At 46.7% G+C, this 144,179-nt stretch overlaps 1 protein-coding gene across 1 annotated transcript; it reads right to left on the minus strand.

Moving 5' to 3' along the window:
- Positions 1-1,475: 1,475 nt before the first annotated feature.
- LOC137353543 (protein shisa-9-like) lies at positions 1,476-106,687 on the minus strand. Its single transcript, XM_068019910.1, has 4 exons — positions 106,152-106,687; positions 57,904-58,034; positions 7,710-7,859; positions 1,476-3,181 (listed from the first exon to the last, which is right to left on the minus strand). Exons 1-4 carry the CDS (start codon positions 106,685-106,687, stop codon positions 2,820-2,822), a joined length of 1,179 nt encoding a protein of 392 aa, XP_067876011.1. The 3' UTR covers positions 1,476-2,819.
- Positions 106,688-144,179: the final 37,492 nt, after the last annotated feature.

Here is a 144,179-nt window from a genome sequence, read left to right on the forward strand (position 1 = left end):
ACTTCTGTACAAACTGTTTGGTGATTTCTACAATCTAGAGTTCCACAAATCATAACCCAACTGTCCGTTGAGGAGAATACAGATTTTTAGTCCAATAAAAATATACATTACACATTTGTTAATCTTTTTTGCTGCATGTTGTCAAAGGCCACCACAAAAAAAGACTCATCATGATTGCCCCTCGATGTGAAGGTGCCTCCCCACTTGTCCTATGATTCTATTCGATGCTTGGTTTGGACGTCAAAATTCGAACAGACAGCTTACTATCAGTGCCAGGGGCTTATGCTGGAATCATGGAATGTTCTCACAGGCTGATTATCATGTTTGAAGAGCTGGTGAAGTCCTAATACGTTGTACAGTAAGTATTCAGGGGCTGGTGGATGGTCATGGGAAGTGGTAAAGAGCAGAAGTGAGATCTTTGTCAGAGGTTGGTAATGAAGACTGAAAAGGAACTATCTGCTTAGTTACAAGGGTGGTGCACTCACACTATACAAGGTGGGGAGGGTGGAGTCACTGGACAAGGTGAGTGTCCCTGGGCTCTGTACAAGGTGAGAGTGGCTGTGCTCTGTACAAGGTGAGTCTCTGGGCTCTGTACAAGGTGAGTCTCTGGGCTCTGTACAAGGTGAGAGTCTCTGGGCTCTGTACAAGGTGAGTCTCTGGGCTCTGTACAAGGTGAGTCTCTGGGCTCTGTACAAGGTGAGTCTCTGGGCTCTGTACAAGGTGAGAGACTCTGGGCTCTGTACAAGGTGAGAGTCTCTGGGCTCTGTACAAGGTGAGTCTCTGGGCTCTGTACAAGGTGAGTGTACCTGGGCTCTGTACAAGGTGAGAGTGAGTCTCTGGGCTCTGTACAAGGTGAGTCTCTGGGCTCTGTACAAGGTGAGTGTACCTGGACTCTGTACAAGGTGAGTGTCTCTGGGCTCTGTACAAGGTGAGAGTCTCTGGGCTCTGTACAAGGTGAGTCTCTGGGCTCTGTACAAGGTTAGTGTACCTGGGCTCTGTACAAGGTGAGTGTCTCTGGGCTCTGTACAAGGTGAGAGTCTCTGGGCTCTGTACAAGGTGAGTCTCTGGGCTCTGTACAAGGTGAGTGTCTCTGGGCTCAGTACAAGGTGAGAGTCTCTGGGCTCTGTACAAGGTGAGTGTCTCTGGGCTCTGTACAAGGTGAGAGTGTCTGGGCTCTGTACAAGGTGAGTCTCTGGGTTCTGTACAAGGTGAATGTCTCTTGGCTCTGTACAAGGTGAGAGTCTCTGGGCTCTGTACATGGTGAGACTCTGGGCTCTGTACAAGGTGATAGTCTCTGGGCTCTGTACAAGGTGAGCGCCCGGGCTCTGTACAAGGTGAGCCCCCAGGCTCTGTACAAGGTGAGCCCCCGGGCTCTGTACAAGGTGAGAGTCTCTGGGCTCTGTACAAGGTGAGAGTCTCTGGGCTCTGTACAAGGTGAGCCCCCGGGCTCTGTACAAGGTGAGAGTATCTGGGCTCTGTACAAGGTGAGAGTCTCTGGGCTCTGTACAAGGTGAGCCCCCGGGCTCTGTACAAGGTGAGTCTCTGGGCTCTGTACAAGTTGGCGAGGTGGGTGTTGCTCCAATTCGTACCTGAAGTAATTTTGGGAAGGAATTCCAAGGGACAACTTTGGCCACTAATGTGTGCAGAGACCTCAGAGAAAGCAGCAATCCTAGGTCAGAGGAGCAGGTTGGGGCAAGGATAGGATCAATAGGTGACGAAAGGATTTGAAGATGAAGATTTGGACCTTTACGTCCACTTTCTGGGCAACAGGGAGCAAGAGAAGCTGATCAGGAAAAAAAAGATGCTTGTGGAGGCCTTTGTACGGGAAAAGACACAAACTCAGGAATGTTGGATTAGTTCATCGAAGAGGAGAGGTCGGCACAGAGAACATTTAAGAAATCAACCCTTGAAGTGATGATGACATAGATTAGGGTTTCAGCAGCAGAAGCAAGGATATAGGTGGAGAATGGGGAAGAATGGAGCTTTGATAATTCCTGGATTTGAGGAGTATAATATTACATAGAATTTACAGCACAGAATTAGGCCATTCGGCCCAACTGGTCCATGCCAGTGTTTATGCTCCTCCCACCTTACTTCATCTCATCCTATTAGTATATCCTTCTAATCCTTTCTCCCTGGAATGCTTCTCTGAATTCAGCTTAAATGCATCTATGGTATTTGCCACAACCACTCCTGGTGGTAGTGAGTTCCACATTCTAACCACTATTTACATTTGTTCTTTTATTGTTTAAACTTGTATTGTTCTGAAGCTAAGAAAAAGATGTTTAAACAAAATAGAAAAAGGGAGTGATAGGTGCTGGAATGATATGGGTGGCGGAGCTGAGTGTAAAGGACCCCAGGAACATTGGGCTCGTGATGCTGGCAGCCATGTGCTCCTCAGACAGGAAATGAGATCCAATTAGCTACGGGTAAGCAGTCAGGCTAACCGGAGGGCCAGTGTCATAGTCCAATAAATACCTGCTTCAACCTCTGCCACAGGACTATATGGATATATATATGCAGACCCTGAGCCCTTCAGCTCACGGGATTTGCAAATGATCTTCACAAGGGCCATTTCAGCCCATTCTCACCCTGTGAAGATTGCAACATCTTGTCTCACAGGGTGAGATCTCCACTCGGTTTGCAAACCAACTCCCAGCCAGGCTTCCAACGGCTGCCCTGTGTTCGGCCGCCTAGTGATGTGGTAGCTCGGGGCTCGATGGCATGCAATGAGTTTTGGCCCCAGCTGTATCGCTTCCCCCTTCCTTTCCTTTTTGTTGTGGCCTTTAGTACAACAAATGACTTCTCACTTGGGCCCATTACACGGTGACCTCTGTCTTGCTATTTGTGGACAGGTGTCGCTGCGGTTGCTTGTAGTGCAGTGGCGGGCTGAAGATCTCTGGCAAGTGCTCAATGCTGTACTGCCTCTTGTTGGCGTACATGTGCCTCCGCCCCACAGGCTGGCTGTGGTCCCATCCCTTGTAGCTGGAGTTAAACAGGGGGTGCGTGTTTGCCTTGCTGACTTTAGCTTTCTGTCCCGGTGTGGCTGTCAGGAAACTGCAGGCATCCCCCAGCTGCCTGTCCTTCTGATGGTGGCTCCCTGCTGAGAATGCTGTCCCAGACGGAGGCAGATCCATCACCGGGTATCTCTTTGAGTAAAAGTCATCAGGAGTTGTTTCTGCTGTAAGAGAAAGGAAGATTCAGAAATAGTTTGTGTATACATGTATATGCATGTGTGTTCATATGTGCTTATACATCTTTGTGTTTGTTCTTGTATACATGGTACCTGTATGAACGTGGATAGGCATGAGACACAAACATGCAGCCACACTCATACATATACATGACAGACAGACATGATCATTAAAGCATCAAGTATTAAAGAGTCTGTTCATTGTCCACTGCGAGGATGGCCATGTTGGGCGACTGATTGGAGGCAGGAACTCATGTGATAAAACCTCCAGGAATACCTCCAACCAGAATTGGCGACCTTGCACCGAATGGACCAGGAGGGGTCAGGTTAACAGTTTAGCAACTCAATCTGCGTTTCCTTTAAATAAAACGGCGCTGCGTCATGTCCCACAGTTCAGTTTTTGACGGCTTTATCCTAGTTACTCAGCAGCGACTCTGGCCTTGTTGTGGAGTCAGAAAATGGAAGTTATAATTCACAGCCACACTTGCAAGTGCGTGTTATCAATCAATCTGGCAAAAAAAAAGCGCCTTCAACATAATAAAACATCCCAAGGCACTTCACAGCAGGGTTATAAAACAAAATTAGACGCCAAGCCACGTAAGGCAATATTAGGGAAGATGGCCAAAAGCTTGGTTTTAAGGGGCGCCGGAAAGGAAGAAAGCGAGGTGGCGAGTCGGAGTGCTCTAGGGAGCGAATTCCAGAGCTTAGGGCCGAGGCAACTGAAGGCACGGCCACCTGCGGTGGAGCAATTAAAATCGGGGATGCTCAAGAGACCAGAATTGGATGAGTGCATTTGTCCCGGAGGGTTGTGACCCTGGAGGAGATTGCAAAGGTAGGGGCTGGAATTTTATGTTGAGTGGGAGGCCCCAGCCACTGGTTAAAATGTCAGGGGCAAGCCCTGCTCCACCGGGCCTGGGGATCCACACCAATATTTTAGACTCCCCAGGCCCTTAATTGGCCTTGGGTGGGTCTTCCGCCGCGCTGAGGCAGGAAGTTCCGCCTCCAAGAGCTTCCGGCCAATCAGCAGATCCGACAGTAGTGGGGGCAGTTGGCCCATTGTTGGGGGGGGGGCCCTCCGTGGGGCACAGGGTGCCCGATCAGTAGGGCCAGCCCCCAGCCCGCAAGGAGGCCACCAGGTTTTACTGGGCGGCCTCCTGGAGGGCCTGAACCGCCGATAAAATACCAACGGCAGCGGGAGGAGGCCCTTAAGTGGCAGTTAACAGGCGTCGGTCCTCGCAGTATTTAATTGGAGGAAATTTCTGCTCATACAGTACTGGATGTCAGACAAGCAGTCCGATAATTTGGCAACAGTGAAGGAGTTGAGAGAGGTGTTGGTGAGGTTAAAGCTGGATGAGAAATAGGAGGGGCCAGGGACAGAACCTCCTAACTCTATTTATCAGTTGCTGACCTATAGGACATGCAGTGAGGGTAGAAACCCTCACATGATGGCAGCCCAGGACCACATTTGAAAGAACTCTGTCCTGAGCATACACCACCCAGTTCATTGACCCTGGAACCATGTTTAAATTCACCACTGGCCTGTTGACTGACTTAAGTTCCTATTCCTGGGAGCCCTTCAATGTTCAAAATTCCCAATCAACACCTCAGCATGAATTGGTAAATTTTGTGATGGGTCCATCCTTTCATGAGAATTGTCCCACTTTCTGATGCCCTGGTTTGATCAAGTCGTGCAGGAAGCCTGCTTGAAACCCGGCTGCTCGAATCACTGGCAGGAGCCTCCATTGACAGGACAAGTGGTTTGATGGAGTGCCACATCCCAGGAGTTTCTATGGTAACCGTTTGATTTCAGAAGGCCATAATTCACCGCCTTAGAAGTCCCCAAGGAGGTGAAGGTTCTGGTTTCTGAGTCAATCCCGAGCGAGGATAATCACATTGCTGCAGCAATTCACTTCAACAAACAAAATCATTCCCAGGATGTGGGCGTCACTGGTAATGCTGGCTCTCATGGCCCTGAGAAGGTGGTGAGTTGCCTTTCTCAACCGCTGCAGTCCAAATGCTCTGTAACAGTTGTTAATACAACTGAGGGGGCTTACAAGGACAAATCAGAGTGAACCATGTTGGTATGGGACAGGAATCACATATAGGCCAGACTCAGAGATGTATGAGGTATCCTTCCCTAAAGGTAGCAGTTAGTGAACCAGTTGGGTTTTTTTTTAACAACAATCCGACATAAAGCACAGGAGGAGGCCATTTGGGCCATCATATCTGTGCTAGCTCTTCATCATCACCTTTAACCAATGCCAGTATTTTATTTCTAGATGTTATGATCTGAATTCAAGTTTTCAAACGGCCAGTGGCAGGGTTGGAACTCTGATTCTCAGTCCCGGCTGCTCAGAATACTCACTCTGTAACACGACCCACTACACTATCACCCCTCCCCGCAATCTTGTTCTGCCTAATGATGAGCTCCTCCAATGGCCTGTTGGATGACAGCTTCAGTCAGTGTGATATGGAGCTGGGAGGCCTCTGGCTCGTTCTCTTGCCTGTGCTCAGTTTAGTTGTTGCGTTACCGTGCTGGGCCCAAGGTAAAATTCTGCCCGAGGTTTCTGGGGCCCTCTGCTGGGGAAGAATTGGGGCGAGTACGGGGATGGGCGGGAGTGAAATTTCACATTTGCCAGCACCATCTTCTCCCGGGCCATTTTCCCCGGAGGCGGGGTCGAGGGCAGAAGGGCTACCCATCTGCAAGAGGTGGGTAAACAATTAATGTAAGTTTAAGGCCAATTAACAGAGGCACACAGCGGCATGGGGAATAGGCCAGCTTCCTGGAGGCGGCCTCCTAGCGGCAGACCGTGGGGCCAGCGTACCAGGCGGGCTTTGAGGTCCTCTCCCACTGCCTGGGCACAGCTGTGGCCGCCCCTGTGGAGGAGTTCCCCGCCCACACTGGTGGCTGTGGCCATTTTTCAATTGAAAAGTTTTAAAAGTGCTGAGCGAGCACTTCAAGATGGAGCCCCTCCCCCCCCCCTCCCCTCTTTTACCTAAAACGGCCGGCTGCAGCGCCTTCCGGACTGGAGGGCCTCCTATTGGCTCTCCAGCTGCGAGAGCCCGCCCGCCATTCTTAATTGGACAGCGAGCATGCTTTCTGGCCACTAATTGGCCATTTCAGGTATAACCATTGCCGGGTGACTGTTGTGCACGCAGTGCGGGATTGGGATTCCCCATTTAATCACGACATCGGGTCCCGACCCAAAACCCAAAATCATGTCCTGGAGTCACAGGGGAATCAGATCTGGCTCAGCTTTGATAAAAAGACTTGCATTTATATAGCGCCTTTCACAGATGTCTCAAAGCACTTTACAGCCAATGAAGCACTTTTGAAGTCACTGTTGCAATGCAGGAAACACAGCTACCAATTTATGTACAGAAAGCTCCCACAAACAGCAATGTGATAATTACTAGATAATCTGTCTTTGTGATGTTGATTGAGGGACAAATATTGGCTCAGACAATAGGGAGCACTCTCCTGCTCTTCATCAAGATAGTACCATGGGATCTTTTACGCCCGCCTGAGAGGGCAGATGGGGCCTTGGTTTAACATCTCATCTGGAAGACGGCGCCTCCAACAGTGCAGCACTGGAGTGTCAGTCTTGACTTCAGTGCTGAAGTCCTGGAGTGGGACTGGAACTCGAAACCTTCTGACACAGAGGCGAGAGTGACGCACACCACAGTCAAATAGCACGCTGAAACACACAGTCTAGGCTGACACGGGGAGAAAGGCAGCCTGTTGAACTGTACTTCAGGAAAATTCAGCACATTCAGAAGAGGACGACTGGCAGGAGGAAGGATCCCAACGTTGACTGTGAGGGGTTAACATTAAGTTTACTGTGAAAGAAAATCTGTCTATTCAGACCTCATCTGGACTGCTGCATTCCTTATTGGGCACTGGAGGGACATATTTGCCTTATGGGGGGCGGTGCAAATTTACTAAAATGATACTGGGACTTAACGGGTTAAATTATGAGGCCAGGCTGTATAGACTAAGCTTGTATTCCCTTGACCTTAGATGGCTGAGGGGTAATACAATTGATTAAAATGGTGGGAAAAGAGTTGACAGAGTAAATATAGAGAAGCTATTTCCTCCGATGTTGTGGTGGGGGGGGGGGGGGGGGGGGTGGTGTCCAGAACGAAGAGGCAGGAGATTAAAATTAGAGCTAGGCAGTTCAGGGGATGATGCCAGGAAGCAGGGTGGTGGCAATCTGGAATTCGCTCCCCACAACAGGCTGTGGATGCTGGGGTCAACTGGAGAGTTCAAGACTGAGATCGACAGACTTTTAATTGGGTCAGGGTATCAGGGGACATGGAGCAAAAGCGGGTAAATGGACTTGAGGTCCAGATCGAATTAGACGTTGGAACAGGCTCGAGGGGCTGAATGGCCTCCTCCTGTTCCTGTGTCCCTGTAGACCAGTGGACACCAAGACGGATCCCTGAGTGTGGGAGTTTGAGTTTGGACAGTGGTTATAGATGGGTTGATAGATGTTGCTGCTCAATCACTACTTACCCACTGCCTTCAGTGTCGCGTATTTACTATACTCCTGGCCTGGTGCAGGGGCAGAGGCCATCCGCTGGAGGATATTGTTGTGGGGATGAGGCATTCCCATCTGGGAGATATTTGGCAACGTAACAGCCGCATTATTCAAGTGAGGCTGATCTGCGGAGGAAAACAATACAGAGCACTGAATGAAGCAATCACAGGTTTCGGGCCTATTCACGCTGGCTCCATATGAGGCCAATAAATGAGTCAATGATCTAGTCGTGGAGAGTTGGCGGGGCAATGGGCTGGAACAATAACCTGAGCTCCTCCCCACAGTGTCACAAAGCCATACAGATCAAAAGCCACCACCCCCCCCCCCCCCCACCCCCGCTTCAATTCCTGGAACCTGCGGAGTTAGCTGATCCTAGCCTGGAGAGTAAGGGCCTCAATTGTTGGCCTTCCCATCCCTGGGCTAGTAAAGACAAAATCAGCCGAGCTCCTCCCTCAGGTTGTTATCTACTGCAAACTGTGTGTGGATGTTGTGTGAGAATAGAACCTGATTTGGCTGCGTGTTCCTTTGCCCTCATGAATGGACAAAATTGTGAGATGGAAGTCAGTGAAATCCAGTAATTTGTGGCCCCAAACAAAACTGACTATGAAAGGCGCCAGATTGTAAAAAAACTCAACTGGTTCCCCTGATGTTCTTCAGGGAAGGGAACGTCCCCAACTCCCCCTTCCCTGGCCTGTCCGTCACGCGACTCACTCCCTGTGCAGTTGACAGTCACCTCTGAAGTGGGTCTAGCAAGCTGATTGGTCATAGAAACAATCACTATAGTAACTAAAGATGGACAGTAAATATGGCCTTGCTCACAATTGAAAAAAAAATGTCCAAGATTGTCCTAGAGTCTCCAGGAATTTAAAAAATGACTTGCATTTATATAGTGCCTTTCATGACCAGCAGCAATCCCAATCATGCATTAACTGTGGCTCAGTTGGTAGTATTCTTTCCTCTAAATCAGACGGTTGTGGGTTCAAATCCCCCTTCAGGAGTTTCACACAAAACTGAGGCGGACACTCCCAGTGCAGTACTGAGGGAGGGCTGCACTGTTAGAGGTGCTGTCTTTGGATAAGACATTAGGTGGATGTTAAGACTCAGGTGGTAGTGAAAGATCCCATGGGACTTTTTCAAAGAAGAGCAGGGGAGTTCTCCAAATTACAAGATTAATCCTCAGGTCCCTGCTGCAAGTGACCCAGGAAGAAAAATGATAAAGAAAGACTTGCATTTATATAGCATCTTTCATGACCACAGGATGTCCCAAAGCACTTTACAACCAATGAAGTACTTTTGAAGGGTAGTGTCATGCTAGGCCCCCACCTGCCAAGAATGAGGCACATCAATTTTGTCATGAACCTTGATTTTTAACTTAAAAAAAAGCAAAATACTGCAGATATTGGAAATCTGAAATAAAAACAAGAAATGCTGGAAATACTCAGCAGGTCTGGTAGCATCTGTGGAGAGAGAAGCGGAGTTAACGTTTCAGGTCAGTGATTTTTAACTGCTGTCGGAGTGAGGAAATGACTTGTTAAACAGATCAGCCGTGGCTGGGAAAAAAAACATTTACATACTAACAGACATCGAAGGTGAGGAAGCGCATTCCAGGACCTGCTAAGGAAGATACAATCCACAAGGGCCAGGACTGGTTAGACCAGCTGGTCACATGACTACCTGGCTGTTCCAGGGTTTTCTTTTGAACTGGCCACAGAGAGTTTGAAGGCAGAAAGTCTGTTTGCTCCTGGACTGAGAAGATCGCTCCTGTCTGCTCCCATCTCTTTCTCACAAGCCTCTGAACCCAATGAAGACACATGAACCCCAAGAGAGAAAAGTCTCCTACAGCGAACCAGGTTTAAGAAGAATACTGGGCCCCAATGAAAAGCAAGATCTACCTACAATCAAGGACTCTACAGTGAGCTCAAAGAACCGTAACAAAAACTCTTCAGATACTGCCTCAAATGTTTCCACTTTATTTTTCTTCTGCTCTTTTCTGTCTCTATTTGCATGTGTGTATTGCGTATGCATGCTAGTGTAATGCGTGTCGTGTATCCGTAGGCGTTAACCGAATTAGAGTTTAGGATTAAGTTTAATAAAATTTCATTTTTCTTCTTGAAACCTGTTGTGCTGGTTGTGCAGTGAACAAGGATTCACCAAGGGGGAGCTGAAAACACGGTGTGTTTAAAATTAAACCCTGTTACTGTAAGACCAGGTGAAGGCTGAAAGGGAACCCTAGACCTCTTTCTCACCTGGTCGTAACAGTAGTCACCGTTGTAACGTAGGAAACGTGTCAGCCAAGTTGTGCACAGCAAGCTCCCACAATCAGCAATGTGATACTGATCAGATAATCTGTTTGTGTGATGTTGACTGAGGGATGCCTGAAAGATAAGGCAGAAGCATTTGCAACAATCTTCAGCCAGAAGTGCCGAGTTGATGATCCATCTCAGCCTCCTCCTGAAGTCCCCAGCATCACAGATGCCAGACTTCAGCCAATTCCATTCACTCCGCGTGATATCAAGAAACGACTGAAGGCACTGGATACTACAAAGGCTATGGGCCCTGACAATATTCCGGCAATAGTACTGAAGACCTGTGCTCCAGAACTTGCCACATCCCTAGCCAAGCTGTTCCAGTACAGCTACAACATTAGCATCTACCTGGCAATGTGGAAAATTGCCCAGGCATGTCCTGTACACAAAAAGCAGAACAAGTCCAACCTGGCCAATTACTGCCCCATCAGCCAATTCTCAATCATCAGTAAAGTGATGGAAGATGTCATCAACAGTGCCATCAAGTAGCACTAGCTTACCAATAACCTGTTCAGTGAGGCTCAGTTTGGGTTCCACCAGGGCCACTCAGCTCCTGACCTCATTACAGTCTTGGTTCGAACATGGACAAAAGGGCTGAACTCAAGAGGTGAGGTGAGAGTGACTGCCCTTGACATCAAGGCAGCATTTGACCGAGTATGGCATCAAGGAGTCCTAGCAAAAGTGAAGTCAATGGGAATCAGGGGGAAAGCTATCCGCTGGTTGGAGTCATACCTAGCACAAAGGGAGATGGTTGTGGTTGTTGGAGGTCAATCTTCTGAGTTCCAAGACATCACTGCAGGAGTTCCTCAGCGTAGTGTCCTAGGCCCAACTATCTTCAGCTGCTTCATCAATGCCCTTCCTTCAATCATTAGGTCAGAAGTGGGGATGTTCGCTGATGAATGCACAATGTTCAGCACCATTCGTGACTCCTCAGATACTGAAGCAGTCCTTGTAGAATTGCAGCAAGATCTGGACAATATCCAGGATTGGGCTGATAAGTGGCAAGTAACATTTGGGCCACACAAGTGCCAGGCAATGATCATCTCCAACAAGAGAGAATCTAACCATCTCCCCTTGACATTCAACAGCATTGCCATCGCTGAATCCCCCACTATCAACATCCTGGAGGCAAGTAACTCATCTCCCGACTCCCCAAAGCCTGTCCTCCATCGACAAGGCACAAGTCAGGAGTGTGATGGAATACTCTCCACTTGCCTGGATGGGTGCAGCTTCAACAACACTCAAGAAGCTCGACACCATTCAGGACAAAGCAGCCTGCTTGATTGGTATCCCATCCACAAACATTCACTCCCTCCACCACCGACGCACAGTGGCAGCAGTGTGTACCATCTACAAGATGCACTGCAGCAATGCACCAAGGCTCCTTAAACAGCACCTTCCAAACCCGCGAGCTCTACCAACTAGAAGGACAAGGGCAGCAAATGCATGGGAACACCACCACTTGCAAGTTCCCCTCCAAGTCACATACCATCCTGACTTGGAACTATATCGCCGTTCCTTCACTGTCGCTGGGTCAAAATCCTGGAACTCCCTTCCTAACAGCAGTGTGGGCGTACCTACACCACATGGACTACAGCAGTTCAAGAAGGCAGCTCACCACCACCTTCTCAAGGGCAATTAGGGATGGGCAATAAATGGTGGCCTGGTCAGTAACGCCCACATCCCATGAATGAATAATAAAAATACATATTGGCCAGGACACCAGGGATAAATCCCCTGCTATTCTTTGGCATAGTGGCCATGGGATCTTTACCTGAGAAGGCAGCTAGGGCCTCGGTTTAACATCTCATCTGCAAGGCGGTACCTCCAACAGTGCAGCACTCCCTGAGTACTGCACTGGAATGTCAGGCTAGACTGTCGGCTGAGGGGGCAGGAGGGCATTCTTTGGGCAGGCGGAAGTCCCATCACACTGTTTGTAGACTAATGTAGTTCCATCAGAGGAGACTGGTGGCTCTGGAAATGTGTAACGGGGTTTTTGGCTGTTATGCATGTGGCAGCAGGATCAGTACAGACTGCTGGAGCATGGAGAGGCACAGGAGAAGGTGCAACCAAGAATTATAAGGCTGATACCAGCGCTGAGGGGTTACAACCAACAGGAAAGACTGAGCAGACTGGGACTCCCCTCTCTTGTAAAGAGAAGGCTCAGAGGTGACTAATAGAGTTCTTTAAAATTCTGAAGGGATTTCATAAGGGTAGACGTAGAGAAGATGTTTGCATCTTGCTACCACGGGAGTGGAATAGTGTAGATGCATTTAACAGGAAGCTGGATAAACATGAGGGAGAAAGGATATGCAGATGGGGTGAGATGAAGTAGGGTGGGAGGAGGCTTATGCAGAGCGTAAACACTAACATGGGCCTGTTGGGCCGAATGGCCTGTAAATTTGATGTAATTCTATATAACAATAAATCAGTTCCCAAAATGAACTAGCTGCAAAATATGAGCAGAAAAATCTTTAGAAACGTGAAGAGTTAATATCAAGTTATTGCAGAATATTTATTTATAGAGCGATAACGGCCCGAGTAGAGACAAAGAGCTTCAGGCAGGTCTGTAACAAGCAGCACAGAGAAAGGCACATCTGCAACCCAGGCCTCATCCGATGTGTCAGCTCGGATCTAATTACAGATGCACCATCTTTCACTGGGAAACTAATCAATTAAGCTGCACTGGCCAGCAGCAGTAATTAGGACATTTTGCCATGTCTCCCATTAAACTGACGGGCCTGGGCAATTGCGACATCCACTAGCTCCTGAGTGTGACGACCCCCCCTCCCCCCGCACCCCACCCCCCCACCCCCCCACTGCTGCCGGGTCAAACCTAACGTAACCCACTTCGCAGGAGGGCTGCAAGCACAGCTCAGTTGTCAGACTTCGCTCTTCAGAGTGTCCTTTCCCTGGATTTGATTTTCCCTTTTGCTCCCTCGGCGCCTGCACTGCTTTCTGGATGAAAGATGGGTGGAGAGTCCATCGTGAGCGACTGAGGCGTCTGACAGTTTCCCCTCATCTTTATATAGAGACCATGGCCTAGAAACTGGCCTGTTCCAACGAACCGGGCGCAGGACTGATCCCTGGCATGGAATGGGTAGGGCCGAGGCACACCCCATATTGGGCCGCATTTACATGAGACTGGCCAGCTTACCAGGTATCCCCCAGGCAGCTCGTTGGTGAAGAGGAAAGATCCTGGGAGAGGGAGGTGATTGAGAGAGGGGTGTGTTTGGGTGAGGGGGTAAGGGGCAATCAAGAGGGCTGGGTTATTGGGAGAGGGAGGGGCAATTTGGAGATAGGGCACAGTCACGGGGTGGGGGTGGGCAGAATGACTGGGAGAGGGGTGGGGGTGGTGATTGGTAGATAGGTTGGGGAGGGGCGATCAGGAGAGGGGTTGGGTGGGGGAGGGGGATGAGCAGGAGCTGGAAAGGGTTTTCAGCATTACTGCAACTCCAAGCTCCAGAGTCAGTGCAATGAAAAATTGTACAGTTTTGCTGGTGACCAACCATTCTCTGGCTGGACCGAACGTAGACCACGTTATCCTGAACGCAGATGGCACTGGGCTGGCTGAGTTCAGGGCAGACCAATTTTGCCAAGGGGGCCTCAAACAGGCATTAGGCCCCTAATCTGCATAAGCAAAGGGGCTAAATCATGTTTCAGGCACGACGCCTGGACGCCTCTTTTTTTTTCAGCCTTTACCAGTCTGGTGGGGTGGGGGGGGGATGTGGGGGGAGGTGCCACTCTAATGCCTGTGCTTTCTTTGTTATATCGAGCGACTGAGTTTGCAAAATACAGGACGTCCTTTCCCTCCTCCCCCGAGTTGCGTTCATGCTCCCATCTCTTCCCCTGAAGGTATTGACTGAAGCTGGGTTGGTTTTCACAGGCATTGGCAGCCTTCCACAACCTCATTCAAGAAGCTATTCTTCACGAGTCTAGACAGTGACAACAGGCTAATTGACTGCGGTTGGCATCACATCTGAGCCGGATCCTAACCTTATCCAGTTTCCACAAGCGGTCAATTCCCAGCAAGCTGACTCTGCTTTAATTAACCCCTCGTTGAGCTGATGGACACTGAAGCCTCTCATAGCCCCTTCATCAGGATCCCAGCTAAAATCAGCGCAACTTGTATTTACATTAGTTCCTTTAATAATAGTCACAGAAAGATAGAGCACAGAAGGAGGCCATTCGGCCCATTATGTCTGTGCCTGTTCTTTGAAAGAGCTATCCAATTAGCCCCACTCCCCTGCCCTTTCCCCATAGCCCTGCAGTGTTCTCCCCTTCAAGTATTAATCTAATTTTCTTTAGAATCTGCCTCCACCACCTTTTCAGTCAGCGCATTCCAGATTTCAACAATTCGCTGAGTGAAAGAAATTCTCCTCCTCTCACCTCTGGTTCTTTGGCAAGGAATATTCCAAGGTGCTTCACCAGCAGAATAGAAAGAGGAATGGAAATGCGGAGAGAGATTAGGATGGGGGCTGAAACTATGTGAGGAGCTCGATATTCTCCTGCTATCACTGGTGCCAATCTTCTATCACAAGGTCCCTCCTAGTTCAGCCATTCAGAAACACATTCCTCTCATCTAACTGGATCAAGTGAAGGATTTTGTCTCCCATCTTACCAAGAACATCATCCCTTGCTTGAAGATGTTCTTCCTGACAATGCTCTTAGATTTTTGTTATTCATTCTTGGGATGTGGGCGTCGCTGGCAAGGCCAGCATTTATTGCCCATCTATGAATGCCCTTGAGAAGGTGATGGTGTGTCGCCTTCTTGAACCGCTGCAGTCCGTGTACTGAAGGTGCTCCCACAGTTCTATTCGGGAGGGATTTCCAGCATTTTGACCCACAGATGATTAAGGAACACCGATATATTATCCAATCAAGATGGTGTGTGACTTGGAGAGGAATTTGCAGGTGGTGGTGTTCCCATGTGCCTACTGCCCTTGTCCTTCTAAATGGTAGAAGATATGGGTTTGGGAGGTACTGTCGAAGGAGTCTTGGTGAGTTGACCTTTGACCAGCTTTACCCAGTGGCCCCCTCCCCCCCCCCCCCCCACAAACACGCTTTGCTCACATGTCTCGGCTCTTGAAGTACTGCAGATTTACCTGATCTATGCTGTTCAATGTCTTCTGTATTCCAACAAGGTGTTCTCTGAGTCTCTCATTGTTGGCGAGCCCTACTTTGTCTGGTTCCTGCTTGCAACTCAATCCTTTGACACTCGGGATCAGCCATGTGGCTTTTCTCGGCATGTTTCCATAGCCTGAATGGAAATTCAGGAAATGGAATATCCCTTCTGTCTTCTGTGACCAAAAAACTGGACACAGGAGTTGCAATGGGATCTGACCAAGAACCTGTGCAGTTTAAGAATGACATTCTGACAACCTGAAACATTAACTCTGTTTCCCCCTCCCTACAGTTACTGCCTGACTCGCTGAGTGTTTTACAAGCATCTGCTGTTTTTATTTATGAATGACATTGTTTGACTTACACTCCACTGAGCAAGGAATCTAATTTAGCCTTGAGCCTGCACTGTTTATTGCAACTCCACAGTGATTTGACATGCCTAGTGCCATATCTCCAGATCTCTACACTGTCCAGAGATTACTTGTGGCTCTTGTTTTCTGGTGGACTCTATGTCATCTGGTTTTATGCAGTACAGCTGGTATTTTGCTTTCTCAACATAGTCTTGATGGCGGGGGAGGGGGTTATCTGGGGGGGGGGGAGGGGCGGTAGGGGTGGTCGTGGTGGTGGGGCAATCCCTTTGGCCGTTTTGGGAGTGCACAGAAGCGTAACTACATTTCTAACAGTGTAAGCTGTGTCGCAGTGTGTGGCACTCACATCGCTGTGTCAGCAGGTAATAGGTTTCAAGCCCTGCTCCAGAAACCTGAGCACAAAATCTAGGCTTTAGTGCTGCACTGTCAGAGGTGCTGCTTTTTGGGAGGACAAAGTAAACTGAGGCCATGCCTACCCTCTCAGATGGGTGTGAACAATCCTGCAGTATTACGTTGACAAAGAGCAGGGGAGTTAACCCCAGAGTCCTGGTCAGCGTATATCCCTCGGCCAACATCACGTAAACAGATTATCTGGTCATTATCACATTGCTGTCCGTGGGAGCTTGCTGTGCACAAACTGGCTGCCACCTTATTAATTGATGTGTGATCTTCCAGAGGATACTTAAATTCTACAACAACTTGTGTACTTAAAACAACATCCAGGACAAGGGAACGTTGGGCAAATTTTGGCTTTGTTTGATAATGTAAAATGAGTGATAATGACGTTCACTGATTTCAATGTACAAAGTCAAGATTACCCTCATGGATTAACTGTAGGCTGCTGGAATTTCTCTGGGGATTCCTGGTACAACACCCGTAGAAACAATCTTTTGAAAGTTTCGAGACTGAGATTGATCGCTTTTAGTTCGGCAAGGGCATTAAGGGTTACAAATCCAAGGCGGGTAGATGGAGTTAAGATAGCGATCAGCCATGATCTTATTGAATAGTGGAACAGGCTAGAGGGGCTGAATGGCCTCTTCCAGTTCCTATGTTGTAATGTAATTTGCCAAAACCTGCTGTTTCGTTAGGGCCGGGGGCCTGGGGGTGGGGAGCGGAAGTGTGATACTTCCATTGGCATTATGGTAGGAGGGAGCTCCATGGAAATTCAGGGCCAGACAAATTACAAATAATGGGCCCAAAATTCCAGGTTCCTGGGGACACAGAGGCAGCATTGCTTAGGCAGGCAGTGATGTAATTTGGGTCAGGACCTAGGCCCCACCTTACTCCCGGCTCCCTCCCCAAATCAGGTGGTTGTCAGGATGACTGGTACAGCCATCTATCCCTGGTTTCTCTAACCCTTTATGCATGTTTGTATTGCTATAGCTACGTTGGTTGATATATATGGTCATCCTGGTAGGCCTCAAGTTTAATCCTGAGGAACGATTCCATTATTTTACCCAATACTGATGAGAAACTTAGCGATTGGACTTTCTTATATGTGGTGCCAGTTAACTTACTTCCAGCATTCAGCAGCTCCCTCATAAATGTCAAAGATTGCCTTCACGTACACTGGGGATTTGTCGTGTTTTGTGCTCTCTGAACCCGTCTGCAAACAGGCCTCTTCATGTTGATTGTGTAAATCTGCATGGATTACTCACTGTCACCTTGGGCCATGTTGCAGTCATCTTTCCTCGAGAATACTTCAAGCATTCACTGAGTAAACCAATTACTCTCTGCTCTGGTGTCCACAGCTACACTTAATTTGACCCTCTGATCACCCTTTGATGTATTAAGTTTTCCAGATCCCTGCATCTCCCCCTCACCTCCTCCTGCAAACTGTGTGAAGCTAATTTCTCTTCCTTTAAGATTGTTGTGTTTCTTTGAGTCGACGCTTGCTAACCTTAGGGCTGTGTTTATCCCTCACTGAACCCATGAAAGTATTCCATTCTGATCAACTGAGCCTTTAGGTAAATAATTCCCTCTCCCACTCTGCCAATCTCTCATGCATTTGGTCTTTTCAAAATTGTATGTCAGGGTGCTTGGTTCTGCATAGCGCTGGATCCCGAAACATATTGAACTTGCTCATGTTATCATCGCGAGCACCTCAACCTCTCTTCAAGGTCACTTACCATTACCAGCTCAAGCTGAGATAAACAACAACTCACATATATATATATATATATATATATATATATACCACCTTTAACGCAATTTAACGTCCCAAGATGCTTCACAAAAGTGTTATAAAACAAAATTTGACACCGATCCCCATACTGAGATGTTTGGGCAGATGACCAAAACATTGGTCAAAGAGGTAGTTTTAAGAAGCATCTTAAAGGAGGAGAGAGTGGTTTATGGCGTGAATTCCAGAGTTTAGGCCCCAGGCAGCAATGGAGAGATGAAAATCGGGGATGCTCAAGAGACCAGAATTAGAGGAGCACAGATATCTTGAAGGGTTGTAGGGTTGAAGGAGGTTACAGAGATAAGGAGGGGCGAGGCCATGGAGGGATTTGAAAATAAGAATTTTTAAATCGAGTCATTGCTTAAGTGGGAGCCAATGTAGGTCAGCAAGCACAGGGATGATAGGTGAACAAGCCTTGGTGCAAGTAAAGACACAGACAGTAGAGTTTCAGATGATCTCAAGTTTGTGGAGGGTAGAATATGGGAGGCTGGTCAGAAACGTGTTGGAATAGTCAGGCCACGAGGTAACGAAGGCATGAATGAGGGTTTCAGCAGCAGATGAGCTGAAGCAGGGTGGGAGTCGGGCGATGTTATGGAAGAGGGTTGCAGTCGGTAGCTAGGGAATGGAGATTGGAACGGCGACCCAAGGCAACGGCTTCGGTCTTCGCAGTATTTAATTGGAGGAAATTTCTGCTCATCCAGTACTGGATGTCAGGCAAGCTGTCTGATAATTTAGTGGAGGTGTCGAGAGAGGTTGTGATGAGGTAGAGCTGGGTGTCGAGGGGGCCAAGGATCGATCCTTGGGGAACACCAGTAGTAATGGTGCGGGAGCGAGAAGAGAGGCTGTTGCAAGTGATACAATGGCTACGATTAGATGGATAAGATTGGAAACAGGCAAGTGCAGTCCCGCCCAGCTGGACAACTGTGGAGAGGCGTTGGGGGAGGATTGTGTGGGTCAACTGTGTCAAAAGATGCAGACAGGTCGAGAAGATCAAGGAGGGATCATTTCCCTTTTGTCACAGTCAATTAGTATGTCATTTGTGACTTTAAGATCCATTTCGGGACTGTGACCGGGGCAGAAACCTGATTGGAGGGATTCAAACATGGAATTCTAGGGAAGATGGGCATGGAATTAGGGGTGTGTGGGTGGGGGTGGGGGGTGGGGTGCGGCAGCAGGTTTGGTGGCGGGTGGACGACAAGACGTTCAAGGAGTTTCGGGAGGAAAGGGAGGCTGGAGTTGAACCGGTAGTTCACAAGGATGGTGGGGTCAAGGGTTGTTTTTGTTTTGAGAGAAAGGCAATGATGTGAAATTTAGAGGAGAGTGGGACAGCACCTGAGGAGAGAGAATTGTTAACAATATCAGCTAACATGAGGACCAGGAGGGGAAGTTGGGTGGTCAACAGTTTAATGGGAATAGGGTCAAAGGAGCAGGAAGTGGAGAACTGCCTTTCATGGCACGAAGCAAATATTTAACAACACTTGGACCTGCCCAAGTTATGTTTGGTTGGTTGAAATTCTCCATTACCCATTCTTATTTTCACATATCATCCATATCTCTTACAGAATATTACAAAGCATACACAACACAGAAACAGGCCATTCAGCCCATCAGGTCCATGCTGGTGTTTATGCTCCACACAAACCCCTTCCCACCCTTCTACATCTCACCCTATCACCATATCCTTCTAGTCCTTTCTCTCTTATGTGTTTATCTAGTTTTCCCTCAAATGTATCTATGCTATTTACCTCTCTCTGGATAAAGAAGTATCTCCTGAATTCCCTATTGGATTTGTTAATGACTTTCTTCTATTTATGGCCCTTAGTTCTGCTCTTGCCCACACCTCTGTGTCTACACTATCTGACTCTTTTATAATCTTAAGGATCGCTATCACGTCATCTCTCAGTCTTCTCTTTTCTAGAGAAAAGACCCCAGTCTGTTCAATCATTCCTGAGAGACAGGACCTCTCAGTTCTGGTACCATTCTAGTAAATTTTTTTTGCGCATTCTCTGGTGCCTTTACATCCTTTTTTTAATAATACTGAGACCAGAACTGTTCACAGTACTTTAAGTACGCTTTAACTAAGGGTCTATACAAGTTTAACTTCACTTCTGAGCCTTTCAATGCTACCCCTCTAGAAATGAACCCCAGGGTTTTTTTTAATGGCCTTATTAAGGTGCTTTGCTACTTTTAGTGAGCTGTGTGTCTGTGACCCCCAGATCCCTGTGCTCCTTTACCCCATTTAGGCATTCGTTTTACAAGGATTATGGGGCCTCCCTATTCTTCCGACCAAAATGCACAACCTCGCTCTTATTTATATTGAAGTCCATTTTCCAATTACACATCCATACTGCCAGTTTGTTAATGTCTTCCCATATTTTGACACGGTTCTGCTCTGCATTAATTACAGCCCTGTACATTTTAGAAATTGCACTTCCGATTCCCGAGTCCAAATTCTTTATGTAAACGGTGAATTTAGAACGTTTTTCTGCCCTTTTAATCTGAGCTTTCAGGCCGTGCCCAACATCCATACATTAGACAACTCCAGGCAGCGGTCTGCTCTGAGTAATTTTCCAATTCATACAGAGTTCCCTTGCTTTCCTTCCCTGGTACCTACAGTCCACCTGCTCACCCACTCCCACTCCCACCCTCAACCCCAATGATCACTTCCATCATTCGGGGACATTCTGTGCTCAACTGATCTCCACTGACTGGGGTAAGCTGTGTTTCTCTCATTCCTACAAATCAGGACAGAAACTTCTCTGACCTTGCTTTCATTTGAAATGTTCTGCAAGATATTGATTTTCCCTCTCGCATGTTCATTAGATTGCTCCAGTGTTCTGTTTCACTCAACAATTGGTCACTTCTCTGTTCAGAGTAACGTTACTCTTAGAATCAGAGAATAGTACAGCACAGAAGAAGGCCATTTGGCCCATCAAGTCCATGCCAGAAGAGATGTCCAGTTAGTCCCACTCCCCAGCTCTTTCCCCCTATCCCTGCAATTTTATCTCCTTCAGGTGTTTATCCAACTCCCTTTTGAAGGTGACTATTGAACCTGTCCTGACCGCCCTGTCGGACAAAATATTCCAAATCCTAACCGCTCATTGTGTAACATGGTTTTCCTCGTGTCTTTTGCCAATCGCTTTCAATCTGTGCTCTCTGGTTATTCAGCCATTGGAAACAGATTCTCTTTATTCACTCTATCTCAACCCATCATGATTTTAAACACTTGTATCAAATATCCTCTTAGCCTTCTCTGCTCTAAGGAGAACAATCCCAGCTTCTCCAGTCTCTCCACCTAACTGTAATCCCTCATCCCGGGAACCATTCTAGTAAATCTCTACTGTACCCTCTCCAACGCCTTCTTGTCCTTCCCAAAGTGTGGTGTCCAAACATGGACACAATACTCCTGCTGGGGCTGAACTAGTGTTTTATACTTTGTATGGAACAGGCAACCAGGTGGCTATCTTTACCCCTGAGCAGAACCTCCAATTGTAGGGCCATGGATGGAGACAGCCCTGGAGCCTAAAGGACACAGAACACTGGAAGTGTGAAGCCCTCCTTTCCTTGAGCAATTCCCAAGGAAAGTGCCAGTGACAGTAAAACTAAGCAGTTTCCACCACAGCACTTGTGTTGGCTGACATTCAAGTGCAGGACTGGATGCAGAACTTATGGGGTAGAGATGTTATCCCACTGCCCTTCGACTGAGACACTTAAAACAAGGTCTTACCTGCCCAATGGGATTGGATGAAGTAGGGTGGCAGAAGGCTGGTGTGGAGCAGAAACATTGGTACGGACCAGTTCACGAGAATGGATGAGGAATTTCAATTATGAAGATAGATTGGAGAAGTTAGGACTGTTTTCCTTGGAGGAGAGCAGCCTGAGAGGTGATTTGATAGAGGTATTCAAAATCATGAGGGGTCTGGACAGAGTAGATAGAGAGAAACCGTTCCCACTCGTGAAAGGATGGAGAACAAGAGGACACAGATTTAAAGTATTTGGTAAGAGAAGCAAAAGTGACATGAGGAAAAACTTTTTCACGCAGCGAGTGGTTAAGATCTGGAATGCACTGCCTGTGAACGTGGTGGAGGCAGGTTCAATTGAAGCATTCAAAAGGGAATTAGACAGTTATATGAAAAGGAAGAATGTGCAGGGTTACGGGGAGAAGGCGGGGGAGTGTAACTGAAGGAATAGCTCTTTCAGAGAGCCAGGGTGGACACGATGGGCCAAATGGCCTCCTGCAATTCTGTGAGGAGAGAGAGAAGTAGAGAGGAGAGGTTTAGGGAGGGAATTCCAGAGCTTAGGGTCTTGGCAGCTGAAGGTGTAACTGCCATCGGTGGGGTGATGGAAATCAGGGATGCACAAGAGGCCAGAATTGGAGGAACACAAAGTTCTGGGAGCTATCAACAGTGCAGAATTGCTCTTTAGGAGAGCCACTGCAGACACAATGGGCCAAATGGCCTCCTTCTGGGATTGAAACGATTCTGTGAGCCGAATGGCCAGTTTCTGTAGTTCAGATGGACGTCAAAGGTCCTACAATAGCATTCAAAGAGCAGCAATTTCAACTGGTGTTCCTGCCTCAACCAAAGCCACGGCTGTTTGTTGAGACACTGCTGTGTCCAAAATGGCTGCCACATTTGCCGACAAAGCAACAATCACTTCAACCGAATCCAATGAACAAAAAGCACTTTGGGCTGCTTATGGGGAATGTGATGAAGAGTTACACAAGTGCAAGTCTTTCTTCTCTGTGCCACTTTTACAATCCACTCTCAGCACAACCATGCTCCGGAGAGTGGGAAAACCCAGCGTTTGCAACTTCTGCACGTGCAGTCTCCCCTGTTGTGGACAATCCATCCCATAGTGTATACCGAGCAACTATGGGAACCAACTCCACATGAAAGAAAGTGGCCCAGGAACTCTGAACTAGTTCACTCACAGCTCAATCATTTGCCAAATCAAATGCAGTGTGTCTGATAGTCTCGGGGGTTGGGTTTCTGCGGAGGTTCCCTGGAATATCCGCTGTAAGTTCAATGGAAACTCGGACAAACAGCTTGAGGAGCATTTCTCTGGGATTCTGCAGATCTCTCACCAATGTTAGAATGCACCATTGGAAATTCAACCCGTCCCAGTGTTTAGGGCCAATCTCATCATTCCAGCAGTCAAAGAGATTCCTTTAAATAGTTATTTAAAATATCGTCCATTTCTTTCAGCAGATTCCTCATCCCCTTCCCTCCCCCTCCACTCTCCTCCCTTTCTCTCCCCTCTCCTCCTTTACCCTCTTTCCCTTTGCTCCTTGCTCCCCTCTCTTCCTCCCCCTGCTGTCACCTCTTCACTGTCTTTCCTTCCCTTCTGCTGCCCTTTCTCTTCCCCTACTCCTCTTGACCCTTTCTTGTCACCCTCTCTCTTCCCCTCCACTCCTCTCCTCTCTGCTTCTCTTCCCCCTCTCCAGAAGGGGTTAGCTCCTTGTTGGAAAATGACTCAGTGTGGTCTGTTTGTCCTCTGGTTGACACTGAGTGGCGGTGAGGTATTAAAATGTGAAGGGCGTCATTGAAGTATATGCACATCTACACTGCACACGCTATCATGGTGGTTGTTACTGGACTAGAGGCTTGGAGACATGAGTTCAAATCCCACCAAGGCAGCTGCTGGAATTTAAATTCAATTAATTCAATAAACCTGGAATAAAAAGTGAGCATCAGTAATGGTGACCATGTAACTACTGGATTGTTAACAAAACCGCTTTGTTTCACTGACGTCCTTCTGACAGCACTTAGGCTCCTCCTGAGCTCTCTGGCTTGCCTATTCCTGGGAGAAACTCATTAAACCATCACTGGGTGTCAGAGGTTGAAAAACGAACAAGAACATTCAGCCAAAAACATAAATATGGCAGAACCAGGACCCTGGTTGGTTGGTGCTCTGGAATCAAATTCCTTCAATCTTGGCTGCTCCCAGGTCAGGGCCCCTTGTGGGTCAGACACAGACTAACTCTCCACTCTTGGCCCCAGTGAAGTGTCTTTAACCCAGACTCAGAGGACGGCGCCCCCTTGTGCACTGATGCGTTATTTTCCTGATGGCCTCCCTGAGTGAGGTTGTCGCCTGGAATTCCTGTGGGAACTCTCTTGATCCCCAGCCGTAACTTCAGTGTGAGCTCAGCACAATGCACGGCGAACCATGGAAACGGAAATTCTACCGCTGCGTTTTGCTACCAACCTGCGCTGATTTATGAGTTGTTTTGTATCAACAAATCACATCCGCCAGGAGTCTGTACTGCAGCCATCCCAACTCATTGCACAGGGAACAGGAGGAGGCCATCCAGTCCCTCGAGTCTCTTCCGCCATTCAGTTTACCCTTGTTGATCTTGTCATGAAGGTGCTTCCATTATTAATATTTTTGGGGGACCTGTGTTTAAAAGACTGTGGAAAATACCTGAGGAGATGCTGGACTCTTTTTTAAAAGGGTCACTGGAAGGACACTTGGGTCTTTGTTTAAAAACAAACACTTACTGGAAGTTACATGTCTTAAGTTAAGTAAACAGCCGGAGCCTTATGGACTATGGAACTGTTTGGACTTAGAGAAGTCACATATCTGGGTTTATGGCTCAGAAGTTTTGGTTTCGATTTGGATATTGTTTGGAGTTCAGTTGGGATTGCAGTCTGCTGAGAGAGAGAAGCATCCAGTGCCACCTCTGAGAAACCCTGAGAATCCAGTGTGAGAGCTGGAGAGACTGATGCAGCATTTCTCCTGGGAAGCTTCTGCAAGATTTCCTCTCGACATCTCCTAAATGAACTGCTTCTGAAAAGATCCCAGTGACAACCGCATGTGTCCAGTGATACCCGTCTACGTGTACCTAGACGCCAGACCAAAGGGCCATCGGGAACATTCCACATCTTATTCTTTTTCTTCAAGAATTAACAAGTATTTCACAGAATTCCAGAATTGTTACAGTACAGAACAAGGCCATTTGGCCCATTGTGTCTGTACCAGCTCTCTGAATGAGCGATTCACTTTGTGCCATTCGCCAGCCTTCTCCCCGTAACCCCACATAATCTTCCTTTTCACATAACAATCTAATTCCCTTTTGAATGCTTCAACTGAACTTGCCTCCACAACATGTTCAGGCAGTGCAATCCGGACCTTAACTACTTGCTACGTGAAAAAAAATGTTCTCATGTCGCTTTTGCTTCTTTTACCAATTACTTTTATTACGAAAGTGTTTCTTTCATTACATTTTTTTGAGGATTCGTACTTTAGAATCATGGACATTGGTTTACTTGGGAAAACTGAAAAGACTCTATGGATGTGTTTTTTACAAGGGTCACTGAGAGGTTTGAAAACAAACCTTTACTAGCTGTCATATGCCTTAAGCTCAATAAACAGAAAGCTTGGTGACTTGGGGAGATGTTTACAGAAAAGTGACATGTCAAGTTTTCTGAGGGAGGAGTTGGTTTTGATTTTGAGATATTGTTTTGGTTCAGTTGGGGTGTGGACTGTGTTGAAAAAAGATCAACCTGCCAAGGGAGAAACATCCAGTTCATCTTTCCTGCACCTAAGAGACCCTGAGAAATCCAATGTGTCAGCTCCTCTTTCTCTACCTCTTCGGAAAACCTGTGAATACAGAGTGAGATAACTGAAACCCCGGATGCCACATTTCTCCTGGAAAGCCTACCAGACTACTTCTCGACATCTCCAGAATGAACTGCTCCAGAAAAAATTCCAGTGGTCTGTCTCCATATATCCAGACACCAGATCAAAAGGGACAACTGACATCCTTCCATATTTTCTCTTTTTTTCTTCATGAATTAACAAGTATTTGGCCAAAGCATTCCTTTTTTTTTGTTTTCTTTTTGTAAAATAGCTCTGCAGAGAAAATCTCTCTACATTTCAGTTAATTGGTGTTTGTGTCTGTGTGTGTGTGTGTGGGGGGGGGGGGGGGCGGGTATTTAAAAAGGGAATTTTCATATTTCAATCTGTGTGTTAATGCTTTGCTTCATTTCTGGATAAGTCTTGTTTGATAATAAACTGATAGTTTTGTTGTTTTTTAACAAAAGTGTATTTTATTCTGGGATAAAGTGTAGAGTAAATGATTCACCGTATCGGTAACTGGGTAAACATTTAAATATATGTTGTGACCTGTGGAGAAGTGGAACTAGAAAAGACAGTGCACTCCTCCCACCTTGGTCGTAACACTTTAAATCTGTGCCCTCTCATTCGCAACCCTTTCACGAGTGGGAACAGTTTCTCTCTATCTACTCTGTCCAAACCCCTCATGATTTTGAATACCTCTATAAAATCTCCTCTCAGCCTTCTCTTCTCCAAGGAAAACAGCCGCAACTTCTCCAATCTACCTTCATAACTGAAGTTCCTCGTCTCTGGAACCAGTCTCGTGAATCTTTTCTGCACTCTCTCCAATGCCTTCACATCTTTCCTAAGGTGAGACCAAAGTATTTTTGTTTTTGTAAAGTTGATTTCTGCAGAGAAAGTTTCTTTATTTTTTCTTTAATCGGGTGTGCATGTGTACCTGTGTGTTGGGTTATATTTCAACCTGTTAATACGTTTTGCATCTTTATTGAATAAGTCTTGTTTTATAATAAATTAATAATTTTGTTGTTTTTTGAAGAAACCTGGTTGGCGGATTTTTATTCTGAAACTAAAATAGATTAAGTATATAATTGGCCGTATCGGTAACTGGGTAAAACATTTAAATATATGTTGTGACCTGTGGAGAAGTGGAATGAGAGAAAGACAGTGTATTTCTTCAGCCTCTGTCATAACAATCTGTACTTCATCTCCATATTAAATGGTACAATTTTACAGTGTGGGTGGGGGAAATGGAGCCGAGAGACCTGGGAATGTATGTCCGAAATCTTTGAAGGTGGGAGGCCACAGTTGAGAAGGCTGTTAAAAAAAAAGCATACAGGATTCAAGGTTTTATAAATAGAGAAATAGAGTCTCAGGGCGAGGAAGGTCTGGTAAACCTTTATAAATCAGCTTGCAGCTTTACCAATTCTGGGATCATAGTTTAGGCTGGAGGGCAAGGCCTTGGAGACGGCGCAAAAAAGATTTATTTATTTAATTTTTTTCGAGATACAGCACTGAAACAGGCCCTTCGGCCCACCGAGTCTGTGCTGACCATCAGCCACCCATTTATACTAATCCTACACTAATCCCATATTCCTACCACATCCCCACCTGTCCCTATATTTCCCTACCACCTACCTACACTAGGGGCAATTGCTAATGGCCAACTTACCTATCAACCTGCAAGTCTTTGGCATGTGGGAGGAAACTGGAGCACCCGGAGAAAACCCATGCAGACACAGGGAGAACTTGCAAACTCCACACAGGCAGTACCCAGAATTGAACCCGGGTCCCTGGAGCTGTGAGGCTGCGGTGCTAACCACTGCGCCACTGTGCTGCCCTAAGAATGGTACCAGGGATGAGTGACTTCAGTCAATGTGGAGAGACTGGAGACGTTAGTATTGTTCTCCTTAAAGCAGAGAGGGTTAAGGAGAGATTTAATGGAGGCGTTTGGATAAAGTAGAGAGGGAGAAACTGTTTCCACTGACAGCAAGGTCACTATCCAGAGGACACAGATTTAAGATATTTGGCAAAAGGAGAGGGGAGAAAGTTTTTCTTATGTAGCAAGTTGTGATCTGGAATGCGCTGCCTGAAAGGGCGGTGGAAGCAGATTCAATAGTAACTTTCAAAAGGGAATCGGATAAATACTTGAAGAGGAGAAATTTGCTGGACTGTGGAGAAAGAGCAGGGGAGTGGGACTGATTAGATGGATCATTCAAAGAGCCAGCACAGACACAATGGGCCGAATAGCCTCCTTCTGTGCTGTATGATTCTAAATGTCTTAATACCCTTCCCTAACAAAACATCGATCAATCGCAGTTCTGACATTTTCCCCAGCCTCAACAGGGAGAGAGTTCCAGATTTTCACTCCCCTTTGTGTGAAGAAGTGCTTCCTGACATCAGCCCCAAATGGCACAGGACTCCTAAAGCCAGGTAGGGAGAATGGAAATTGTCCCACACTAGCCCTGGATATATCCAAATCCAGGTAACGAAGATAAAAAGAGAGTGAGCTAAGCACCGTGGCACTAGGTCCCACCTTCCCAATTTCTTTTTTCCCATTGACATCTTTTGCTAATATCTTAGAAATGGGATGAAGTCAATCCTAGCTCAGTGTAAAATCAGGCCCTAGATGGTCTGATTTGCATCCAATTGGAAAATTCAGACAATTACATCCGTGTGACAAGCCTCAGGAATTCAATTTCTGCCTCAGTCCGTGGACCTGAGTTCAATCTCTCGCTGGGTCTTTGCTTGACTTCTGCCTCATTACACCCAGCAGCCTTCCAAAGAGGAATTCTCCCAATGAATGATCACACAGGCTGTGAGCTGGAGTGAGCCAAAGAACAAAGCATTGCTCTTCCCATAATCACACTGGGTCTGTTTTTAACATGAGGGTCACAGGACGCTGCGGGGAATATCTGAATCGGACATTCTATCTGCATGGCACTCAGCCACATTGACAAACCGAAGAACCTAACAGACATTTACAGCGTTGCAGATGGTGGCTGTTCTATTTATACAAAAGATGTACAGAGTTAGAACAGGCTTGCAACTAAAATTTCCACGTGGTTGAGGCCCAGGGCTGCCTGACTGCTCCGGACATCTGCATGCTGCCAGCTGTTTGTTCGCCCCTGGCTAGAACAACCAGCTCAATCTGCGGGAGAGGTGGCACCTTGGAGAAGGAGCAGGAGAAGTTTCATTGGGCTCAGCTCACCCCCACCGCCCACTAACCACATGTTGGCCGATTGAGAAGGGATGTCGACTATCAGTTAGATTCATGTCAGTTGGGCAGGGACCCGATTCTGTGGAGAACTAAATATGGGCACCAGAGAACTTTACAACAGAAATTCGGTCCTTCTGACCCATACCGACATCCACTCGAGACTCTCTCCCACCCCTCTTCATTTCACTCTATTAACCTATCCTTCTATTCCTTTCTCCCTCATGCTTTTATCGAGCTTTTCCTTAATTGTGTCAAACTAAATGCTCACTGTTGGCTTCACTCCAGGTGCAGAAACTAAAATAAGATCGGATAAAATAATAATGGCATAAAGATATGATGGTACAGGTCACCTCTCTCCCACACTTCAAACTGCCGGAGACGATCAGTGCAAGCAGATCCTCCTCCTATGTCTCTTTGAAGCAAGTTGTTTTGCAATGTCCTTGTCCTTCTAGTAAGGAGTGCCAGTCAGCAGGTGTCATGATCCCTTTGCAAAAGGCCTGGTTAACCTCTCCTCTTACTCTGTGCGCCCTTTAGTTCTGCTTGACAATATTATCGGGTTCTCTTTCTGGGGCTTGTAGCCTGTCCACCATGTCTGTGTACTGAGTCCAATATTTAGTACAGGATTCAAAAGGACTTTGACTAATCCCTGAAATACTAATGCCCACTGCCTCAAACACCAACAATTAGGACAAATAGCACCCTTAATGCAGAAAAAAATTAATGCCGAACCAAAGAAGGGGCTATTTGGATGGTAGCTAAAGGCTTGGTTAAAGAGTTGGGTTTTAGAGTCTCTTAAAGTAGGAGAGGTAGAGAGGCGGAGAGCTTTAGGGAGGGATTGCTAGAGCTTAGGGTCCAGGCAGCTGAAGGCACGGCCGCAAATGGTGGGGTAAAGGGAGTCGGGGATGAGGAAGAGACCAGAGTAGGGGAAACACAGGGGCTGGATTTTCTGGGCCTCGTGATGGTGGGTAGGGGCGGGGCGAAGGAAAATAGTGGGAAGCAGTGTGGGGACAGCTCCCCGAAGCATTCCCACCGCCGAGAAAGCAACACGGGGTGGGCTGGGAAGCGGATTGGCTGCCTGCACCACGGAGGGCACCCCACCCCTCCCCACCCCGCCCACTACCCCACAGTGTGTGGAGGCCGCCAGCTCAAGGGAGGGCTCATCAGAGCCAGAACTCCGTGCCCCAATGACAGGGCCACAGGGATGAAAGGCCACACCTGTGGCTCAAACTAATCCTCCGGAGGGGTTTCCCCACCCCTCCAAGGGGCCTTAACGGCTTTGTTACTTCTGAATTTCATGAATTCCTCTGAGAGCACCTCCATGTCGAGGCATCCATGAAGGTCCCCGACCTGCCTCAGTAGCGCCCATCTCTGCTGGTGGTGCCACCGAGGGGTCCAGGAGCGTCGAGAGCCCGCCTGCCCTCCTCAGCAGGATGGCGACCGCGGTAGTGACCAATTAGGAGGCCACCTTGGGAAGATTGTATCCGCAGGCGCGCTTCCGGCTTCCATTTAGTCCCGCCATCGGGGTCCTGAGGCCCATGGGAAGATCCACCCCTCAGAGTTTTCAGCATGTTGTAGGACTGGAGAAGGCTACAGAGTTGGATCTTCACCAGCAATCTCCCTCCTCAGCCTCCCTGGGCATTTCGTCCCGCATCTTCACCATCGTCAGTATAACTCTGAACTGTCTGGACATCTGTCTGCTGCGAACCTTGAACCTGTGTCCCTCAATTCTAGAATCTGTTAAAATCTCAAACATAACATCAGGCATTAATTTATCTGCTGGTTTGAAGAGTTTCAGTCCTTTAATAATATCTCCCCTCAGCCTTCCGTTCACAGTAAACATTCCAAGGGTCTCCTCAAAACTCAATGTCCCACTGTCAGGGTGCAGTTTGGTTTTCTTGTCCTCTACTCCTTTCCAATGCCTGAATCTCCTTGCTGCAGTAAGGAGAGCTTACAGCAGAGCTGTAACAACACTTGAGTTGTAGCCATACCAGGTACCAGCACTTTCTACAGTCATTGAGGTGGTATTAACGGCCCCACCCCCTCGACAGTGCAGCTGGGAGCCTGTTTGAAGTTGAATGGTTGCCGGACGGGTTTCCAGGGTTTGGGAAACCCAGCAGCAAAATGCAAATAGGAGCTGTTGGCTGCAGGAAGCAAGTGCTTTTTTTTAAAAAAAAAAGAGTTCAGCTTATAAACCAGGAGGAGAAAGAGTGATTTCCCCCCCACCTGCCACCTCACTGGTACCTCCAGCAAACATTTTGCCAATCGCAGCCTCTCCTCGCAGTCCCACGATCGTTCAACCCTCACGAATCCCGATTTTTCCCAATTGCCAGGGACTGTTCTGAAGGGCTGTGGCCTTTGCTGCTGGCAATGCCGCCCACCAGACTGTCACTCTGGCTCGTTGCCAGGCAGCAAATGGAATAAATAATGATAATGAGATCCTGCAGTAGCTCCGTGTCCCAGGGATTTCCAGGTTTCCAAACCCATTCCCCCCCCAACCCCCATTACCATATTTGTCTGCTCACTCCCCTGTAGGTATCGGGGCCACTATCTCCCCCTGGAATTTGTGCTCTATCCTTCAGGCCATACATTTTATGATATGATCAGCTTATCGTGCAGTTGTCTCGCATTAGCCCCAGAATGCTCTTCTGTCCTGTGGTTAGCACCACAGCCTCACGGCTCCAGCGACCTGGGTTCAGTTCTGGGTACTGCCTGTGTGGAGTTTGCAAGTTCTCCCTGTGACCATGTGGGTTTCTGCCGGGTGCTCTGGTCTCCTCCCACAGCCAAAGACTTGCAGGTTGATAGGTAAATTGGCCATTATAAATTGCCCCTAGTTTAGGTAGGGATGCAGCAGGGAATATGAGGTTAACGTAGGATTAGTATAAATGGGTGGTTGTTGGTTATCACAGACTTGGTGGGCCGAAGGGCCTGTTTCAATGCTTTATCTCAAAATAAAAGGAAGTAATATTATCTGTCTCTGTCCCCCAGTGCTGATCCCTCACTGTAACAGTCCCAGTGCTGATCCATCACTGTAACAGTCCCAGTGCTGATCTCTCACTGTAACAGGCCCAGTGAAGATCCCTCACTGCAACAGTCCCAGTGCTGGTCTCCCACTGTAACAGTCCCAGTGCTGATACTCACTGTAACAGTCCCAGTGCTGATCCATCACTGTAACAGTCCCAGTGCTGATCCATCACTGCAACAGTCCCAGTGCTGATACTCACTGTAGCTGCCCCAGTGCTGATCTCTCACTGTAACAGTCCCAGTGCTGATACTCACTGTAACAGTCCCAGTGCTGATACCCACTGTAACAGTCCCAGTGCTGATACTCACTGTAACAGTCCCAGTGCTGATACTCACTGTAACAGTCCCAGTGCTGATCTCTCACTGTAACAGCCCCAGTGCTGATACTCACTGTAACAGTCCCAGTGCTGATCTCTCACTGTAACAGTCCCAGTGCTGATACTCACTGTAACAGTCCCAGTGCTGATACCCACTGTAACAGTCGGAGTGCTGATCTCTCACTGTAACAGTCCCAGTGATGATCTCTCACTGTCACAGTCCCAGTGCTGATACCCACTGTAACAGTCCCACTGCTGATCTCTCACTGTAACAGTCCCAGTGCTGATACTCACTGTAACAGTTCCAGTGCTGATCTCTCACTGTTACAGTCCCAGTGCTGATCCCTCACTGTAACAGTCCCAGTGCTGATACTCACTGTAACAGTCCCAGTGCTGATACCCACTGTAACAGTCGGAGTGCTGATCTCTCACTGTAACATCCCAGTGCTGATATCTCACTGTAACAGTCCCAGTGCTGATCTCTCACTGTTACAGTCCCAGTGCTGATACCCACTGTAACAGTCCCAGTGCTGATCTCTCACTGTAACAGTCCCAGTGCTGATACTCACTGTAACAGTCCCAGTGCTGATACCCACTGTAACAGTCGGAGTGCTGATCTCTCACTGTAACAGTCCCAGTGCTGATCTCTCACTGTCACAGTCCCAGTGCTGATACTCACTGTAACAGTTCCAGTGCTGATCTCTCACTGTTACAGTCCCAGTGCTGATACTCACTGTAACAGTTCCAGTGCTGATCTCTCACTGTTACAGTCCCAGTGCTGATCCCTCACTGTAACAGTTCCAGTGCTGATACTCACTGTAACAGTCCCAGTGCTGATACTCACTGTAACAGTTCCAGTGCTGATCTCTCACTGTTACAGTCCCAGTGCTGATCCCTCACTGTAACAGTTCCAGTGCTGATACTCACTGTAACAGTCCCAGCGCTGATACTCACTGTAACAGTCCCAGCGCTGATCTCTCACTGTAACAGTCCCAGTGCTGATACCCATTGTAACAGTCGGAGTGCTGATCTCTCACTGTAACAGTCCCAGTGCTGATACTCACTGTAACAGTCCCAGTGCTGATACTCACTGTAACAGTCCCAGCGCTGATACTCACTGTAACAGTCCCAGTGCTGATACTCACTGTAACAGTCCCAGTGCTGATACTCACTGTAACAGTCCCAGTGCTGATCTCTCACTGTAACAGTCCCAGTGCTGATACTCACTGTAACAGTCCCAGTGCTGATACTCACTGTAACAGTCCCAGCGCTGATACTCACTGTAACAGTCCCAGCGCTGATCTCTCACTGTAACAGTCCCAGTGCTGATACCCATTGTAACAGTCCCAGTGCTGATCTCTCACTGTAACAGTCCCAGTGCTGATACTCACTGTAACAGTCCCAGTGCTGATACTCACTGTAACAGTCCCAGCGCTGATACTCACTGTAACAGTCCCAGCGCTGATCTCTCACTGTAACAGTCCCAGTGCTGATCCCTCACTGTAACAGTTCCAGTGCTGATACTCACTGTAACAGTCCCAGCGCTGATACTCACTGTAACAGTCCCAGCGCTGATCTCTCACTGTAACAGTCCCAGTGCTGATCTCTCACTGTAACAGTCCCAGTGCTGATACCCATTGTAACAGTCGGAGTGCTGATCTCTCACTGTAACAGTCCCAGTGCTGATACTCACTGTAACAGTCCCAGTGCTGATACTCACTGTAACAGTCCCAGCGCTGATACTCACTGTAACAGTCCCAGCGCTGATCTCTCACTGTAACAGTCCCAGTGCTGATCCCTCACTGTAACAGTTCCAGTGCTGATACTCACTGTAACAGTCCCAGCGCTGATCTCTCACTGTAACAGTCCCAGTGCTGATACCCATTGTAACAGTTGGAGTGCTGATCTCTCACTGTAACATCCCAGTGCTGATATCTCACTGTAACAGTTCCAGTGCTGATCTCTCACTGTTACAGTCCCAGTGCTGATCTCTCACTGTAACAGTCCCAGTGCTGATCCTCTGTGACCCCTGTTAGTGACATCTTGCCATATCAGCTCAGTTCCATTCACATTTTCTTTCACTGGTGATGTGCATCCACCTCAGAAAATGATCTCCCAGCTCATGCTCCGTGCCTTCGCCGTTTGCCTGGTGTGATTTTGAAAGCCTTGGTGAATTCTACGTGTATCAAATGCCAACCCTGGTTGGACACATTCCTGGAGGTTTAATCACATGACCTCCTGCCTCCAACTGCTCCACCCCCACTCTCCCACCATTGGTTGTCCAACACATCCATCCTTGCGGATCACCACTTTACTGCACCAATTGGAAAGTGAACTGACTCTTGGTTACCCGATTGGATCATTCTTGACTGTCACTCATGCACCCTTTTTCTCCAATATCCAATATTTTTATAACTAATAATATGAAACTGTTCAAAGAAAATTAAAACAACTTTTTTTTTAAAGCCACTATGCTTTGTCTTGAGTTTTGCTTGCAGCAGTGTCCTGCAGACCAATCTTTCCTTCCTGGTGACTCCAGGCCAGTCCTGGAGGGTTGGCATCCCTACCCTCAGACGTTCTGTTGCTGGCTAGCTCGAAGACGAACAGCAATAGATTTGTCGAGAGCTCATGAAGTCCGGCACCAGGATGTGCTCGGTCTAGACGCAGTTGCTGAAATCAAGAGCCTGAGGTGGGAAAGTGTTCCATTCCCCGGCACAAATCACTACACACTTCTGCAGAGGTCAACGTGATGAGGAGGTGATATGGGTTTGCAGACAGCTTCATGCAGTCAGGACTGAATGCACTGAAACGCCACCATTATCCTCAAGAAGCATCTACTTTTAAGTCTCTTTTTAAAATCAGAAGATTGCCATCAGAAAATGACGGAAATGGGAGCGTATCTAGGATTAACAGATTTGCATTTATACAGCTTACCACATCTACTGAATGGAAGAACATATGAAATAGGAGCAGGGGTGAGCCATTTGGACCCTCCAGTCTGCTCCACCATTCAATAAGATCATGGCTCAATTTCTACATTAACACCACTTTCCCACCCGATACCCATATCAATCGATCTAAGTCTTGAATATATGCATCGACGGAGCAGCCACAGCCCTCTGGGGTAGAGGGTTCCAAAGATTCACAACCATCTGAGTGAAGAAATTTCTCACAATCTCAGCGCTAAATGGCCGAAACCTTATCCCCTGACAGTGACCCCCTTGTTCTGGACTCTCCAGCCAGGGGAGTGAATGGTCTCTCAGCATCTACCCTGTCAAGCGCTCGAAGAATTTTATATGATTCAATGTCATCACCTCTCATTCTTCTAAATTCCAGAGAATATAGGCCCATTCTACTCAATCTCTCCTCCTGGACAACCCTCTCGTTTTTATATTCTTTCATGGAATGTGGGTGCCCCTGGCAAGGCCAACATTTGTTGCCCATCCCTAATTGCCTTTGACAACTGAGTGGCTTTCTAAGCCATTTCAGAGGGCACATTGCTGTGGGTCTGGAGTCACGTGTAGGCCAGACTGGGTAAGGATGACAAATTTCCTTCCCTAAAGGACATTAGTGAACAAGATGGGTTTTTACAACAATTAATGATAGCTTCATGGCACCATTACTGAGATTAGTTTTCAATCCCAAATTTTTATTAGCTAATTGAATTTTGCTGATTAATTGAATTCAAATTCCACCAGCTAGCATGGTGGGATTTGAACCCCTGGCCCAGGGCATATAGCCTCAAGATTGCTCGCTCAGTGACATTACCTCTATGCCATCATTTCCCTTAGCCCAGGAACCAACATAGCGAACTTTCATTATGTCCCCTTTAAGACAAGTATATCCTTCCTTAGGTAAGGAGATCAAAATTGTACACAGTACTCCAGGTGTGGTCTCACCAAAGCCCTGTATAAGTGTAGCAAGACTTCTTTAATCTCACAATCCAACACCCTTGCAATAAAGGCGAACATCATTTGCTTTCCTAATTGCTTGTCGTACCTGCATGTTAACTTTCTGTGATTTGTGTGCAAGGACCTGCAAATTCCGCCGAACACCAACATTTCGGAATATCTCATTGTTTAAAAAATATCCTGCTTTGCCATTCCACCTAGCAAAGTGGATAATTTCACTCTTCCCAGATCTGTCATCTTCTTGCCCAATCACTTAACCAATCTATATCCCTCTGCAGCCTCTTTTTGTCCTCCTGGCTGCTTACTTTCTCACCTAACTTTGTATCGTCAGCAAATTTGGATACATTACACTCAGTCCCCTCATCTAAGGCATTGATACAGATTGTAAACAGCTGAGGCACCGATCCTTGTGGTACGTTGCTAGTTACAGCCTGCCAACCCAAAAATGGCCCATTTATTCCTACTCTTTGTTTTTTTGTCCGTAACCATTCCTCAATCGATGCAAATCTTTCATGAACCCTCATCTTGTGCAACAATCTCTTCTGTGGCACCTTATCAAATGCCTTCTGCAAATCCAAACGCACTACATCCACTGGTTTCCCCCTTACCAACACTGCTTGCTACACTGTCAAAAAACTTGAATAGATTTACGAAACATGATTTTCCACGTTGACTCTGCCTAATTATATTTGGTTTTCCAAGTCCCCGGAAGACCACCACTGCGATTTAAGACGTAAATTCAGGAGAGCATCATTAGTAGGCTGCACTCCTGAGACACGGCCTACATTGGAAAAGGTCCTTCAGTGGAATGTGGGGCTCAGAGCATCTTGGAAGATTTCATCACATGACCTCCAACCATCCCACCATTGGTCGCCCGATATGTCCATCATCGTGGTGCCCCGCCTTTCCGCACCAAATGAAAAGCAAGCAGGCCTCGTTACCCGATTGGATGATTCTTGACTAACCAAACAGTCTTCTCACGCCGCCCCCCCCAATATTTTTCGAATTAATAAACAAAGTGCTCAAAGGGAGTGGTGAAAATATGTAGGTTTTATTTTTAAATGACCTGATGACTTTTCTCCAGGTTTGCTCCCAGCAGTACCCTGGTGATTAATTTAGAATTTCTGGAGGGCTGGCAACTCCTAGTTGAGGAGTTAAATTAGACGAGCTTGCAGGCAGCCATTGATACTATGCTTATAATTAGCAGTGAAGTGTCTCTTTATTGGTGTTAATTGCTCCAGCCTTGCTTTTTCCTCAAAAATGGCTGCATTTTCATGTCAGACCGCGTTAGAACAGGCTAAATGATCAGAGACTGACTGGGGATCCGTAGCGGAGGTCGCTTGCAAATGTTTGGGGGAGCAGGCTGGAGAGGCCGTATGACCTACCCCTGCTCCTATTTCTGCAAACGTGTGCGCTCTGTCTTCCCGCAATAGGCTGCTGGGAGACAGAAGGGTATAAAATGTTGTGACTTTGCACGTTCGCCCTCTCCGCAGTTGAGCACTCGCACAGCGACGTTGACAGCAAGATGGAGAGGAGCTCAGGCCAGGACCCAGTGGGAGGCCTGTCAGTTGGCAGGCCCAGCACTGAGAATGTAAGGCTTGTATGGTGCCAGGCCAGGTGTTGTACTGCGTGCAAGGTGACTCTCCTGCAGAGTGTTTGGGACTACTGCCTGTGGAGTGCCATGTGTTTTGCTTTGAATAAACTGTTTGAATCCAACTCTCATGAAAAACTTCCAATTCCAGCACAGAACCTCTTAGCTGTTGATCTGGTGCGTCGCCCAAATAAACTCCTGACTGTTAATCTAAGTACATAAGAAATAGGAGCAGGAGTAGGTCATCAGGCCCCTTGAGCCACCCAATAAAATCAAGAAAAGCCACGGGCTTAGGGGCTTGTCAATGATTATTGTGTGTTATGCAGCTCAGTGCCAACTAGCTCAGCAATACTGAAGATTACCTCAAAAGCACGAGCGCTGGTTTGGCCTCAGCCAGAGTATTCTGGGCACCACATTTTAGGAAGTGATCCCAGCGTGAAACTACTGTGATACTGCTACTGATATCCTCGCACATTAGCCACGCAGGCAGTTTTGTTGCCACTGAGCCACCCTTAAAAGGCTACATCCCACTGGAGGGGGACCCTGCGGTTCCCACTCCAGATGCCGCAAGGTGACGGAGGGAGCTGCAGCCTCGGGTGCGGCAACAGAGCGGAGAACACCAATGTTTTCAGGGACATGTGTGGTGGTCCTGCAGGCAGAGGTCAGGGCAAGAAGCCTGCCATATGGGTTACTGCTAAACTGTAAGGGCCCTTTATTTAAAGGAACAGTGCACCTCCAACTCTCTGTCATGGGATTTGGGGGAAAGGTGTCCACGTTATTCACAGGCCTGTAACTCTGACTTCTCTCTCTCTCTCTCGCTCTCTCTCCAAAGGAAAAGCACCAGAGAAATGCCAGTAGAGGAGGAACCAACTGCAATGGGGGAGAACCCAGAGTCTGCAGAAACTTTCCAAACTTTGGGTGGTGCACAGGGAAGGCTGTAAGAAAGGGCAGGCTTGGAGCTGAACTGGCTGCAGATGGCTGATGATGATGGCAGGGCAAAGCTTGTGGGAACTCTTCACCGTTTCATCCACTTTACTATGTCATGAAATTCAGCAACTAGTTCTTTAAGGAGCAATGCCACAGTCTGTACAACAACAACATGCCTCCAGTGTGATAAAATAACCCTAGGCGCTTCATAGGACCGATTCTCAGACACCGAGCCACATTATTCTAAAGATATTTGGACAGGCGACCAAAATCTTGGTCAAAGAAGTAGGTTTTAAGGAACATCTTAAAGGAGGGGAGAGATGTAGGGTATTGGAGAGATTTAGGGAGGGAATTCCAGAGCTGAGGGCCCAGGCAGCTGAATGCACAGCTGCCAGTGGTGGAGCGATTGAAATCAGGGATGCGAAAGAGGCCAGAATTGGAGGAGTGCAGAGATCACGGAGGGTTGTAGGGCTGGAGGAGATTACAGAGATAGGGAGGGTTGAGGCCATGGAGGGACTTGAAAGCAAGGATGAAAATTTTAATATCAAAACATTGCTTGATTGGAAGCCATTGTAGGTCAGTGAGCACAGGGGAGATGGGTGAAAGGGACTTGGTGCAAGTCTGGAGATGGTAAGGGTTGGGGCTGCCCATGGTAAGGGTGTGGACTTCCCACGTCAGTGGAATAACAATACAGTGAGAATCAACACCTATAGGTGGAGAGGGGCAAAACGTTGACGGTAGGACAGGGAGCCATGATTTATTGTCCTTAATGTGATAGCTCAAGTGATCTCGACCACCAAGGAGGTCAAGATCGGTAACGTCATGGCAACACCGTCATCTCCAAATTCCCTTTCCAAGTCACACGCCACCTTCTATCAGCACAATACCTACATGACCCTGTTGTGTGAGCGCCATCACCACGAGGACTGCAGCAGCTCAAGGAGAAAGCCCGGTGCCATATTCTCAGGGCAATGTGGGGCGGTCATTAAATAAGGTCTTGACAAAATGAGATGCAGAGGGACCTGGGTGTCCTAGTGCATGAATCGCACAAGGTTAGTATACAGGTACAGCACGTAATTAGGAAAGCTAATAGAATGTTATCGTTTATCGCGAGGGGAACTGAATACAAAAGTAGGGAGGTTATGCCTCAGCTATACAGGGCATTGGTGAGACCACATCTGGAGTACTGTGTACAGTACTTGTCTCCTTATTTAAGGAAGGATGTAAATGCGTTGGAGGCAATACAGAGAAGGTTTACTAGACTAATAACTGGAATGGGCGGGCTGTCTTATGAGGAAAGATTGGACAGGCTAGGCTTGCATCCGTTGGAATTTAGAAGAGCAAGAGGCGACTTGATTGAAACATAGATCTGAGGGGTCTTGACAGGGCGGATGTGGAAAGGATGTTTCCCCTTGTGGGAGAATCTAGAACTAGGGGGTCACTGTTTAAAAATAAGGGGTCGCCCATTTGAGACAGAGATGAGAAGAATTTTTTTCTCTCAGAGGGTCGTGAGTCTTTGCAATTCTGTTTAGTTTAGAGATACAGCACTGAAACAGGCCCTTCGGCCCACCGAGTCTGTGCCGACCATCAACCACCCGTTTACACTAATCCTACACTAATCCCATATTCCTATCACATCCCCACCTATCCCTATATATTTCCCTACCACCTACCTATACTAGGGGCAATTTCTAATGGCCAATTTACCTATCAACCTGCAAGTCTTTGGCATGTGGGAGGAAACCGGAGCACCCGGAGGAAACCCACGCAGACACAGGGAGAACTTGCAAACTCCACACAGACAGTGCCCGGAATTCTCTTCCTGAAAAGGCGGTGGAAGCAGAGTCTTTGAATATTTTTAAGGCAGAGGTAGATAGATACTTGATAAGCAAGGGGGTGGAAGGTTATCAGGGGTAGGTGGAAATGTGGAGTAATCAGTTCAGCCATGAACTTATTGAATGGCGGAGCAGGCTCGAGGGGCCGAGTGGCCTACTCCTGCTCCTAATTCATATGTTCGTAAAAAACGCCCAAATCCTCAGAACAAATCATGAAAAAAAACACATGGCCTTCCTGTTAAGGACTCTGTGCTTCTTTAACCGAACATTCAAACCTCTCATGAAAAACTCGCCAAGCATTTCCATTTAGCAGCATTACGCTAACTATTCTATAATCCCCTGGCTTGCATCTGACTACTTTTTGATTATGATCAGGTTTAATTGAGCTGTTCGCCTTCAGTGCAAATCCTGTGCTTCTGGAGCTTTTAAAACATTAATCAGTGCTGTACCCAAAGCCTCAGCCGGTACCTTGAGGACGCCAAGGTACTTCGTAGCAACATAATTCTGTTGCCTCCCCACTCTGTTCAAATCAGAACTCATCCACCTGTCTGGTGGACGCAAAAGATCCACAGCATTATTACAAGGAGCAGTGAGTTACATAGGAATTACAGCACAGAAATAAGCCATTCGGCCCAACTGGTTCATGCTGGCGTTTATGCTCCACATGAGCTTCCTTTACTTCATCTCACCCCATCCTTCTATTCCTTTCTCCCTCGTATAATTAGACCGGATTTACTAGGATGGTACCGAGGATGAAAGACTTCAGTTACAAAGAGAAACTGGAGAAGCTAAGGTTGTTCTCCTTAGAGCAGAGGTTAAGAGGATATTTGACAGAGGTCTTGAAAATCTTGAAGGGGGTTTTGGTGAAGTGAATAAGGAGAACCTATTTCCCGTGGCAGAAGGGTCGGTAACCAGAGGACACAGATTTAGGTAATTGGCAAAAGAACCAGAGATGCCGTGAGGAAAACATTTTTTGCACAGTGAGTTGTTCTGATCTGGAATGCGCTGCCTGAAAGGGTGGTGGAAGCAGATCCAACAGTAACTTTCAAAGGGAATTGGACAAATACTTGCAGGGTTATGGGGAAAGGGCAGAGGAGTGGGATCAATTGGATAACTGGGTCAAAGAGCCAGCACAGGCACGATGGGCTGAATGGCCTCCTTCTGTGCTGTATCTTTCTATGATTCAAAGATCTAGTTTCCCTCGAGGTGCATCTATGCTATTTGCCTCAACCACTCCGCCCGATAGGAAATTCCACTTTCTCACAACTCTTTGAGTAAAGAAGTTTCACCATGTCTCCAGGCCAATATATAGTCCTTAACCCATTGTCATAGAAACAGATTTACTGATCATTCATCTCATTGCTGTTTGCGGGGTCTTGCTGTGCAGAAATTGGCCAGCATGTTTGCCTGCAAAACCACAGTGTCTACGCGTCAACACTACTTGACAGTCAAGAACTTTTGGACATTCTGAGGATCTGAAAGACTCTTACTCTCTCCAACTTCCTTCCTCCAATTAAATCATCATCTGCTCATTCTTTTGTTTCTTTCCATAACCCCAGGGCTTTCAAAACTCAAGCTTGATGCCATTAGCCACTACCTGCCTTACACAGTCTTCACCTTGCTCCCACTCTGACCCTTCCATCCTTGGCCTACTGCAATGTTCCAATGAAGCTCAACCCAAGCTCGAGGAACAGCACCTCATCTTTCGACTGGACTCTTTACAGCCTTCTGGACTCAGCAATGAGTTCAACAATTTTAGGTCATAACTTCTGCCCCTCCATTTTGTTTAGTGCTTTTCTTTGCTGGTTTGTTTTTTTCCCCTCTCATGTCTTAATTCCTTCACTTTGCTTTCGGACGGCTGCTATCCTGCCATTCACACCTCCTCCAGACGCATCTTTTGTTTCTTTACTTGTTCCATTACCACTCCCTTTGGCCTTGCACCATTTTGTCATTTCATCTCCCCTGCCCTCCGCCCTATCTCAGACCTTCCCTTTTGTTCTTCCCCCCTCCCCCCTTTCACTTGCTCAAAACCTTGCCCCAGTTCTGATGAAAGGGCATGGACCTGAAACGGTAACTCAGCTTCTCTCTCCACAGATGCTGCCGGACCTGCTGAGTATTTTCAGCATTTTTGGTTTTTATTTCACAATTCAAGCATCTGCAGTATTTTGCTTTTGTACAGTCTTCAGTTGTACTCATTTCAACCTTGGTGACCTGCATACGAACATACGAACTAGGAGCTGGAGTAGGCTATTCGGCCCCTCGAGCCTACTATAAGATCATGGCTGATCTGTTTCTGGACTCAACTCCACTTTCCTGCCTACCTCTGATACCCTCCCTTGTTTATCAAGAATTTATCCACCTCTGCCTTAAAAACCCTGTCTCTACCACTCTCCAGAGAAGAGAATTCCACAGGCTCACAATGAATACAGACCTAAACTGTCCAACCTTTCCTCATAAGATAACCCCCATCCCAGGAATCAGTTGAGTGAACCTTCTCTGAACTTCTTCCAATTCAATTATATTCTTTCTTAAGTAAGGAGACCAAAACTGTACACAGTACTGCAGATGTGGTCTCACCAACATCCTACACAACTGTAGCAAAACATCTCTACTTTTATATTCCATTCCCTTTGCAATAAACGACAACATTGCATTTGCCTTCTGAACCTTGACCCCTTGCTTGATTTAAAGTATGGTCATAAAAACAAAAACACTGCTAGAAATACTCAACAACTCAGGAGGAGTGAGGGAACAAAAAAAGTTTGAAGTAAAAGCTGTTCATCTCTAAGATCTCCTGGTTCTGATCAAAGCTCATTGACCTGAATCACTAACTCTTGTTTCTCGCTTCATAAAGGCTGCCTGACCAGCTGTGTGTTTCCAGCATGTCCTGTATCTTAATACATTCCACGCATTTCATCGCACCATCACCAACTTGCATTTATATAGCGCCTTTAACGTAGTAAGATGCCCCAAGATGCTTCACAGGAGCGTTTTTGAACAAAATTGCCGCTGAGCCACATAAGGAGTTATTAGGACAGGTTTGGTCAAAGAGGTAGATTTTAAAGAGCGTCTTAAAGGAGTAGCGAGGCGGAGAGGTTTGGGGGTAATTTTAACCTTGAGAAGTGGGCGGGTTTGTGTTGGATGGGGTCGGTTAAAGTCTTAAAAAAAAAATCACATTCCCGACCCAACCCTGCCCCCAACCCTCCCACTTCCAGCTTTAATTGAGGCTGAATGGTGGCTGGGAAACCCACATGCTCCAAATGAGGTGGGTTGGTACTTTAATTATGATAATGAGGCGGTGAGCGGGGAACCCCGGCAGCTCCATCCAGGCGAGGACTAGGCAGATCCAGGAGGTGAGTGCCTTTATACTGACCTCCTGGATCTAACATGCCTACCTGAGGGGCCTCAGCGATCAGGTAGTACCCCCTCTCACCATCGATCAACCCCACGAGGACTTCATTTCCACCCCCTCCCACAAACAGCCTCCAACCTCCACCTCACCAGACTTTTGATTCTACCCTCCCCCGCAGTGCTTCGATTCTACTCCCGCTAGGCCTCCAATTTTTCTCCCCCACCCCCAGCCAGCCCACTGATTCTCCAGCCACCCTCTACACCCCCAACGAGGCTTCCAGTACATCTGCATCGACACCTCAGTATCCATGCCCTCCTCCTGGCTTTAGGCCTCTGGTCCTCCCTCCCTAGGCCTCTCATCCCACCCTCCCTTCAGCAGGACTCTGAGCTTGACAGCCCACCTGATCAACTCCTTCCCCCCTCTGGGATCAAACCCTCGCTCGTTTGACCCCTTCCCCCAACCCAGTTACCCACAAACGTGCCCCCCCCCACAAATCAGATGACCATATATCAAATTTGACCAGAATTTGAAGTTGTGACGACAGATGTGATGAATGAACAGAATACGCCTGCTTTTTCCTCAACGCCCAACCGATTTCTACTTGGTTTATCTTCTTTTCAGCTGAGATGTTAAACTGAGGCCCCGTCTGATCTCTCGGCTGTACGTAAACGATCGCATGACACTATTTTGAAGAACAGCGGGGGAGTTTTCCCTGGTGTCTTGGCCAATATTTATTGCTCGGCTAACATCACTAAAAAACTGGTCATTATTACATCGCTGTTTGTGGGAGCTTGCTGTGCACAAATTGGCTGCAGTGTTTCCTACATTACAATAGTGACTATGCTTCAAAAGTACTTCATTGACTGTAAAGTGCCTTGGAATATGCTGAGAACAAGACAAGGTGCTATATAAAGACAAGTCTATCTTTTCTCTAGAGTGTCAATGATGTCTTTCGTACAGGGCTAAAAAAAACCCTGTTGCTTCTGTCAGTTCATGGACTGCCATCAGAATGAACAAATCCCAGTCTTTCTGGATTGACTAATGAGATTTATTGTTGGTTCACACTCTGTTAATGATACTGAAGTTGTGGTAATAAAATACTCCTTGTACATCAGGAATAGAGCTACTACTGAATGATTGGACTTAAACTCCGAACCCAAAACACAATTTTATATTAAAAATAACTCTCAGCTCTGTTGGGGCATTGTGGTTATGCTTCTAGACTATCAAACTAACAGGACATGGGTTCAAATCCCACACAAGGGAAGTATGAAATTAAAGTCAATAAATCTGGCATTTTGCGGCCTGTTGACAGGAAGAATGACGCAAAACTTGGATTTTAAAAGCCCAACCATTTCACTATTGCCCTTGAGGTAGGGGAATATCCCACCGCTGCCTTTACTGTCCTGCCTGTGACTCCAGTCACAAACTATGTGGTTAACTCTTAATGCCCCCCGAAGAGGCTTTCTCAGGGCACTAAGAATGGGCACTAAATGTGGCCTTGCCCAACTCCTCAGAGAAAATAAATTTACCCACGCTGTGCCTACCATTCCTTTGATCCCACACCCCCCCAACTCACTATCATTTTTAGTTCAACATTCATTTTTTAACCAATTCGATGCCAGCATGCACATCACTTAAAATGGCAGTCACCCACATCATGTAAAATGTCTGCTACGTTTAGCACTTGAAATGGCCGTAATGCATGTCACTTAAAATGGCTGCCACCATGGAAACCACTGAGACAGAACTTATCATTGAGATCAAGAGGAAATTGGAAGGGATTGAGAAATATGGTGAGAGGATAGGTAAATGGGGCTGAGAGTTAGAGAAAAAAGAATAGTTGGATTTGCTGGGCCTTATAATTCTTCTTCTTGAAAATTCTTATGCTTTTCAACAAAAGACAGCAAATGGTAATCATCATCAATACATTTAATAGTAGCAATCTATGATATTGTTCTTTCACCTCTGGGCCCACACAAAGGCTTGAGCCCATAATCTAGGCCAAAACTCCATTGCAGTACTGAGGAAGTGCTGCACTGTCAGAGGTACTGTCTTTCAGATGAGGCGTTAAACCAGGCCTCAGTGTCCACTCAGTTAAAAGCTTCCATGGCACGATCTTGCAGAAGGTCAGGGGACCTTCCAATATTTATTCCTCTGGTCCTCCCTCCCCAGGCCTTTCACCCCACATTCCCTTCAGCAGGACTCTGAGCTTGACAGCCCACCTGATCAACTCCTTTCTCCACCCCTCCCCCCACCCCCGGATTAAAACCCTCTCTCATTTGACCCCTCCCCCCACCTCAGTTACTGACAAATGTGCCCCTCCCCCCATTCAGATGACCATATATTAAATTTGACCAGAATTTAAGTTGTGACGACAGATGTGATGACCGAACAGAATACGCCTGCTTTTTCTTCAACGCCCAACAGATTTCTACTTAGTTCATCTTCTATTCAGCTGAAGATGGCCAGTATTTCTCCGACCAATATTTATCGTTCAACCAACATCATTAAAATAGATTATCTGGTCATTATTTCATTGCTGTTTGTGGGAGCTTGCTTTGCATAAATTGCCTGCCACGTTTCCGATTTTCCAAAAGTGACTGCACTTCAAAAATCCATCATTGAAGTAAAGGGCTTTGGGATGTCCTGAGGATGTGAAAGGTGCTACATAAATTCAAGTCTGCCTTCACGTCTTTCATTTAATAAATTTAAATTTCCCCACCAAGAAGAGTTTCATTCTATATGCTCGGGTCTGTACGGGAAATGAATTGCTGATGGGAGCAATTTTGGGAAAGAGTGAGGTTTCTGTCAGGACGTACGAATCTGTTTGAAATGATGGGATTATTGAAAACCCATATTGACATTCATTTAAATCATAATTTCAACTAAAATAAGGAACCCACATTGACCATGTCAGTATTGCAAGGGATAGATTGTAAATTGGGTAATTTTAGGGCTAAATATTTAAGACAGCGAACTTTACTTTAATTGTCTAACCTTGAACCAATTTTCTCCCTGTCTCTCCTGAAGTTGCTGATTCTTGCTGTTCCACAGACAACAGATGTTCTCCTTGTATCTTGGCCAGGTGGCCATCCTCCAGAGGTGAGGTGAGATGGTGATTGTTGACAGTTAACCAACCAAATTCAACAACAACTTGCATTTATATAGTGCCTTTAACATAGTAGAACCTCTCAAGGTGCTTCACAGGAGTGTTGTCAGACAAAATCTGACCCCGCATAAGGAAATATTAGGAGAGGCCGAAGAGGTAGGTTTTAGGGAGTGTCTTAAAGGAGGAGAGAGAGATAGGGAGGGGATTTCAGAGGTTAGGGCCTAAGCAGCAGAAGGCACGGCCGTCAATGGTGAAGAAATTAAAATCAAGGATGTGCAAGAGGCCAGAATTGGAGGAGCACAGAGATCTCAGAGGGTTGTGAGGCTGAAGGAGATTACAGAGATAGGGAGGGGTGAGGCCATGGAGGGATTTGAAAACAAGAATGAGAATTTTAAAATTGAAGCCTTGCCGGACTGGGAACAAATGTAGGTCAGCGAGCACAGGGGAGATGGGCGACTGGGACTTGGTGTGAGTCTCAGTGCTTGTGTTACCAGGCCATTCACTTAATTATCATTTCTCTAATGATAAAGGTTAAGAATAATGTCGTGTGATTGCCTTTAAGAGTGATGCCCCTTTAAGATCTTAGTATGCTAATGAACTAAGTGCCAGGATGTAGTCATGTGATGACTAGCCAGTCTCACTCTGTAACTGTAACACCAAGAGGCAGTTTCTGTAAATAGTTAGCTCTGTACTGTGTATAACAGTTAGTTGTAAATAAACCTGTTTGAGATCTTCAATCAACTGAACTCCACGCATCTCATTTATGCTGCATCAGACAACATAAAAATCTTCTCACTGCAAGTAAGGGAGGTACATTAATAGCATGGGAGCAACCACTACAAATTGGGTAATTTTTACAGGGCTAAATGCTCCTCACACAAGCTTAATAACAGTTTTCTGTGGCTTTAATTTGACCCCTTGCATCTTTGACCTTCTGCAACCCCCTGCTTTCTCCCTTCCTCTCCTGAAGGGGCTGCCTCTTACTGGAGTTCAGTTCCACCAACACTGGCCTACTCACCTGCACCGAGGGTTGCCAACTGGAGTTGAGTGTATTCCTGGAGATTTCATCACATGATTGCCTCCTGCCCACCCCCCCCCCCACACACACACACACACACACACTCACCATTGGCCACCCAACATGTCAATCTTCACGATGCCCCGCCTCCCCAAACCAATTGCAAAGCAAAAAGGCTTTTCATTACCCAATTGGATGATTTAGTCAAACAGCCTTTTCTGATATCTTTAACTAAAACACAGAACTGCTCAAATATATCGAGTATAGTCTCGAGGGATGAGTCTCGTTTTGCTACTTCCCCACTTGTGCTTAAAAATAGGGCAGCAGGGGAACTAAAATTAAGTTGCCGGTAGAAACGCCAATGGTAGCGCTTCCAGTTGTTGGGCACATCTGATTTGTGGTCGCCAGAGATCTGAGCTGAAAGAGGCAGGATCCTCAAACATTCCCAGGGGCCCCCCCTGTAAATAATGACCGACACCCGGGGACTCCCTGTAAATATTAACACACTCCCCGGAACCCCCCTATAAATACTGATACACTCAGGGGGACCCCCCTGTAAATATTGACACGCTGCTAGGGATCTTTTTTCTGTTGCCCGACAGGTAATAACAGTAACTGAAAGGGAAGCTGTGCCCTCACTGCGGAGCACAGTCTTTAATAGTTTACAGCAGCAGAGTTAATGTGCGAATACAGGAAAGTACAGAAGCCCAATAGGCCGGTGGTTCCCTTGGGATCTCCTCGCAGATCCTTTTGGGGGGCATATTTTACTGACCTGACCCGCAGGGATTGGGTCGGTCAGAAAGTTGTGGGGAAGCTACAGTTCAGGATTCCCTTCCACCCTGAGGAATTTGAACTCCACAGCATTTCCGTGGCATTCCCAAACGCTTCCCCTCCTGGCGGTCAGCCTGACTGAGAGGTTGGGCCTCCAGTCGGGTGGGGAGTTGGTCAGTGAAGGCCGCTGGAGCAGGCAGAGTGGGTGGGGGTGTTGTTTGATTGGGGTTTGGGGGGGGGGGATGGGGGGAGGGGATTGATTGGTGGGACGACAGGGGTCTGTGGCTGATCTGGTGTGTTTTTCTGGCACATTCCATTGTTTATTTCTGCTCCTCGTCGCGCTCTCTGTACCGCTTCTGAAAGATGCACACGTCTCCATGTTAGGCGAGGACAGAAACAGGCCTGGCTCTGGATGCCCCTCCCCCACCCCACTCCACCATGGTCAACTAGCGTTGGCCCTGGTATAGAAAGAATAGCCATGTGGGCAAGATGCTGACCCAGTGTTTGTGGAACTGCCTCCGAGCTGGACTGTAGCAGAGGAACAGCAAGAGGAGAAATGTCTTTCGGGGAGCTGTGGGGGTTGGAGGAGTGCAAGGAGGAAAGAAAACCGAGACAGTCCGCAGGGAAATATTTGTTTTAAGATTTTGTACAAATTCCCACCAGCAATTTTTTTTCAGACACTCGTGGGGTGAATGTATCTCAAGTCAAACAATTAGGAGGAAAGCCCCCGCATGCAGCCAGCTGGGTTACAGAGGAACACCTGTGAGAGCTCAGGCAGGAGAATTCTATGCTGGGATGTATAATATATAGGCCCAATGCACAAAGATTGACTAATTATACACAGGGATAGGCCAGAAAGGAAGTTGGCACTTTATCAAGTTTTTGTCATGAATGTTCAGCCTCCAGTGTGCACAATCCTCATCAAAGGAGAGCCGCCTTGTTTGAGCAGACAGCTATTAAAGCAATATAGTTAGCACCCATTTAAGTGTAGAGAGAGTGACAGGAGTCTTTGCTTCATGCCTGGGTGGCTGTGTATCTCCAGGGAGACCCCTGTGTCGCTGCTTGCGTGTTATCCTTGTTATTTGTCGCCAACCCTGACTCTCGGTTCATTTGGGATGGGGAGTTGGCACAGCCTGACTTGTGCCAGAGCGAGGTGGATGGGCTGACGGCGGGGATACACGGAGCAGAAAGGCTTGGGGTATCTGGAGCTTGAAACAAAGGAAGAATGTGCATTTATCAAGCACCTTTCACAGGGTAATGCCCGCAGTGGCAGGAGATAATTGGCTTTGAATCCCTTCAAACTGAGGCAACCTTCGTTCAATTAGTAAGACACTCCCTTCAGATTCGGAAGGTCATGGGTTCAAATCCCTCTCCAGGGCCTTGAGCACGTAACCTAGGCCGACACCCCCAGTGCAGTACTGAGGGAGTGCTGCACTGTCGGAGGTGCCGTCTTTCAGACGAGACGTTAAGCCGAGACCCGGCCTGCTCCCTTAGGTGGACATAAAAGATCCCATGGCACTATTTTGAAGAAGAGCAGGGGAGTTCTCCCTGGTGCCCTGGCAAATATTTATCCCTTAGTTAACATCACTAAAACAGATTATCTGGTCACTATCACATTGCTGTTTGTGGGATCTTGCTGTGCACAAATTGGCTGCCGCATTTCCTACAACAGTGCCTACGCTTGAAAAACACTTAAAAACGCTTTGGGACATCCAGAGGTCCTGAAAGGGGCTATATAAATGCAAGTCTTTCTTTCCTTTCTTAGGATGTCCAATGAATAGCCAGAACTACTTTTGATGTTTGGTCACTTCTTTTTGGAGTTAACCAATTTATTCGCAGCAAGGTCCCACAAACAACAATTATTGTGGTTCTGGCGATGCTGGTTCAGAAAGGAACATGAACCAAGATACCAGGAGACGTCCGTGCTCAGCTTTGAATCATATTGTGGGACCTTTGAAGTCAGTTGAGCAACTATCTCCCTTGAAAGGCAGCACTTCTGACAATGCGGCACTCCGTCAGGACTGCACTGAAGTGTCAGCCTAGATTATTCAGGGCAACAACTCCATGCCAGTGTTTATGCTCCTCATCGAACCCCCATCAACATATCCTTCTATTCCTTTCATGAATGAATAAAAAAACTCTCCTGTCCACACTGAACCTTTCCAAATTCTCCATTCCACTAACTCTTTCCTCTTCTGCAAACCTCCCTCACATCAGGGAAGTAATCTGACATTTCTGCCTCTGTGAGTATTTGGGGAGGTTTTCCTTTGTTCAAGGTACAACTTCAATGGCAGTAGCTGTTGCTGTTCAGGGTTTATGCTTTCTGATTTCAGAACCCATTTTGCATAATTCAAGTTGTGAGACTATGGGATCGAGAATCTTTTTGGCTTCTCAGTTTCCTTTCCATTCGTTAGAAAGGAATTGAGTCTTTATGGGAATAGGCCCCTGGCATTGGTAGCGGGGAGATCTGAGGGTGCTAGGAATAACCCGCAGATGTTGGGGAGATCTGAGGGTAATGGGAATGACCCCCAGATGGTGGGGGGGGGGGGCTCTGAGGGTGCTGGGAATGACCCCCAGATGTTGGGAGGTCTGAGGCACTGGGAGTGACTCCCAGATGTTGGGGGGTCTGAGGTGCTGGGAATTACCCCCAGATGTTCGGGGGGGCTGTGAGGGTGCTGGGAATGATCCCCAGATGTTGGGAGGTCTGAGGTGCTGGGAATGATCCCCAGATGTTGGGGGGGTCTGAGGTGCTGGAAGTGACCCCCAGATATTGTGGGGGGGGGGGTGTTCTGACTGTGCTGGGAGTGACTCCCCACCCCCCCAGGGTCTGACGATGTTGGGCTAAAGCTCCGAAAGTGCTAATAACCTTCTGGTTTCCAGCCCAGCTGGCCAATCTACATACATCGGCTGAGTATCAGCAGGATATTTAATCCTGAGGGTCCTCACAGCCACACCTAATCTTCTGTCCACACATACAGCCCAGAATGGTGCAGCACAGAAGGAGGCCCTTCAGCCCACTGGGCCTGTGCTGGCTCTCTGAAGGAACTACCAATCGGTTCCACCCTCCAATAGCTTCTCCTTTGAAGTTGAAATCCAACTCTCTTTTCAGGCAATGTATTCCAGATCATAACACATTGCGGCGTGACCAAAAAAATAATCATTTCATTTGTTTTTCTTTCCCCGATTGGCTTAAATCTGTCTTTCTAGTTGCCAACCCTTCAGCCACCACAAACAATTTCTTCCCCCATTAAAAACTCCTCATAATTTTGAACACATCTCAGATGAATTGTTGTTCGCCTACAAAGCCCCCCGCACTGTCACAAAGTATAACAAGGAATCTTTCTCCCTTCACATCAGAACATGTTTAATAAGCACTCCCAGTGGGCTGCTGTACTGTGGATCAATTCTGTTCTGGATGCTGGATTCTGTAACCTGGCCTGTGAATAATTTATAGACCCTTCCACCAAGAACTCGTAAGCAAAGGGATGAAGTGAGCAACGCTATGCTGTTAATGCTTTTTTAATGCAGCTAATGCATTCTGACTATCAGTCTTAGCTCAATGGGTGTTGCTGTCGCCTCTGAGTTAGATGGTAATGGGCTCAAGCGACAGTCCAAGGACTTGAGCGCAAAATCCAGGCTGACACTCCAGTGCGGCACTGAGGGGGTGCTGCACTGTTGGAAGTTCTGTCTTTCTGATGGGGGAAAAAAAACTGCCCCTCTCAGGTGGATGTAAAAGATGGCAGGGCACCATTGCAAAGAAAAGCAGAGGGAGTTCTCCCTGGTGTCCTGACCAAAATGCATCCCTCAATCAACATCACAAAAACAGATTATCTGGTCATTATTACCTTGCTGTTTGTGGGAGCTTGCTGTGCGCAAAACTGGTTGCCATGTTTCCTACTTTACACCCGTGATGACACTTCAAAAGTACTTCATTGGCTGTAAAGCATTTTGAGATGTATTGAGGTGGTGAAAGGCGCTATATAACTGCAAATTCTTCTTTCATGGTGGGAATGATGGGGGATGTGATGATGGGTTGAGACCAGAATGCTAGTTCAGGTTCTATTCTGATCAACACTCACAGCCCAATCCATCCAGAGGAAACCCATTTGGAACAGATTTCAACAAAATGTGGATCAAAATCAGTAAGATAGATAATTCATCCAGTGATTGAATCTAAACAAAAACAATCAACATAACACCAAACACCAACAGGACGCCCAATCACAATGACCAGAGTTTGGGGCAGGATGGAGTAACAGCTAGACTCAGAGCAAACTGTCAATTTACTCAGCAAGCAGAGTCTATTTAAACAGCACACTACAGCAAACAGTCTACAGAGTCTATTTGGCAATGCAATATGGCTAACAGTCTACGGAGTCTATTTAAGCAATGCACTAGAGCAAACAGTCTACAGAATGTATTTAAACAGCACTCTACAGCAAACAGTCTATGGATAAAGTCAATTTAAACACTCTACTACAGCAGTCTACAGAGTCTATTTAACAATACACTACTGCTAACAGTCTACAGAGTCTATTTAAACAGCACACGACAGCAAACAGCCTACAGAGTCTATTTAAACAGCGCAATACTGCAAACAGTCTACAGAGTCTATTTTAACAACGCACTAAAGCAAACGGACTACAGAGTCTATTTTAACAACGCACTAAAGCAAACAGTCTACAGAGTCTATTTTAACAACGCACTAAAGCAAACGGGCTACAGAGTCTATTTAGCAATGCAATATGGCTAACAGTCTACGGAGTCTATTTAAGCAATGCACTAGAGCAAACAGTCTACAGAATGTATTTAAACAGCACTCTACAGCAAACAGTCTATGGATAAAGTCAATTTAAACACTCTACTACAGCAGTCTACAGAGTCTATTTAACAATACACTACTGCTAACAGTCTACAGAGTCTATTTAAACAGCACACGACAGCAAACAGCCTACAGAGTCTATTTAAACAGCGCAATACTGCAAACAGCCTACAGAGTCTATTTAAACAGCGCAATACTGCAAACAGTCTACAGAGTCTATTTTAACAACGCACTAAAGCAAACGGACTACAGAGTCTATTTTAACAACGCACTAAAGCAAACAGTCTACAGAGTCTATTTTAACAACGCACTAAAGCAAACGGGCTACAGAGTCTATTTTAACAACGCACTAAAGCAAACAGTCTACAGAGTCTATTTTAACAACGCACTAAAGCAAACGGACTACAGAGTCGGTTTAAAAGGAGTTTCTATGAAATACAGCAGACAAAACTGCCGCAAAGTTTCCTAATAAAAGTCGGGTAATTTCACCAGCAAAAAACTGTGAGTGGAGGAGAGTTACTTAATACGAATTATGTGGGTAAACTCATTCCTAGTCACTTACAGTGGAGTGACCTCAAGGCGTGATTCACAGGGGAATTACACAATCACCTCCATTCTGCGAATACTGACACATTCTTGGGGAATCCCTGTAAATACTCACAAACCCCTGAGGACCCTCTGTAAATACTGACAAACTCCCTAGGATCCCTTTTAAATAATGACACACTACTCAGGACCCATTTTAAATACTGATACACTCCCTGGAACCCCCTGTAAATATTTGTCTTCTCTTACTGGTTGCTCCCTCAGTGACATCCTGCATGGATGCCCAGGTTTGACTGAGGTTTTGCGATGGAACTTCAAACCCAAGTTGTCTCTAAACGAACCCAGCCCCTGTGTTTCCGGCATTTATTCTCCAAACCCGGCCCAATCCGAGCACTGAGCGCGTCAGAAATGACAGTGAGAACATTTAATTTTCCGCTCAGGAAATGATCCCAAAGACTTGATTATAATTTGCAAATGTATAAAAGTTGCCAATAGCTAAGCGTTTTCGATTTCCTGTTAACTGTGAGAAACCAGTCAGTGGTAGCTGCAGCTGTTTGTTGTAATGACAGGGCAGTCCACGTTAGGGTCATAGTAATTAACAAAGGCAGCAGGCAGCAGCCAAGGTTGACTGGACTTCAATACACTGACAGGAAGCTACACATCTTGGGCCACCACAGATAACAGAAGTAATCATGTTGGACTTAAGGATTTTTTGCTCTGAGGGAGGGGCAGAGAGGCAATACAACAAAAACAACTCGCATTTATATAGCGCCCAAGTTGAAAAGTGCCAAGGCACTTCCACACGATTGTTACCAGACAAAAAAAAATGACTGAGCAAATGAAGAAAATATTAGGACCAAAAGCTTGGTCAAAGCGATAGGTGTCATGGAGGAGGACAGGGCGACAGAGAGGTTTTGGGAGTTTCGGGCCTAAGTAGGGCCATTTCAGATAGCCTCAGCTTTTCAGGGCCAGGGAGGGGAGTGTTCAGTTCAGCTATCCCTCCTGATCCCTAGACAACGATTGCTGCTGGATAGTGAATTTATATGGGTGTCCGATGAGGGCAGGATTGATCTCTGAGTCCGTGCATGGTCAAATAACTGCTCGCATTTATTGTCCGCTTTACACGAAAAGGAGACCTGCTGACACCAGTTCAACTATACCCGAGCAGGGGGCTGCACGTTCAGGAGAAGAGGGGAGAACGCAAACATTACTAATATTAACAGACAATCAGATACCGCATGGGCTTCAGGTACTGAGATACTGGGCCTCTCTTCCAGGATGTGCAGGTAAAAGTCCTGTGGGTAGTAATTACAATGCGTCTCACACATTTTTGGGGTGCAAAATGAGTGTCACCACGTTGAACTCAGGAGCGTGATGTTACGCAATTTAAGTGAGTGCCGCCATAGTAGTCCAGGCAACGAACAAAGACATCAGTTAAACTTTATAATCAAGGTCCGGCACCAGAATCAGGGCCCTTTCCTAGGTTTGGTGTCCATGTGCGCCTGAAATATCACTTCCCTAATCCTCCCGACACATCGAGGCAGTGTAACAGTTAATTATATGGTCTTGAAGTCCCCTTATAGTAACATTTAGCTTTTGCCTGTGGAGTAAGTTTCAATAATATAATAAAAGCAAAATACTGCAGATGCTGGAAATCTGAAATAAAACAAGAAATACTGGAAATACTCAGCAGGGCCTGGCAGCATCTGTGGAAAGAGAAGCAGAGTTAACGTTTCAGCTCAGTGACCCTTCATCATATTATAAATGTAACAGGTTTTAAGCAAATAAAGCAGGGGTGGGGCAAGAGATTAAAAAAAAAGGCAAGGTGTTGATAGGACAAGGTCACAGAGAACAACTGACCAGAAGGTCATGGAACAAAAGCAAACGGTATGTTAATGGTGTGCTGAAAGACAAAGCATTAGTGCAGGGAGGGTGTTAATTGACAGAAAAATGAACAGCCCTGGCCCCCTAGCACAAACATGAAAAAAAATGAAAAATGAAACAGTGGGTAGGCACAGTAGAAACAAACTAAAATAAAATAAACAAATAAAAAATAAAAATAAATAAAAAGGGGGGGCCCGTCATGCTCTGAAATTATTGAACTCAGTGTTCAGTCCGGCAGACTGTAGCATGCCTGATCGGTAAATGAGATGCTGTTCCTCGAGCTTGCGTTGATGTTCACTGGAACACTGCAGCAATCCCAGTAAGTTTCAATGTTCAGTTTAGTCAGAGGGAATTAAAAGAAATACCAGACAGAGACAGTGTTCGGCTGATAAGAAATTACAAAGCTAGGCACCTGCCTGAAAACATAAAAACGTAAGAAATAGGAGCTGGATTAGGCCATTCGGCCCTTTGAGCCTGCTCTACCATTCACTTCGATCAGGCTGATCTTCTACCTCAACTCCACCTTCCTGTACTATCCCCATATCCATTAATTCCCTCAGTACCCAAAACTCTATCCATCACTGGCTTGAAAATTCTCAATGACTGAGCAGACACAGCTCTCTGGGGTGGAGAATTCCAAAGACTCACGAACCTTTGAATTAAGAAATTTCTCCTCATCTCAGTCTTAAATGGCCAACCCCTTATTCTTGAGACTGTGACCCCTAGTTCTAGTCAACACAGCCAGGGGAAACATCCTCTCAGCATCTACCCTTAAGAATTTTATATGTTTCGATGAGATTACCTAAACCCCAGGGAATATAGGCCTTGTCGACACTTACTAATACTAATTTTTTAAGTTCCTCACTTGCGCTACACTCTTGGTTCCCCACTATTTCTGGGATGTGAAAGTCTGAGGAACATCATAGATCTGAAAGTCGGGGATAGTGTGAGCCAAGTTAAGGGGGTCTAGTCTGTATGCTGCAAGGACAGGACAATCAAATCAGTGTTGAGTGATAAATATGGATTACGTAATGTAGAAACATGTGGGTTCTCATGTAGCCAGAGTGGGAAAAAAAACAGGTTTAATAATGGGTGTTGGAACAGATACTTTGGAAATTATTCAAGGTCTGATCACCAAGTACCTCGAGCTCAGGAACTGTAATGCGTGAATTCTCCTGTGAACACATGAGCTATTGCTGTAAGTGGATGTGTAATTATTAGAAGTAGTTATCACTGTATGCTTAATTTCTGTGATAGTCATAAATGCGTTTGAACCTTATTGTTTGGAGGCTTTCCCCTGCGCTTCTCCAATCTTCCAAGAGGTGACTAATTAGGATAGTAGACAGCAGAGGACAGCAAAAGCTACAAAGCTACTTTATCTTACAGTCCGTCAGTGAACCTACAGTCTCAGCTCTCATTTAATGCAACTTCAGTCTCTCATAATAAGTAAGGAAATGGATGAAAACATCCCACTGGCTTGGTTAGCAGTCGCATCAACACTTTTCTTTGGTCAGCGCCACCTCACGTTTACATAGAATTTACAATGCAGAAACAGTCAATTCAGCCCAGCTGGTCCACGCTGGTATTTGTGCTCCACAAGAGCCTCCTCCCACCCTACTTCATCTCACCCGATCAACATATCCTTCTGCTCCTTTCACCCTCATGTGTTTATCTAGCTTCCTCTTAAATGCATCTCTAATATTCACTTCAACGTTGTCCTGTGGTAGCGAGTTCCACATCCCAATCACTCTCTGTGGAAAAATGTTTGTCCTGAATTCTTTACTGGATTTATTCGTGCCTATTTTATATTTATGGCCCCTAGTTTTGGACTCCCCACAAGTGGAAACACCTCTACATCTTACGTAAACGTTCTCACTTAATACACCTTCAGACTCCCATCATAAATAGGGAAAAGAATAAAATAGCCCCCACTGACCCGGTTACTTTAATTCGACTGTGCCTACAATTACATTTAAGCTTTACATTTACTAAAATTAAAGGACAGAAAGTGGCCATATCGGTGATCAACTTCCCAACGATAACCACATCGGAAAACTATCTTCATTATCCCAAAGACACACCTACCATATCGGTCTAAGGACAAATTCAAGTCAATGGTTTCGGGACTTAAAAATAGGACAGTAAGCACAGCACAGCCAGAGGTTCTTCCTACACAGGGCCAGGGAGCTCACCTTGATACAGGGATCACCTTGATGTTAACTTCTGAACCTTAACCTCCAGCATTGCTCGGCTGAAGCTTGCCGTCCAGCGAGGGGGGGTTACCTACCAGTACTGTTCCTCGACGTTCTTGGTGTCAGGCTATCAGTGATGGGCACCTGAACTGCTCCATGATTCCCATCACGTTCGATGTAATCCATGGTGGTGTGACCCTGCTGCTTCAGGAGATCGGTGAGGGCTCTGGAAAGAGAAGAGAGAAAACTCACTAGCATGCTCCGATTTGAAGAGATCGTTAACCTTCGTATTGTTTTTGGACCCTCCTCTCCTGACGTCTCGGACCCCCGGGGATTCGCAGTGGAGCCGTTGGGTGTGGGAACCCTGTCTGAATTATCCCCTCCCTGACACAATGAGTTAGCCCAGCACAGACTGAGAGGAGAACCTGAGATACTCTTGGCTGCAAGGCTCATCATTACACTGGCTGTGCCTTTACTCAACAGGCCGGTGGTCTATGTAATTATCCTTAACCAGTATTATCACCACAACATGGGGTGGAATTTCCTCGCAAATTCTCCTGATCATCCACCAAAACTCCAATGGTGTTGATGCAGTGGGGCAACCATATCTCCCCAGTGGCATTTATATGAGGTCCGGAGCCATACCACGGTGCTGTACTATGCCACAGTACCATGGAGCCACACCATGGAGCTCCATCGTGGAGCCACTCCATGGAGCTGCACTGTGGAGCCGCATCATGCATCCACTTCATGGAGTTGAATTGTGGAGCTGCACGATGGAGCCGCACTGTGGAGCCGCATCATGGAGCCACTTCATGTGGTTGAATTGTGGAGCCGCACGATGAAGCCACTTCGTGGAGCTGTACATGAACCAGAAAAGGATTATCCAGTTCACATTAAATAAGAGAACTGAATTTTGACTTAAAATCTTTTCTGTCCTAGGCACTGTGAATCATTGCAGCATAAACATATATTTAGTTTGCAGTCAGATGCCTGCGGCCCTCAGCTCCCTTTGATTTCGTTGTTTGCTCTGTTCATGTGGATCTTCCAGCTGTGTGACCTTCCCAGCACACCACAAAAACACATTTCAGCAACAACTCCAAGGGTTTTATTTTGTTTTTCACCAGTTTACTCCCCATCTCTCCTGAAGCTGCTGCATTTACAGTCAAAAAATACAACCGATGCCCAAAATACCATGATACAGCTCCACGGTGCAGCACCACAGTGTGGCTCCACTGTATTACTCCATGATTTGGCTCCATGCTGCAGCTCTATGGTATGGCTCCATGCTAAAGCTCCACATGTGCAGCTTCATTGTATGGCCCCATGGTACAGCTCTACTGTGTAGTCCCTTGGTATGGCTCTGTGGTGCAGCTCCACCATGCGGCTCCATGGTAGGGCTCCTTCAACTGAGTCCATGGTATGGCTCAAAGCTCTTGGCCACCGTCTGGTTCCTCACCTGATTGCCGTACTTCAGGAATCGGCCTACACAGTGACTAATGAGAGCATCCGAGCCAAGCATTAGCCTGACCTCACCTAATTTCCAGACATCTACACTTTTCGGCAGAGATCATCTATCAGAGGCATGAAAGCTGGCTGATTTTCTTCTCCCTGTTCTGAGTCAGGGACACTGATATCAAATGCAGAACCACAATTCTTCCCAGAGTGAGGCCAGTCAACTCAACACAGACTGGACCTTCCAGGTGCGTGTCGTTTATTGGGGTAATGTGCACTCCACCAATGTCATTTGGGGAGCCTGCAAGGTTACAATTTAATTGGGGAATGGGAGGTTGAGATTGTTATTAACTACAAGGGCAGAACTCAAGTTAGCCATTGACATTATATGAAGTCCAAGATTAAAATATGGGTTTTTATTATGCAATTGATATATTTCGATTAATAATGCGAAAATAGTGTTGATGTCAGTTGAGATCCCATGGCACTATTTTTATGCAGTTCTTCTGGGGTCCTGGGTCAATATTCCTCTCAGTCAATGAGTTGGTCATTCCTCTCATGGCTGCTCTCAAAATGGCTGCTCTCAAAATGGCTGCTGTGTCTGCCTTAAGAACAGTCGTTGTACTGTCAAGTAACTCATTGTATCTGAAGCGTTTTACCACTTTTATCAGAGGTGGTAAATCCTGGTATAAAAGCAAATCTTTTTCTCTACCTGTCATTCAAACTGCTGGATGTTAGAACAAGCTATTATAGAATGATGTCAGTGGACTGACACCCTCACTCAACCCTAGCTGCTAGGGACAACACTAGGGACTGCTGCATTGTCTCACAGTTAGATATTAACATCAAGTCTGCTCATTCAAGTGGACGTAAAAGACGCCACTGCACTGTTCAAAGAAGAGACGGGAGTTCTCCTGGTGCCTTGGCTGATATTCCTTTCTCAATCATCACCATCAAACAGATTAATTGGTTAGTCCTCAGATTACATTCTGAAGCTTGAGAGCCATCAAAAGAGATCACATTGTTAAAATCAAAATTGAATGCGTCTCCTTCCAATCGGGTGAGATTTAACAGTCTAGCCAAGTGTTTGAGTGTATCGTACATCTCTCACTTACATGCATGAGGGTCAGTGAATAGTTTGATAAATTAGTCAAGCTTCCTTGACAGGCCATCTCAAAATGGCTCAGCCACAAAAATGTTAATTAATTCTATTATGGTATCTCGGCACTGCAGGAAGGAAAGCCGAATGAGATCTCAAATTTCTACAATTGAAGTACCGTCTTCAATTTAGTGCAATTGTCAATAATTCATCAGCCTGTCATGAGGTGTATATTCTTGCTCGAATGACAAGCAGGATTAGCAGCAGGTAAAATCCATTCATCTGTGAGCACTGAGTGATTTGTCTGGGGGAAGATTCCGGAACGCTGTCTCCCCCCCCCCTCCCACCGCACACCCGCCCTCACATACTGCTGACAGTGCAGGACCTGCCATTGAGACAAGGTGGAAATTATATTAACACAACAGTTGATAAGAAAGACTCACTTTTGTACCGTGCCTTTCAGGAAATCCCAAAGCGCCTTACAGTCCATTAGCACTTCTGAAGTGTAGCCACAGTTGTAATATAGGAAATATGGTGACCAGGAAGATAAATGACCAGGTACTTTGTTTTTGTCATGTTGGTTGAGGGATAAATATTGGCCACGACACCAGGGAGAACTCTGCTTCTTTTCTTTGAAATAGTGCTGTGGGATCTTTTACATCCGCCTGAGAGGGCAGGCAGTACCTGAGTTTAATATATCACCTGAAAAACAGCATCGCTGACATTGCAGCACTCCTTCAATAACACAGTGGAGTGTCAGCCTGGATTTTTTTTTTATCCTTTCATGGGATGTGGGCATCGCTGGCAAGGCCAGCATTTGCTGCCCATCCCTAATTGCCCTTGACAACTGAGTGGCTTTCTAGGCCATTTCAAAGGGCATTTAAAAGTCAACCAAGTGCTGTGCGTCCGGAGTCACATGTCGGCCAGACCAGGTAAGGACAGCAGATTTCCTTCCCTAAAGGACATTATTGAACCAGACGGATTCCAGTGTTAGCTTCATGACACCGTAACTGAAACAAGCTTTCAATTTCAGACTTTATTTTTTGGAATTACTTGAATTTAAATCCCACCAGCTGCCATGGTGGGATTTGAACCCATGTTCCCAGGGCATTAGCCTGGGCCTCTGGATTACTAGCTCAGTAACATAACCACTCTGCCACCACCTCCCCCTAATTAGATTCTCAAGTCCCTGGAGTGGGACTTGATCCCATAACCTTCTGAGTGGACAGTGATAGAGATACCCACTAGGCCACAGTTGACACCCTAAAGTTGACCTGGGTTTAAATTAGGCCCTGCCCACTCTCCTACATTGGGAGCAATTTATACATCAGCTGATTCTTAAAGCATTTGCTATCGGGTCAGACAGCCGTTATATGTCTCCGCCCATTTTCAGTTCCAATGAGGCCAGCGGAGAGACGTATAACTGGCAACTGATCCAATATCATCCAAAGCCAAACGACAGCCATTGTGTCAGAAGGCCACATGGAGGTCTGCCCTCTGACCCCTGCCTCAGAATGGCCTGTAATAACTGTCAGTAAATGAGGCCAATTTTCTTACTGGCTTGCACAAGGAGACAAGCAATTAGGAGTTCCACCCTGATTTTCATATTAAAAGGGGTGCACAGCCTGATTCCAGCAGGCAATCTGGACTGCAGGAAGATTGCAGCAATGCCGAGACTGCGCTGTCAGTTGTTCCCCACCATTTTCCGGACACTACCTTCCAATATTCCACAATTCCTGCAGCATTCTGTCATTTAAAGCAAGGAGTGGGTTTCAAAGCAGTGGAAGGGTTAACAGTGCAGCTGCTCCAAGTGAGATAGTGGCCAATGAGATAGCTGGAGGGCAGGGAACTCTTCACATCCCTCCGATTTGGGCAGCTGGCAGGAAGCTGTGATCACATCTTCCAAAGACTTCAACACAAACTGTTGTATGTTTGGTTGGTATCTTGCCACCTTAATATACTTAGCTAGTCTAGCTTAGAGAGATTCCTTTGTCTTGAGTACTTAGTATGTTAGATTGAGTACTCAAGACCTTATTACATTATAACTATGTAAAGCTCCACACCAGTCTGTGTGACTCCTCTGAAGCCATGCTGCATCTCTCTTCAAGTCTCTCTCACATGTGATCAGCTACTTCATCATGGTAGGAGGTATTCTTTACACTTTCTCAACATTAACCCTTTCAGACCCTTATACTACAGCTCCCCCCAAGTCTTCATCCAAATATATATTTTTATACATTCACTTATATTTATTTTTACAAACTACCCCATCTCCCCCGCCCCTAAGTCTCCGACATCACAGATTCAGTCTGTCAGGAGGCTTCACAACTCTCCCTGATCATGTTGTCAGATGCAGAAGATTGGTAGTCTTCCTCTGAATTCTTGTTTCTTGACTTGGTCGGCCTTCATTGAGGTTTAGAGTATCCGATGTTTTCTGTAAAACGTTTCCCTGTCTTGAACTCTCTGATGATCCTGGACTTTGAGCCCTGGAATTAACTTTTTTGGGTAGGATTGGAAGTTGTGTTCTAAGCTTCCTTCCCATCAACAGTTCTGGTGTTGCTAATCCACATAGTAATGGAGTAGTTCTGTAGTTCAGAAGTGCCATTTGAAAATCTTGGATTTTTCTTTAACGGTGCTTTAATAGTTCTGACTCCTCTCTCAGCTCCATGTTAGATTGAGGATATCTAGGGGAACTTGTAAGATGTACAAATTCACAGTTTTCCACATTTGTAATTTGTAAGCCGACCTCAGCTGTGTGCACTAGTCATTTTCAGGATGGGGCATGTGTGGCTCAGTGGTTAACACTCTTGCCTCTAAGTCAAAAGGTCATGGATTTAAGTCCCATTCCAGAGGCTTTTTTAAAAATTCATTCATGGGATGTGGGCATCGCTGGCTAGGCCAGCATTTATTGCCCATCCCTAATTGCCCTTGAGAAGGTGGTAGTGAGCTGCCTTCTTGAACCGCTGCAGTCCATGTGGGGTAGATACACCCACAGTGCTGTTAGGAAGGGAGTTTCAAGATTTTGACCCAGCGACAGTGAAGGAACGGCGATATAGTTCCAAGTCAGGATGGTGTGCGACTTGGAGGGGAACTTGCAGGTGGTGGTGCTCCCATGCAGCTGCTGCCCTCGTCCTTCTAGGTGGTAGAGCTCGCATGTTTGGACGGTGCTGTTTAAGGAGCCTTGGTGCGTTGGTGCAGCGCATCTTGTAGATGGTACACACTGCTGCCACTGTGCGTCGGTGGTGGAGGGAGTGAATGTTTGTGGATGGGATGCCAATCAAGCAGGCTGATGTGTCCTGGATGGTGTCGAGCTGCTTGAGTGTTGTTGGAGCTGCACCCATCCAGGCAAGTGGAGAGTATTCCATCACACTCCTGACTTGTGCCTTGTAGATGGTGGACAGGCTTTGGGGATTCAGGAGGTGAGTGAGTCGCCTCAGGATTCCTAGTGTCTGACCTGCTCTTGTAGCCACGGCATTTATATGGCTACTCAAGAAAGGGAGTATGGACGGTCCTAGCAATTATAAGCAGGTTAGTTTAACAGGTTAGCCCTTTCCTATCCTGAGTGGTGTGAAACAGGGCTGTGTTCTCGCACCCACACTTTTTGGGATTTTCTTCTCCCTGCTGCTTTCACATGCGTTCAAATCCTCTGAAGAAGGAATTTTCCTCCACACAAGATCAGGGGGCAGGTTGTTCAACCTTGCCCGTCTAAGAGCGAAGTCCAAAGTACGGAAAGTCCTCATCAGAGAACTCCTCTTTGCTGACGATGCTGCTTTAACATCTCACACTGAAGAATGCCTGCAGAGTCTCATCGACAGGTTTGCGTCTGCCTGCAATGAATTTGGCCTAACCATCAGCCTCAAGAAAACGAACATCATGGGGCAGGATGTCAGAAATGCTCCATCCATCAATATTGGCGACCACGCTCTGGAAGTGGTTCAAGAGTTCACCTACCTAGGCTCAACTATCACCAGTAACCTGTCTCTAGATGCAGAAATCAACAAGCGCATGGGTAAGGCTTCCACTGCTATGTTCAGACTGGCCAAGAGAGTGTGGGAAAATGGCGCACTGACACGGAACACAAAAGTCCGAGTGTATCAGGCCTGTGTCCTCAGTACCTTGCTCTACGGCAGCGAGGCCTGGACAACGTATGCCAGCCAAGAGCGACGTCTCAATTCATTCCATCTTCGCTGCCTTCGGAGAATACTTGGCATCAGGTGGCAGGACTATATCTCCAACACAGAAGTCCTTGAAGCGGCCAACATCCCCAGCTTATACACACTACTGAGTCAGCGGCGCTTGAGATGGCTTGGCCATGTGAGCCGCATGGAAGATGGCAGGATCCCCAAAGACACATTGTACAGCGAGCTCGCCACTGGTATCAGACCCACCGGCCGTCCATGTCTCCGTTATAAAGACGTCTGCAAACGCGACATGAAATCGTGTGACATTGATCACAAGTCGTGGGAGTCAGTTGCCAGCATTCGCCAGAGCTGGCGGGCAGCCATAAAGACAGGGCTAAATTGTGGCGAGTCGAAGAGACTTAGTAGTTGGCAGGAAAAAAGACAGAGGCGCAAGGGGAGAGCCAACTGTGCAACAGCCCCAACAAACAAATTTCTCTGCAGCACCTGTGGAAGAGCCTGTCACTCCAGAATTGGCCTTTATAGCCACTCCAGGCGCTGCTTCACAAACCACTGACCACCTCCAGGCGCGTATCCATTGTCTCTCGAGATAAGGAGGCCCAAAAGAAAAAGAAAAGAAAGAAGTTTAACATCAGTGGTGGGTAAGATTTTAGAAATAATAATCTAGGAAAGAATTAAGAATTACTTGGAGAGGTTTGAGTTAAAGAGAGCCAGCACATATTTGTAAAAGAGAGATCGTGTTTGACTAATCCAACTGAATTTTTTGATGATGTAACAGAGAAGGTTGATGAGGGGAATGCAGTGATTGTTATCTATATGGATTTTAAGAAAGTGTTCAACAAAGTACCACATAAAAGGATGGTTAACAAAATTGAGGCTCGTGGAATTGAAACGTCAGTGTCAACTTGGATAAAATATTGGTTTAAGGACAGAAAACAGTGAGTTGTCGTAAATGGTTGTTTTTTAGACTGGAGGATGGTAGGCAGTGTTGTTCCCCAAGGTTCAGCACTAGGATCACTGCTTTTTTGATATGTATGTATGTGTATATATATATATACAAACCACTGACCACCTCCAGGCGCGTATCCATTGTCTCTCGAGATAAGGAGGCCCAAAAGAAAAGAAAGAAAGAATATATATATATGGAATACAGAGTAAAATTTCAAAATTTGCTGATGATACCAAACTTGGAGGTGTGGCTAACAGTGAGGATGATACAAATCAGCTGCAACAAGATGTAGATAGGCTAACAGAATGGACAGACAAGTAGCAGATGGAACTTAATACAAAGAAGTGTGAGGTGATGTATTTGGCAGAAGGGATAGAGAGAGGCAATATAGACTTAATGGCACTGTTAGCCACACCAAGTTTGATATCAAGTGCTTTAATTTTGTTCACCAACCTCCTGTGGGGGACTTTATCAAAAGCCTTCCGAAAATCCAAGCATACCACATCCACCGACTCCCCTTTATCAATTCTGTTAGTAACATCCTCAAAAAACTCCAACAGGTTCGGCATTCGACAAGGCGCCGCATAAAAGATTATTGCACATGGTATTGGGGGTAATGTATTAGCATGGATTGAGGATTGGTTATCACACAGAAGACAGAATGTCGGGATTAATGGGTCTTTTTCAGGTTGGAAAGACGTAACTAGTGGAGTGCCACAAGGATCAGTCCTAGGCACTCGATTATTTTCTATCTATATTAATGACTTGGAGGAGGGGGCAGAGTGTAATATATCCAAATTTGCTGACGATACTAAAAATAGGTGGGAGGGCATGTTGTGATGAAGACATAAGGAATATAGATAGGCCGAGTGAGTGGGCAAAAACTTAGCAGATGGAGTTTAATGTAGGAAAGTGTGAGGTCATGCACTTTGGTAGGAAGAATCAAAAGGCAGACTATTATTTAAATGGAGAGAGACTCCAAAAAAGTGCAGCACAGAGGGATCTGGGTGTTCTTGTGCATGAAACAGTTAACATAAAAAGTTAGCATGCAGATGCAGCAAGTAATTAGGAAGGCAAATGGAATTTTGGCCCTTATTGCTAGGGGGTTGCAGTTTAAAAATAGAGAAGTCTTGTTACAACTGTACAGGGTGTTGGTGAGGCCGCACCTGGAGTACTGCATACAGTTTTGGTCCCCGTATTGAAGAAAGAATACACTAGCATTGGAGGCAGTTCAAAAGAGATTCACTAGGCTGATTCCTGGGATGAAGGGGTTGACTTATCAAGAACAGCTAAACAGGTTAGGCCTTTATTCATTAGAGTTTAGAAGAATGAGGGGTGATCTTATTGAAACGTACGGGATTCTGAGGGGACTTGACAGGGTAAATGTTGAGATGATGTTTCCACTGGTGGGGGAATCTCAAACTAGGGGACACAGTTACAGAATAAGGGGACACTCATTTAAAACTGAGATGTGAAGGAATTTCTTCTCTCAGAGGGTGGTGAATCTCTGGAATTCTGTACCACAAAAAGTTGTGGAGGCTGGATTACTGAAAATATTTAAAGAGGAGGTAGACAGATTTTTGAAATATCGGGGAGTTGAGGGCTATGAGGAGCTGGCACGAAAGAGGAGTTGAGGTCTGGGACAGATCAGCCATGATCTTATTGAATGGCGGGGTAGGCTTGAGGGGCCGAATGGCCTACTCCTGCTCCTGTTTCTTATGTTATGTCAAACATGATTTCCCATTCATAAATCCATGTTGACTATGCCCAGTCAGATCATTATTATCGAAGTGTCCATTTATCACATCCTTTAGAACAGATTCTAGCATTTTCCCAACGACTGATGTAAGGCGGACAGGTCTGTAATTCCCTGTTTTCTCTCTCCCTCCCTTCTTAAATAGTGGGGTGACGTTTGCGACCTTCCACTCGCACTTCCTTTAGCAACCTGGGATGCAAGTCACCTGGACCAGGCAACATATCCACTCTAAGCATAGTCAGTCTTTCCAATACCTTCTGACTATCAATTTTCACCCCATCCATTACCTTTACCATCTCCGCTTCTATCGATTTTCTGGTCAGATTTCTCTTCCTTAGTAAACACTGATACAAAGTATTCATTCAGTATTCTAGCCTTGCCCTGCGCCTCTTAGCATATGTTACCCTCTTTGTCCCAATAAACCTCACTCCTCCTCTTACTACCCATTTACTATTTACATGCGAGTAGAAGATTTTTGGGTTCTCTTCGTGTTAACTGCCATTCTATTCTCATAGTCTCTCTTTGCCAGTCTTATTTTCCTCTTCACTTCTTTACACAACTTATTGTATTTGGCTTGGTTCTCGCTTGAAGAATTCACCTGACATGCATCATACACTCTCTTATTTTGTTTCATCATATTCTCTATCTCCCTCGTCATCCAAGGAGCCCTGGCTTTGGTTCCCTTACCTTTCCCCCCTTGTTGGAATGTACCTTGTTTGTACCTGAAACATCTCTTCCTTAAAGATCACCCATTGTTACATTACAGTTTTTCCTGTCCATCTTTGGTTCGATTTTACCTTGGCTGCATCCCTTCCCATCCCATTGAAGTTATCCCTCTTCCATTTTAGAAGTTCTACTTTTAGATTGTTCCTTGTTCTTCTCTATTACACCTTATGATACAATGATCACTCTTACCCAAATGCTCCCCACAGATACTTGGTCTACATGGCCCACCTCATTCCTAGGTGGGCCAAGAACCTACTGGTCAAAGAAGTTCTCCTGAAAAAATTTCAGAAGTTCCTCCTCCTCCTTACTCTTTACTCTAATATTATCTCAATCAATATTTGGGTAATTAAAGTCCCCCAATATTACCATTCTATAGTTCTTTCACATCTCTGATTCCCTGCAGGTTTGTTCCTCTATCTGCCTCTCACTATTTGGAGGCCTATAGAATACCCCCAGAAGTGTGATCAAACCCATTTTGCTTCTCAACTCTAAGAAAATGGATTCTATCTTTGCCCCTTCAAGGACGTCCCCTCTTTCCAACAGTACAATGTCTTCTCTAATCAGTACTGCCACCCCACTTCCCTATTTTCCTTTCCTATCTTTTCTGAACACTTTGTATCCCTGAATATTAAGTGTCCAGTCCTCACCAGCTTTAAGCCACGTTTTTGTTATTGCCACTGTATCATATTCCCACATATCTATTTGAGCTCATAGCTCACCATCCTTACTCACCACACTTTGGTGCTGGCAGGGACAGCCCAGGAGATTTTTAATGAAAAGTCATTGATCTGAAATGTTAACTCTGTTTCTTTCTCCACAGATGCTGCCAGACCTCCTGAGTATTTCCAGCACTTTCTGTGTTTATTTCAGGAGAGGGCTTTCCCAGTTCTGCTGAGCAGGTTGGAGATGTGGACTCCAGGGCCTCATGCAAGGCATGAGACAAATTATTGGAAGTTCTTCCAAGAGATTGAGATTGTGGAGAAGTCAGCTTCCAGCCTGTATGGTGTCATCTCACACCCTGCGATCTACCCTGGGCAGTGCCCACCTCCTGCGAGGCTGCAGTTCAGCCTTCACAATGGGAATCCACATTTGCACGCTTCACAACTTTGGTGGAAACTTCAAACGTTTCGTATCCGTCAGAATCTTAGATCAATCCCCGTGAGGTATCGCTGAGCGGGTTGGCCATTGGGTGCGACCTCTGTGCCATCCTGGTAAAATTGCTTCGGGGTCCCAGTTTCATTGCGGGACCCTCAATTTAATGCGTTCATTGAGTAGCCACCAGATCCCAATGGTTTATTCCACTCAGTGACTTAAAATCGTGACCGCTTAATTCAGGATGAGAACAGGGCAGTCAGTGGATTTCCCTAGTTCCGCTCACCTGTCAGTTCCTGCTGGTTGATGAGAGTTAAAATCAAGCCCCTTTCCCTCAATCATCAGGTCAGAAGTGAGGCTATTCATTGACAACTGCACAGTGTTAGGCTCCATTCGCAATTCCTCGGAGAATGAAACAATCGGTGCCCACCTATGGTAAGACCTGGGCAACATCCAGGCGTGGGCTGAGAAGTGGCAAGTAACATTTGCACCACACAATTACGTACAATTACTTACAATGTACAGCACAGAAATGGCCATTCAGCCCTAACAGGTCTGTGCCAGGGTACATGCTCCACAAGAGCCTCCTTCCACTCCTCCTCATCTCCCGCTTTCGACGTATCCTCCTATTTCTTTTTCCCTCATATTTATCTAGCTTCCCCTGAAATGCATCTATACTAATCACCTCAACCACTCCCTGTGGTAGTGAGTTCCACATTCTAACCCACTCTCTGGGTAAAGAAGCTTCTCGAATTCCCAACTGGATTATTTATGGCCTCTAGTTCTGATCTGTCCCACTACAATTGGAAACATCTTCTCTACATCAACCCTTTCACAACCTTAAAGACCTCTGTTAAGTCACCCTCAGCCTTCTCGTTTCTACGGTTAAGATCCCCAGCCTGTTCAATGTTTCCTGATAGGTATAACCTCTCTGTTCTGGTATCAGTGCCAGGCAAAGATATCTCCAAAAAGAGAGAGTCTGTCTCCCCTTGACATTCAATGGCATTGCCATCACTGAATCGCCCACAGTCAACAACCTGGGGGCTATCGCTCTTAACTGGACCAGCGACATAAATGACATGGCTATTAGAGTAAGCCAACGGCTGGGAACTCTGTGGCAAGTGGCTCACCTCCTGACTCCCCACAGATGAACAAGGTGTAAATGGGAGGGTGGAACTTGTAACAATCTCTATCACGAGGGAAAAGGTGCTGGACAAATTGATGGGACTAAAGGCAGACAAGTCACCAGGACCTGATGGCCTGCACCAAGGGTTTTAAAAGAAGTGGCTGCAGAGATAGTGGAGGCATTGGTCATAATATACCAAAACTCATTGGATTCCGGTAGGGTACCAACGGATTGGAAAACCGCTAATGTGACACCCCTATTCAAGAAAGGAGGGAGACAGAAAGCAGGAAACTGTAGACCAGTTAGCTTAACATCAGTCATTGGGAAAATGCTAGAGTCCATTATTAAGGAAGAAATAGCAGGACATTTAGAAAAACATAATGCAATCAGACAGAGTCAACATGGTTTTACGAAAGGGAAATTATGTTTGACAAATTTGTTAGAGTTCTTTGGGGATATAACAAGCAGAGTGGATAAAGGGGAACCAGGAGATTTTGTGTATTTGGATTTTCAGAAGGCATTTGATAAGGTGCCACATAAAAGGTTATTGCACAAAATAGGAGCTCAGGGTATTGGGGTAATGTGTTAGCATGGATTGAGGATTGGCTAACACACAGAAGGCAGAGAGTTGGGATCAATGGGTCTTTTTCAGGTTGGAAAACCTTAACTAGTGGGGTGCCACAGGGATCGGTCCTAGGGCCTCAGCTATTTACTATCTACATTCGTGACTTAGAGGAAGGGCAGAGTGTAGTGTATTCAAATTTGCTGACGATACAAAAATAGGTGGGAAGGCATGTTGTGATGAGGACACAAAGAATCTGCAAAGGGATATAGATAGGTTAAGTGAGTGGGCAAAAACTTGGCAGATGGTGTTCAATGTGGGAAAGTGAGGTAATCCACTTTGGTAGGAAGAATAAAAAGGCAGATTATTATTTAGATGGAGAAAGACTACAAAATACTGCAGTACAGAGGGATTTGGGTGTTCTTGTGCATGAAACACAAAAGGTTAGCATGCAGGTGCAGCAAGCAATTAGGAAGGCAAATGGAATTTTGGCCTTTATTGCTTGGGGGGTTAGAGTTTAAAAATAGGGAAGTCCTATTACAACTGTACAGGGTGTTGGTGAGGCCACACCTGGAGTACTGCGTACAGTTTTGGTCCCCGTATTTAAAGAAGGATATACTAGCATTGGAGGCAGTTCAGAAAAGATTCACTAGGCTGATTCCTGGGATAAAGGGGCTGTCTTATCAAGAGCAGCTAAACAGGTTAGGCCTTTATTCATTGGAGTTTAGAACAATGAGAGGTGATCTTATAGAAACATATAAGATTTTAAGGGGGCTTGACAGGGTAGATGTTAAGAAGATGTTTCCACTGGTGGGGGAATCTCGAACTAGGGGACATAGTTACTTAATAAGGGGGCACACATTTAAAACTGAGATGCGAAGGAATTTCTTCTCTCAGAGGGTGGTGAATCTCTGGAATTCTCTGCCTCAGAGAGTTGTGGAGGCTGGGTCACTAAATGTATTTAAGGAGGAGGTAGATAGATTTTTGAAATCTCAGGGAGTTGAGAGTTAGGCAGTGCAAGCTTGAGGGGCTGAATGGCCTACTCCTGCTCCTATTTCTTATGTTCTTTTGTTCTCCACCACATGCAAGGCACAGGTCAGGAGTGTAATGGAATACTCTCCATTTGCCTGGATGAGTAAAACTACAACAGCATTCAAGAAGCTCAACACCATCCGGGAAAAAGCAGCTGCTTGATCAGCACCTAATCCACCACCATAAATATTCACTCTCTCCACTACCGGTGCACAGTAGCAGCAGTGTTAATTGTATATTAATTGTATTTGATTGTATGAAGGTGGTGGGCATTAACCAGAGATTCACTTGTGCTTCTATAAATAGGAACAGACTGAAACTGTGGTTGTTGGGTTAGGCAACGTATGCTTGTAATGTGTATCTCTGTAAATACATGCTTATAAAAGTGTAAATATTGGCTCTATTTCTATCCTTCACCACCTGGCTTTCTGGATTATAACAGCAGTGTATACCATCTACAAGATTTACTGTGGGAACTCACCAAGGCTGCTTCGACAGCACCTCCCAAAACTGCAACCTCCACCATCTAGAACAACGAGGGTAGCAAGCGCATGGGAACACCACCATCTACAAGTTCCCCTCCAAGTCACACAACATCCTGACTTGGAAATATATCGTTGTTCATCACTTGTCGCTGGTTCAAAATCCTGGAACTCCCTCCCTAACAGCACTGTTGGTGTACCCACGCCACATGGACTGCAGCAGTTCAAGAAGGCAGCTCACTACCACCTTCTCAAGGGCAATTAGGGATGGGCAACAAATGCTGGCTTTACCAGTGACGTCAGCATCCGGAGAAAAAATTTATACCATTTTCAAACATTAGCAGAGCACCGAGCTGCCACACGAATCTACATGTTCCATTAATGAACAAATGTTTTTCCTTGGCTGTGACTTGTAAGTGATAATTAACTGCAAATAGGTTTCATTTTTAATACACTATCGTCCCATCTGCCTGTGTGTCACAGTCTGTGCTGTTTGTACTCATAAAAGCGAGCCAACTTGATTTATCTCAGGATAGGCGTTGGCCCACTCTATTGGGTGAAATTCTTTATCTGTGTTCTCCCTCTGCACTATTTTTAGTGCACAGATGAATGTATTCACTTTACATCCCTGTTTGTGCAGTTTAATGCAATCACTCATTTCTAGAATATAGGAGACATACAGAAACAATAGAACATAGAACAGAGAAAGTCACAATCAAATTGCACCGAGCCCTGGTCACTCTGTAGATGGATTACTGCGGCAGTTCTGATAACCGAGATACAAATTGCATTTATATAGTGTCTTTAACATAGTAAATACTTGCTGAGGATCGGCACAGGAATGTTACCAGATAAAATTTGACATCAAACCACATAAGATATTAGGACAGGTGAGCAAACGTTTGGTCAAAGAGCGTCTTAAAGGAAGAGAGGGAGAGGTAGGGAGGATAAAGGAGGGAATTCCAGAGCTTAGGGCCCAGGCAGATGAAGTCATGACGGCCAGTGATGGGGCAAAGGAAACTGAGGATGGGCAAAAGGCCAGAATTGGAGGCACGAAGCGATCTCCAAGGATTGCAAGGCTTGTAAAATTTAAAATTTTAGAATTGTAAAATCAATGCAAGGGGGGTGGGGGCGTTGAGCTGCTGGAGGAAGTGTAGAGAAGAGCCATACGGCTGAACTCAGCGTGCGGGGGAGCGAATTAAAAGCGGCGACTGGAACGTCCTGGGCTATTCACTGATGCTAGGAGACCTCTAAGAACTGATCCTATGGGGGTGGAAAATGGAATGGGAAGCATCAATCCAGAATAATACTTCAAGTTGTAAGAGGAGAGCAAATGGATAATAGTTCAAACTAGTCAAAGGCAAATAGATCAAAGGAGATTCTTCTCCACATTGAACGATCAACAAGCAGAGTGGACACTCAGGCAGATGGTGAGTTGGACATTTCTATGTCATTTGGAATTATTTAAGTAACAATTAGATCTTGGCGGGGGGGTGGGGTGGGTTTGAGGGTCGCTGCGGACGGATGAATGAAGTAGGGCCGAATGGCCTTCTCCATCTGCATTTCTCTAGTGATCTCGTGTTAAGTGCTGTGCTCAAAATGCTGCACAGAGGAAGTGGAACTCCCCCTGACTGCACCTGAAAATGAGAGTTCGTGTTTCTTCCTTTCTTACTAATTGTGGCCAATCCACATGGCTTCACTCTGTGTTGTCAGATACAATCTACAGAGGCCTGACGAACGAGGCAGCACCTGCAGCAATGGTGAGGAGTCACTTAAACCACAAACCCTGCACGTAATGTATGCCCGTAAACGCTGTTAATTCGCTCAAGGAAAGTCTGCGGCAGAGGTGAAACCTCATTTCCCGACGTCGCCATAGTGACCCCATCCTACTCTCCACTTAGAACAGAGTCAAAGCCCGTCTTAAAATAACGATCTGTGGGAATGCACCTTCAGCACGAGTGTAAAATACACCAGCATTGATCGATGGAGAGGGACAGGAAGAGAAGCTCATTGCAGTATAGAAGGCAAATGATAGAATCTTACAGCACAGAATTAGGCCATTCAGCCCATCGTGTCTGTGCTGGCTCTTTGAAAGAGCTCTTCAATATTGTCCCACACCCCAGCTTCTTCCTCATAGCCCTGCAAATTAGTTCTCTTCAAATAGATAGCTATAATTATTGAGGCTGGAAAAGCTGGGCTTGTTCTCCTCAGGGCAGAGGAGGTTAAGGAGAGATGTTCAAATGTTGGGGGTTTTCACTGGTTGGAAGGTCGGGAACCAGAGAAAACAGATTTAAAATAATTAACTGAACAACCCAATGGGAGATGAGGAGAATTTTTTTTCTTTTACCCAGCGAGTTGTTATGACTGCAGTTCACTGCTGAAAAGGGAGGTGGAAGCAGATTCAACAGTAACTTTCGAAAGGGAATTGGATAAATACTTGAAGGGGAAAATTTTGCAGGGCTATGGGGGAAGAGTGGGGGAGTAGGACTAATTGGATAGCTCTTTCAAAGAGCCAGCACAGGCACAGTGGGCCGAATGGCCTCCTTCGGTGCTGTATCATTCTGTGATTCTATAGGTGTTGATGGAGCTGCTATAACCGTTTATTCTCTTATTACCAATAAGAAAGACTTGCATTTATTTAGTGCCTTTCAGGATGTCCCAGTGTATCATAGCCAACAAAGTACTTTTGAAGTGTAATGGTGTAATGTAGGAAACGCGGCAGCCAATTTGTGCACGGCAGGATCCCACAAGCAGCACTGTGATAATGACGAGAGAATCTGTTTTTCATGATATTAGGTGAAGGATAAATATTAGCCAGGACACCAGATGTCCTGCCCTTTTCTTTGAATAACGCTATGGGATCTTTTAAGTTCCACCCGGGAGGGTTTTGGTTTAACATTGGTTCTGAAAAGCATCACCTCCCCCAATGCCCTCGCCCTCCATCAGAGAACAGACAGGACATTTGTGTGAATGAGTTTCCTATTGAGACGTCTGGGGTACAACGTCCTCTTTGGAAGACAGCAAAGGTTAAAATCTGCTCCATTAGCATAAACAGACAAAATGGCTACAGCTTTAAACACTGGGCAAACACTCATGCACAGAGGAAACAAGCCCCCTTCTCAGTGTTATGCCATTCCCAGTGTCCTTAGATACAAGGTAGAGATAGAAATTCATTTAAAGATTAGAGCACTGACAGCCAGAGCAGCACACACACACACAAGAGCCAATCCTGTAAATAAAGGAGCCGAAGACCAGCAGTGCTGTGGAATCAAAGCAATATCAGACCGAGGCAGTTATTAGGAGACAGAAAGACAGACACGAGTTCAAAGGGATATGAGTTGGGAGATAGAAAAGAAAGAGGAGATTAAGGGATTTAGCTGAGATACAATGAGGCACAAAGTCAGAGTTACAGTTGTATAAAAATCTGGTTGGACACCATCTGGAGTAACTGCGTTTAGTTCTGGGCCCCACACCTCAGGAAGGGTAGATCGACTTTGGAACGGGTGAAGCACAGATTCATCACAATGATGGCAAGGCTAAAAAGGTTAAATTACGAGGACAGGTTGCACAGACTAGGCTTGCATTTCTTTGCATATGGAAGATTGAGGGTAGGTTACACAGTGGTTATGTTACTAGACTGGCAATTCTGAGACCGCGCCAAATGATCCAGAAACAGGAGTTCGAATCCCAACACAGCAGCGAGGAAATTCAAATTTGGTTAATTGAATAAAAAGCTACTATCAGTAATGGTGACCGTGAAACTACAGGATTGCTGTAAAAACCCATCTGGTTCACTCGTGTTCTTTAGAGAAGGAAATCTGCTGTCCTTACCCGGTCTGGCCTAAATGTGACTCCAGACCCACAGCAATGTGGTTGACTCTTAACTGCCCTCTGAAATGGCTGAGCAAGCCGCTCAGTTGTATTTCAAGGGCAATTAGGGATGGGCAATAATTTCTGGCCTTGCCAACGATGCCCGTGTTTCATGAATGCATTAAGAAAACCTCTAACTGGGGTTTTTAAGATGATTAATGGTTTTAACCAGGAAGACGGAGGCAAACTATTACCTCTGCTGGGGGAGTCCAGAACGAAATTAGAGCTAGAGCTAGGGGTGATGTCAGGAAGCATTTCTTCATACAAAGGATAATGGAATTCTGGAACTCTCCCCCACCCCCTCACACTCCCCCATCCCTGACTCCTTCCACCCAACAACCCACCCCCCAAGAAGTTGCAGAGGCTGAGGGGTCAATTGAAAACTTAAAAACTGAAATTGATAGATTTTTTGATAGGTAAGGGTATTATGGGCTACCGAACCAAGGCAGGTAGATGGAGTTAAGATACAGATCAGCCAGGATCTAATTGAATGGCGGAACAGGCTCGAGGGGCCGAATGGCCTCCTCCTGTTCCTCAGTCTCGAAGAGAAACGGAACCAAAAGATTCGAGGAATAGAAGAAATGCAGGAGGACGGAGCTAGGAGGTTACAGTGATGTTACTGAGATTTATTAAATGACATTGCAGTGAGATAAAAGGGCTAGAACGAGGAATGGGAGATGGTCAGGGAAGGGAAATAAGTAAAATGGGAAAAAACACAAGCAGTAACATTACAAATGAAATGGGAAACAGTGGCGGGGGAGGGGGAGAGAGAAGGGGAGGCGGAAATAATGAGGTGTCCTGGATAAGAAAAAAGGAATGAAAGGAGGGAAAAGACAAACAGAAAAATAAAGGTAATGGCTGAGACTAAATTAAACATAGAGGGGGAGGAAAAACTGGATATTAATAAAATATTTTCAATGCGGAGACGGACAGAATAAATGAGCTTCGTAGAGACAGGCTCACCACCAACTGGCATAAACAGAGCTTCTTCTCACTGCAGTTAATTATCACATTCCTGGGTTGTGGAATTAACACTAATTCAGTTTATTTTTGTTGTGATCCCTGTAACGTGCAGTCAGATCCTTGAGAATAAGCTAACCTGGGTTCGCTGGCAGCCAAATAAAAGGTTCGAGGCTGCAGGTAGAGCTGAGGGCTTGGCACGCCCCCGCTGTTGGATTCGGGACAATGTCCCGTGGAACTGATCGAGAGCCGGCGTCGGCTTTGTCAGATTGCACTGGAACCCGAATAGCGAGGGTCGAAGTTTGGTTCACAAGGTATCACCAAAAGGATTGGGATTGTTTCAATGAGACCGAAACTTCTAGGTGTAGATGATTCTTTACCGATGGTAGTAGAGGGATAAATATTAGCCAGAACACCAGGAAGAATTCCTCAACTCTTCATCCAGTCGCACAAGGGGATCGTTTTCATCCACCTGAGAGGGCCTCAGTTTAACATCTCATCTGGAAGATGACACCTCCAACAGTGCAGCACTCTCTCGGCACTGTATTAAAGTGTCAGTCTGGATTTTGCACTCAAGTCTTCGGAGTGGGATTTGAACCCACAACCTGAGGTGAGAGTGCTACCCCCTGAGCCACAACTGTCATTTCCATGTTGGGGAGTGGCGGGGTGGTTGTGGGGGGGCGCGGGGGGGCGGTCGCTGGGAGGTGGTTGGTGGCAGGGAAGGGGTGAGCCCATGACACTTCACCTCATTGGTCATTATTCATATGCAAATCCTCACAGCGAGTGCCTTCAGTTGTGGCATCCTCACAGCTGAGCTGACGTCCGACTGCAGCACTGGAGTCAGGGGCAGAGAGCCTGGCTACTTCTCCCTGCCCTAACCTAGGGCGCTGAGGCCAATTCTAACAGCCTGTCTACAGCCGTTCCATGCTTGAGGCTTCCTGGTCTATGTCTCAACGATGTACCAGTAAAACTCTCAAGAGCCTTTCAGAGACCTCCTGCTGTTTACCGTTTCATCTTTGTTCAATTAACGGGGCAAAATTAATACAGTAAATAAGGAGAAACTGTTTCCACTGGCAGATGGGTCAATAAGCAGTGGACACGGATTTAAAGCAAATTGGAAAAAGAACCAGAGATAAGGAGATTTTTTCTGCCCGAAAGCAGATTCAATAATAGCTTCCAAAAGGTAATTGGATAAATATTTGAAAAGAAAAGACATTGCAGGTCGATGGGGAACGAGCAGGACAGTGGGACTGATTGGATCGCTCTTTCAAAGAGCCGGCACAGGCGTGATGGGCTGAATGGCCTCCTTCTGTGCTGCAAGATTCTAAAGGCTGAATTTTTGTTCTGGAGTGGGGTCCCCTCGTTCGGTGCATTTCCGGGTCCTGATCCCACGCCACGTTAGCGCCCAATGTGATTTTTGATGAGCAGGCCCGAATGCGCACTCATGGTCCAATTAAGTCCGGCGGTCAGGTTCCCGAGGCTGGAGGGCCAATAGGCTTTGAGAGAGTGGCAGCCCCACCATCAGAGGTGGGAGCTGCCGATGTAAGAGAGAGAGAGAGAGAGACTTCCTAAAAACATAAAATAAAAATTGGCCGCAGCTGTCTCCCAATCATGGCTATGGGGGATGGGGGAGTGGTTTAAAATGGTAGTTGGAGCACTGGCACCCCCCCCCCCCCTTCGCCACCACCCATTGGTTGTCTGCTGGGAGGTCGCCTACATTCATTGGCTGGGATTCAGCCTCAACGGGGCGGGGGGTGGGAACCTGACTGCCAACTGGAAAATTCTAATCAGTGTCTGCACAGTGACCTCAATAGGCCCATTGAGGGACTTAATTGGCTACCCGCCAGTTGCGGGCAAGTAGACATCACCCCTCCCTCCTCCTCAACCAAACCAAAATCTTTAAAGTTGCAGGCCCGGTCCTGCCTCTGCAGCCGTTTAAAAATTCGCCCCTAAGATTCTATGAAGGACGAAAAGCACCCAGCACTGATTTAAGTATGGTTGATGTAAATATTTTCCAAAATTTATTAATATCTGAAAATAAATCACAGGCCCCAGCTTCATGAATTGTATCGGTTTATTAATAGGACTTAAAAATACCTATCTAATTATGTAAATTAGGTTCCCGTGCATATGCAAATTTAGTTAATTGGAAACTACACTTTCCCCAATAACTTAAAATAGAATCTTAGCCTCATGAAATTCAGAGAATGATCATTATCCTATTAGTACCAGCATTAATGTTTAGGCTAATGACATGCAAATTACATATGTAAATTCTGCTAATCAGAAAATACGCTAATATGAAACTTGGTGGATTGTAATCCATTTCCTCACAATTCCCTTGCCTCCCCTCGGTGAGACACAATGCTTGCCAAATGTATGCTCACGAGTTTGAGAGTTTAATGGGTTTGGCAAGAGTGAGTCAGATGGACCTGAGCTTTAGATGAGAGTTCCCTGGGTAGAGGACTTAGAGAACTATAGCACTGCCACTCATACTCCTGCTGAGAGCAGCTCCAACCAGGGGACCTTCCAGAGTTGAAATGGTTCATAACAATAGCAGTCTGATTGATGTCAGCCTGCCTCAGTGGTCGCATTCTTGCCTCTGACAAAAAGCAAGAACAGCCTGCACTTAGTGTGCACCCTTAACATAGTAAAACATCCCAAGGCCCTTCACAGGAGCAATTATCAAATGAAATTTGACAACAAGCCACGTATCAGGACAAATGAGGTAAAGCTTTGTCAAAGAGGTAGGTTTCAAGGAGCATTTTAAAGGAGGAAAGATTGAGAGTCGAAGAGGTTTGGGGAGATAATTCCAGAGCTTAGGGCCCAGGCAGCTGAAGGCACAGCCGCCAATGGTGGAGTAGTTAAAATTGGGGATGTGCAGGAGGCCAGAATTAGAGGAGCTCAGAGATCTTGGAGGGTTGTCGGGCTGGAAGAGGTTACAGAGATGGGGAGGGGCGATGTCATGGAAGGATTTGAAAACAAGCATAAGAATTTGAAGATCAAAGTGTTGCCAAACTGGGAGGCCATGTGGGTCAGGAAACACAGGGGTGACAGGTGAATGAGATTTGGTGCGAGTTAGGATACGAGAAGCAGAGTTTTGGATGAGCTGAAGTTTTTGGAGCGTGGTAGATGGGAGGATGATCAGGAGAGCATTGGAATGGTCAAGACTGAGGGATTTGCGCACTTAATCCAGGCTGATAATCCCAGTGTGTTTTGGAGGGAATGCTGCACTGTTAGAATATGGGATGTTAACCCAAGACCCCGTCTACCCTCTCAGGTGGACCTAAATGATCTCATGAAACAATTTCAAAGAAGAGCAGGGGAATCCTGGACAATATTTATCTCTCAACCAACACCTAAATAAACAGAATATCAGCTCCATATCACATTGCTGTTGATTGCTGAAAATAGAGACATGTTGTTGAAGTTTTACATCTTGCACTCATCAGGACAATCCACGAGAATACCAATGTAAGGGAAAGCAACAAATTTATGCTGTAATGAGAAGAGAGTGCTGATTGGTTGGCAAGTGGACTCTGATTGGCTTGCCAACCAATCAGCACTCTCTTCTCATACAGTATAAAGTTGTTACTTTCCCTTACATTGGTATTCTTGTGGATTGTCTTGATGAATGCAAGACAAAAAGCTTTGACAACTTGTCTCTATTTACAACAATACCCAAGTTCTGTACTGCCAAACGACATTGCTGTTTGTGGAAGCTTGCTACACGCAAAGTGGAGTCTGCGTTTCTGGATTACAACAGTGACTGCACTTCGAAACGTGATTGGGGACGGCCTGATGCTGTGAAAGGTGCTATAGAAATGCAAGTCTTTCCGCTATTTCCCCAATGGCGCGTTCATTTTTCATCCAACCAAACCACAAGATTACACGAGAGAGGAAACTGGGCCTCTCCAAAGTCACAAGAGATCCCAAGGAGTGTGTGCAAAAAGAAAGTGGTGCCACTTAGCTTCCTTGTTCATCCTGAGGAGTTCAGCTACTCCGAGAGATTTCAACTTTATTTTCACAATAAAGCAGCTGTATGGCCAGGTCTTAGATAAGGTTTGCTTGAGCGAGACTGCAGAATAAATGTCACTTATTCCCAGATAATGCCAGGCTTCATCCATTCTGCCTCTCTACACAAAGACTCAATTTGTGATGAACCCTCCTCTAGACTGAACTGACCGCGAGTCACAGCGATTTAAAAAAAGCACAACATTCCTAAGCAATGCTTCACTCAGTCAAAAAGGAATGTAAATTCACTGCCACAATACAAAACCTGAGAGAGTGTGCAGCAAATTCAACCAGAATTAATTCAACCCATCCAAAGTCACTCAGTGAACTAGCACAGGATATATTAGGAGAAGGTTACTGAGGGGGGAAAGGATTTCAGTACTTCAGGCAGAATGCTGCCTTTATTCTGATGCTTCCCTAAAATATTTAATACTTGGACATCAAAGCTACAGAGAGCAGACAGTACCCAGATTCAGTCAGGGATGAGAATCTATGCTTTTTTGAGTGGGCGGCGCAGTGGTTAGCACCGCAGCCTCATAGCTCCAGTGACCCGGGTTCGATTCTGGGTACTGCCTGTGCGGAGTTTGCAAGTTCTCCCTGTGACTGCGTGGGTTTCCGCCGGGTGCTCCGGTTTCCTCCCACAGCCAAAGACTTGCAGGTTGATAGGTAAATTGGCCATTATGAATTGCCCCTAGTATAGGTAGGGGAATTGAGGGAAGGTGGGATGTGGTAGGAATATGGGATTAATGTAGGATTAGTATAAATGGGTGGTTGATGGTCGGCACAGACTCGGTGGGCCGAAGGGCCTGTTTCTCTTAAATAATAAAATAACAGTTATGAGGTCCTGCCACTGTTTCCTCTGCAGCAGGAATGGCCTGGAGGAGATTCAATAGATTTGAATTCTGAGGGGTTTTGGTCAGGTGAATAGGGAAAAGACTATTTCCTCTGGCTGGTGATGAGGGGTCATCAAATTTAAAACGATGCCCTCAGAGAGTGAGGAGAGGGGCTAGGAGAAGCTCTTTCAGTTGGAGCATGGAGAAGCAGTCAAATCATGGGTGCAGATTACAATATAAGGTTGAAGAGGGTGTGGGGTAGTGAGTTTAATTTTGGATTGATACAGAGCTATGGGGAGACAGTGGAGCAGTGTGATTCCTCTGGCAATGAGATAGCACAAGTACGATAGGTCAAATGGCCTCCTTTTGTGCTGTATGTTAACTGGCTCTTATATACTACAATCAAAGAGCCATCCTTTATTTGTTGGTGTCTAATAAGGTTCTTAACTTTCCAAGATCCACATTACAGCTTTGCTCCAAACATGAACAAAAGAGCTGAATTTTAGAGAAAAGGGGAGAGTGACTGCCCTTGACATCAAGGTAGCATTTGACCATGTGTGGCATCAAGGAGCTCTAGCAAAATTGAAGTCCATGGGAATTGAGGGAAAACTCTCCACCTGGTTGGAATCATATCTAGCACAAAGGAAGATGGTTGTTGGAGGTCAATCACCTAAGTCCCAGGACATCACTGCAGGCGTTCATCATGGGAGTGTCCTAGGCCCAACCATCTTCAGCAGCTTCAACCATGACCTTCTCTCCATCAGAAGGTCAGAAGTGGGATGTTCACTGATGATTGCACAGATAATGAAGCAGTCCAGGCCCACCGTGACAACAATCAGGCTTGGGCTGATAAGTGGCAAGTAACATCTGTGCCACGTAAGTGCCAGGCAATGACCATCGGCAACAAGAGAGAATCTAACCACCTCCCCCTGACATTCAACTGCATTAGCATCGCTGAATCCCCCACCATCAACATCCTGGGGGTTAATTAAAATTGACCAGAAAGTTAACTGGATCAGCTATTATTAATACTGTGGCTACAAGAGCAGGTCAGAGGCTGGGAATTCTGCAGTGAGTTATTCACCTCCTGACTCTCCACAGCCTCTGCATCATCTACAAGGCACAAGTCAGGAGTGTGATGGAATACTCCCCATTTATCCCTGGATGGGTGCAGCTCCAACAATCCTAAGAAGCTCAACACCATCCAGAACAAAGCAGCCCACTTGATCAGCACCCAATCATCACCTTAAACATTCACTCCCTCCACCACCAGTGCACAGTGGCAGCAGTGTGTATCATCTACACGATGCACTGCAGCAACTTGCCAAGGCTTCTTTGACAGCACCTTCCAAACATGCAAGCTCCACCACCCAGAAGGAGGAGGGCAGCAGACCACCACTTTCACATCACATCCCACTCTGATTTGGAAATGTATTGCCGTTCCTTCATCATTACTGGGTCAAACTCTTGGAACTCCCTACCTAACAGTATGGTGGGAGTATCTGCACTGCGCGGACTGCAGCGGTTCAAGGAGAAGGCCCAGGGGAAGTATGGATGGGCACTAAGTGCTGGCCTTGCCATCTCAAGAATGAATCAGAACAAATCATACAGACTGATTGCACATGAAATCACAGCATGAAGAACCGAACTTTATTTTCAGAAAAATTAATTGAGCAATAGATAATGAACACATCGGGGTCCTGCTGGATTGTCAGCTTAGATTTTGTGCTCACGTCTTTGGAGCGGGTTGACTGCCTTCTGCTTTCAAAACTGAAATTCCACAGTCTTTCCGCATAGCTCAGTTCTCTGGGAATGAAATTCCACTTGGGTGGCAGTGCAGAATGAGTAATCATGCACGGGCAGTTCTCGTTACACCCAGCCTGGGCATAAAGGCGGCTGGCAGTCTGATCTGCTCTGGTTTGCACGGATGCTTGGGGTGAATTTCATCCCCTCGGACTTTGGGATCAGTTTCGTGGTTCCTCTCTGCATGCCCTCCAGGGTATGAATATTTCGATTGTGTTCCATTGACCAAAAGTAGACAGTGCAATCTGCCCAGAGCACTGCAGAGATTCAGCAAGATTCTCTCTGATTTGGACGAAGCAGTGGATGTGTTAAGTGAGCTCTGTTGGTTGGAAATGTTACCCAATGGGAATTCAAATATGAGGAAGTGATGTTTCATTTGTACAGAGCCTCGATCAGGCCCCCACCTGAAGTGCAGCGTTTTGTGTATTGTATCTCAGGAACTCGAGACTAGCTTTGGAATGAGTGTCACCAAACTAATATATGGACTCCTAAGCCTCTCTTTTTATAAATTTCACAATCTCTAGTCATGTGTAAATAATTTTGATGTTACCTAATTTTATGTACTTATACCATTAGTATATGAGACTTATCTTTGTAAAGATGCGTGATTGCCTTTAAGAGTGATGTCCCTTTAAGATCTTAGTATGCTAATGAGCTATGTGCCAGGATGCAGTCACGTGACTGCTTGCCAGTCTCACTCTGTAACTGTAACACCAAGAGGCAAGGTCTGTAAATAGTTAGCTCTGTACTGTATATGCTTGCTCGCTGTAAATAAACCTGCTTGAGATCTTCAATCAACTGAACTACACGCATCTCATTTATGTTGCATCAGACAACATAAAAAGCTTCTCATTACACAGCACAGATTCATCAGAATGATACCAGCGTTTAAAGGGTTACAATATGAGGACAGTTTGCATAAATTGTTTTCCCCTGCATGGAGAAGGTTGCTAATCGAGGTGTTTAAAATAATAAAGGGATTCGATAGGGTAGATAGAGAGAAATTATTTCCTCTGGGTGGGGTAATCTAGAACAAGACAGCATCATCTTAAAATTAGAGCCTGACCATTCAGGAGTGAAATCAGGAAGCACTTTTTCACAGAAATCTCTGCTACATTAGATGTTGGATCAATTAAAATTTTCAAAAGTGAGATAAATCTTTGGCTTTTTTTATTCGTTCATGGGATGTGGGCGTTGCTGGCCAGGCCAGCATTTATTGCCCATTCCTAATTACCCTTGAGAAGGTGGTGGTGAGCTGCCTTCTTGAACCGCTGCAGTCCGTGTGGTGTAGGTACACCCACAGTGCTGTTAGGAAGGGCATTCCAGGATTTTGTCCCAGCAACAGTGAAGGAACGGCGATATAGTTCCAAGTCAGGTTGGTGTGCAGCTTGGAGGGCAATTTTCTGGTGGTGGTGGTCCCTTGCATCTGCTGCCCTTGTCCGTCTAGGTGGTAGAGGCTGTAGTTTTGGAAGGTGCTGTCAAAGGAGGCTTGGCGAGTTGCTGGCACACACTGCTGCCACTGCACGCCGGTGGCGGAGAGAGTGAATGTGTAAGGTGGTGGACGGCATGCTGATGAGCAGGCTGCGTTGCCCTGGTAAAAGGCTATCAAGGGATATGGATCAAAACAGAATTTAGTCAGTTAAGGTACAGATCAGCTATAATCAAACTGAATGGCAGAACAGTCTTGAGGGGCTGAATGGTCACATTTGATTTGATTTGTGTGAATACCATGAAAGAACCTCCGTTTATAGAACACCTTTCACATCCTCAGGACATTTCAGAGGCTTCACAGCCAATGAATTAGTTTTTGAAGGTTAGTCAATGTTTGTAAGTAAACAGCTAAATTCGGCACAGGAAGGTCCCACAAATATGAATTGAATGGACAGCTGTTTCTTCGGTGTTGGTTGATGGATAAACATTGGGCAGGGTTGTACAACCTCGCTCTTCTTTAAACAGTGCCAATGGGGCTCGTATGTCTACAGGAACAGGCAGAGGGGACCTTGGTTTATTGTCAACTCTCATCTCTGGCAGTGCTGCAATCCTTCAGTACTGCACTGCAGTGTCAGCTTAGATAATGCGCTCAAGCCTCTGGAGTGGAGCTTGAAACTTCTGTCTCAAAGATGAGAGTTCATTGAATCATAAGCTCACACCTTAACCATGACCATTCTTGCATCCAAAGAACCCAGACCTTGCTCACTGCAACACTCATTGAACCAAGCAATAGGCATCCAACCGGAAAAACATCAGGTGACAACTGTTGCCTTTCACATATTAGGAGAGTGGCTTACTCATTCAGGCTTAAAGAAAGTGACCTATTTTTAATCTCTGACACACCTTCAAATGCTGATATTTTAAAGCTAAACAGCATTCCTGACTCCTCTAAGTGCACATTGGATGATACCACTCTGTTGGAATTCACAATCTCAGGATATTCCAAAGCATTTTACAGCCAATGAAGTACTTTTTTTGAAGTGCAGTCACTGTTGCCCTGTAGGAAACGCAGCAGACAATATACGCACAGCAAGCTCCCACAAACAACGTGATAATAGCCAGCTAATCTGATTTTTAGTGATGTTGATTGAAAGATAAATATTGACCAATGCGCCATGGAAAACACCCCTGTTCTTCTTCAAAACAGTGTCGTGGAATCTTTTCTGTCCACCTGAGAGCGCAGGCGGGGAGGGGGGGGGGGGGCGGGGACCTCAGTTTAATGTCTCACCCAAAAGATGAGCTTCTGACAGTGCAGCACTCCCTCATGATGTGCTGGAGTTTTGAACACACAGCCTTATGACTCAGAGGTGAGAGTGCTACCAACTGGGCCATGGCTGACACATTAAGATATAACTCTAGTGGCGAGGGTAATAAATATAGATAGAGGGATCCATTAACTATTGTATAGAAAGATAACAATTAATAAAGCCTATTCTTTAAAGGGGTTAAGAACAGTTCCATCAGAGGTGAGGTGAGAGTGACTGCGCTTGACATCAAGGCTGCATTTGACCAAGTGTGACATTGAGAAGCTCTAACCAGATGGAAGTCAATGGGAATCAGGGGGAAAACTCTCCACTGGTTGGAGTCATATCCAGCACAATTGTGGTTGTTGGAGGCCAATCATCTCAGTCCCAGGATATCGCTGAAGCATTTCCTCAGGGTAGTTTCCTAGGCCCAAGCATCTTCAGCTGCTTCATTAGCAACCTTCTCTCCAAGACAAGGTCAGAAGTGGAGATATTTTCTGATGATTGCACAGTGTTCAGTCCCATTCACAATTCCTCAGATAGTGAAACAGTCTGTGCCTACATGCAGTAAGACCTGGACAATGTTTAGGCTTGGGCTGATAAGTGGAAGTAACGTTCGTGCCACACAACTGCCAGGCAATGACCATCTCCAACAAGAGAGAATCTAACCATCTCCACTTGACATTCAACGGCACCACATAAACTGCAGTGGTACAAGAAGGATGTTCATCACCACCATCTCAAGGGCAATTAGGGATGGATTATAAATGCTTGGGCAATGAATGCTTCCATCGAGGCCCATAGCCCATGAATGAACCAAAAAAGTCTTGTTTAAAGGAGTAAACAACTGTAACAGTTTGTACAGAGACTGTTTGCAAAGGATTCAGGAATAGATACATCATGAGGTCTTATCTATGACATATACCTTTGACATACGCAAAACATAATGTAAAAAGGAGCATGGTTTTCACCAGTCCTTGAAGGGTTCAAAAGATACAGTTGGAAGTTGAAAAGCTACTCCCTTCCGTCATTTGGGCCGATCACTCAAACTAAACATCAGTAAAGTCTGTTCTGTGTTAACCAGCACCAGGTGTCTCCTGCTTATTTGAAGCATGCTATGGTGACCCAGAGGAGGAAGGAAGTTGAATGCTAACACACTACACCCCTTCCACTCCGCACCCCTGCTCCCCCACAACCCAGTGTAGTACTGAGCTATATGCATTGAGTATTTTTAAAAATTCTTTCACAGGATGTTTGTGTCACTGGCTAGTGGTCCAACAACTGAGGAGGCTCTGACAGTGTTGTGTCCAGCTGTGAGCTGTGCTGCTTAAATAAACTGTCCATTAAAACTTTAATCATTCTGAAACGTGCATGGCATAATTACTATAGCATTCGCTAGAATGTGCAACTAAATCTGGTCAATTATGTTAGTTGTTAAATAAACCTTCCCCAAAGCTGCTATTTAGATAGAGATATAGAAACATATTCAACTGTGTGGAATATATGACTCCAAAATTCTGGGATCAGGGATTGCCTTGCATAGAATTTACAGCACAGAAACAGGCCATTTGGCCCAACTTGTCCATACCAATGTTTATGCTCCACATGAGTCTCCTCCCACCCTATTTCATCTCCATCTATCAATATAACCTTCTATTCTTTTCTCCCTCATGCATTTATCCAATTTCCCCTTAAATCCATTGTTGCTATTTGCCTCAACTACCCCTTCTGCTAGCAAGTTCCACATTCCCATCATTCCCTGGGTAAAGAAGTTTTTCCTGAATTCCCTATTGGCTTTATTGATTATCTTAAATTTATGGCCCACAGTTTTGGACTACCTACAAGTGGAAATATCTTCTCTATGGTTACATGGGTCATATGTTCTGCATTACCATTTCATCTCCATTGACTCGCTGCTATGCCTGTCGGATGTTCCTCTGCCCAGGGAGTTTGAAAGGGTTTTCTCACCCCTGTCCCCCCCACCCAATCTCCCTGACACTGGCAATGGCGCCCTGAGCAAGGAGGTCGATTCAGCATGTTTCTCTTCAAAGAAATTGCAAATTCTTTGGGGGTCCAGGCTGTTTTGGCTGCACTCACTCGCTGTACAGGCCGACAGCACCTCCCCAGTCTTAGGCAGCCCCTGGGCCAAGTTTCAGCTACTGTCCCCACACTGGTTGTTTGCCCTGTAAAGGTTCAGGCTGAGAGGCACAAAACTGAGGAAGTACAGCATCACAAATGGATGTAGCTGTAACGTGACAGGTTTACAGGGGCCGCTCCCATTACAAATGTGGCTGTGGGAAATTAGAATGGGAGAAGCTGACAGGACAATGTGACACAATTGCAAGAAAACAGGAATCATTATGTGACTTTGAGGAGAACATGCAGGTGGTGTTCCCACACAGTTGCTGCCTTTGTCCTTCTAGATAGATTTGCAGGCGGTGCCTTGGAATGTGTAATAATTACAAGAGGAACTGAACCAATATTTACAGAGGGTCCCCAGGATTGTGTTGATTTTTACAGGGGGTCCCCAGGGAGTGTGGCATTATTTGTTTTTTTTACTCTTTTGTGGGATGTGGGCATCACTGGCAAGGCCAGCATTTGTTGCCCATCCTTAATTGCCCTTGAACTGAGTGGCTTGCTAGGCCATTCCAGAGGGCAGTTAAGAGTCAACCGCATTGCTGTGGGTCTGGAGTCACATATTGGCCAGACCAGGTAGAGACAGCAGATTTCCTTCCCTAAAGGACATCCGTGAACCAGATGGGTTTTTGTGACAATCGATGATAGTTTCATGGCACCATTACTGAGACTAGCTTTGAATTCCATATTTCCATTAATTAACTGAATTTAAATTCCACCAGCTGCCACTGTGGGATTTGAACCCATGTCCCCAGGGCATTAGCCTAGGTCTCTTGATTACTAGTTCAGTGACATTACCACTATGCCATTGTCTTATTTACAGGGAGGTCCATGGGAGTGTGTCGATATTTTCTTTCATTCATTCATTCAAGAGATGTGGGCGTCACTGGCAAGGCCAGCATTTATTGCCCATCCCTAATTGCCCTTGAGAAGGTGGTGGTGAGTTGCCTTCTTGAACCGCTGCAGGTAATAGTTACAGGGGGGTTCCCGGGAGTATGTCGATATTTGTAGGGGGTCACGGAAGTGTGTCAATATTTACAGGGTTGCGGGAGAGGCGGGGGGGGGGGTTCTCTGGAGTGTGTCATTATTCGCAGGAGGTCCCTGGGAGAATGTTAATGTTTGAAGGGGGTCCCAGGAGTGTTTTAGTATTTGCAGGGGGGTCTCCTGGAGTATGTCAATATATGTAGGAGATCCCTTGGAGTGTGTCAATATTTGCAGGCGGTTCCTGGAAGTGTGTCAATATTTTCTAGGAGTACACTAGATGCCCCTAAGTCATCACGTATTAAAATTGGAAGATAGGACACAGGAACAGGAGAAGGCATTCAGCACTTCGAGCCTGGTCTGCCATTCAATGACAGAATGGCTGAACTGCATCCTAGCTCCGTATACCCTCCTTTGTCCCATATCCCTAATACCTTTGGTTAACAAAAGTCGAGCAATCTCAGATTTAAAGTTAACAACTGATCTTGCATAACTTGCTGTTTGTGGAAGAAAGTTCCAAACTTCCACCAGAAATGTTTCCTAATTTCAGTCCTAAAAGGTCTGACTCTAATTTTTAGACCATGTCCCCTGGTCCTAGACTCCCCAACCAACAGAAATAGCTTTTCTTGACCTTATCTCTTCCCCTTAATATCTTCAAAACTTTCATCAAATCACCCATTAACCTTTTAAATTCCAGGGACTACAACCCTAGTTTGTGTAATTTAACCCTTGGGGCCCAGTTATCATTCTGGTAAATCTTCACTGCACTCCCTCCAAGGACAAGAGATACCCAGACCTGCTCACAATAACTCCAGGTGTAGTCTAACCAGGGCTTTGTATAGCTTAAGCCATTTTGCCCACTTAACCAATCACCAATGTAAAAACAAGAAATGCTGGAACCACTCAGCAGGTCTGGCAGCATCTGTGGAAAGAGAAGCAGAGTTAACGTTTCGGGTCAGTGACTCTTCTTCGGAACCAATCACCATCTTCTTGTAATGTTACACTTCCATCTACATTGCTTGGAATGTCATCTACTTTGCGTCATCAGCAAATTTGGATACATGCCTTTTTAACTTGCCTACTCCTGCCTGTGAACATATATCAATATCAATGCAACATGAAGAGCATTCCCGAACCAATGCAATCGGATGGTCCTCGCAACCTTGACCCAGGACACTTATCTTTGTGTAATTGGCAAACTTGGATCTGTGGTTTTCTATCCCATTAAATTGTTAATAAATACAGTTTTATAAATACAGTGAATAGCTGAGGCCCAAACACAGACCCTTGTGAGACGCCACTAGTCACATGCTGCCAATTAGAGTACCTGGCCAACATCCCTACTCTCTGTCTCCTTCCACTCAGTCAATTTCCTAACTCGGTGAATAATTTGTCTTCAATTCCATGAGCTTCCACTTTAGCTAACAGTCTCTTATGCAGGACTTTATCAAATGCCTTCTGGATGCCAATATAAATAACTCCGCAGACATTCTTCTGTGGGTGTTTAAAGCCAGGACTGATCTAAGTAAAAAGCTGAAAATACTGGAAATGCTCAGCAGGTCTGGCAACATCTCAAGAGAGAGAAACAGAGTTAACGTTTCATCAGAACTGGGAAAAGTTAGAAATGTAATCGGTCTTAAGCAAGTTAAAGAGGCGGAAGATGGGGAAAGGAAAAACAGAAGGGAAGGTCTGTGATAGGGTGAAGGACAGGAGAGATCATATGACCAAAGAGTTGGTGATGCAGGGCCAAAGGGAGGGGCAATGGGACAAGTAAAGAAACAAAAGATGCGCGTAGAGGAGGTGTGAATGGCAGAATGATGAACAGCTGCTGTACGAAAGCAAAGGCAAGAGGAAAACAAAAGTAAGACCGAAACACGCAAAGAGAAAGGAAACTAGTGGACCATGACACATTAATAAGAGGCTTCACAACTGCTATAAACAGAAATATTAAATGATAAACAGTATTACTGAGTGAAGAGTGAACTTCTTGTTTAAATGATTGTTTAAAAGATCCTGATAATTCATGTGTTCGTTGGAGTCATCTTCTTCCCAGAAGGTTGACGGTCATGGATCTCCACCTCTGTCTGTCCTGTGCTGTCCTTACACATTCTGCATAGGTCAACTGCATCCATCCCATTCTATTGGTCATCCATTTTCTTCTTTTCTTCCTGGTAATGGGCATATTGGAAAAACATATAAGAACTATGGGTTTATTGGTTGCACTGGGACACGGATCCCTGACTATCCTAGTGTCCTGGAACTTCTGCTCTATTGTTGGTAAGTTTAACGTACTAATGAGAAAATCTTTGACGATGTCAGTTAAACACATACTCGATCCAAAGACAGAATTCCAACAGATTCTTCCCATTTGCTCTTGTTGAATAGAATTCCAAAGGATCAAACCCTTTCCCATTCACTATTGGGATCTTGAAAAGCACATATTCATTCATCATGTGTACAACATCAGAGACTTGAGCACAAAGTAAGGCGACACTCGAGTGCAGTACCGAGGGAGTGCTGCAGTGTCAGAGGTGCTATCTTTCCGATGAGATTCTCTCAGTTGGGTGTAAAGGATTCCAGGGCACTATTTTGAAGGAGGGCAGGGGAGTCATCTCCGGTGTCCTGGCCGATATTTATCCCTCAATAAACATCACAAAAACAGATTATCTGGTCATTATCACGTTGATGTTTGTGGGAGCTTGCTGTGCGCAAATTGTGTTTGCTACATTACAACAGTGACCACACTTCAAATGCATGTCATTGGCTGTAAAGTGCTTTGGGATATCCTGAGGTCATGAAAGACACATTATAAATACAAATTCTTTCATAACTAACTTGGAGTAATCCGTGTAACATCCTCATGGGAGGGGAGGTGCTGTGAATGCAGAAGACTGATCCACCCACCCTCTTCTATCAGTGAGGCAGCAGGAAGATGTCAATGCTACCTAGGAACACTTCTTACAGGTTGTTGACACACCTGCCTCAGTTTGCTGCTCGCAACCAGGGATCAAGTAGAATGCAGTGTGTTGTTCTCAATCACCGTGCCAATGCACAGCTTGAGCTGAGATCATCCTTGTTGGCGTACTTCTTTTGCTGTCATATCATTCACAGGGCATACACGCTCACCTTGTAACGTTGCCTGTATGTCAGAAACACACCGTTGCTATTGGAAACTGCCTTGAGTTTCCATAGGAACACAGAAGTCTAAGGTGGCCAGCAGGACCATGCTGTAGCTAGATGGTGACTGAATGCCAACAACCCAGCACAGGATTGGTTAGTGTAGAGTTGCGTTCTCCCAGGGTATTTTTTATTTGCTCGTGGAATGTGAGTGACATTGATAAAGCCAGCATTTGCTGCCCATTCCTAACTGCCCTCGCGGTGAGCCGCCTTCTTGAACCACTGCACTCCATGTGGGGTAGGTAGACCCGTAGTGTTGGTAGGAAGGGAGTTCTAGGTTTTTGACCCAGCGACAGTGAAGGAACGGCGATATAGTTCCAAGTCAGGATGGTGTGTGAGTTGGAGGGGAACTGGCAGATGGTGGTGTTCCCGTGCAACTGCTGCCCTTGTCCTTCTAGGTGGCAGAGGTCATGGATTTGGTAGGTGTTGTCGAAGGAATCTTGGTGAGTTGCTGCAGAACATCTTATAAATGGTACACACTGCTGCCACTGTGCATCGGTGGTGGAGGGAGTGAATGTTTAAGGTGGTGGATGGGGTGCTAATCAAGCGGGCTGCTTTGTCCTGGATGGTGTCGAGCTTCTTGAGTGTTGTTGGAGCTGCACCCATCCAGACAAGTGGAGAGTATTCCATCATGCGCCTGACTTGTGCCTTGTAGATGGTAGACAGGCTTGGGGAGTCAGGAGGTGAGTTACTCACCGCAGAATTCCCAGTCTCTGACCTGCTCTTGTAACCATAGTATTAATATGGCTGGTCCAGTTAGCTTTCTGGTCAACAGTAACCCCAGGATGTTGATGATGGGGAATTAAGTAATGGCAATGCCATTGAATGTCAAGGGGAAATGGTTAGATTCTCTCTCTCATTGGAGATGGTCATTGCCTGGCACTTATGTTGCACAAATGTTACTTGCCATTATCAGCCTAAGCCTAAATATTGTCCCGGTCTTGCTGCATATGGACTGCTTCAGTATCTGAGGAGTTGCAAATGTACTGAACGCTGTGCAATCTTTAGCAAACATCCCCACTTTGGACCTTATGATGGAGGGAATGTCATCGATGAAGCAGCTGAAGATGGTTGGGTCGAGGACACTGCCCTGAGGAACTCCTGCAGTGATGGACTGGTGTTGAGATAATTGGCCAGCAGCAACCACAACTGTCTTCCTTTGTGCTAGGTACACCAATCAGGTGGGGAGTTTCCCCACCCCCCCCCCCCCCCCCCGATTCCCACTGACTTCAATTTTGCCAAAGCTCCTTGATGCCTTACTTGGTCAAATGTTGCCTTGATGTCAAGGGCTGTGGCTCTCACCTCACTTATAATAGCCAGTCATTTTATCTTCCTTTTCTTTGTCATCTCAGCTATGGACACTTTGTCAGAAGTGCGCCAGTTGTGATGATGATCTATGTCCAAAACGTGAATTTGTCTTTTCTTTTACCAGAGACTGACTCACCTGCTGAATACTTCCAGCATTTTGTTTTTAACTTCCAATCTCCAGTGTTTGCTATTTCTTGATATCTCTATTGCAGCATAACCATCCAACGGGAGATAGATTACACCAAACGTACAGCAGTGAAACAGGCCATTCAGCCTACCGGGTCTATGCCAGTGTTTATGCTCCACATGAGCCTCCGCCCTTCCCTCTTTATCTCACTTTATCAGAACATCCTTCTATTCCTTTCTCTGTCATGTTTATCGAGCTTCCTCTTAAATACATCTATGCTACTCACCTCAACCTCAACTTCACTGAAGAAGTTTCTCCTGAATTCCTTATTGGATTTATTCATGACTGTCTTATGTTTATACCCTCCTTTAAAGGCCTGCTCAAGTCACAAAACAAAACCCGACCCGGAACCGAGCCCGACGCTGCCCGAGTCCTTCCATTTTCCCCCCACGCCCAACCCGACCCGAATACCGGAATGTTCCCTTTACTTAGCTTGTGACTCCCAGTCTTCAGGAAGCTGCAGCATGAGTGTGATGACGTCATAGAGACGCTCACTGCGCAGACTCAGAGTTTCCTTCTTTGAAGTGCCGGACTCCCAGCTCAGGTAAGTTTTTAACCTTTAACAGTTACCTGCAATTCTTGCTGTGTGTGTCCGACCTGGACTTGGCCCGAGCTCGAAGGCCAGACCCGGAAGAGCGGCTCGATCCGACCTGAACGCGACACATGATGTCGGGTCCCGTTGGGTACGGGTTGGGTAGCGGGCCTTTAACCCTCCTTGTACTAGTCTCTCTTACAAGTGGAAACATCTTCTCTTCATCTTGAAAAATGAGTAGACTGAGGTGAAAACGCTGCCATTTTCTGTGGAGAGGTGACCGATTGATGCTCGGAATAGCTGGGCTCAGCGTGTCGAGGATCTGCATTGCACCACTCGACTTCCCATCTCCTGCATGACTGCAGCTGCAGTCTGAGTTGCAACACGGCATCTCTCCCCTCATACGTGGGGCTGCATTTTACATTGCCGCCGCCAAAATCGGTGGCGGACATAAACAATGGCGGTCTACCCACGCGGACCGCATGTCGCTGAGTCACCACGATATTCAGCGCAGCGGCTCATTTAAATGGCCGGGGCAGACCGCCCACCCGAAGACATGGAGGTGGGCAGTCCATCACCGGCAATGACATCAGCAGCCTTTGTGCAGGGGCTGACGCCATTTTTAAAGGGCTACGAGCCTTGCCATTCAATTTAAATTTTTAAAGGTAAAAGCAATTTAAAAAATTAGATCCATTTAAATTGCCTCTCTCCCACTACCCTAATAACCATAAAATTAATTACTTTCTCTCTCCCCCGCAAAACACTTCCCTTGCCCACCTGACCTTCCCCCATCAAAGTTCATAAACTTTAATCTTCACCCCTTTCCACCATCCCCTACACCAATGAAATCACTGACGCTGTGCCCCCCCCACCCCACCCCACCCCAGCACTGAAGAACGTTCCTCCCCCCTCCTCCCAGTTCTGCCTCAGATCCCTGGACAGGGATCTGAAGACGCAGCAGTGCCGGTCACAGGCACCAATATTTTTAGTTTAGTGATACAGCACTGAAACAGGCCCTTCAGCCCACCGAGTCTGTGCCGACCATCAACCACCCATCCATACTAATCCTACACTAATTCCATATTCCTACCACATCCCCACCTGTCCCTATATTTCCCTACCACCTACCTATACTAGGGGCAATTTATAATGGCCAATTAACCTATCAACCTGCAAGTCTTTGGCATGTGGGAGGAAACCGGAGCACCCGGAGGAAACCCACGCAGACACAGGGAGAACTTGAAAACTCCACACAGGAAGTACCCAGAATTGAACCCGGGTTGCTGGAGCTGTGAGGCTGCGGTGCTAACCACTGCGCCACTGTGCCGCCCCTGTATTGGTCCGGGACGGACGGCAGGAGTGTAACCGTCATTAATTCAGGCATGTAAATTATTTTACAGATGTAAATTGGGCTCCTGTCACCGGGCAGCGGGGGCACCGCCACGAGGTCCTACCACCACTGGCAATATGGGGTCTTCCTGGGATCGAGGTCTGTGGCAGAATAATTTTCTGGTCCACTCCCCACCTCGAGGCCGGACGTCGGCGAGCTGTAAATTCAGCCCATGGTCTCTCCTCTGAAAGTGCTGCCTTCTGGTGAGCACAGCTTCAAAGAGAGACTGCCAGCTCTCCAGTACCTCACCCAGGTGGCTAGCCTTCATGCTCAGAGAGCGACCATTGGCACAGAGGGCATCATATCTGAGACCGGCCCTGACCTCGCCTCATGTCTCATTGATAGATTAGTGTTGGGTCAAGGGCTATGGGGCATCAGCAGGTCAATGGAGTTGAGGTACCAATGAACCATGATCTGATTGAATGGCAGAATGGGCACGAGGGGCTGAATGGCCTCCTCCAGTTCCTACGCTCCTGGAACCTGCTTAAAGGAAAAGCAGCAGATTATTAGATGATCAAGAGGAGTTTTTCATCATGGAGGCATTAAAGAAACATAGGAATTTAAGAAATAGAAGCAGGAGTGGGCCATTCGGCCCCTTGAGCCTGTTCTATCATTCAATATAATCATGGCTGAATTTCTGCCTCAACTTCAATTTCCTTCTCGATCCCATTGTCCCTTTATCCCAACAATCTATCTCATCCTTGACCGAAAGAATAGCTCAGGCAATGCAGATCATACTCAAGGATAGGAGGAGAGGACTGGAGATCGGAGAGTAAATCAGGTGTGAGGTTAAACAGAAATTGGTATAACAGGGTTGGGAGCCCTCATCCTTGAAGAGAGAAATTGATTCAGGCAAACAACTCGTCTTCCCCCACCCTTCCCTGAATTCGGGCCCATTTCTTCAACCAAGTAACAGAGTGTTTCCAGCACATTAAGTCCATGCCAGTGTTTATGCCAGTCGACAGCAACAATGCATTGAGTAAAATAAACAAAATAAATTGGAAGAGGGATTTTTTTAAAAATTCAGGTTTCTCCAGTGGCCTTGATGGAGAATGGCCACTTTGATGAGGCAGCAAAGAATAGTCGGTGCCCTTGGGCTGTTTCCCAGGGTCTTCAAAAGAGGAAGGGGCAAAACGGGAGATCAGGAAATGACATCCCAGCAATCAATGTCTTCTCTACAGAGTCCCGAAGACCCTCTCCTCACACAAGGTAGACTATCCCAGATGTCCAACAGCCAACATTCTGCAAAACACATTATATTTAAAGCCAATTCATCCTCCCTCAATCCCCATACACACACACACACGCCTGTGAATGTTGTTTCTGGATATTAAACAGAGCAGAGAAGATGTTGAAAAATAAAATGTGAAGTACGTGCATGGTAACTGAGCTGGGCTCAATGACATGGAATAGGCCCAGCTCGTGACAACCCGATTGCTGGATGCCAGTGTTGTTTGCACCTGCATTGCTCGCACGGCTGTCTCCTGCGCTCTGTGGAAGAGTCCTCCCATTGATTATTCTTAAATGCTGGCTCAGGTTCCAAGTCGAGCGTTCTAGGGCACGTCTGAAGGTAATTTGACATTTCCACCAATTGCTCGCCTGATAAATGATTGCCGAGCGTGGAATTAAGCAAATGCACAAGGTGGCTCAATGAGTAGCCCTTTGGTGCCTGTGTCAGGAAAGTCATGGGTCCAAATCCCACTCTAGAGACTTGTGTACCTACTCCAGACTAAGGCTGCAGTGCAGTACTCAAGCATAGTGTGGTGATTAAAAACATCTACTGACTCATAGTGCAAATTAATAAGTTAAAGGTGTGGTCATGCAGCTGCAATGTTAAACCACCGGGGATGGTCCCTATCAAGCGAGAAGACTGGTGGGTGGGCTCAGAGCACAACAGAGAGGGTGAGAAGATGGTTGGCCTGCAGAGGGCTGCACTCCTGCTCCGCCTGGGCCATACAAGCTGCATTGGATAAACACTTACCTGCTGCATCCAGCAATGGCTGCCTCCCTTCAACTGATGGGTTTCCTAAGCCCTGGGGAATCCCAGCCTGTCAATAACCAATTCGACAGCTGAGGAATGGAACCTCACTGACATGTTAAAACAATAGGCCCACCTCTCTAGAGCAGCTTACTCAAACATCCCCAAACCTGAGGCATGTGGGTTTCTCATTCTTAACAACCCCAACCCCCAACCATCGCTGGGGGATTGGTTCAAATTCCAACCCCCGCTAACCACCACCCCCCACCCCCCCCACAAAGTCTCTGCATTTAAACCAGGGAAGTTGGCATCTTGGGGGTAGACTTGTTTAAATCCATTCTTGGGATGTGGGCATCACTGACAAGGTGAGCATTTATTGCCCCTCTCTAATTGCCCATGAGAAGATGGTGGTGAGCTGCCTTCTTGACTCCATCTGGTGTCAGTACACCCACAGTGCTGTTAGGAAGGGAGTTCCAGGATTTTGACCCAGTATCAGTGAAGGAACGGTGATATAGTTCCAAGTCAGAATGGCGTGTGGCTTGGAGGTGATGGTGTTACAGTGACGCTGCCCTTGTCCTTCTTGAATATTTGGGAGTTGCTGAAGGAGCCTCGGCGAATGCATCCTGTGGAAGATGCACACTGGAGCTACGGTGCGCCAGTGGGAGGGAATGGATGGTGATTTGGGGGCATGTGTGGGGAGGGGAGCAATCGAATGAGCTGCATTATCCTGGACAGTCTACATGGAAAGCTGGGAAAACAAGGCTCAAAATAAAAGCTGAATAAGCATACTTTCACTCGGTCCTGAAGCATTTCCTTTTAAAGCTGACCACAAGGGAACACTGTCGCTGTTGACCAGTGATTAATGGGAAGTGGGAAGAGACGACTGCGAGTGACCGGACTGCTAAGTGGAAGTGGTCATTTTCCAGACTAGTTATTGTTGCCGCTTGTCTCTGAATTCCACTGCTGGTTCTCACTAGGTGCATCATTAAATCAGGTCTCAAAATCTCCCTGTCCTGCAGTGATGCATCACGTCAACAGTCTAAAATGGAATGAGACTTTATTCCTAACCCTCCCCCCTACCCAGCTCCACCACTACCTCTGCAAAAACCAGCTGCAACTGGAATCGAACGACGTCACTTGAAGATCTTCCCTTTCAGTCTCAATAACACCATTTCTTTATTGTTCCAGTAAAGCTCCTCCTTTTTGATGCGAGTGCCACCTAATGACTTCTTTCCAGCACTCTTGCCTCTGAATCTGAAGGCTGTGGGTTCAAATCCCACTTCAGGTACCCGAGCACAAAAGGCTAAGCTGACACTCCCGTGCAACGCCTCTCCACAGTTGTCCAGCTGGGCGGGACTGCACTTGCCTGTTTCCAATCTTATCCATCTAATCGTAGCCATTGTATCACTTGCAACAGCCTCTCTTCTCGCTCCCGCACCATTACTACTGGTGTTCCCCAAGGATCTATCCTTGGCCGCCTCGACGCCCAGCTCTACCTCATCACAACCTCTCTCGACACCTCCACTAAATTATCAGACAGCTTGCCTGATATCCAGTACTGGATGAGCAGAAATTTCCTCCAATTAAATACTGAGAAGACCGAAGCCGTTGCCTTGGGTCGCCGTTCCAATCTCCATTCCCGAGCTACCGACTCTACCCCTCTCCCTTGCAACTGTCTGAGACTGAACCAGACTCTTTGCAGCCTTGGTGTCATATTTGACCCCGAGATGAGCTTCCAACCACATATCTGCGCCATCACTGAGGCCACCTATCTCCACCTCCATAGAATCGGCTGACTTTGTTCACCTGCCGCTGAACATCATTCATGCCGTTGTTACTTCTAGAGTCATAGAGTCATTGAGTTATACAGCACAGAAACAGGCCCTTTGGCCCATCGTGTCTGTGCCGGCCATCAAGCACCTATCTATTCTAGTCCCATTTTCCAGCACTTGGCCCGTAGCCTTGTATGCTATGGCATTTTAAGTGCTCATCTAAATACTTCTTAAATGTTGTGAGGGCTCCTGTCTCAACCACCTCTTGAGACAGTGCGTTCCAGATTCCAACTACCCTCTGGGTGAAAAAAACTTTTTCTTAAATCCCCTCTAAACCTCCCGCTCCTTACCTTCAATCTATGCCCCCTGGTTATTGACCCCTCCGCTAAGGGAAAAAGTTTCTTCCTATCCAACCTATCAATGCCCATCATAATTTTATATACCTCAATCATATCTTCCCTCAGCCTTCTCTGCTCTAAGGAAAACAACCCTAGCCTTTTCAGTCTCTCTTCATAGCTGAAATGCTCCAGCCCAGGCAACATCCTGGTGAATCTCCTCTGCACCCTCTCCAGTGCAATCACATCCTTCCTATAGCATGGTGCCCAGAATGGTACACAGTACTCCAGCTGTGGCCTAACTAGCATCTTATATAGCTCCATCATAACCTCCCTGCTCTTATATTCTATGCCTCGGCTAATAAAGGCAAGTATCCCATATGCTTTCCTAACCATCTTATCTATCTGTGCTGCTGCCTTCAGTGATCTATGGACAAGTACACCAAGGTCCCTCTGACCATCAGTACTTCCTAGGGTCCTACCATCCATTGTATATTCCCTTGCCTTGTTAGTCCTCCCAAAATGCATCACCTCACACTTCTCAGGATTAAATTCCATTTGCCACTGCTCTGCCCATCTTACCAGCCCATCTATATCGTCCTGTAATCTAAGGCTTTCCTCCTCACTATTTACGACACCCCCAATTTTCGTGTCATCTGCAAACTTACTGATCATACCTCCTATATTTACGTCTAAATCATTAATGTACACTACAAACAGCAAGGGTCCCAACACCGATCCCTGCGGTACACCACTGGTCACAGGCTTCCACTTGCAAAAACAACCCTCGATCATCACCCTCTGTTTCCTGCTACCAAGCCAATTTTGGATCTAATTTGCCAAATTGCCCTGGATCCCATGGGCTCTTACCTTCTTAACCAATCTCCCATGCGGGAATTTATCAAAAACCTTACTGAAGTCCATATAGATTATATCAACTGCTTTACCCTCATCTGCACATTCCATCACCGCATCAAAAAATTCAATCAAGTTAGTCACACACGATCTCTTCCTGACAAAGCCGTGCTGACTATCACTGATTAACCCCTGCCTCTTCAAGTGGAGATTAATCCTGTCCCTCAGAATTTTTTCCAATAGTTTCCCAACCACTGATGTTAGACTCACTAGCCTGTAGTTACCTGGTTTATCCCTGCTACCCTTCTTAAATAATGGTACCACATTTGCCGTTCTCCAAACCTCTGGTACCTCTCCTGCCGGTCAGAGAGGATTTGAAAATTTGTGTCAGAGCCTCTGCAATCTCCTCCCTTGCCTCACATAACAGCCTGTGATACATCTCATCTGGACCTGGGGATTTATCCACTTTTAAGCCTGCTAAAACAGCTAATACTTCCTCCCTTTCAATGCTAATATGTTCAAGTATATCACAATCCCCCTCCCTGATCGCTACACCTACATCGCCCTTCTCCCTAGTAAACACAGATGAAAAGTAATCATTTAAAACCTCACCCATGTCCTGCGGCTCCACACACAGATTGCTACTTTGGTCCCTAATGGGCCCCACTCTTTCCTTGGTTTTCCTCTTGCCCTTAATATACTCATAAAACGCCTGAGGATTTTCCTTTATCTTGCCCACCAGTGTTTTTTCATGTCCCCTCTTCGCTCTCCTAATTTCTTTTTTAAGTACCCCCCTACACTTTCTATACTCCTAGTGCCTCCACTGTTTTCAGCACTCTGAATCTACCATAAGCCTCCTTTTATTTTCCTGATCCAATCCTCTATATCCGTTGACATCCAGGGTTCCCTGGACTTATTGGTCCTACCCTTCACCTTAATGGGTACATGTTGGTTCTAAACTCTCACTATTTCCTCTTTGAATGACTCCCATTGATCTGATGTTGGCTTTCCTACAAGTAGCTGCTCCCAGTCCATTCTGGCCAGATCCTGTTTTATCATATTGAAATCGGCCTTCTCCCAATTCAGTACCTTTATTTTCGGTCCATTTTTGTCCTTTTCCATAACTACCTTAAATCTTACAGAGTTATGGTCACTATCCCCGAAATGTTCCCCCACTGACACTTCTACCACTTGTCCTGCTTCATTCCCTAGGATTAGGTCCAGTACTGCCCCTTCTCTGGTAGGACTTTCTACGCACTGGCTCAAAAAGCTCTCCTGTATACATTTTAAGAATTCCGCCCCCTTTAAGCCTTTTGCACTAAGACTATCCCAGTCGATATTGGGGAAGTTGAAATCCCCTATTATTATTACCCTATTATTTTTACACCTATCAGATTTGCCTACATATCTGCTCCTCTATTTCTCCCTGACTGTTTGGTGGCCTGTAGTACACTCCCAGCCAAGTGATTGCCATCCTTTTTGTTTTTAAGTTCTACACATATGGCCTCATTTGAGGAACCTTCTAAGATGTCATCCCTCCTTACTGCAGTAATTCACTCCTTGATCAACAGTACAATGCCACCTCCTCTTTTACCCCCTCCCCTGTCACGCCTGAAGATTCTACATGCTGGAATATTGAGCTGCCAGTACTGCCCCTCCCTCAACCATGTCTCTGTGATAGCAATAATATAATGCCATTTGCTAATCAATGCCCTCAAATCATCTCCTTACTAGTAAAACTCCTTGCATTAAAATAGATGCAATCCAGCCTTGCAGTTTTCACTTGTGCCTAAACAGATCTATATTTGCTCTGCCTTCCAGACTGACTCAGTTGCTCTTCTATATTTGACTGTGCATCACCCCCGACTGTAACTCCACTCTGTATCCCATCCCCCTGCCAAACTAGTTTAGAACCCCCCCAATAGCACGAGCAAACCTCCCAGCAAAGATGTTGGTTCTGTTCCGGTTCAGGTGCAACCCATCTAACCTGTACAGGTCCCACCTTTGCCAGAAACAGACCCAGTGATCCAGGAAACTAAAGCCTTCCCTCCTGCACCACCACCTCAGCCACGCATTCATCTGCTCGATCCTCCTATTCCTATATAGACTTGGCTATTCCAATGCACTTCTGGCTGGCCTCCCACATTCGACCCTCCATAAACTTGAGGTCATCCAAACTCTGCTGCCTGTGTCTTACTTGCACCAAGTCACGTTCACCCATCGCCCCTGTGCTCGCTGACCAACATTGGCTCCCGGTCAAGCAATGCCTTGATTTTAAAATTCTCATTCTGGTTTCCAAATTCTTCCACAGCCTTGCCACTCCCTACCTTTGCAATCTCCTCCAGGGCCACAACCCTCCGAGACAAATGCACTCATCTAATTCTGGTCTCTTGAGCATCCCCGATTTTAATTGCTCCACCGCAGGTGGCTGTGCCTTCAGTTGCCTAGGCCCTAAGCTCTGGAATTTGCTCCCTGAACCTCTGCCTCTCTTTCCTCCTTTAAGATGCTCCTTAAAACTTATCTCTTTGATCAAGCTTTTGGCCATATGTGCTAATAACTCATGTAGCGCGTGTCAAATTTTGCTTTATAATGCTTTTGTGAAGTGCCTTGGGACATTTTATGTTAAAGGTACCATATAAATACAAGTTGTTGTTGCAGTGCTGAGGGAGTGTTGCACTGTCGCAGGTACTGAATTCTGGATAGGACATTAAACCAAGGCCCTGACTGCCCTCTCAGGTGAATGTAAAAGATCCCATGGCGCTATTAGAAGAAAGTTAGAGGAGTTCTCGCCAGTGTCTTGTTGAAATTTTATCTCACAATCAACGTCACTAAATCACAGATTATCTGCTCACTATCACATTGCTGTTTGTGGGAGCTTGCTGTGCACAAATTGACTGTCGGGTTTCCTACATTACAAGTTACTACACCCCAAAAGTACCTCATTAGTTGTACAGTGCTTTGGGAAGTCCTGAGGATGTGAAAGGTGCTATATCAATGCGAGTCTTTTTCTTCTCATCTTGAAGGTGGTGAGAATGTGGAACTCGCTACTACAGGGAGTGGTTGAGGTGGATTGCGTAGATGCATTTAAGGGGAAACTAGATAAACACACGAGGGAGGAAGGAATAGAAGGGCATGCTGATAGGGGGAGATGAAGAGGAGTGGGAGGAAGTTCGTGTGGATCATAAACACTAACATGGGCCTGTTGGACCGAATGGCCTGTATCTGTGCTGTACATTCTATGCCAAACAGAAGCGGGGGAAGGACAGACATGAACCCACAGCTTGAGTTCTGGACTTTGCTTTGCCGCTGATGTAATTTCACTGAAAACCTCAGTAATGGTAATAATTAAAGCCTCCCCTTCACAAGGCACAATAGGAAAAATGGACTAGTAATCTTCCGGTGTCTGTTTACATTATGGAAACAAGGCAACAATAATTAGTGGTCTAACTAACTTCTGGTGCAGTTAGTCGGAGTGCAGTGAGTGGTGCCAACTAATATTAATAAGATGATACTGCTTCTAATATTTGTTGGCATTTTTGCACTCTGGTAGATCTCTCGATCCCACTTGCTAGTGCAGCAACAGGCCAGCCCCCAGGCTCCTGCCTGCACTGCCATTGAGTTAGCTTGTTTAAAAAAAAGCATAGAAACACAAAAGGCCCATCGAGCCTCCCTAGCTCCTTAGGCCCTGGCCCCGACAGTTGCCGGGCAACAAGCTCACAGGCCTCTGGAATGAGGGGAGTGAAATGGGTCTTCGCCAGTAGCACAAAATGGCCTCCTAAACACTGCACCCTGTTTTATTCTATGGAAAAGAAAGTCGGACCCAGTATAAGACAGGCCACCAATTCACCATGTTGTTTCGTACTACTGACTAGAACCAAATTCACCCCTTACCTCTCTTGAATTGGTCAAATGTGATCTAATGGAGGTGTTTGAGATGATTTAAGGATTTGTTATGGTACACAAGGAGAAACTAGTTCCTCCGGGGAGTCCAAAACAAGGGGGCATAACCTTAAAATTAGAACTAGAGGTGATATCAGGAAACAATTGTTCACACAAAAGGTAGTGGAAATATGGAACTCTCTCCTCCAACATTTCAAAACTGAGATTTATGTTCGGCAAGAGTATTAAGGGATATAAATGCTGGGGAGATGGAGTTAAGATGCAGATCAGCCATGGCCTGATTGAATGGTGGAACAGGCTTGAAGGGCTGAATGGCCTCCTCCTGCTCCTATGTTTCATGAGGAAGCCTGCAAGAAATCCTTTGGGCTTCTCCTTGGCACACATGTTGAGACTGACCAATAGCTTTGAGAACACTGACACAGCCCTAGAAAAGTTGACAGCACAAAGCAGCCCTGAATGTCAGCCTATGACGTGTAAAGACAAGGAATTAGACTGAAAGTGCAGCGGGACACAGGCTCACCATGAATTAAACCGCGGGTGTTCCCAACATTCCATTATTTCACGTCAGGGAAAACTCTTAAATGACACAAAAACACAGTTTGCAGCTACAGTGGACTTAGAAATGACTAAAGGCACTCTAAACATGAAAATACGACTGGGTAAATTTCAACATCACGGACGCGAGGAGGTGCTGCAGCTCGGATGCAACGTCAACGGCTATGAAGCACTTTGCGATGTCCAATGGATGTGTTAAGGCACTATACAAATGCAAGTTCGCTCTGTCTTCTTTCTTAATGTGGCTTGACTGTGGACAGGGGCTGCTCCATCCATTTAGCAGTGAAGAACATCAGTGGGACATTGTGAACAGTGCCATGAATAATTAGTAGAACTTTAATAGATTGCAATCCCTGGGCCTTAAGCAGTCATGAAGGTCCAGTTGAAAGCGTTAAATTCAAGCTCACTGTTGAAAACCATGCTAAACAATTTGGTGAGCAGGATACGGGTATTGCGAAGTGAACATGTAAGTGCTCATTCATTATTTACAGCAACTGTCACTTCTAGCCCCTGTTGCTCTTCTGATTGCATCAGAAAAGTTTATTTCCTCTTATTGAGAATAAAAATTATTTTGTGCTGAAAGACAAGTACAACATGATCTTACCTGGACATGTTCATCTCCGTCTGAGGTCTGCGGGCCTTCTCCAAGCCGAGTTTGGTGAAAATCCCCACCAGCACCATAATGGCCACCACGCCACAGATGATGTAGACGATCATGTTGGTTTTATCCTTCGTTGGGTCTTCGATGGTGTCGTCTACTTTCACAGGGGGCTTTCCGGTGTTCGCCCAGTTCGGCGTGTCGTAGTTGGTGCAGGTGCTCTGGTCCAGGCGGTCGTGCTTAAACTCACAGCAGAACCGGTAGCCGCACGTCCCACAGCAATAAAGGTAGGTGCCCGCGTTGCAGTTAAACGGGGGGTCCCACTGCCCCATCACGTCATAGTAGCCTCGACACCTATCTGAGATCTGAGGCGTCTCCGTTGACCCTGGTGTGTCCTCTGAAGGGGAGATCTTGGTGCCATTGTCGGACTGCACGACGACACCTTCCAACTGCTCCACCTTGCCGCTGTGCGCACTGGCCCAGATCAGCACCTGTCCCAACAAGAAGTAACCCCAAAGCCCAACCGTTAAGTGGAACTCCATTGAGACTTGCATTCAAAGCAAGCGCTGAGAGATTAGTCAAGTCTCGGAAGACGATGCGATGGAAATTGTTGGAGATGTCGTACAGTCAGAGGCAGCTGCCTCTTCTTGAAGGTTGACGCTCAATGTGCTCGGGCAAACTTTGAAGATGATGGCAGATGTGGTGACATGCAGCTTCGAAAAACAGTCCAGCACTCAAGCCAGCCTCCCAGAAGCCCTTTTCTCTTTACGTGAATGTGTGTGTGTATGTGTGTGAGAAAGCTTGGACAGCTGCCAACGCTCCAGATCTGCTGTTGCGATGAGCTGGAGGGTGAGACGGTAAATCACATCATTGCTCGAACCCTGTAGGAATCAGGACAGACACAGACCCATAACAACTCACCATCATACTCAATAAACACAGTGCCACTAACGCAGGATTATTCATGGCTAACAGCACTCAATCATTTTGCCCGCGATTCTCTTTGGACAGGGGATCCATTATTTTATTAAAAGCTATTCCTGTCATACCATCAGATTTTTTATTTTTTATGAGTTTATCATCAACATGCTGCTTCCTTTCAGGGAGGGCTGGGTGTGGACATCTGTTTTCTCCACAGCTACAGTCAGTGTGACTTTATATACATTGAGGGAGAGGGAAGCTCACTGAGGGAAATGGGTGAGGCCCCCAACGTGAGTCTTCTTCACCCTTGCCCTTGCTCCTCAAGATGGTTTATTTTTTCACTACAATTTACATAGTATGGCCAGAAACAGGCCATTCAGCCCATCTGGTCTATGTCAGTCTTTATACTCCACACGGGCCTCCTCCCATCTCTCTTCATCTCAACCTATCAGCACATCCTTCTATTCCTTTCCCCTTCATGCGTTTTTCTAGCTTCTCCTTAAATGCATCTATGCTATTCACATGAACTACTCCCTGTGGTAGCAAGCTTAATAAGGCATACGGGATCCTGGGCTTTAGAAATAGAGGCATAGAGTACATAGAGTTATGGTGAACCTTTATAAAACACTGATTCGACCTCAACTGCAGTATTGTGTCCAATTCTGGGCACCACACTTTAGGAAGGATGTGAAGGCATTAGAGAGGATGAAGAAAAGATTTTTGAGGATGGTTCTAGGGATGAGGGACTTCAGTTACATGGATAGATTGGAGAAGCTGGGGCCGTTCTCCTTAGAGAAGGTTGAGAGGAGATTTGATAGCAGTGTTCAAAATCATGAGGGGTCCGGACAGAGCAGATCAGGAAGAAACTGTCCCCATTGGTGGAAGGGTCAAGAACCAGAAGACACCGATTTAAGGTGAATGGCAAAAGGACTAAAGGCGACGTGAGGAAAAACTTTTTGATGCAGCGAGTGCTTAGGATCTGGAATGTACTGCCTGAGAGTGTGGTGGAGGCAGATGCAATTATGGCTTTCAAAAGAGAATTGGACAATTACCTGACGAGAAATAAAATTTACAGGGAAAAGGCGGGGAGTGGGACTCGCTGAGTTGCTCTTGCAGAGAGCTGGCACGGACACGACGGGTCGAATAGCCTCCTTTTGTGTTGTAACCATTCTACGATTCAATGATACTATGACCAATTTTTGAACCATCTGCAAACTTCTTAGTCTATGATTCTCTACCTCTACCCTGACAAACCCCTTCATAATTTTAAAGACCCCTATTAGGTTACACCTCAACCTTCTCTTTTCTCAAGAAAAGGGTCCCAGCCTGTTCAGTCTTTCCCAATAGTAATAATCTCGTAGCTGTGGTATCATCCTTGTCAATCTTATTTGAATCTTCTCCGGTGCCTCTGTATTATTTTGTGATATGGAAACCAGAACAGTTCACAAGTTGCTCTGAATAATGCAACAGCTGCAGACTGATGCAGCTACCAGAGTGAAGTGTTGAACTTGACTCCGATCTCCTGCCTGTTACATCATTCAATATAAAAGAACGTTACCAGGCTCTAGGACAAACTTCCTCATTGATTGCGTCCAATGATGTGAATTGGAAGAGTTCATGATATCAGCAGGGGACAACTTGCATTATTTCATAGAATAGTACAGCACAGGTGGTGACCATTCAGCCCATCGAGTGTGCTGGCTCTTTCGAAGAGCTTTCTAATTAGTCCCACACCCCTGCTCTTTCCCCATATCCCTGTAATTTTTTCTCCTTCAAATTCTTCTCTGAAGACGACTATTGAACCTGTTCCCACCATCAAGCAGTGCATTCCAATTCCAACCACTTGTTCCGTAAGCAAGTTTCCCCTCATGTCACCTCTTTTCAATCACTTTAAATCTGTGCCCTTTGGTTATCGACCCTTCAGCCACTGAAAACAGTTTCTCTTTATTTACTCTGTCTAAACCCTTCATGATTTTAAACACCTCTATTGAATTTCCTCTTAGCTTTCTCTGCTCTAAGGAAAACACCTTTAATATACACCTTAAACATCTCAAGATGCTTCAGGGGAGTGTGATCATACATTTTTGTCTGCCTCCATCTCAAATTAGAGAAAGGTGACCAAAAACTTGGTCAAATAGGTAGCATCTTAAAGGAGGAAGAGGGAGGTAAAGAAGTGGAGAGGTTTAGGGAGGGAATTTCAGAGCTTGAGGCCTGGGAAGCTGAAGGCACAGTCGCCAATGGTGGAGCAGTGGAAATCAGACAGGCGCAAGAGGTCAGAATGGGAGGACTGCAGAGATCCTGCAGGAGGTCACAGGGATTTGGGAGGGGGGGGGGCAGGCATGTGGTGGGAGTATGCCGACCGGAAGTGGTCGTAAACTGTGCAATAGAGCTGAATTAACAGCAACAGAAATACAACTGTTATCCCAGCGTGCCCTTTAGCGACCAGCTCAAGAACCCCTGTGCAGCACTAATGCAGCAATTGCTCCTGTGCAACATGGCCAGCTCCCAGGTGAAGTGATAAGAGTCATAGAACTGTACAGGAGGCAGCAATTTGACCCATTGTGTGTAGGCTGGCTCAGGGCTTGATGTCAGGAAGCACTTCTTCATGCAAAGGGTAGTGGAAATCTGGAACGCTCGGCACCAGCAAAGCTGTTGGGGCTGGGGGGGGGGGGGTGGTGGCGGGGGTCAAATGACAATTTGGAAACAGAGATTGATTGATTTTTATTGGGCAGGAGTATTAAAGGTTTCGGAACCAAGGCAAGTAAATGGAGATAAGATGCAGTTCAGCCATGTAACAATTGAATGGCAAAAGAGACTCGAGGGGCTGAATGGCCTCTTCCTATTCATAAACAAACGAGGCTGGCGGAGCAATTTCTTCCGGCCTCAGTGGGTGCAAAGACAGGATCACTGGGATCTCTGCCCAGTCTGGGCGACTTCCAATTGCGAGGGTCCTGACCAGACCAATGGGTAACAAGTGGGCACTTGAGCCAGTTCCTGGCATGGCCTGTGACTTTACGACCAGACCTCAGGTGGTGAAAAGGAGGGGGGCGTGGGCGAGGGAGGGGGCTGGCTGGAGATGCCGGATTGCTCAGTGAGTACGTGCCACTTGGCTGGATATCTCGAAAATGTCCCCACCTCCTGCTCACAGGAACATTGCACTCGATTCATATCAAAATAGCAAGAAAGACACGGCTGCCTCAATATGCACTGGCAGCAGAAAAACCCGTTAAAGCTGCCGCCAAATATGCCATGCTGAAGAATTAATGGGGAAATCTTTTGTCATCGCCGCAGTTTCTCTTTGGCTGTACGTTGTGTGATCCTAGCTCCTGTGTAGCTCGCTGTGGAGCGCCCTGGGGCATTTTACTACAAGTTGTCTGGTCGCTTATTCGCTGTTTGTGGGAACTTGCTGTGCGCAACATAAATTCAAGTTGTTGTTGTTGTTTACGAGCCTTGCAGAGAGTGCAGCAGCGGATAAAGCAGCTGTCAGTCCAGCGGCTGCTCAGCAACATTGCAAACACTAAGAAAGAGCTCTGCATTTATGTAGCACCTTTCAAGTCCTCAGGACATCCCAAAGCACTTCACAGCCAATGAAGTACTCCCGAAGTGCAGTCACTGTTTTAGATTGCCGCAAACGCTTCAGCCAATTTGCGCACAGCAAGCTCCCACAAACAGCGAATAAGTGACCAGACAACTTGTCTCTGGCAGCGTTGGCTGAAGGGTGAATGTTGGCCAGGACGCCATTGAGAACCGCCCTGCAATTTGTCGAATAGTGTCATGGGCTCATTTACAGCCAACTGTGAGGGCAGACAGGGCCTCAACTGAAAGACAGCACCTCCGACAGTGCAGCACTCCCTGTTCAAGCCTCTGGAGTGGGACTTGAACCCACGACCTTTTGACTGCTATCAGCTGACTGTTACCAAGCTGATTTGTTGCAGCGTTACATAATTCCAGGGCAAGAATGGTTTAAGGGAAACCTTTGATGTGAATAAAATGAACAAGGAGACAGAATCGGGAGTCGTGTGGGGTCAGAAAGGCTCTAAACTCATTCTATATCTGACCTTTACAGGCGAGACTCCCGTCTACCAGCCTGAGTTGGATTATACCTTGTGTCCCACCTTCTAGGTCCATGTGGTGCAGTTACTTGAATGTTGTGGCTTTCAGCTGTGCCCTAGGAGTACAGTTGCCAACCCTCCAGGACTGCCCTGGAGTCTCCAGGGTCAAAGGTTAGTCTGGTGGGACAGTGCTGCAAGCAACAGCCACGAGAAAAAGCATAGGGACATTTTTCTGTTCATTAGTTTTAAAATATTGGAGGTTGGAATAAGGGCTGTTTGACTGGGGTGGGGTGGGGGGGGGGGGGAGGCCTGGTTGAAAGGCAGAGGTCATGCGATGAAACCTCCAGGAACACATTCAATAATAGTTGGCAACCCGACCCGGGACTCAAGTCCACAATCCAGGCTAACACTGCAGCCTGGTACAAGGGAATGCTGGAGATCAGACCTTCAGATCTAGGTATGAGGGAGTTTAGCTACAAGGTAAGATTGGAAAACCTGGGATTGTTCTCCCTGCATAAAAGGATATTGAGGGGAGATTTGATGGAGTTGTACAAGATTATGACAGGTTTAGATAATGTAGACAAGGAAAAGCTATTCCCATTAACAAATGGTGCAAGGACTAGGGACTCAGATTAAAAGTCTTGGGCAAAAGATGCATAGGGAATATGAAGAAGCACTTTTTTTTTATGCAATGGGTGGTAATGGTCTGGAACTCGCTGCCCATGAGGGGGAAATGGCAGTGGAGACGATCAATGACTTCAAAAGAAAATTGGATGGCCACTTGAGAGAAATAAACTTGCAGCGCTATGGGGAACGAGCGGGGCAACGGAACTGGATTTCTCTATATAGGGCCAGCATAGACTTGATGGGCCGAATGGCCTCGTGCTGTGCCATCATGAACATGTGATACCCTCCTGTTCTGGTCGGTCAGCTAGACATTAAAACTATAATTGCTAGCTCTGGTTAGACCCCATTTAGAGTATTATATTCAGTCCTGGGCACCTAACCTCAGGAAGAATATATTGGCCTTGGCGGGGGGGGCGGGGGGGGATGCAAAGCAGATTCACCAGAATGATACCAGGGCTAAAAGGGTTAAATTATGAGGGCAAGTTGCACAGACAAGGTTTGTATTCACTTGAGTTTGGAAGATTAAGGGGTAATCTAACCAAGGTGTCTAAGATGACTACAAGACTCGATAGAAGATTTCAAAACTGAGATTGAATTTTGTTAGGTACGGGTATTAAGGATTATGGAACCAAGGTGGGTAGATGGAGTTAAAGTGCAGATCAACCATGATGCAACAGGCTCGAGGGGCTGAATGGCCTCCCCCTGTTCCTGTGCAGTGCAGAGCTTTTCTAGCTATGCGGAAAGGCCAGAGATTTGGCACAATAGCTCTGCAGTCCCCTCCCCGACACTTGCTCATCTGCGGTCGGATCTCCCAGACTCCTGGGCCAACACGCATCTCTAAACTAACTGACTGGCCACCATCTTAAAGCCATGTGAGAGATGTAGCAGGCACAAAATGGCTGCCGCTTTGGGTTTTTTTTTCATTCACCTAACAACAACACTCACTGCCCTTCCAAATGCGATCACTTGTACAGAAGTAGTTTGAGACAGTTGGGCACGGCAGAGTGGTGGAAATGGTGATGTCACAGAGATTGTGGAGTAAAATGTCCCCAAGGCGTTTCACAAGAGCGTTATTAAACAAAATTTGATCCTAAGAGTTATTAGGACAGGTGGCCAAAAGCTTGGTCACAGAGACAGGATAAGGAGCCAGATTGAAAGGCAATGTAGGCCAGCGAGCACAGGGGTGATGGGTGAACGAAACTGGGTCCCAGTTAGGATACGGGCAGCAGATTTATGGACGAGCTGAACTTTAAAGAGGGTGCAAATTGGGAGGCCGGCCATGAGTGTGTTGCAATAGTCAAGTCTAGAGGTAACAAAGACACAGATGAGATGAGCTGATGCAGAGGTGGAATTAGATGGTATAAGCGATAGAGGGAATATGGGGGGGGTTTGGAATCTCATCTCGGAGTCTGATAGGACGCCAAGTTTGCGAAGGGTCTGATTCAGCCTCAGACCGTGGCCGGAATGGTTATTTAAGTGCTGGTAAATGGGGATGAAAGTACTGAGGTAGCAGCTGTATGTGATGTATAAGAAATTAATTTATATATTCATGGATATAACTCGTAGGAGAGTGTTAGGTCCTAGCTCGATCGACCCACTGGGCAAAATATGTCTGTCACTTCTCCCCACCCCACCACAGTCCAGCTTTGCAATTCACCGCTTGTACTGAATCGAGCAAAGCACTGTCACTACCTCTGCATCCCTTCTCCCCACCCTCCCCCGACCCCCAGCAGCTCACTGCATAAATACAGCTGCCCCTCTGCGGCACTGAGTCACACAGAGCAAGTAGGCACCAGCTTCAATCCCTAGTCTGTGCTGAGTTAATTTTTCTGGTGTAGAGGCATTAATCTGGTCTCAGCATCAGGCTCGGTAAGGAGGGGTGACAAAAAAAAACACCCAGCCAGTTGCCCAATTCCCATCTGGCGGACAGGGGGTGCATGAGGGCCGGGAACGGGGATTCGGCAGGTCTGCGATGCCCCCTGCAGTCGAATAGCCAGCCTATCAATTATCTGGTCGCGGGCACACATGCGCAGGTGAGGTACCAGAAAGGGCGCTGGGGCAGCCACTGAGTCAGAATCCCGGCGGGGATTTGGCAGCTCCAGGTGAGGAGTGGGGAGAATTGGGAATAGTACAGACACAGGGAGAGAGAGAGAGAGAGAGACAGAGAGATGGGGCCACTGCAGATTCTCAAAGGGTTAACTCCAACTACATTTAAAAAAAATGAATCATTCTTTTTCACCAAATGTGAGCCTTAAAGACATGATGGGAAGAGAAGGATATTTGCATGTTGCTGGAGTTCAAACAGGAATATCGGGACCCAGAGAGCAAACACAGGTGCCTGTAACAGTCAGTGAGCTAAGGTGATGGGACGAAGCTTGCAGAGAGGCCATGGAAACAGGCTAAAGTTTAATGGTGAATTAAAGCACTCATTCCACCTGATTAACTGCTCACCCCGAAGGCAAACCCAGCTGTTAAAAAGGGCAAACAAAATACGGAACAATTAAAGAAAATAACTCCCAGCTTTGTTAATCCCCGTTTGTTGCTGCTGTCACTTTAAGCGAATCCTTTTTCTCCCTTGTGCCAACTCAAGTAAATGCCATTTAATTTAAAAATGACCCAGGCTCCCCTGTGGCGGGGCGGGTAGCCATGCTACCCTAGTTATGGCACTGAGGCAAACAGTAGGAACGAGGCAGGTGAGGGATGGTCAGCCATCTCAGGTTCTAAGTGTTGCCAACTTCGGTTGGACATAGTCCTGGAGGTTTCATCACCCGGAGCCTCACTCGGTTGAATAGCCATTCCTCCCCCAGTTTCTCTCCAATACTTTCACTGGTCTGTGCCGAGTTAGCCTGTATAAGGGTACGACAATTAGCCCTCAGGATTCCTCCAGTGGGAAGATGCGGGGAGGAGGGAGGGGTGAAATAATTATTCAGAATCCCAGCTCCCGATGACCCTCATTCCCCCCCCAAACCCCCTCACCACTGTAGCATTGCCAACCCTCCAGAACTGGCCTGGCGTCTCCTGGAAGATGCTGCTGCAAACAAAATGCAGGAGAGAAATCATAGGCGCATTAAACAAAATAGTGTGTAATTTTGATTCTTTGTTATAAATATACTGGAGTTGATAAAGAAAGAGGCTGTTTAACTGGGTGTGCGAGGTTCTCTAGGAAAACATCCAGCCAGAGTTGGCAACCATACCCGTAAACCCCCCCCCAACCACCAACCTCAGCCGACACTCAGTGCCCAGCCTCCTGCCTTGGGTGAGAAGCCAAAATGCAGTAACTAGCAGTGAAAGCCGACCCCAGTCAGGAGTCAGTGCTTTCAAGGGGAGGAATCTGGGGAAAACAAGCATTGATGGAGGAAGAATCTTTTTAAGCAAAGGGAATGTTAGAGCAGGGAATGTTTTTAGGGATAATGAAATCATTTTGTAACTCCATCCTCGTTACTCTGATGCGCAGAATGCAATCAATTGTTTTCGTGGCAACAATCTCCACTTCGCCGTTAACTCGAGGCTCCAACCTTCACAACATTACATGACTCGTGAGCTCTAACTGAGGTTCAGGTGAAAACAACCAAACACCAGACCAAATATAATCTGCAGACAAGTTCATCGAAGTTCCCTTCCATTGGCAAAGGAACCAGAGGCGACACAGGGGGTAACAGGTTTTTTACACAGCGAGTTGTTGTGATCTGGGATGCGCTGCCTAAGAGGGCGGTGGAAGCAGATTCAATAGCAATTTCCAAAAAGGAATTAGATAAAGACTTGAAGGGGAGAAATGTGCAGGGTTTTGGAGAACATAGAGTAGGATTAATTGGATTGCTCTTTCCAAGAGCTAGCACAGGCACAATGGGCTGAATGGCCTCCTTCTGTGCTTTATCATTGCGATTCTAATGTTCAGACTTAGTGCTGATCTAAGAACCTCTCCAGCTACCTGCTGAAAGGGTTAACGAAGTAGCTCAGAAATCTGTCTGTAAGACAAGGAGTTTAAGAGGCATTGTCTCTTCGACTTGAACATACTGTCTGTCGCCTTACACCTGTCTCTCTGTCCAAGTCCCCCACTGCATGGTCTATCCATCTCTCTTTCAATGAATGTGCATGTCATTTCCTTCAAATCTCTTCCTCTGTTTCTCTTTCACTCTCTCACTGTCCAGTTATTTTTCCACTGCCCATTCCACATTTCTCCTTCTCTCTGCCCACCTCTTTCTCTCTCCCTTTTTCCTCACTGTTTTCCATCTCTCTCCATGTCTCTCCCTCTCCTGTTCTCCTCTCTTCTTTTCTGTCTCCCCTTCTTTCTCTCTCTGTTCCTTTCTCTCACCCTGATCCCGTGTTAAACTAAGATCTCTGCTCTATACAGTTAACATTAAAGTTTTTTTTTTATTCATTTCAGGTGATTATTCCTGTTATCAAAAAAAGATAAACAGTCCATAACCAGAGGGAGAAAGATTTTAAAAAGTGACTCGACTCTTACTCTACAATCCAATGCTTCAGGTAGTTCAGGGAAGTAAATTAATTATATCTTTACATCAAACAGACCCCAGTAACAGGCACCAAGTCCACAGAACAGAAAGATTAAATCCTGCTGTTAAAGATTAAAACCTTTAAGGAAGAAAAGAACTTACCAGAAATGAATGAGAGCAACAAGGTTGACTTTGATTCAGGAGCTTATTAAGTCAGTCGGTGCTCTGCTCTTAATCCAATGCTTGAGCTGGGCGTTGTGGCTACTTAGTTTGTTATCGATGAACTCCAGCAGCTTGTTGTCGAAAGGACAGCCTCTCGTTTTTCTTTATCTGTGTATTCTCTCGCTCCCTCTCTCTCCTTCTCTTTCTATCTCTCTGGTCTATTGAGTGCCAGAATTAATCTGGCATCGCAGTTCCCAGCTAAGCATTACTGATCACAGTGCAAGCAATGAGACGACAGCTCTCCGAGTGAGCAATCAGCAGGCAGAAGAGAAAAGCTCCAACCGGAATGCTGACAAGATTTAAGCCCCGGTTGTAAAGAAACCCCATTAATATCAGCAGCGACCTGGAATGAAGATGATCTATATGAGCCTTTTGAACTCAAAGGAAAATATAAAGAGATTAAAAGTCTACAGTGCATTCTGTTTTGGGCTGTGTTTAACCCTTTTGGCGAGTTTGAACTTGAAAAGGAATTGCTAATACCGTGCAATTTGTTTCCCCCTTTAATTCCATTCCTGTTCAAAGTTTTTTGGGATCATACTGTGCAGCCGAGGGGGAAGCGTGCCACAGAGTCCACCCACCAATGAATTGCAGAGTGATGCTCCATCCACTACCTCAGAAGAGTGCCCCCTACCTGTTGCAGTGTGTCATCTCCCCCGCCAGCCATCTTGTGGCCTCTCTGACTGAGATTAGGAATTTAGTGCCAATTAGTGAACCTTTATCGTAAGCAGACAGGAAACGGTCCTCTCACAAACCTCTGTCAAAAAGATCAGTTTTTAACCCAATGCCCCACTCAGCTCCGCCATCACTCACAGCCTTTCAGACCCACCAGTCTGATTTGCTGTTTATTTTTTCCCTTTTGAGCTTCCTCTGCTTTAATTTTTCCTGATCCTTCGTCTACCTGAACAGGGAAGCTCTGTTGCCACGTGGAGGTTGGTTGCTCTGGAAGCAGAGAGCCAAACAATCACCTGTGTAGCTGGCTGGTTTCAGAAGGAAGAAAGAAATTGCATTTATATAGCGCCTTTCGCGACCTCAGGCATCCCAAATGCTTTCCAGCCAATGAGGCACTTTTGAAGTGTAATCATAGTTGTAATGTTGGAAAATGCAGCAGCCAACTTGCACACAGCAAGATCTCACAAAAGGAAATGTGATAAATGACCAGATAATCTGTTTTTGAGATGTTGGTTGAGGGATGAATATTGATCAGGACACCAGGGAGAACGCCCCTTCTCTTCTTCAAAATAGTGCCTTGCAGTCTTTTACACCCACCAGAAAGGGACTTCAGTCTAATGTGGCTCTTCTGGTCTTTTCCTAATTCTTTTTGCTAGCATTTTCTCTTAAATTCACTCATTGGAGTGCAAAAGAGTGCTATGGAGGCAGAGGAATCCAAGCATTCATAGCAGCAGTGAAAGTCCCCTATTAAAACTATGTGGTCTGCACTTTTCACTGAGGGCTTGCACTACCGCACTGAATACTCCACTTCCACGCCATTCTCTTGCTTCCTCTCACTTTACAGAAAGGGAACTACCCTTAATTCCTGCGTGAAACTCCTGCCACAGTGGCCTCCCTACGAGGGCCTCTGGTTAAAATAGCAGTCCGGCCCTGATGATGTCATTAGAGTCTGATCTGCCTATTTGAAGGAGGACTCTGGCGAGTCTTCGCTGGGTGTCTCCATCTTGCCTGCTCAGATGAGCAGGTAACAATCTGAACCCACAGGAAGAGACCTTGGGGGTCAAGGACTAAGATGAACTCGCACTAACAAACCCGCAAGGGCAAGCAATTCTTGCGTTTATATAGTTTCACAACCACAGGACATCCCAATACACTTTTCAGCCAATGAAGTACTTTTTTTGAAGTGTCATCTCTGCTATAATGCAGGGAACCCAGTAGCCAATTTGTGCACAGCAAGCTCCCACAAACAGCAAAGTAATGACCAGATAATTTGGTTGACCAATGTTGGCTGAGAAGCAAATATTTACCAAATATTGTACTCAAAACCCCCAGAGTGGGGCTTGAACTCACAGCCTTCAAACCCCAACACAGAGTGCTATTCACAGAGCCAGGACTGTCTCCCACGTGGGCGGGGTGGGGGGGGAATTAAAAAATATGACTTATTGACTGTGATGGAAACAGAGGCCAATCATGATACAGCATTCACTCGACACTTCTCAAGCAGTGAAAGCATTTATAGCCATCTTGACACATTAATATTGTTAATCTAGCAGTGGAGGGCACGATGGGTGAATCAATATGAGTAGATGACCCTGACTAGACCACATTTGTTGCTGATGCATAGTTGGTAACCTATTTGCCCAATATTTGTCATTTACATTGGAGGGGGGAGGGTAATTTTGGCTTTCAGTGACATGATGCCACGGAATCTTTTTCGTCAACCTGAGGGGGTAGGTGGGACCTCAGTTTAACATACTTTTGCAGCTCCTCATGGAGCATCACAAGGGCATTTTTTGATGGAGGAGGATGCCTCAAATACATAGAGGAGGAAGCAAGTGTTGTAATTACAGTCCTAGACCAGAGTTTGCTGGTTCAAATCCAACAATAGCCGCACCATGGAATTCAATAAATCTGCCGGATTGTCATAAAGAACCAAGTTGTTCACTAATATGAACTGTCCCTACCCTGTCCGGCCTATTTTAGTTCACACAATATTCCCTGTTGACTTTGGGGAAATAGGGTAAAACTGCGATATCATACCTGAGACCCATTTATACATCTCTCCCGAATTTTGCCTAAGGTTAAAGTTAGCCTCCAATGTCTCCATGGTGGCTCAATAGATCACCAACTAGTCATGGGCAATAAATGTGGCCTTGCCAGGGTGCCAAAAGTGGGCAAGAGTTGGAGAAAGGTGAGCACAACTCTTGGATGGCAGGACCTGTAACTTCCTTATATTACAAGTTACAACCCGCTGGAAAAGTGTTTCCGTGGCTGTAAGGCATGTTGGGATGTCCTGAGGTCATGAAAATGTGATAGAAATGCAAGTCTTTCTTTCTTTAAATCGGTGATTGCTGTTTTCTGCCAATGTCAGAGCAGTTCAAACTCCTGATGGCATTGTGCTAAAGTTAGGTCTGTATTTGGGCCCATACTTTTTTAAAATTTGTTCTTGGGATGTGAGCAGTTTTGGCAAAGCTAACATTTATTACCCATCTCTAAATGCCCTTGAGAAGGTGTTGGCGAGCTGCCTTCTTGAACAATCCATGCAGTGTAGGTACACCCACAGTGTTTTTTTTTCCACTGCAGTGGTTTGATATAAATGAATGGCTTGCTAGGCCAGTTGAAAATCAGCCACATGTTTTTATTATTCATTCATGGGATGTGGGTGTCATTGGCTAGGCCAACATTTGTTGCCCATCCCCAATTGCCCTTGAGAAAGCGGCAGTGAGCCGCCTTCTTGAACCACTGCAGTCCATCTGGTGCGGGTACACTTATAGTGCTGTTAGGAAAGGAGTTCCAGGATTTTGACCTGGTGGCAGTGAAGGAACAGCGATATAGTTCCAAGTCAGGATGGTTTGTGACTTGGAGGGGAACGTGCAGGTGGTGGTGTTCCCATGCATCTGCTGCCCTTGTTCTTCTAGGTGGTAGAGGTCGCGGGGTTGGACGGTGCTGTCTAAGGAGCCTTGGTGCATTGCTACACTGCATATTGTTGATGGTACACACTGCTGCCACTGTGCGTTGGTCGTGGAGGGAGTGAATGTTTAAGGCAGTGGATAGGGTGCCACTCAAGCGGGCTGCTTTGTCCTGGATGGTGTCGAGCTTCCTGAGTGTTGTTGGAGCTGCACTTATCTAGGGAAGTGGAGAGTATTCCATCATACTCCTGACTTGTGCCTTGTGGACAGGCTTTGGGGAGTCAGGTGGTGAGTTATTTGCTGGCATCTATGATGCTGGGGGCCTCAGGAAGAGGCCAAGATGGATCATCCACTTAGCACTTCTAGCTGAAGATGGTTGCGAATGCTTCAGCCTTGTCTTTTGCACTGGGATACGCCATAATTGAAGGTGGGGATATTTGTGGTGTCTCCTCCTCCTGTTAGTTGTTTAATTGTCCACCACCATTCACAACTGGAGACTGCAGAGACTGCAGAGGTTTGATCTGATCCGTTGGCTGTGGGATTGCTTAGCTCTGCCTATTGCAAGCTGCTTCCACTGTTTGGCACACAAGTAGTCCTGTGTTGTAGCTTCATCGGGTTGATACTTCATTTTTAGGTATGCCTGGTGCTGTTCCTGGCATGTTCTCCTCATTGAACTTTGCTGTGGGTCTGGAGTCACATATAGGCCAGACCAGGTAAGGATGGCAGATTTCCTTCCCTGAAGTACATGAGTGAACCAGATGGGTTTTTACAGCCATCTGCTGGTTTGATGATCATTATTAATGAGACTAGCATTTTATTCCTTGATGAATTTATTAATTGAATTTACATTTCCCCAGCTGCCATAATGGGATTTGAACTCATGTCTCCAGAACATTAGTCCAGTCCTCTGGATTACTAGCCCAGTAACAATACCACAATGCTGGTGGCCCCCATACCGTTTGGGTGCATATACTTGCAGAGTGGGCTCTGGGAGTGCTGCCCTTGAGTCAGGACAAGGAAGTGAAAACTGAGAATAGGAAAATATACTAACCTTCTGTAGATTTGATTTCTTGGCGCCATTTCCTATTTTCTTTGCTCAGTGTCTTGGTTTGCTCTGACCATTTTGGACCAATTTAGTAAAAAGACTTCTTTGGTGCTTTTGATTGGCTGACAACTAATTCCAAACATTGGCTTCAGAGCCAATGGAAACCCGGAAGAGTGAAGATTGACACAGCCGGTCTCAGAAGCAAAGGGGGCCAAAAGACAATTGGCACATCTGGAGCAGTAAGCTGACGCATGGGGTTAATGTACCCACATCGTGAGCTAGCTTAAGTGCCAGCTGTGGTTCAGTGGGTATCTCCATTACTTCTGAGGCCAGAAAGTCATGGGTTCAAGTCTCACACCAGAGACTTGAGCGCATAATCCAGCCTAACGCTTGCTGAGTGCTGCACTGTCAGAGTGTCATCTTTTGGATAAGACATTAAACCTGCTTGCCTTCTTGGGAGGCTGCAAAGGATGCCGTAGCACTATTTGAAAAAGAGCAAGAGAGTTCTCCCTGGTGTCCTGGCCAATATATTTCCCTCAATCAGTACCACTAAAAGTCTGGTCAATATCACATTGCTGCCTGTGGGATCTTGCTGTGCACCAATTGGCAGCTGTGTTTCCTACCATACAACAGTGACTGCACTTCGAAAGAACTTCACTGGCTGTGAAGTGCTTTGGGACATCCTGGGGCGCTACGAAAATGCAAGTCTTTTTTGCAGTTGGTGAATTGTACACCGATCACAACACTTACAGAAGGAAACGTCTCGCCCGCTCTTTTATACCAAGTGTTAGAGTGAAGCACTCCGGGGCCATGTGCAGTGTAGGTTAGATTCAGGAAGCTGTTTCGACAATATTCCATCATCTAATGCCAGCCGACAGACATGGGCACCTGCTCTATTAAATATGGCTATTTCCCACACAAGCTGCACTCGCAGCCTTTCTGTAGCAGATACTAATAATGAAATAAGGTCAGCTTCATTCTACAAACCTGTTCCCCCTCACCCCTCTACCTTTCTTCCCTCCTCATCCTCCCACCCCTCCTCCTCATCTGCTCATTCCCTCACTCCACCCCACCCCTCACCGTCTCTACCCTCACCGACCTCTTCACCCTCTCACTCCGACTCCTCACCCCTCTAACCCCTCACCTCCCACCACTCACCTATCATCCCCTCAGCCCCCTCCCCATCATCTGTCCCCTCCCCCTCCCCCGTACACATCCTCCATCCCCCAAATGGATTGAGATGATTGGGAATTATTTCACTTCATTTAACACCTGCCAAAGAGCAGGCGAGAGAACAAGAGGTGACTGACATCCTTCTGCCATCAGCCTCGAGTGAGAGCCGGATGATCTAACAGAGGAGAGGGGGTGGGGGGTGGGGGAGGTCTCACAGTCCCACCAGAGAGAAATATTTAATCATGAAGAGAAAATATTTTCATGCTTTGCTAAAGAGATTCTCCCTTTTGGCTCAGTGAAGATAAAAATAATCTTTCTTTGAGTGGCAGGCAGAAAGTAGGCCATTGGCACCTAAAGGCTTTCCATCTGCCCTTGGTGGGAAGAACAGTAAATTGTATTGGATGCAGGATTGGGGGATGGGAAAGGTTTATAATCCTATCACTCAGTACAACACATTCTGACTGAATTTGCTGGATTCAAGCACTTTATCAAATGAGGGTGGAATATAGGAACGTAGGAATCGTTGACAAGAATAGGCCAAAGCCCATCGTAGTTCATAGGAACAGGAGGAGATCATTTGACCCCTCAGCAGGCCCCCGCTTTCCAGATCCCTCATGTAGGTACTGAGTACCTTTTAAGAAGCGACACCACCCCTCCCTCCCCCACGGTTTCCTTGCCATGCTCACCGTGTGGCTCCAGACCCACCCACAACTTGGGGATGAGGCCTTAATTGGGCATTATCGCCCACGTAAGGGCTTCAATTGACGTTAGGGTGGGTAGGCCATTCATAGGCCTTCCCACCCCGGAATTAATTCCACCACCATCCTACCTGATTACATGCTCTCCCCACCTCCAAACCCACCCCCCCACCCCAGTATAAAATTCCTGGCCCCCCACCCCCCCTCCCCCCTCACCGAATTTCACTCCTGAAAGATCTATTTCTAATTTTGGACTATGCCCCCAATCCTACATTCCCCAACCAGCAGAAATAGTTTCTCCCATTCCACCCTATCTGTTTCCGTAAATATCTTCCACCGTCCTGGGAGTTACATGAGACAGCAATAATGGAATCAATCAGTGCACAACATACCAGGCACAAGGTAATGTTACTTGTCCCTTGGTGTGATCTGTTGTTAAGAGTCACAGGACTACAAGTAATATCCAAAATAAATGTGCAACATATATATGCAAAAGCTATTGCACAAGCACATCTCAACATGTCCTACTATCTCGGGCTCCGTCCACAACTGACTGGTCATGTGACTCGACATCACTTCCTCTGATGACCCGCACTTGTCGTTCTTAACGTGGTCCAGTCTGATGGTCGTCCCACAGCAGTGATTAGTCAGCCCGCTTTTACATAGAATGATAGCCTCTCACAGCACAGAAGGAGGCCATTCAGCCCATCATGCCTGTGCCTTGAAACAGCGAGTCAATTGGTCCCACTCCCCTGCTTTATTCAATACCTTTTGAAAGTTAATATTGAATCGGCGTCCACCGCCCTTTCAGGCCGTGCGTTCCAGATCACTGCGAAAAGTAATTTCTCTTCATCTCCCCTCTGGTTTGCGAACCAATTGCCTTAAATCCGAGTGCTTCGCAAGATTGAACGGGTAAACCAGAGGAGGTGTGAGATTTTAGAGACTCAGTGATGAGGGGCCTTGAGGGTTGGTGGAGGTGGGGGAGTGGCAGGCCCCCTGTCAGATTCACTGGTAACTTGATCTGGTTCTGTCTTAAGCAGGGAGTAGGGGGTTGGAAGAGGGGGGAAAAACAGACCTTTGAAGCTGTGTTGAGTGGGTGGAGGCGGGGGATGGGAGGAAGCTCGGGTGGAGCACGGACCAGTTGGGCCCCACAGCTTGTCCCCATGCTGCAAGTTCAATGTGATTCTAATCTTCAAATGGAAACTGAAAACCTTCGATCCATATTATTTCCGCATGGTTCCCACTTTCCCACAGCTTCCCGCTGAGTCCCGGCATCAAAGGCTCTCATTCAAAGGAGAAGCACAAAAATAAAGTTCAGGTCTCTGTCGGAATCATTAAGTGATGCCTCTTCTAATAAATATCCTCGCAAAAAAATAGAAAAGGACTGGCCTCCGTCCTGAGCTGCTGAGTATACCCGAGGGTGACGGAGGTGGGTGAATCACCGCAGTTCTTGCCCAGTGACACGCACAAGCTCGGGGAGTGCTGCCCGCCCACTGCACACAATGTCAGACTGGGCGGGTCTGCCACAGAATGCCAGTGCCCAGCCCGCCTCTATCCCAGGCAGTAAACACAGCAACACAGGCAGATGATGCTGGCCTTGACGCTTCGGAGAGCAGCATTCACTTGACGTGGTTCTGTTGTCTGCTCAGGATGTCGACGCTGGGTAACTTTCTCCCCCTTTAGTTGCGAGGCGGATGGCGCAGACCCCGGGGGAGAGGAGGGGCAACATGGGAAGGGCACGCTTATTTGGGAAGTTCCTGCCTCTTGTTGGTGTACTTCCACCCACACCAGCTGCCCTCGGGTGCCTGCCCCAAGATGTTCATCCTCCCCCATGGACAGGGAGTGTCACTGGGCTATTTGATCATGGGGTTGGGGGGGGAGCCCTCATCCTCTCTTTGTTCGATGGCCGCACACACAGACATTTCAGTGCGAGTCACTGGATTAGTGATCAGGAGAAGGAACCCACCCCCCCCTGCTGATTTCTCCCCTCCGTTGCCCCGAGGGGCTCACCTGATTTGTAGGGCTGCAGCTATTGCCCCCAGTTCAGATTAATTTAACTTGGCACAGGCTGGGAACAGAATTCAGGTTGCTTGCGTTCTGTTGGACTAACCGAAAGGTGACAAGTGTCGAATTTTAACTACAGAACTGTTTTTACTGGAAGTGTATCTGCGAGATGTCGGACCCCGCAGTGGAGTATAACATCATTACTTTACAGAACAGTTCACAGCAACACAGAATAACAGGAGGTGGCCATTTGGCCCATCGGAAGTGCTGTCCGCTCAATCCCACACCCCAGCTCAATCCCCACACCCCTGCAATTTTTTTTTCCTTTTCAAGAGTTTATCCAATTCCCTTTTGAAAGTTACTCTTGAATCTGCTTCCACCGCCTTTTCGGGCAATGCGTTCCAGATCACAACAACTCACTGCGTTAAGAAAAACTTTTCCTCTTCATTCGTCTGGTTTTTTCCAAATATTTTAAATCTGTGTCGCCTGGTGACTGACCGGCCCTCCTGCCAATGGAAACAGTTTCTCTCAATCGACTCGATCAAAAGCCCTCATGATTTTGAGCATTCCCATTAAATCTCCTCTTAACCTTCTCTGCTCGAAGGAGGACAATCCCAGCTTCTCCAGTCTCTCCACATTAACTGAAGTCCCTCATCCCTGCTCCCATTCCAGTAAATCTTCTCTGCCCCCCTCTCCAAGGCCTTAACATCCTTCCTAAAGTGCAGGCCAGAACTGAACACACTATTCCAGTTGAGGCTGAACCAGTGATTTAGGCTACTGACTCCCGGTTGGTGTGTAGTTTGCCAGGTCCAAGAGGCAAGTCTCCATGCATGAGCATTGGGATTGGTTTTTTTTGAGGAGATGATGTGAGATTTAGAGGAGAGTGGGACAGCACCTGAGGAGAGAGAATTGTTAACAATATCAGCGAACATGAGGACCCGGAGGGGAAGTTGGGTGGTCAGCAGTTTAATGGGAATAGGGTCAAAGGAGCAGGAGGTGAGTCTCATAAACAAGATGAGGTCGGAGAGGGCATGTGGGGAGATCGGAGAGAAACTAGAGAGAGATGTGAGTTCCGGACCAGGGCATGGGGGCTCTTTAGAGGAAGTTTTGTCCAGTGGGTAACTGGAAGGAAGGGAAGCAGCAGAGGCAGCTGAACTTAAGGCCTTGATCTTCGTGACAAAGTGGTCCATGAGCTCCTTGGACTTACTGATTGTTGCCCTTCGCTGAAGCAAGAGACATCAGCCTCATCTCCCAGTTCGCTGTACATCGTTGTATTAGGGAGTTCACGGAGTCTCTCTACATTACAGAAACACCGACATCCCCACATCTCCTTTGCAATGGATAAAGCAAAGCAGGCTGATCGAGCACTAGATCATACCCATACTGCAGGCTTCCTCAGGGTCCAGGGGACCATAGACTGCACCCACGTTGTCTCGCCTACTCCAATGATCTGCCTGACAGCTTCTTCTCACAGAAAGAGATTCCTTTCCCTCAATATTCAGCTGCCTTGTGACCACAGGTACCAGATAACGCTGGTCTCTGCCTGGTTTCCTGGCAACAGCCATGATGCACAGCCTGTGCCAGTCTCTTGTCCCACCTCTATTCCAAACAGGGTTTATAGATAGGCGACAAAAACAAGAAATGCTGGATTCACTCAGCAGGTCTGGCAGCATCTGTGGAAAGAGAAGCAGAGTTAACGTTTCGGGTCAGTGACCCTTCTTCGGAAGTTCCGAAGAAGGGTCACTGACCCGAAACGTTAACTCTGCTTCTCTTTCCACAGATGCTGCCAGACCTGCTGAGTGAATCCAGCATTTCTTGTTTTTGTTTCAGATTTCCAGCATCCGCAGTATTTTGCTTTTATTTATAGATAGGCGACTCCTCGACAAGAGATAGTCCTTCTGGAATATGGTTCATGAACCCTGTCAGCAGCCCTGGCAGAGACACAGGGCAGGCCTGCAGTGTGAGCCAGGCTGCCACGAGAAATTGCAGGGAGCAGACCACCAGTTCCACAGTCTGGAGCATTCTGGAGGAGCTCGGGCGACATTCCTGCCCGTGTCTGGCAATGTGTTGTTGTGTGCTACAGAATTCTGTGCTCTAGAACTACTAGTCCTTACCAGAAGAGGGAGAAAGGAGGAGGAGGGAGAACAGGTGGAGGAGGAGGCTGAGGAGGAGAGGTGGAGGAGGAGGCGGAGGGGGAGGAGGGCGAGGAGCGTAAAGAGGAGGTGGAGCAGCATCAATTGCCACTATCCCTTGCTGATCTCCCAGAGAACAGCTCATTTGAACCATCCCCGTACACGAATGATGTCACCATCTATAGGCCTCACAACTACTGCTTTCCTGTAGTCCAGGGTCATGGGTGTTAAAAAGTATTAACACCAACACCAAATAAATAAATCAAAGGATATGCTGATAGGGTGAGACGAAGGAGGGTGGGAGGAGGCTCCTGTGGAGCAAAAGGCTGAATTGAATGGCCTGTTTCTCTGTGCTGGAAATTCTATGTAACTCACTTCATATCTGGTCACACTCAACTTGCATTATTATGGATCACCCTCATGCAGGGCCTTCGTCCCTGTCCTCTATCCTTGTTTACCTGACCTAGTGCTCCCATTAAGTGTTTTCCCAGTGGCTACAGCTTGGCAGAGCTTCCATTGAAGACACCACAGCCATGTTGGGCGGCCGCAAGCAGCGCTGGTCCTTGAAGGCCCGACTGCAGCCTCCCGTCCTGGGCCGGGATAGTCTGCCCCAGCAGGCTGTGTGGCACTGACAAGAGCACTGGCAGAATGGGTGGCTGGGAGGCAGGCATGCTGTCATCCTGAAAGTCGGCAACAGGTGGCTCTCCCATGGAACCAAGGCCGCTCTCCTGGGACTGCGCCTCAGCTCTCCTCGGGCTGTGCGTGAGAACAGAGCGCAGGAGGGACGTGACACCCGCTGGCAGGCTGCTCAGTGTACCTGGCATTTCCCAATGTGTGCCCGTGAGCCTTGTCTTGAGGTCACCGTCTGAGCTGGGATATGAGCTCACCCTCCAGCAAGAAGCTGGCACATCTAACGCCCCCTGTCGATCTGCTCTGCATTTGTGGCCAGTGATTCACAGCACGAGGGCCCTCCTCTTGCCTACCCTCTAAAGTATGCACAGTGCCAGTCTCTGAGCTAGTGCTTGCGACAGGCGAGATCGAGTGACATTTGCATCTTAGGGAAGTACCTCCACCGTCCCCCACCCACCCCCACCACCTGCCTGCACTGGCTCAAGGCATCTCACACTTGAAATAAAACAAGGGTTAGCTTTTAACATCAAAGAAGGCAGAAGGACAGATGAATGACTTCCGAAAGCAGCTGAAGTTTGTCATGCAGAGTGCGTAGTGTGAGATAGAAGTGAGAAGGATGAAAGAAGCTCAGATGGAACACGAAGGGTTTTGATAGAGTAAATAAGGAGAAACTGTTTCCAGCGGCAGGAGGGTTGGTAACCAGAGGGCACAGATCTAAAGTAATTAGCAAAGGAACCAGTGGGAAGATGAGAAGACATACTTTTACACAGTGAGTTGTTGTGATCAGAAATGTGCTGCCTGAAAGGGAGGTGAAAGCAGATTCAAAGTAACCTTCAAAAGAGAATTGTATAAATTCTCAAAGGGGAGAAAATTGCAGGGCTCTCTCTGGAGCAAAGGAGATTGAGAGGAAATTTGATGGAGATGTACAAGATAAGTTAGACAAGGATAAACTGTTCCCATTAACTGATGGCACAAGGACTAGGGGGACACAGATTGAAGGCTTTGGGCAAGAGATGCAGGGGGAATATGAGGAAGAACTTCTTTCTATGCAGTGAGTGGTAATGACCTGGAACTCACTGCCCACGAGGGTGGTGGAAGCGGAGATGATGAATGATTTCAAAAGGAAATTGGATGGGCACTTGAAGGAAATAAACTTGCAGGGCTATGGGGATAGAGCAGGGAAGTGGGACTGACTGGATTGCTCCGCGGAGAGCCAGCATGGACCCGATGGGCCAAATGGCCTCCTCCTATGCTGTAAATGACTGTGGGAAAAGAGCAGGATAGGGGGACTATTGCATAGCTCTTTCAAAGAGGCGGAACAGGCACAAGGGCCGAATGGCCTCCTTCTGTCCTGTATCATTCTGTGATTCTATGTGAAGAAACTTTGGGTGATGTCTCCTCCAGTGACCTTGGCTCAACCCCTCTGCCCTTTGGGCCAGGGCCCTGTCCCTCCAGTGGGGATAGTATGTGTAGATGGCCCAGCTCTCCTCCCATTGCCAGCTGTTCCCTCATGCTCGCTGATCCTGGGGGTGGAGAAGGTGCAGTGGGAGGAAGGAGGGTCTAACTATTCTTCTAAGTGACTAAGCGCTGTATCGGGGAGCGGGAGGGGCGTGGGGGCAGGGGGGACCTGGCTGCAGCTCTTCCAGCTATGTCACCCTTCTGCCTGCAGCCACAGTGCACCTCCCCTTTAACAGCAAGAAGCTGCCTTTAAGTAGTGCCAGTGATGCCCGATTCCCAAGGCAGGCGTGCAGCCAATAAGCAGCTTGGGTAGCCCCCTACCCGTCCATTTTGGGGCGTGATCGGATTTCTAGGCTGCACAAGTGTACAACTGGCACTTGTACTTAAAAGCAAACTCAGTTCTTGAAACCAATGCTCAGCTCACCGCCCACCGAGGTACCTGGCCAATGTACCACCTTGTCTCCCAAGGAGCACTGACCTAATCAGGAGGTATTAGATCATCAAAATCTGATTTGGGCCCCTGTGTCTGTCTTGAACAAGCATCAGCAAATAGTTAAATGGTACACCAGCGTAAATCACTTTGAGGAGTTGGCCGTGCAGGCTGGCAGTGGATAAAGGTGGCTGAGAGTTACACAGGAATTGAGGACAGGGTCCCAGTTGGCGGATGTGGGAGACATTGATGAAAAACCTTTGAGTTTCCAAACTAGTGCAGCCTTTCAGCGAGCTGGTGCTGACTCGGCCTGTCACACAGCTCAGATTTGCCTGGAAGCAGACTCGTTCCTCATTGGAACGCACTGCCCTGCCTCTTTGTGAATGCTGCTCTTTGATGGACAGGGTGTTGCATTGCTCTATTCATTTAAAGACTCAGGGCAGCAGATCCCCAGAGGCTGTTGCTTCAGGGTTGAAACTCAAAACTATTAGTTAAAGGCCGACACTGCTGGCTTTTCTGGAAGGTCGTGGGTTACACCCCAGAGACTTGAATGTATGATCGAGGCTGATGCTCCCAGTGCAGTACTGAGGGAGTGCTGCACTGTCGGAGATGCCGACTTTTGGATGAGACATCAAACTGAGTCCCCGTCTGCCCTCTCAGTGGGCACAAAAGAGCCCACAGCACTATTAGAGGAGTTGCAGGGAAGCTCGCCCGCGTGTCCTGGCCATCATTTATCTCCCCAACCCAACATCTTACTTTGTTGTTATGTTATTGCTGTGGGCAAATTGGCTGCCATGTTTCCTACATTACAACATTGATGACACTTCAAAAAATACTTCACTTCCAGAGCTGAGGGCCCAGGGATCTGAAGGCACGGCCGCCAATGGTGGAGCGATGGAAATCGGGGATGCGCGATAGGCCGGAATTGAAGGCTGCAGAAGTTTCGGAGGGCTGTAGGACAGGAGGTGGTGCCTGGATAAAGTGATGCCCTGTCTCCGTGCCCTGAATACCTCCCAACCCATGCCCGGGGTAAGCACGTCCCCTTGGGACTGAAGCCATGCAACTCGAAACCCGGAGGCCCAATTTATTTTTGGAAGAAAAAGAGCAGGAGGAGAAAGAGGAAAGGAATGAGAGACAGTAGGAGCCAGATCTGTCTCCCTCCTCAACCTGTAAATCTACCAGCTTGCGAGCCCATGCTGTCAGAATATGGCCTGTCACAGCTATAATAGTTTAGATGAAGCACATTAACAAAAGAAACACACACACTGAACATTGAGCAGACTGAAAGGAGTTCAGTTTTCTTGCCAGAGACAAAATCTCGGAACATAGGACAAATTGGGACAGGAGGAGGCCATTCAGCCCCTCAAGGTGCTTCACAATTCAGTTGACTGACCTGCATCTTAACTCTGTTTACCCACCTTTGCCCCATATCCTTGCCTAAACCAAAATCTATCAATCTCCGTTTTAGTTTAGAGATACAGCACTGAAACAGGCCCTTCGGCCCACCGAGTCTGTGCCGACCATCAACCACCCATTTATACTAATCCTACACTAATCCCATATCCCTACCACATCCCCACCTGTCCCGATATTTCCCTACCACCTACCTATACTAGGGGCAATTTATAATGGCCAATTAACCTATCAACCTGCAAGTCTTTGGCATGTGGGAGGAAACCGGAGCACCCGGAGGAAACCCACGCAGACACAGGGAGAACTTGCAAACTCCACACAGGCAGTACCCAGAATTGAACCCGGGTCGCTGGAGCTGTGAGGCTGCGGTGCTAACCACTGCGCCACTGTTTTCAATTGACCACCAGAGTCCACATAGGGTAGAGCCTTCAAGAATTCCACTACCTTTTGTATAACTTACCTTGTACTGAAAAAAAATTGTGGGACACAGGTGTTTTGTTCTTTCATTTCAGCAGACTGGCAGCGTTCCAAATGGTGTCTGCAACACAAGAGAGCGGAAGATACTGATCCCTGAAGAATTAGTGTCAGCGCTCAAAAGGAGCAGCTAAATGTTTGAACAGACTGAGCAGCTCCCTCAATCTCTTGTCACGAGCCGCAGAGAATGAGACTGGACGAGATGTTTTAAAAGGGAAAGGGTCTCTGAATGACCCAGGAGATCCTACAGAGTCCACGCCCCTTGACTGGAAGGGTCTTTCCACTCACTTCACAGTGCCTGATTCCCCGCTGGGTGGGATTTATTTTCTTCCTACGTTTCCGTGCAGCTGTGGCTCAGTGACCAGCGTTCTTGTCTCCGAGCCAGAAGGAGGGAGGTGCGCTGAGGGACAGCTGCACTGTCAGAGGTGCCGTCTTTTGGATGATATGTTAAACCGAGGCCCCCCCCCCCCACCACACCTGCCCTCTCAGGTGGATGTAAAAGATCCAATGGCACTATTTCGAAGAGGCGTTCTCCCCAGTGTCCTGGTCAATATTTATCCCTCAACCAACATCTAAAATCAGATTATCTGGTCATTATTGCATTGCAGTTTGCGAGAGCTTGCTGTGCACAAATTGGCTACCGTGTTCCCTACATTGCAACTAAATTTGACAAGTACGCCATTGGCCGTGAAGTGGTTTGAAACCTCTTGAGGTTGTGGAAGGTGCTATATAAATGTAGGTCTTTCTTTTACTGTCTCTGATTCCCGAAGAATGGCTGGTGGCAGACAAAGCTGTGAAGACCCCCTCAATATGGATCCATCAGTGATATTATTATTGTCAAGATGTCAGTAATAATATATTTATTGCCCATTCCTGGCTGCCAACTGAGGGGGGCATTTAGAGTCAAGCACAGTGCGTGGTGCTGAAGCTACATGCGGGCCGGGCCAGGCCAGGTTGGCAGGTTTCCTTTCCCTCAAGCACATTGGTCAACTAGTTAGAGTTTCCATGGTATTCCAGCAGCTTTTGAGGTCCTTTTTTTGTGGTGCTAGCCATAAAAGACCAGATTTACCATAAACTACACTTACAGGGCCCATCACACTCCACCTGGGCCTACACTGAGCTTCCAGTCTGCTGTGTGAAACCTGGGGCTTTGACAACAATCACACTAGCTCAGCTCCAACACAATTCAATACAATCCTTGGGGAGGGGGGCACTGAAGGGGAAGGGGAAACCCAAGGCCCCGTGTTGCAGGCTGACAGAATGGCCTTCAGCGTTCCGGCAGGGAGCTGCTCTGGGGGTTAACCTGGCAAACAGACAGGAGGTCAGCTGGAAGTGGTAGGAAATCGCCTGGCCTGGCAGCTGCCTGCCAATGTGGGGTCCAGTGGTGGGATTGGCTGTTTGGGCGGACTTGCGGACAAGGTCGCACTTGATTAAGAGTCCAAGGCAAAGTAGGCTACACCTTGCTGGAGAGGCCTAGAGGAGCCCTTCTGGCCTCACAAAGGGCCAAATAACACATAAGCCCGAGAAATGAACAGTGGGGGGGGGGGGGGGGGGGAGAGGGGAAGGACTTCCAGATGGGAAACCTGGAAATTAGCTATAGGATGTCCTATAAATTCTTTTCAACAGGTTTCCCACTCAACAGCCAGCCTGATTGATGGCTGGCAATGCAGCTGAGGAGCGAAGTGAGGTTTGCCAGGCAGGTGGGGGGAGGGGAGGAGGGACCACCAGGATATTGTCAGGTTCTGATCACATGGTACTGGAGGAAACTCTCCTGACCCACAAGCAGTGCTGTAAACGCCCTTATCTCATAGATCCAGCCCTTCCTGTCTCCTTTTACCTGTCAGGAACCCTGAGGCCTGGGAAACACGGCCTCCATAGGTTAAAAGTTAAAATTGAGGGACAGCGCCTCCTTCGAAGATTTTAGTGACTGACCCACCTCCTGAGAGTGGATTGGTCACTGTGCACCTGACCTGCCTCCTGAGAGCAGATTGGTCACCTTGCACCTGACCTGCCTCCTGAGAGCGGATTGGTCACCCTGCACCTGACCTGCCTCCTGAGAGCGGATTGGTCACCCTGCACCTGACCTGCCTCCTGAGAGCGGATTGGTCACCCTGCACCTGACCTGCCTCCTGAGAGAAGATTGGTCAGCCTGCCCCTGACCTGCCTCTGTTAAAACCAGAAGAGGGCACGCTGGGGTTAGGTTTGGCAGTTTAAAAAATTTTTAACCTTCCCTAATTCACCCAACCCATCTGTCATTGGGAGTTAGAAATTCCCCTTTACCTTTCTTAGTCTTTACTAGGGCTGATGCTGTTCCGGCCTGGATTGGCAGTGGCTTCACTGCTCAGGCCTGAGTTAATATTGCAGTCGGGTCCCAATGATGCCATCAGCACCCGACATGCATAAGTGAAAAAGGATTCCATCAACTTTGGGTGGGCATCCTTGGCATCTGCTGAGGAGAGTGGGTTAAAATGGCGGAAGGTGGGATTGTAACACATCCTGCCAATCTACTTGCACACTTAGTGGGTTAAATTGCCCTCGGATATTACAACGCAGTAGAAAATGGTTAGCTGTATAAGAAAAACATGGTTTATATTATCTAATTACAGCTTTCAAAGGACCAACTGTCAGCTAAGATTGTATGAAGCCTCACTACCTACACTATCGGAGAATATTCCACTGTAGTTGATAATGTGCAAGAGAGAATTGATCGATAGACATATTTCACGCAAAAGAAAAGAGGGATGTGTGTCTTCAATCAAGCCTGTCTATCCTCAACACTGGTTTGCAAACTCAACATTTGACCAAGCAGAATATCTCGCTTCCAAACATTGTGACGGAATAAATATTAAAATCGTCATGATTTATTCAGTGTCGCAGCTAGTTTTATATGTGTGAATTATTTAAAACGGAGGCATCTTAAAAATCTGTTTAAACTAAACTCATGTCATCCTGATAGTACATGAAACATTTTTTATGATGAGAGGAGTGGAAAGGGAAAGTGCAGGTTGGAAACTTTAGTTGTAGGAGGTGAGGACATTTACTTAAATTTTCCAATTAACGGCACGGATCCAGGATCAAACCCTGTGTCCTCCCTCTTCTATTTGAGGGAGTTCCTCACTGGACAGGACACATCACCTGAGACACTCCTGGAGCTCCTGATACTGAAACTCAGCAGAAGAAGTTGTTGATCAATCTGCTAAAGCTAAAAGACACAAATCTTCTCTCTCCCCTTGTCCACTTTGAGCTGATTGAAAGTTGTTCAGTTTATGTGCTCAGCACCACTGTTCTCGTTGACCTACATTGGCTCCCAGTCTGGCAATGGCTCGATTTTAAAGTTCTCATCCTTGTTTTCAAATCCCTCCATGCCCTCGCTTCACTCCCTATTGCTCCATTCCCTACAACCCTCCAAGATCTCTGCGCTCCTCCAATCTGGCCCGTTCCATATCCCTGATTTTAATCGCTCCACCATTAGCGGCCGTGGAGCCAGCTGCCTTGGTCCTAAGCTCTGGAATTCCCTCCCTAAAGCTCTCTTTCCACTCTGTAGTCGCTCCTTAAAACCTACCTCCTTGGCCACCTAATACCTCCTTATGTGGATCGGTGTCAAATTTTGTTCGGTCGTGCTCCCGTGAAGCACGTTGTGTTGTTTTACTACATCAAAGGCGCTATATAAATGCAGGCTGCATGAAACATCTTCCTATTTTTGATCATGAGAAAAGTGAGGGCAAAGGAAAAGCAGTCGGAATTGGGGGAAGGAGCAGCAATCAGACATAACAAACTTTTCCTTCCTTCCTGAGGTCTGAGAGGGAAGAAATGGGAAAGCCTCTCCAGTTATTGAGGTCGTGAACAAGGCTTGGATAGGCTAGAGCAAAATGCCTATAAGGCCCATCTTTAGGTTTCCATCACTAACCTCATTCTTGTACTGTGACTGAAGACTCCCATCTGCCTGCTATGCTACAAATACTGGAAAACGCAGTGACCGCATATTTATTAAGTACCTCCAAAAGACCCATTTCCAACGGGGTGCGTTTCAAACAGAAGGGTTACGAGCCAGAGGAGGCAGATATAAACAAATTGGCAAAAGAACCAGAGGTGACGTGCGGAAATAAATTTTTATGCGGTGACTTGTTGGGATCTGGAGTTCATCGGTCGAAGTGGTAGTGGAAGCAGATTTGATAATGACTTTCAAAAGGGAATTGGTTGAAACTCGAAAAGGAAAAAATTTGCCAGTCTGTTTAATTTTTAAATCCTCATCCTTGTTTTCAAATCCCATAGAGCTGCCCACCTCAACCCCCGGCTCTGTAACCTCCTCCAGCCCCACAAACCCTTCGACATCTCTGAGCTCCTCCAACTCTGGCCTTTTGCGCATTCCTGATTTTAATTGCCCCACCATTGGTGGCCGTGCCTTCAGTTGCCTAAACTCTGAGCTCTGGAATTTCCCTCCATAAACCCCTCCGCCTCTTTCTCTCCTTCTTTAAGACACTCTTTAAAATGTGCCTCTTTGACAAGGCTTTTGACCACCTGTCCTGATATCTCCTTCTGTGACACGGTGTCAAACACGTTTGTATTGACATCGCTCTTGTTAAGTGCCTTGGAACATTTTACTACATTAGAGGTGCTATATAAATAAATGGAAGTTGTTGTTGCTGTATGAATAAGTGAGTGGAACTGACTGAACAGCACGATGGGCCGCATTGCTTCCCTCTGTTCTGTATCATTCTGTGAAATTGTCACATAATTAGGAACAGGTTTTTCTCCTGCCTGCAATGCGATGTTTTGAATAGCGATCAAATGGAAGTTTTCATTTCACCCGTGACAGAGAATGCCCAGTAAAGAAGGCCGGATGTCCAGGTGTGAATTCTAGGCTAGGGGAATTTTGCTGGTGCTTCTGTGGGGGAGCGGACACTGACAGGTCCATGGACACTTCTTAAGTAGGGGTGGGGGTGTGGCGGGGGGAAGTGATTGCTGCAGATTCCAAATACAGCTGCCATGCGCTTCAATGTTCTCTCCAATAAAGTAAAGGCTTCGTTGATGTTCTTCCAATTGAGGGCCGCAGGCTCAACAATTATACCTGTCATTTGCCGTGCATCCTCAGAGGCTGATCTCCCCTCCTCCGGATGTGATGCTCCTCAAACGTTGTGCTTTTTAAGTGAGTCTCCCCAAGATCTGAGCCCAACAACTCGGGAGGCAAAGGCCTGCCTTCTCCTAGGCCTCAGCTGGGAAGGTGTCACATCCTCAGCTCATCCTTAAGCTCTGAATCAGCCAGTGCCACATCCTCACTAACGCTATCTGAGCCAGTGTGAGGGAGTGAAGGAAGCGGTTGCCGTAGAGACAGTGGTCGAGGGTCTTGCGGCAGAAGAACAGAGGCATGAACTTGCTCCAGTCACTCATGTGCAGTCTTCGCCTCCACATTCCTTCCCTCATGATCCCTTTGATGTTGTCATATTCAGAACATTTCCTTCGCTTTTCTTCCTGCTCTTCATCCTCAACATCTTCCGCTTTATTCTTGTCTTCTGACCCCCATCACTGTGGTGGATCTGCAGGAAATCCAGGCCTAAGTTACAAATGGACGAGCGTTATCCCTTTGTGAGGACACAGAGAGGGGTGTGGAATGTTATTTTTGTACAAGGCTAAAAGGATTAAATTATGAGGACTGGTTGCATACACTGGGCTTGTATTCCCTTGTGTCTGGAAGATTAAGGGGTGATCTAGTTGAGGTGTTTAAGATGACTAAAAGTCTCAATAGTCAGGAGTGTGATGGAATACTCTCCACTTGCCTGGATGGGTGCGGCTCCAACAACACTCAAGAAGCTCGACACCATCCAGAACAAAGCAGCCCGCTTGATTGGCACCTCATCCACCACCTTCAACATTCACTCCCTCCACCACAGACGCACAGTGCCCTGCTAAACAGGAGAAAGGAGGAAAGAAACAAGTCCGTCCACTTTCCTGCACTATCCCCTTGTTAATTGATTCCCTTAATGCCCAAAAAATCCATCGATCTCAGCCTTGAATATACTCAATGACCGAGCACATCCCTCTGGGGTAGAGAATTCCGAAGATTCACAAACACTCTGAGTGAAGAAATTTCTCCTCATCTCAGTCCTAACCAATTGACCCCTTCTGAGACTATGACCCCTAGTGCTAACCTCTCCAGCCAGGGGGAAACAGCCTCTCCGCATCCATCCTGTCAAGCCCTCTAAGGATTTGAGCTTAGAAATTCGGGTGCGCGTATTTTTGAGGCCTGCAGGGAGGGCGTTAGCAGGGAGGGGTGAGTCGGGGGGATGGGTGGGTGGAATCAGGGTCCATTTCCAATGCCTGAATTGTGAGGCCTCAGCCTCCCCAGATATTAGGCCTTTGGCCTTATTTCAGTGGAGCCAGCGAAGAGCAGTGTGAGATTGGGCCGCAGTTGAGTGTTGCTCTGGTTTTTGTCTCTCTCAGTGTTGGTACCACGGAAATAGGGGAGGCTTAAGCTCTCCTAAGGTAAACGTAAAATGTTCCAATCCCCTTCCCCACCTCGCTGAGTCGGTTTCCCGCTCAGGCTGAGGGAATTAAAATTGAGGTTGGGTCCCGCTGGTGTCCATGGTGCTCAATCTGCACATGTAGAGAAGGACCCTGCTGGCTTTGGGTAGGCTACCGAGCTGCCCGTCCAGAAGCCTGGGTGAAAATGGCTGTCGGCAGGACCTGGGCAGTCTTGCAGCGGGTAAGCAACCAAGCTGACTTTGACTGCCCACCTGCCGAGTGTCTGCCAGGCTGGTAGAGTTAAAATCGCCCCCATTCTGAAGTTGGGACTAAGATGGGAGATCAGGTGGAATGTTTATATAAGAAGTAAAAGAATAAGTTAGCAGGGAAAGTCACTAAAGCTGGCAGTGTACTTGGGTTCAATGGGAAATCAGATGTGATTTGTGAACAGGGAAGAGATTAAGAAATAGGACGAGAAGGTGGGAAAGAGATCAATAATAAAGGGATGAACTGGTTGTCAATAGTTATTCCCAAAACATTCCTTCCACAACAGTGCTTCTGATATGTCTTCCTTTTTCCTTAACCGAGGATTCCCCCTCACTGTAGTTGACAGGGCCCTCAACTGTGTCTGGTCCATATCCTGCACCTCTGCCCTCACCCCTTCCCCTCCCTCCCAGAACCGCGACAGGGTTCCCCTTGTCCTCACTTTCCACCCCACCAGCCTCCACATCCAAAGGATCATCCTCTGCCATTTCCGCCACCTCCAGCGTGATGTCACTACCAAAAGCATCTTCCCCTCCACTCTCCTGTCAGCATTCCGAAGGGATCGTTCGCTCCGTGACGCCCTGGTTCTCTGCTCCATTACCCCAAACGACTCGTTCCCTTCCCACGGCACCTTCCCATGCAATCGCAGGAAGTGTAATACCTGCCCCTTTACCTGCTCTCTCCTCACTATCCAAGACCCCAAACACTCCTTTCAGGTGAAGCAGCGATTTACTTGTACTTCTTTCAGTTCAGTATACTGTATTCACTGCTCACAATGCGATTGCCTCTACATTGGGGAGACCAAACGCAGATTGGGTGACCGCTTTGCGGAACACCTCCACTCAGTCTGAAAACATGACCCCGAGCTTCTCTCATGGCCACATCTCTGTCCTGGGCTTGCTGCAGTGTTCCAGTGAACATCAACCTCGAGGAACAGCATCTCATTTACCGATTACAGTACAGCATACCAGACTGAACATTGAGTTCAATCATTTCAGAGCATGATTGGCTCCCCCCTTTTTTATTTTAGTTTTACTTTTTAATTTTAATTTTTATTTCATTTTCTTTTAGTTTGTTTCATCATTCAATTTTTTTTTACCGTGTGCCTGCCCACTGTTTTTTTTCATGTTTGTGCTTTTGGCTAGGGCTGTTCATTATTCTGTCATTTAACACCCTCTCTGCACTAACGCTTTGTCTTTCACCACACAATTAACACACCCTTTGCCTTTGCCCCATGACCTTCTGCTCAGTTATTCTCTGTGACCCTCAGTCCTATCAACGCCTTCCCTTATGTTATCTCTTGCCCCACCCCCACTTTGTTTGCTTAAAACCTATTAGATTTCTAACCTTTGCCAGTTCTGATGAAAGGGTCACTGACCTGAAACGTTAACTCTGCTTCTCTCTCCACAGATGCTACCAGACCTGCTGAGTATTTTCCAGCACTTTTTGTTTTTATCCCAAAACATTCCTGTTCTGATGAACAGCTCAGGATTATGAAAACCCACAAGAGAGTTAATGTGCTAAGCTCCCGATCGCTCTGTAGCTCTTCCTAACCTATGGCTTATGTTATTTTGAAATATTTTCGGCGTGTCTTCTGTTAATCATGGCAGGAGGAGCACAGTTGGTTGGACTTAGCATAAAGGGATGTGTTTGCCCTGTAAAAGACATGGCAGAGCCCAGTGCTGTCAGGATTACAGGTATGCTACTCCTCTGTTAGCAATAGGTAGAATTTTCTTTGTTATAATTCTAAAGAGGACGTTGCTATGGCAACGAGGCATAATCTTCATGAGAGCACATTTATCTCAGGAACTCTCGTAGTCCATTGAGAGTTCATTCAGTCAGGAGCCAATGGCAACCACTTTAAGGTCCTTTGGGGTCACTTCCCAAAGGATAGCTTGGTTCCGGTTCACTTCTTCCAGTCGGCTTGCTCTTCTTTTAGTTGAGACGTTTGACTTGCGATATTATTTCATCAATGAGATTCTATATAGACAAGTCAGAAATGAGCACCAATGTCTGTGAGATGTCTTTCCAATGTGCTCCTGGAAAGCACTTTCTACATTGAAGGCTGAGGCTGGGTCACTCGACAAATCCACGGCATAGCTGCTGTTGACATCTTAGATACGTTGTTATCTCAACAACGATAAGAAGCAGCAACAACATTCTTGCATTTTTATCGCACCCTAAATATTGTAAAGTGTTTCACAGGGGCGTTATCAAGCTACATAAGGAGATATTAGGACAAGTGACCAAAAGCTGAGCCGAAGTAGTAGGTTTTCAGGAGTGTCTTAAAGGAGGGGAGAGTCGGAGAGGTTTAGGCAGGGAATTCCAGAGCTTAGGGTCTAGGCACCTGAAGGCATGGCCACCAATTATGGCGCGATGAAAGTTGGGAATGCGCAAGCGGCCTAACTGGAGGAGTGGAGAGAACTCGGAGAGTTGTAGGACAGGAGGAGGTTACAGAGATAGGGAGGGGAGAGACCATAGAGGAATTTGAAAACAAGGGTGAGATCTTTAAAGACAAGATGTTGCCGGATTGGGAACCTGTAGTCAGCAGACACAGAGTTGATGGGTGAACGGGATCCAGGGAACAGAGATTGGGATGAACAGGTCTATGTTGTACTGTGTTCGAGGCCCTGTCAGGGTTTCTTCCCCAACCCTCATTTTCTCCTATTTGACCACTCGAGTGTCTCAAACAAGTGACCATTTTCCATGTGTAGCATCAAGATTATTCAACCATTGTGGCATCACAGTTAGGTCTGAATCTGTCCTCTATTGACATCTACACACACATGGTCTTTCCATTGGCGGGGGGAGGGTGGCAGGGAGGTCAAGGAATAAGGATCCAGAGCAACATCTCTGGCTGATTTTTCTCCCCCCTAAGGATTCTGGGACAGTTCATTTGGAGTCATAGAGTCATTTATGGCAAAGAAGGAGGCCATTCAGCCCATCGAGAGTATACCATATCTCCGTAGAGCAATCCAGTCAGTCCCACTCCCCCCTGCTCGATCCCCGTAGCCCTGCAAATTTATTTCCTTCAAGTGCCCATCCAATTTCCTTTTGAAATCATTGCTTGTCTCCCTTATCCACCACCCTCGTAGACAGTGATCATTACTACTCGCTGCTTAAAAAAAGTTCTTCCTCACATCCCCCCCTCCATCTCTTGCCTAAAACCTTCAATCTGTGTTCCCTAGTCCTTTTACCGTTGGTTAATGTGAACAGCTTTTCCTGGTCTACCTTAATCTAAACCTGTCATAATCTTGCACACCTCTATCGAATCTCCCCTCAATCTCCTTTGCTCAAGGGGGAACAACCCCAGCTTTTCCAACCTAAACCTTGTAGCTAAACTCCCTCATGCCTGGATCTGAAGGTCTGACCTCCAGCATTCCCTTGTACCAGGCTGCAGCGTTAGCCTGGATTGTTCACTCGAGTCCTGGGTAGGGTTGCCAACTCTTGTTGAACATAATCCTGGATGTTTCATCACATGACCTCTGACCTCCAACACCACCTCCCCTCCACCCCTACTCCCCTCCCTCCCGCACCCACCCCCCCCACCCAGCCCCCTGCCTTTCACGACCTCAGGATGTCCCAAAGCACTTTACAGCCAATGAAGTACTTTTCTGAAGTGTGGTCACTGTTATAATATAGGAAACATGGCAGCCAATTTGCGCACAGCAAGCTCCCACAAACAGCAATGCGATAACAACCAGAAAATCTGTTTTAATGATGTTGGTTGGGGGATAAATATTGGCCAGGACACCAGAGGGAACTCTCCTGCTCTTCTTCAGAATAATGCCATGGGATCTTTTACATCCACTTGAAAGAACAGATGAAGCCCCGGTTTACTACCTCATCCGAAAGTCAGCACCACTGACAGTGCAGCATTCCCTCGTACCGCACTGGTACCAACCTAGATCATGGGTTCGAGTTTCTGGAGTGGGTGGGACTCGAACCCACAACCTTCTGACTCAGAGACGAGAGTGCTACCCACTGATTTGGTCGTCAAAATAATAGTGTCGCCTTCAGGTGTGAGAAGGGCTTAAGTGGGTAAACTTTTGAGACCCTGTGCCACTCGGAGGGCCTTAATTGCATCTGGCATCTCACTGGGAAATGGATATCTGTAAAGCCCACTTATATTGGCCATTGATGTTTTGCACTAGCCCATGCAGCTACTGCTTAAAGACCCCCACACTCCAGCTACACCCTCTACTGACCCAATGTAAGGTGGTTTCTGGGGCTTCTTCGTCCTGTAAGATATTTGTTTTCATTCTTCTAACTCGTTAAGGTAATCAGAGGTGACTTTAAAACCATTCTAACTAATGGCTTTGTTAACGTTAAAACAATACAGACAGTGCGGTGAACAACGTTGAAATCAGCAGGGCGATTCTAAACTCGGAATGACCTACACTTCCGCTTCATGAATACTCAAATGTTAATTCTCCACCGGAATCTTGCGAGGTTAATAATCCACCGACCTTTTGCGTCGTGCTCTTCTGATTTAACTCGTGCGCTGAGCTCTGGTCAGTCTCGACTCTTAAATCATTCGTTCTGACCTCGTTCTGTAATTCTCTCTTTGCCGTGGTTGCACAGACTGTCGCTACCAAACAGAACCGGCTGTTTACGATGGTCCCCCACAGTCTTTCTGGCCTCTTCATCTGTCGCCTTCCGAACATTTGGTCAATCTTCCCAGCATGCCCTCTTTAACAGTCAGTTCTGTTCATCAAACTCTGCTCCGTTGGCACAGGGAATTAATCTGGTGAGGTCCTTCAATTGCTATAGACAGTCACTGCCAACCAGCAGCCCTTCACCCTACGTCCTCCTGGAAAATTCATCATAGGGGGAGCGGGGGAGATTTACCAGGAATATAGGAAGCCAGTGGGAAGATCAGAGAAGCTGGTGTTTTTCTCCTTAGAACAGAGAAGGTTATGGGGAGATTTAATAGAGGGGTTCAAAATAATGATAGAATAAATAAAGATAAACTGTTTCCGGTGGCAGAAGGGTTGGTAACTAGAGGATACAGAATTAGGTGATTAGCAAAAGAACCAGAGGGGAGATGAGGAGAATTTTTTTTTTACACAGTGAGTTGTTGTGATCTGGAATGTGCTGCCTGAAAGGGCGGTGGAAGCAGATTCAATAGTGACTTCCAAAAGAGAACTGGATAGAAGGGAAGAAAATTGCAGGACTATGGGGAAGCAGCAGTGGAGTGGCATTAATTGGATAGCTCTTTCATAGAGCCAGCACAGGCACGATGGGCCGAAAGGCCTCCTTCTGTGCCGTATCGTTCCATGATTCTATGATTGGGGTTGGTGCAGGATCTGAGCAGCTGCTACCTGGTCCCTTCAGTGCACATTGCAGATGTCAGTGGCAGGAGGCCAGTGATGGAAATTCATGTTGGTGGTTTCACTTGGATGTTCCTCAAATACAGCATTTCTTGATGAAAGTGGCACAGCATGAATGAAGGCTTGCCAGAGGAGGTCCCCAGGCACCAAAGGAACACTGGCAGCACCTGCCATCATGCGGCCAACTGCAGGCCTCTCTGCCAAACACCCAGGGCTCACTGCCCCCAAAGGCTTTGGGCAGCAGGAAGCCAATTGCTGAGCTTTGCCATCTGCCCCTGGGATGTGTTCTGGGTCCTTAGCCTCACTATATACATCAGTGATTTGGATGGAGGAATAGATAGCTGTATATCAACAACAACAACTGCAACAACCTGCACTTATATAGCACCTTTAATGTAATAAAACATCCCAAGGCGTTTCTCAGGAGCTCCATCAACCCAAATTAGACACCAAGCCAGATAAGGCCACATTAGGGCCAATGGCCAAAAGCTTGGTCGATGAGGTAGGTTTTAAGGAACATCTTAAAGACTAAAGAGAGGTAGAGAGTCGGAGAGTTTTACGAAGGGAATTCCAGAGCTTAGGGCCTTGGCAGCTGAAGGCATGGCCACCAATGGTGGAGCGATTAAAATCGAGGATGCTGAAGAGGCCAGAATTAGATGAGCACAGA

The sequence above is a fragment of the Heterodontus francisci genome, chromosome 41, assembly GCF_036365525.1.
Source record: "Heterodontus francisci isolate sHetFra1 chromosome 41, sHetFra1.hap1, whole genome shotgun sequence".
Classification (NCBI taxonomy): Eukaryota; Metazoa; Chordata; class Chondrichthyes; order Heterodontiformes; family Heterodontidae; genus Heterodontus; species Heterodontus francisci.

What these genes read in the sequence shown, in the direction of transcription:
- LOC137353543 (XM_068019910.1), bottom strand. Translation starts at nt 106,687, where the DNA reads ATGGAGTTCCACTTAACGGTTGGGCTTTGGGGTTACTTCTTGTTGGGA. An exon ending in AACGTCGAGGAACAGTACTG is followed by an intron (nt 7,860 to 57,903) that starts GTAGGTAACCCC and finishes TTTCCTCCGCAG; the next exon opens with ATCAGCCTCACTTGAATAAT. An exon ending in CGCGACACTGAAGGCAGTGG is followed by an intron (nt 3,182 to 7,709) that starts GTAAGTAGTGAT and finishes TTTCTCTTACAG; the next exon opens with CAGAAACAACTCCTGATGAC.